Raw genomic sequence first — 144179 nt, 5'->3', positions numbered from 1 at the left:
GGTGACCAGTATATAATACTACAGTACAATAGTCCATTGCTGTATCTTGCTGCTCCGTGTCAGTTCTAAGATCCTCATCAGTGCTCAATATCTGTGCTCAGTATCAGTGCTGCATCGTGGTGGCCAAGCCAGTGTATAATACTACAGCACAATCGTCCATTGCTGTATCTTGTTGCTCCGTGTCAGTTCTAGTATCCTCATCAGTGCTCAATATCTGTGCTCAGTATCAGTGCTGCATTGTGGTGACATGTATATAATACTACAGTACAATAGTCCATTGCTTTATCTTGCTGCTCCGTGTCAGTTCTAGTATCCTCATCAGTGCTCAATATCTGTGCTCAGTATCAGTGCTGCATTGTGGTGACCAGTATATAATACTATAGTGCAATTGTCCATTGCTGCATCTTGCTGCTCCATGTCAGTTCTAGTATCCTCATCAGTGCTCAATATCTGTGCTCAGTATCAGTGCTGCATTGTGGTGACCAGTATATAATACTACAGTACAATAGTCCATTGCTGTATCTTGCTACTCCGTGTCAGTTCTAGTATCATCAGTGCTCAATATCTGTGCTCAGTATCAGTGCTGCATTGAGGTGACCAATAAATAATACTACAGTACTATAGTCCATTGCTTTATCTTGCTGCTCCGTGTCAGTTCTAGCATCCTCATCAGTGCTCAGTATCTGTGCTCAGTATCAGTGCTGCATTGTGGTGACCAGTATATAATACTAGAGTACAATTGTCCATTGCTGTATCTTGCTGCTCCATGTCAGTTCTAGTATCCTCATCAGTGCTCAAAATCTGTGCTTAGTATCAGTGCTGCATTGTAGTGACTAGCATACTACAGTACAAGAGTCCAGTGCTGTTCTTGCTGCCCAGTGTCAGTTCTAGTATCCTCATCAGTGCTCAATATCTGTGCTCAGTATCAGTGCTGCATTGTGGTGACCAGTATATAATACTACAGTACAATAGTCCATTGCTGTATCTTGCTGCTCCGTGTCAGTTCTATTATCCTCATCAGTGCTCAATATCTGTGCTCAGTATCAGTGCTGCATTGTGGTGGCCAGTATATAATACAACAGTACAATAGTCCATTGCTATATCTTGTTGCTCCGTGTCAGTTCTATTATCCTCATCAGTGCTCAATATCTGTGCTCAGTATCAGTGCTGCATTGTGGGGACAGTACATAATACTACAGTACAATAGTCCATTGCTCTATCTTGCTACTCCGTGTCAGTTCTAGTATCATCATCAGTGCTCAATATCTGTGCTCAATATCAGTGCTGCATTGTGGTGGCCAGTATATAATACTACAGTTCAATAGTCCATTGCTGTATCCTGTTGCTCTGTGTCAGTTCTATTATCCTCATCAGTGCTCAATATCTGTGCTCAGTATCAGTGCTGCATTGTGGTGGCCAGTATCTAATACTACAGTACAATAGTCCATTGCTGTATCTTGTTGCTCCGTGTCAGTTCTAGTATCCTCATCAGTGCTCAATATCTGTGCTCAGTATCAGTGCTGCATTGTGGTGACCAGTACATAATACTACAGTACAATAGTCCATTGCTTTATCTTGCTGCTCCGTGTCAGTTCTAGTATCCTCATCAGTGCTCAATATCTGTGCTCAGTATCAGTGCTGCATTGTGGTAACCAATATATAATACTACAGTACAATAGTCCATTGCTGTATCTTGCTGCTCCGTGTCAGTTCTAGTATACTCATCAGTGCTCAATATCTGTGCTCAGTATCAGTGCTGCATTGTGGTGACCAGTTTAAAATATTACAGTACAATAGTCCATTGCTGTATCTTGCTGCTCCGTGTCAGTTCTAGTATCCTCATCAGTGCTCAATATCCGTGTTTAGTATCAGTGCTGCATTGTGGTGACCAGTATATAATACTACAGTACAATAGTCCATTGCTGTATCTTGCTGCTCCGTGTCAGTTCTAAGATCCTCATCAGTGCTCAATATCTGTGCTCAGTATCAGTGCTGCATCGTGGTGGCCAAGCCAGTGTATAATACTACAGCACAATCGTCCATTGCTGTATCTTGTTGCTCCGTGTCAGTTCTAGTATCCTCATCAGTGCTCAATATCTGTGCTCAGTATCAGTGCTGCATTGTGGTGACATGTATATAATACTACAGTACAATAGTCCATTGCTTTATCTTGCTGCTCCGTGTCAGTTCTAGTATCCTCATCAGTGCTCAATATCTGTGCTCAGTATCAGTGCTGCATTGTGGTGACCAGTATATAATACTATAGTGCAATTGTCCATTGCTGCATCTTGCTGCTCCATGTCAGTTCTAGTATCCTCATCAGTGCTCAATATCTGTGCTCAGTATCAGTGCTGCATTGTGGTGACCAGTATATAATACTACAGTACAATAGTCCATTGCTGTATCTTGCTACTCCGTGTCAGTTCTAGTATCATCAGTGCTCAATATCTGTGCTCAGTATCAGTGCTGCATTGAGGTGACCAATAAATAATACTACAGTACTATAGTCCATTGCTTTATCTTGCTGCTCCGTGTCAGTTCTAGTATCCTCATCAGTGCTCAGTATCTGTGCTCAGTATCAGTGCTGCATTGTGGTGACCAGTATATAATACTAGAGTACAATTGTCCATTGCTGTATCTTGCTGCTCCATGTCAGTTCTAGTATCCTCATCAGTGCTCAAAATCTGTGCTTAGTATCAGTGCTGCATTGTAGTGACTAGCATACTACAGTACAAGAGTCCAGTGCTGTTCTTGCTGCCCAGTGTCAGTTCTAGTATCCTCATCAGTGCTCAATATCTGTGCTCAGTATCAGTGCTGCATTGTGGTGACCAGTATATAATACTACAGTACAATAGTCCATTGCTGTATCTTGCTGCTCCGTGTCAGTTCTATTATCCTCATCAGTGCTCAATATCTGTGCTCGGTATCAGTGCTGCATTGTGGTGGCCAGTATATAATACAACAGTACAATAGTCCATTGCTATATCTTGTTGCTCCGTGTCAGTTCTATTATCCTCATCAGTGCTCAATATCTGTGCTCAGTATCAGTGCTGCATTGTGGGGACAGTACATAATACTACAGTACAATAGTCCATTGCTCTATCTTGCTACTCCGTGTCAGTTCTAGTATCATCATCAGTGCTCAATATCTGTGATCAATATCAGTGCTGCATTGTGGTGGCCAGTATATAATACTACAGTTCAATAGTCCATTGCTGTATCCTGTTGCTCCGTGTCAGTTCTATTATCCTCATCAGTGCTCAATATCTGTGCTCAGTATCAGTGCTGCATTGTGGTTACCAGTATATAATACTACAGTACAATAGTCCATTGCTGCATCTTGCTGCTCCATGTAAGTTCTAGTATCCTCATCAGTGCTCAATATCTGTGCTCAGTATCAGTGCTGCATTGTGGTGACCAGTATATAATACTACAGTACAATAGTCCATTGCTGTATCTTGCTGCTCCGTGTCAGTTCTAGTATCATCAGTGCTCAATATCTGTGCTCAGTATCAGTGCTGCATTGTGGTGACCAGTATATAATACTACAGTACAATAGTCCATTGCTGTATCTTGCTGCTCCATGTCAGTTCTAGTATACTCATCAGTGCTCAATATCTGTGCTCAGTATCAGTGCTGCATTGTGGTGGCCAGTATCTAATACTACAGTACAATAGTCCATTGCTGTATCTTGTTGCTCCGTGTCAGTTCTAGTATCCTCATCAGTGCTCAATATCTGTGCTCAGTATCAGTGCTGCATTGTGGTGACCAGTATATAATACTACAGTACAATAGTCCATTGCTTTATCTTGCTGCTCCGTGTCAGTTCTAGTATCCTCATCAGTGCTCAATATCTGTGCTCAGTATCAGTGCTGCATTGTGGTAACCAATATATAATACTACAGTACAATAGTCCATTGCTGTATCTTGCTGCTCCGTGTCAGTTCTAGTATCCTCATCAGTGCTCAATATCTGTGCTCAGTATCAGTGCTGCATTGTGGTTACCAGTTTAAAATATTACAGTACAATAGTCCATTGATGTATCTTGCTGCTCCGTGTCAGTTCTAGTATCCTCATCAGTGCTCAATATCCGTGTTTAGTATCAGTGCTGCATTGTGTTGACATGTATATAATATTACAGTACAATAGTCCATTGCTGTATCATGCTGCTCCGTGTCAGTTCTAAGATCCTCATCAGTGCTCAATATCTGTGCTCAGTATCAGTGCTGCATCGTGGTGGCCAGTGTATAATACTACAGCACAATAGTCCATTGCTGTATCTTGTTGCTCCATGTCAGTTCTAGTATCCTCATCAGTCCTCAATATCTGTGCTCAGTATCAGTGCTGCATTGTGGTGACATGTATATAATACTACAGTACAATAGTCCATTGCTTTATCTTGCTGCTCCGTGTCAGTTCTAGTATCCTCATCAGTGCTCAATATCTGTGCTCAGTATCAGTGCTGCATTGTGGTGACCAGTATATAATACTATAGTACAATTGTCCATTGCTGCATCTTGCTGCTCCATGTCAGTTCTAGTATCCTCATCAGTGCTCAATATCTGTGCTCAGAATCAGTGCTGCATTGTGGTGACCAGTATATAATACTACAGTACAATAGTCCATTGCTGTATATTGCTGCTCCGTGTCAGTTCTAGTATCATCAGTGCTCAATATCTGTGCTCAGTATCAGTGCTGCATTGAGGTGACCAATAAATAATACTACAGTACTATAGTCCATTGCTTTATCTTGCTGCTCCGTGTCAGTTCTAGTATCCTCATCAGTGCTCAGTATCTGTGCTCAGTATCAGTGCTGCATTGTGGTGACCAGTATATAATACTAGAGTACAATTGTCCATTGCTGTATCTTGCTGCTCCATGTCAGTTCTAGTATCCTCATCAGTGCTCAAAATCTGTGCTTTGTATCAGTGCTGCATTGTAGTGACCAGCATACTACAGTACAAGAGTCCAGTGCTGTTCTTGCTGCCCAGTGTCAGTTCTAGTATCCTCATCAGTGCTCAATATCTGTGCTCAGTATCAGTGCTGCATTGTGGTGACCAGTATATAATACTACAGTACAATAGTCCATTGCTGTATCTTGCTGCTCCGTGTCAGTTCTATTATCCTCATCAGTGCTCAATATCTGTGCTCAGTATCAGTGCTGCATTGTGGTGGCCAGTATATAATACAACAGTACAATAGTCCATTGCTATATCCTGTTGCTCCGTGTCAGTTCTATTATCCTCATCAGTGCTCAATATCTGTGCTCAGTATCAGTTCTGCATTGTGGTGACCAGTACATAATACTACAGTACAATAGTCCATTGCTGTATCTTGCTGCTCCGTGTCAGTTCTAGTATCCTCATCAGTGCTCAATATCTGTGCTCAGTATCAGTGCTGCATTGTGGTAACCAATATACAAAACTACAGTACAATAGTCCATTGCTGTATCAGTTCTAGTATTCTCATCAGTGCTCAATATCTGTGCTCAGTATCAGTGCTGCACTGTGGTGACCAGTATATAATACTACAGTACAATAGTCCATTGCTGTATCTTGCTGCTCCGTGTCAGTTCTAGTATCCTTATCAGGGAAAAGTAGATACTGGCGCCGGCTGTTTCTCAAAATAAAGAACTATAGTAAACAAAAAATATGTTTCTAATTTTGGTGCGCAAGAAAACCCCCCTATATTGCAGCTAGTTATGTATATCAGAGTAGTACATCCAGGTTACTCAGAAAACAGTGAATAGAAGAAGAAGATAGATATACACACTCCAGCGCTAAGGAGAGTACCACATTCACAAAATATATTCAGAGCACTTCATGCAAAAAACTTATCACCAGTGTGGATAATAGGTCAATCGGTAATACTTAACGTTAGGGAAGTAATCAGCACAAATGTAGAATGGTCTTAATCCGTAGATTTCCACAGTTTACCATTTAAAAAGAACAAAAAATATATAATAGTGCAGATTATTTAAAACAAGATTCAAATTTTATTACAGGAATCCGCTTCACTGTAGTTGTCTGCAGTTCCAGACTCTGACTCACAGCAAGTCCAGTTATCGGTTTCAATGAGTTTTAGCAGTATTACAAGGGAAAGGCAGAAGCAAATCCTTTAAAAAAGTCCAGAGATCTGTTACACAAGGTATCCAGCAGGCAGGTAGTGAATAAACAAAGGCAGGTCCATTTAACAAGTCTGTTACACAAAGCATCAGCAGCCAGTGAAGCCATCACACAGGTTCTTTTCACAATAAGGTTGTTCACAGACACCTTATCATGGAGTCAATTTGAAGGATCCAAAGTATACCTGGAATCGATGCAACTACTAGATGCTGAAATTGCCACTACAGGAATAATATCAGGCTCAAACCAAACCTCATGTTTGTAAGTGGATTCCTGTAATAAAATTTGAATCTTGTTTTAAATAATCTGCACTATTATATATTTTTTGTTCTTTTTAAATGGTAAACTGTGGAAATCTACGGATTAAGACCATTCTACATTTGTGCTGATTACTTCCCTAACGTTAAGTATTACCGATTGACCTATTATCCACACTGGTGATAAGTTTTTTGCATGAAGTGTTCTGAATATATTTTGTGAATGTGGTACTCTCCTTAGCGCTGGAGTGTGTATATCTATCTTCTTCTTCAAAATAAAGAACGAAAACAATTATAACAATTTAAAAAATCTCATATTTAATTAAATCTAAGAAATATGTAAATAGCACATGAATAAAATGATAAATAATAATAATCACATATAAATAAAATTAGTAGCAATAATATCCTAATGGAAAATTGAGAGTCTCTCTGATGGCTTATTGACCACTTCCATTCAAGTGGGGCAATATCACTGGTGGTCTGGCTAGAACTCTGTCCTCCAAGTAATCCTCATGAATAAATGGTTGGAAATATTACCATGGTCTCAGTTGAAAGTCCCCTTGGTTCTCAATTGCAGATCGAGGTCCAATAGCAGCAGGGGAGCAAATGGAGACGTCAGAAACGGTACCGTTTGTAGAGGTTCTTGAGGATTCGAAAAGAGTCCCAAAGTGTTGCCAGAGAATGCCAGGTGAAAATCAGTGTGATGCCCGTGGTCATATGAGAGTAATGGCTCAACGCGTTTCGCTGGTCTATGTCCACACCAGCTTCCTCAGGAACTCCCAAGGGGTATGGGACTGGGGGGATGGGGGTATTCAGACTGACAGAGAAAATCAGGGGGGGAAGTATAATGTAATTGTTTGACACAAGAGTTAATTGGGAGCTACTCCGTGTCAGTTCTAGTATCATCAGTGCTCAATATCTGTGCTCAGTATCAGTGCTGCATTGAGGTGACCAATAAATAATACTACAGTACTATAGTCCATTGCTTTATCTTGCTGCTCCGTGTCAGTTCTAGTATCCTCATCAGTGCTCAGTATCTGTGCTCAGTATCAGTGCTGCATTGTGGTGACCAGTATATAATACTAGAGTACAATTGTCCATTGATGTATCTTGCTGCTCCATGTCAGTTCTAGTATCCTCATCAGTGCTCAAAATCTGTGCTTAGTATCAGTGCTGCATTGTAGTGACTAGCATACTACAGTACAAGAGTCCAGTGCTGTTCTTGCTGCCCAGTGTCAGTTCTAGTATCCTTATCAGTGCTCAATATTTGTGCTCAGTATCAGTGCTGCATTGTGGTGGCCAGTATATAATACTACAGTACAATAGTCCATTGCTGTATCTTGCTGCTCCGTGTCAGTTCTACTATCCTTATCAGTGCTCAATATTTGTGCTCAGTATCAGTGCTGCATTGTGGTGGCCAATGTATAATACTACAGCAAAGTAGTCCATTGATGTATCTTGCTGCTCCGTGTCAGATCAGGTATCCTCATCAGTGCTCAATATCTGTGCTCAGTATCAGTGCTGCATTGTGGTGACCAGTATATAATACTACAGTACAATAGTCCATTGCTTTATCTTGCTGCTCCGTGTCAGTTCTAGTATCTTCATCAGTGCTCAATATATGTGCTCAGTATCAGTGCTGCATTGTGGTGACCAGTATATAATACTATAGTACAATAGTCCATTGCTGCATCTTGCTGCTCCATGTCAGTTCTAGTATCCTCATCAGTGCTCAATATATGTGCTCAGTATCAGTGCTGCATTGTGGTGACCAGTATATAATACTACAGTACAATAGTCAATTGCTGTATCTTGCTGCTCCGTGTCAGTTCTAGTATCCTTATCAGTGCTCAATATTTGTGCTCAGTATCAGTGCTGCATTGTGGTGGCCAGTATATAATACTACAGTACAATTGTCCATTGCTGTATCTTGCTGCTCCATGTCAGTTCAGGTATCATCATCCGTGCTCAATATCTCTGCTCATTATCAGTGCTGCATTGTGATGACCAGTGTATAATACTACAGTACAATAGTCCTTTGCTGTATCTTGCTGCTCCGTCTAAGTTCAGGTATCATCATCAGTGCTCAATATCTGTGCTCAGTATCAGTGCTGCAATGTGGTGACCAGTATATAATACTACAGTACTATAGTCCATTGCTTTATCTTGCTGCTCCGTGTCAGTTCTAGTATCCTCATCAGTGCTCAGTATCTGTGCTCAGTATCAGTGCTGCATTGTGGTGACCAGTATATAATACTAGAGTACAATAGTCCATTGCTGTATCTTGCTGCTCCATGTCAGTTCTAGTATCCTCATCAGTGCTCAATATCTGTGCTTAGTATCAGTGCTGCATTGTGGTGACCAGCATACTACAGTACAAGAGTCCAGTGCTGTTCTCGCTGTCCAGTGTCAGTTCTAGTATCCTCATCAGTGCTCAATATCTGTGTTCAGTATCAGTGCTGCATTGTGGTGACCAGTATATAATACTACAGTACAATAGTCCAGTTTTGTTCTCGCTGCCCAGTGTCAGTTCTATTATCCTCATCAGTGCTCAGTATCACTACTCATTGTCTTGTGCTGCATTGTGGTGACTAAAAGTCCAGTGTCTTGTGCTGCATCTTGCTGCTATAGGGTGCTGTGGTAGTGTACTGTCACTGTGCATCAGTCATTATCATTCCAGTCACAGTGGTATCTGGTATCTATCTAGTGGTATCTAATTCCAGACATTACTGCCGTCTAATTCCAGATATATTACTGGCATATAATTCCACACATTAAAAAATGGAGAACAAAAATGTGGAGGGTAAAATAGGGAAAGATCAAGATCCACTTCCACCTAGTGCTGAAGCTGCTGCCACTAGTCATGGTAGAGATGATGAAATGTCATCATCGTCGTCTGCCAATGCCGATGCCCAATGTCATAGTAGAGAGCGTGTAAAATAAAAAAAAACAAAAGTTCAGTAAAATGACCCAAAAATCTAAATTAAAATCATCTGAGGAGAAGCGTAAACTTGCCAATATGCCATTTGCGACACGGAGTGGCAAGAAACGGCTGAGGCCCTGGCCTATGTTCATGGCTAGTGGTTCAGCTTCACAAGCGGATGGAAGCACTCATCCTCCCGCTAGAAAAATGAAAAATGCAGTTTTACCTTCTGTCCACTTAACCACGGACATGTGGACAAGTGGAGCAGGGCAGACTAAGGATTATATGACTGTGACAGCCCACTGGGTAGATGTATTGCCTCCCACAGCAACAACATCAGCGGCGGCACCAGTTGCAGCATCTCGCAAACGCCAACTCGTTCCTAGCAGGCTACGCTTTGTATCACCGCCTTTCATAAGAGGCACACAGCTGACAACCTCTTACGGAAACTGAGGAACATCATCGCAGATTGGCTTACCCCAATTGGACTCTCCTGGGGATTTGTGACATCGGACAACGCCACCAATATTGTGCGTGACATGTGGGCAAATTCCAGCACGTCCCATGTTTTGCACATACAATGAATTTGGTGGTGCAGAATTTTTTTAGAAACGACAGGGGCGTGCAAGAGATGCTGTCGGTGGCCCGAAGAATTGCGGGCCACTTTCGGCATTCATCCACCGCGTGCCGAAGACTGGAGCACCAGCAAACTCTCCTGAACATGCCCTGCCATCAGCTGAAGCAAGAGGTGGTAACGATGTGGAATTAAACCCTCTATATGCTTCAGAGGATGGAGGAGCAGCAAAAGGCCATTCAAGCCTATACATCTGTCTACGATAGAGGCAAAGGAGGGGGAATGCACCTGATTCAAGCGCAGTGTAGAATGATTTCAACGTTGTGCAAGGTTCTCCAACCCTTTGAACTTGCCACACGTGAAGTCAGTTCAGACACTGCCAGCCTGAGTCAGGTCATTCCCCTCATCAGGCTTTTGCAGAAGCAGCTGGAGAGATTGAAGGAGGAGCTAAAACGGAGCGATTCCGCTAGGCATGTGGGACTTGTGGATGGAGCCCTTTATTCGCTTAACCAGGATTCACGGGTGGTCAATCTGTTGAAATCAAAGCACTACATTTTGGCCACCGTGCTCGATCCTAGGTTTAAAGCCTGCGTTGTATCTTTCTTTCCGGCAGACACAAGTCTGCAGATGTTCAAAGACCTGCTGGTGAGACAATTGTCAAGGCAAGCGGAACGTGACCCGCCAACAGCTCCTCCTTCATTTTCTCCAGCCACTGGAGCTGCCAGGAAAAGGATAACATTTCCAAAACCACCCGCTGGCGGTGATGCAGGGCAGTCAGGAGCGATAGCTGACATGTGGTCCGGACTGAAGGATCTGCCAACGATTACTGACATGTCGTCTATTGTCACTGCATATGATTCTGTCACCATTGAAGTAATGGTGGAGGATTATATGAGTGACAGCATTCAAGTAGGCATGTCAGACGTATACTGGCAGGAAAAAGAGGCAATTTGGAGGCCCTTGCACTAACTGGCTATATTTTACCTAAGTTGCCACCCCCCACCCCCCCCCCCCCCCCTCCAGTGTGTACTCCGAAAGAGTGTTTAGTGCAGCCGGTAACCTTGTCAGCAATGGGCGTGTTGGTTACTTCCAGAAAATGTGGAGAAGATGATGTTCATCAAAATTAATTATAATCAATTCCTCCGTGGAGACATTTACCAGCAATTGCCTCCAGAAAGTACACAGGGACCTGTGATGGTGGATTCCATTGGGGACTAATAAATACTCTGTGAGGAGGGGAATGTACACAGTGAAAGGGGTGAGGAATCAGACGATGAGGAGGAGGTGGACATCTTGCTTCTGTAGAGCCAGTTTGTGCAAGGAGAGATTGATTGCTTCTTTTTGGTGGGGGCCCAAACCAACCAGTAATTTCAGCCACAGTCGTGTGGCAGACCCTGTCGCAGAAATGATGGGTTTGATTCTCCCGTATGGCTCGGTTAACCCGAGCGCGCCCGAACGTCATCATCCCGCTGTCGGATTCTCGCGAGATTCGGATTCTATATAAGGAGTCGCGCATCGCCGCCATTTTTCACTCGTGCATTGGAAATGATAGTGAGAGGACGTGGCTGGCGTCCTCTCACTTTGTTTCAGGGGGCTTCATATCTTTATTCTGGGGACCAGCAGTATTATAGGAGGAGTACAGTGCAGAGTTTTGCTGACCAGTGACCACCAGTATTATACGTTGTCTGCCTGAAAAACGCTCCATATCTGTGATCAGTGTGCTGCATATATCTGTGCTCACACTGCTTTATTGTGGGGACTGGGGACCAGCAGTATTATATAGGAGGAGTACAGTGCAGAGTTTTGCTGACCAGTGACCACCAGTATACGTTGTCTGCCTGAAAAACACTCCATATCTGTGCTCAGTGTGCTGCATATATCTGTGCTCACACTGCTTTATTGTGGGGACTGGGGACCAGCAGTATTATATAGGAGGAGTACAGTGCAGAGTTTTGCTGACCAGTGACCACCAGTATACGTTGTCTGCCTGAAAAACGCTCCATATCTGTGCTCAGTGTGCTGCATATATCTGTGCTCACACTGCTTTATTGTGGGGACTGGGGACCAGCAGTATTATATAGGAGGAGTACAGTGCAGAGTTTTGCTGACCAGGGAACACCAGTATACGTTGTCTGCCTGAAAAACACTCCATATCTGTGCTCAGTGTGCTGCATATATCTGTGCTCACACTGCTTTATTGTGGGGACTGGGGACCAGCAGTATTATATAGGAGGAGTACAGTGCAGAGTTTTGCTTACCAGTGACCACCAGTATACGTTGTCTGCCTGAAAAACGCTCCATATCTGTGCTCAGTGTGCTGCATATATCTGTGCTCACACTACTTTATTGTGGGGACTGGGGACCAGCAGTATTATATAGGAGGAGTACAGTGCAGAGTTTTGCTGACCAGTGACCACCAGTATTATACGTTCTCTGCCTGAAAAACGCTCCATATCTGTGCTGCATTGTAGTATATAGTAGGAGTACAGTGCATAATTTTGCTGACCACCAGTATATAATATATAGGAGTACGGTACAGAAGGCCACTGCTCTACCTACCTCTGTGTCATCAAGTATACTATCCATCCATACCTGTGGTGCATTTAAGTTTTCCACAGTTTGCTGACCACCAGTATATAATATATAGCAGTACGTTACAGTAGGCCACTGCTCTACCTACCTCTGTGTCGTCAAGTATACTATCCATCCATACCTGTGGTGCATTTCAGTTTTGCACAGTTTGCTGACCACCAGTATATAATATATAGCAGTACGGTACAGTAGGCCACTGCTCTACCTACCTCTGTGTCGTCAAGTATACTATCCATCCATACCTGTGGTGCATTTAAGTTTTGCACAGTTTGCTGACCACCAGTATATAATATATAGCAGTACGGCACAGTAGGCCACTGCTCTACCTACCTCTGTGTCGTCAAGTATACTATCCATCCAAACCTGTGGTGCATTTAAGTTTTGCACAGTTTGCTGACCACCAGTATATAATATATAGCATTACGGTACAGTAGGCCCCTGCTCTACCTACCTCTGTGTCGTCAAGTGTACTATCCATCCATACCTGTGGTGCATTTCAGTTTTGCACAGTTTGCTGACCACCAGTATATAATATATAGCAGTACGGTACAGTAGGCCACTGCTCTACCTACCTCTGTGTCGTCAAGTATACTATCCATCCATACCTTTGGTGCATTTCAGTTGTGCGCAGTATATATAGTAGTAGGCCATTGCTAGTGATACTGGCATATAATTCCACACATTAAAAAATGGAGAACAAAAATGTGGAGGGTAAAATAGGGAAAGATCAAGATCCACTTCCACCTCATGCTGAAGCTGCTGCCACTGGTCATGGCCGAGACGATGAAATGCCATCAACGTCATCTGCCAAGGCCGATGCCCAATGTCATAGTAGAGAGCATGTATAATCCAAAACACAAAAGTTCAGTAAAATGACCCAAAAATCAAAATTAAAAGCGTCTGAGGAGAAGCGTAAACTTGCCAATATGCCATTTACCACACGGATTGGCAAGGAACGGCTGAGGCCCTGGCCTATGTTCATGGCTAGTGGTTCAGCTTCACATGAGGATGGAAGCACTCATCCTCTCGCTAGAAAAATGAAAAGACTTATTAAGCTGGCAAAAGCACCTGCAAAGAACTGTGCGTTCTTCTGAATCACAAATCCCCAAGGAAAGTCCAATTGTGTCGGCTGCGATGCCTGACCTTCCCAACACTGGACGGGGAGAGGTGGCGCCTTCCACCATTTGCACGCCCCCTGCAAGTGCTGGAAGGAGCACCCGCAGTCCAGTTCCTGATAGTCAAATTGAAGATGTCACTGTTGAAGTACACCAGGATGAGGATATGGGTGTTGCTGGCGCTGAGGAGGAAATTGACAAGGAGGATTCTGATGGTGAGGTGGTTTGTTTAAGTCAGGCACCCGGGGAGACACCTGTTGTCCGTGGGAGGAATATGGCCATTGACATGCCTGGTCAAATTACAAAAAAAATCACCTCTTCGGTGTAGAATTATTTTAACACAAATGCGGACAACAGGCGTCAATCCGTGTGTTGCCTTTGTCAAGCTGTAATAAGTAGGGGTAAGGACGTTAACCACCTCGGAACATCCTACCTTATACGTCACCTGCAGCGCATTCATCATAAGTCAGTGACAAGTTCAAAAACTTTTGATGACAGAGGAAGCAGTCCACTGACCACTAAATCCCTTCCTCTTGTAACCAAGCTCCTGCAAACCACACCACCAACTCCCTCAGTGTCAATTCCCTCCTTACACAGGAAAGCCAATAGTCCTGCAGGCCATGTCACTGGCAAGTCTGACGAGTCCTCTCCTGCCTGGGATTCCTCCGATGCATCCTTGAGTGTAATGCCTACTGCTGCTGGCGCTGCTGTTGTTGCTGCTGGGAGTCGATCGTCATCCCAGAGGGGAAGTCAGAAGACCACTTGTACTACTTCCAGTAAGCAATTGACTGTCCAACAGTCATTTGCGAGGAAGATGAAATATCACAGGAGTCATCCTGCTGCAAAGCGGATAATTCAGGCCTTGGCAGCCTAGGCGGTGAGAAACGTGTTTCCGGTATCCACCGTTAATTCACAGGCAACTACAGACTTGATTGAGATACTGTGTCCTCGGTACCAAATACCATCTAGGTTCCATTTCTCTAGGCAGGCGATACCGAAAATGTACACAGACCTCAGAAAAAGAGTCACCAGTGTCCTAAAAAATGCAGTTGTACCCAATGTCCACATAACCACGGACATGTGGACAAGTGGAGCAGGGCAGACTCAGGACTATATGACTGTGACAGCCCACTGGGTAGATGTATTGCCTCCCACAGCAACAACAGCAGCGGCGGCACCAGAAGCAGCATCTCGCAAACGCCAACTCTTTCCTAGGCAGGCTACGCTTTGTATCACCGCTTTCCAGAAGAGGAACACAGCTGACAACCTCTTACGGAAACTGAGGAACATCATCGCAGAATGGCTTACCCCAAATTGACTCTCCTGGGGATTTGTGACATCGGACAACGCCACCAATATTGTGCGTGCATTACATTTGGGCAAATTCCAGCACGTCCCATGTTTTGCACATACATTGAATTTGGTGGTGCAGAATTATTTAAAAAACGACACGGGCGTGCAAGAGATGCTGTCGGTGGCCCGAAGAATTGCGGGCCACTTTCGGCATTCAGCCACCGCGTGCCGAAGACTGGAGCACCAGCAAACACTCCTGAACCTGCCCTGCCATCATCTGAAGCAAGAGGTGGTAACGAGGTGGAATTCAACTCTCTATATGCTTTAGAGGATGGAGGAGCAGCAAAAGGCCATTCAAGCCTATACATCTGCCTACGATATAGGCAAAGGAGGGGGAATGCACCTGACTCAAGCGCAGTGGAGAATGATTTCAACGTTGTGCAAGGTTCTGCAACCCTTTGAACTTGCCACACGTGAAGTCAGTTCAGACACTGCCAGCCTGAGTCAGGTCATTCCCCTCATCAGGCTTTTGCAGAAGAAGCTGGAGACATTGAAGGAGGAGCTAAAATGGAGCGATTCCGCTAGGCATGTGGGACTTGTGGATGGAGCCCTTAATTCGCTTAACCAGGAATCACAGGTGGTCAATCTGTTGAAATCAGAGCACTACATTTTGGCCACCGTGCTCGATCCTAGATTTAAAACCTACGTTGTATCTCTCTTTCCGGCAGACACAAGTCTGCAGAGGTTCAAAGACCTGCTGGTGAGAAAATTGTGAAGTCAAGCGGAACGTGACCCGTCAACAGCTCCTCCTTCACATTCTCCCGCAACTGGGGGTGCGAGGAAAAGGCTAAGAATTCCGAGCCCACCCGCAGGCGGTGATGCAGGGCAGTCTGGAGCGAGTGCTGACATCTGGTCCGGACTAAAGGACCTGCCAACGATTACTGACATGTCGTCTACTGTCACTGCATATGATTCTCTCACCATTGAAAGAATGGTGGAGGATTATATGAGTTACCGCATCCAAGTAGGCACGTCAGACAGTCCGTACGTATACTGGCAGGAAAAAGAGGCAATTTGGAGGCCCTTGCAGAAACTGGCTTTATTTTACCTAAGTTGCCCACCCTCCAGTGTGTACTCCGAAAGAGTGTTTAGTGCAGCCGCTCACCTTGTCAGCAATCGGCGTACAAGGTTACTTCCAGAAAATGTGGAGAAGATGATGTTCATCAAAATGAATTATAATAAATTCCTCCGTGGAGACATTCACCAGCAATTGCCTCCAGAAAGTACACAGGGACCTGAGATGGTGGATTCCACTGGGGACGAATTAATAATCTTTGAGGAGGGGGATGTACACAGTGAAAGGGGTGAGGAATCGGACGATGAGGAGGAGGTGGACATCTTGCCTCTGTAGAGCCAGTTTGTGCAAGGAGAGATTGATTGCTTCTTTTTTGGTCGGGGCCCACAGTGGCGCACAAAGGGGGGATTTCCGAGTACCCAGAAACCCCCCTCCACTAACAAAACAATTTTTTTTTTTTAAGCTGCATGAGTATTATTAATGACTGTCTAACGTCCTCTGCAGCCTGCTGTCTTCCTGGTGGCACTTGCAAGTGCAATAAAAGTTTACTTTATTTTAATTATAGTACATATATATCCATGTGCCTACATATATACACATGTATATACATACATACATACATACATATAAACACACACACACACATATGATATATATATATACATGTGTATATATATGTGTACTGTATGTGTGTGTATATATATATATATATATATATGTATGCATGTTTAATATGCTATGTATATGTGTATATGGGTTCACTACAATCTCCCGGCGGCCGGCCTCCCGGCGACCAGCATACCGGCGCCGGGAGGCCGGCCGCCGGCTTACCAACAGTGTGGCGAGCGCAAATGAGCCCCTTGCGGGCTCGCTGCGCTCACCACGCTACGCACGCCACACTATTCTATTCTCCGTCCAGGGGGGTCGTGGACCCCCACGAGGTAGAATAAGTGTCGGTATGCCGGCGGTCAGGCTCCCGGCGCCGGTATGCTGGTCGCCGGGAGCCAGACCGCCGGCATACTGAAGACCACCCGTGTATATGTATGTGTGTGTGTATGTGTATATATATATATATATATATATATATATGTGTGTGTAGATATATGTGTATATATATATATATATATGTGTAGATATATATATATATATATATGTAAGCAATGTCCGGCACTCCAATATATACTTAATACACGCCCGGTGCCCTGGCCGTTTATTCACCAGTTTCTACTAAGCTGTGAGTGCCGCATGTTACTATTTTCTATATATATATATATATATACACACACAGACACACTAGTTTTACGGACCCAGCATATACTGGGTCACCTCAGTCCCCACCCCCGTGATTGGCTCCGCCCAGTTCTGGAATCCCCCCCATGCAAATCCTGCGTTTGCCACTGGCCCAAACCAACCAGTCATTTCAGTCACAGTTGTGTGGCAGTCCCTGTCGCTGAAATGATGGGTTTGTTAAAGTGTGCATGTCCTGTTTATACAACATAAGGGTGGGTGGGAGGGCCCAAGGACAATTCCATCTTGCACCTCTTTTTTTTTCATTTTTCTTTGCATCATGTGCTGTTTGGGGACTATTTTTTTGAAGTGCCATCCTGCCTGACACTGCTGTGCCACTCTTAGATGGGCAAGGTGTTTGTGTCGGCCACTTGTGTTGCTTAGCTTAGCCATCCAGCGACCTTGGTGCACCTTTTTTTTTCTTTGCATCATGTGCTGTTTCGGGACTATTTTTTTGAAGTGCCATCCTGCCTGACACTGCTGTGCCACTCCTAGATGGGCCAGGTGTTTGTGTCGGCCACTTGTGTTGCTTAGCTTAGCCATCCAGCGACCTTGGTGCACCTTTTTTTTTCTTTGCATCATGTGCTGTTTCGAAACTATTTTTTTGAAGTGCCATCCTGCCTGACACTGCAGTGCCACTCCTAGATGGGCCAGGTGTTTGTGTCGGCCACTTGTATCACTTAGCTTAGTCATCCAGCGACCTCGGTGCAAATTTTAGGATTAAAAATAATATTGTGAGGTGTGACGTTTTCAGAATAGACTGAAAATGAGTGGAAATTATGGTTAATGAGGTTAATAATACTATGGGATCAAAATGACCCCCAAATTCTATGATTTAAGCTGTTTTTGAGTGGTTTTTGTAAAAAAACACCCGAATCCAAAACACACCCGAATCCGACAAAAAATTTTCAGGGAGATTTTGCCAAAACGCGTCCGAATCCAAAACACGGCCGCGGAACCGAATCCAAAACCAAAACACAAAACCCGAAAAATGTCCGGTGCATATCACTAATTATTTCCATGTGAAGGAGAAGTGGACAAGGAAACAAGATACTTATTTAAAAATAAAACTTTGGAGAACAAAGATTTTCATTTTTTGATTTGACTAAAAAAGAGTATGTATGGAGCTAATTAGTTATTTAAGCCACTGTTGGACCGATGTTGCATGGGCCAGATGTCTGATCTGCATAGTGCTCAGAAGAATAAGATGGGTGTTTCACCTTATGAACAGTCCCGCTCATGATCACAAACCTGGACAAAGCTTAAACTAGAATTTCCATATTTCTGCACTTTAACTGAGTACAGGATATGTTGAGAATGATGTGTGTGTAGGTGTAAATATTGTAGAGTTACATGGGTACTGACTTGAACTGTGAATAGCCCACTTACTTAACCAGTGGTGTTGGTTTTTTGATAGATAGCAGGTATAGCCGTACTCACTGTTACATGTATGTACACTGATGACGGAGCGGAGTGGGGTTACATACAGCTCACCAGCCGGTGAATGAATACTGCCAACAATGGGTAATCATGCGGGGATGCTGGAACAGCTTTATATACAGATAATTTCAGGTTTCTCATCGGAGCTAAGCAGGAGATTTCTGTCTCCCACCATGTCACTGTACAAAGTAAAGACAAGGTGGCCCCTGCACATGCTCAACAGAGATCTCAGCTGTCATCTTGGGATAAGGCATGAATCCTACCTGGACAACAGGAAGGATGGAGACTGTGCAATAGCCAATCCTGTTTCAACAGGATCAAATTTGCGGATGAAGCCATTGGTTATCTATGCACACTTGTTCGTTTAGGGACATGGGGTCTCTTTACTAAGCCCTGGATGGAGATAACGTGGACAGAGATAAAGTACTATCCAATCAGCTCCTAACTGCCATGCCACACGCTGGGTTTGAAAAATGATGGTTAGGAGCTGATTGGCTGGTACTTTATGTCTGTCCACTTTATCTCCATCTAAGGCTTAGTAAATTGAATTAGACCAGAAATTGCCTCAAAGACTGAGCTTCTTCGTGTACAGAAGTGGATTGCTCTCCTTAATGTCTTGTCTCCTACTACTGTTTTATCTGGCTTTCAACATAATCTTAAAATGTTACCCTCCATTATTTATCAGGATAAGACATTCAAAATTCTACATCAGAGTTACCTTCCCCTAAGAGATGGTGTTCACATGGACTTTATTCACACTTCAAGTGTCCAAAATATTAGGTAGAGCAGTGGTTCTCAACCTCGGTCCTCAAGTACCCCCAACAGTTCATGTTTTCAGGTCACCTAGCAGTTGAACAGGTGTATTCAATACTCACTGACACTTTATAAAAGACCCACAGGTGGAGCAAATTATTTCACTTGCAATCCTGTGAGGTGACCTGGAAAACATGAACTGTTGGGGGTACTAGAGGACTGAGGTTGAGAACCACTAAGGTAGAGGAGGAAGACCTTTTATACTATTTTTGGGACTGCCACTGTATACAACATTTTTGGGAGACTTTTGTCATCACACTTTCCTGCTGCATAGGTGGTCTTTGGCTATTTTGCTGCCTAGCCTATGTCCCAAAGATAGATAGAAACTCTGGCGGTTGGTCCTGGCAGCATTTGACCTTAAGGTTGTTCTCTAACAGTGGCTCCATACTGATTGAACCCTCCTTGGACTAGGAATAGGCTTCTCTAACTTTTCCTTACTGTATGTAACAGTTCACTACGTATTGGCTGGAAATCATACAGGAGTCCAACGGATACATTTATACTTTCCCTCATTCCACCAGTCTGCCAAGCACTGTTTCCAATACAGTACATGGTATTATTATGAAATATTGGCTGATTACATATCTATTGTCCTCGGATAGCCCGCCCGCTTCCCTTTCTTCTTTCTTTTCCCCCTCATGTTAGTCACTCCCTCACCCTCTACACCACTATTCGTGTTCTCAGTCTGTGGATGGAGAGTTGATCTTTGGAACTGACTTATGTTATTTTGTTTACCGATGTTGTTTGGCTCAAAAACTGAATTTTCTCAAAGCCAGTTTATATTATCTCCATCTGTTTGCAAGATTTTAGAAAATTTGTCAACTTCCCTCTTGGCTTGGGGCATTGACCCCTTATTTTGATTTCCATTTAATGCAGATCTTTTTCTCTTTATGTCCTATTTGATTTTTTTTGTATGTCTCAGGTTATATTGTTTTATGCCATGATAGATATTTTTTTGGGGAAAAAACAACCTATGCACACTCTTTATAAGTACATTTTTAACTGGGAAAAAAGCATCCACCTGTCACCTAAAGGTTATTGTGGCACCCCATGGCTGTGCTTTAAGAAATAGTCTAAGGCACAATTCCGTTCACTGAAGACATCTATAAGAGAAAAAAGAAATTAGAATAGCAAATGAATCATTAGGTATTAGGAAATGTCTGTTTATAGCTACAAAGTGGTTAAATTTTACCCGTTGGGTTTGGCCAAAAAACTAAAACAATTTGCTTGTTTCTTTGGGCAGGTGTGAATAATCAGTTACATTATCCATTCTACATCTCAGGGGAATATATTCCTACTGCAGAGTAAATAACTACATAGAAACACTACCTTACTTTTAAAACTCAAGGCGATTATTAAATGCTGAGCTGAAATATGGGCCTTGGGATTTTTTTTAGATATTTCCAGGGAGATTAATTCTAGGGGCTGTTTCTTTGCAGTTTCACTAGAAATCTTCAATAAATCTTAACCTCTTCATTCCTGCCGAGTGCAGCAATATATTGAATGCTATGTATTAATCAAAGCAGTTTTCATGTTAATAAACTGATAAATGATGGCCACACTTTTCTTTACAGTGAGAAAGGATGAAAGACTTAAATGTGCCAAGTGAAGCCTTTCAGTGAGATAAAGGTGCCTTTCAGGAAGCGTAACGCTGTTCAGTAAACATACATAGAAATGTTGGTGCCAAAATGCTTCAGGCCTCCTGCAGTAGGGACATCATGGTCTATTTGAGTTCTGTGTTTGCATGACCTGAATTAATTATCTTGCCTGGTAATTTGTTGACTTGCTTAACATCCTAAATGTGTGGTGGGCGCACTTAACAAGTAGGCAAGAGCACAAGCTATTTAAAGCAGATTGCCTGCATGTATCCATTGAGGAAGAACACCTGAACGTCATTAACAGGACAGACTCAGTAGGTCCTGATTGGCACGGTGTTCATGTCATGTGAAGTTGGCAACGCACTGGCTTCTCTTCTGGCAAACAGACGATGTGGGGTCGCTCAAGTTGGTACGTATCTCTTTACCTATCTAAGTTTAACATACATACCACAAATATATATAATGTATGATTAATAAATGTAAGTATGTATGTGTGTCCAGAAGATGGGGTGTCAGTCCCCGAAACTTCGATATTAAAGCACCATTTTTTTCACTTCTAATCAAGTCTCTGAGTGCCACTTTTATTCTACATTTATATATATATATATATATATATATATATATATATACACAGTATATATATATAGTTACATAGTTGTTGAGGTTGAAAAAAAGACAATTGTCCATCGAGTTCAATCTATATTATGTATATATATATATAGCAGGAGATAGAAGGTACGGCACTCCAAGCGACTTGAATAAAAAACTCTTACACCAGCATGAAGTTTAGACAACGTTTCAGGGCTTTTATTCTAGCCCTTTCGTCAGGTCAGCAAAGGGCTAGAATAAAAGCCCTGAAACGTTGTCTAAACTTCATGCTGGTGTAAGAGTTTTTTATTCAAGTCGCTTGGAGTGCCGTACCTTCTATCTCCTGCTGTTGCTATCTCCTCGTTCGGGCACCCGGCGCATAGACCACCTAAGGGAGAGCCGGACCACATTCTGTATGTATATATATATATATATATATATATATATATATATATAGCGTATCAGAATAAGTTTGCGCACTCAGAGGCTTTGCAAGTGCAAAAAGTGTATTAAAGATCACATATTGTTACCAACGTTTTGGGGCAGGCACGCCCCTTTGTCAAGGTTGAACAGCAAAGGGGCGTGCCAGCCTGTTAGGGTCTCCTGCCCTGTACTGCCACGTCGTCATGGCAACCGGGAGACAAGTGCTAGTGGAGTAACCTGAGCGCAGCTGATACTCCGGTTCGGGTCTTTTGCTGTGCAGTGGTTATAGGCTCTGTGCACGGCAGGGGATCCGGTGCTGGTTTTTGTGCTCACAGTCTGTGAGGTCTGAGTGGGGCGTGGACAGCACCTGCTTTATAAGGCCTCTTTTCAGGGTAAGCAGATGCTGCTGAATCTCTGTTGGTTAGTCAGTTCATGAAAGTTAGCCAGTACTGTGTAGCTTTGTATTTGTTTGTTGCTTACTGCAAATAGGCCTGGGGATTTGGTATTACACTCTGCCAATCCAGACCTAGCAGTAAGACTGGAGTCAGTCGTTTAGCTTGCTGGGGTTCTGTTATTACTCTGTGAACTTAGCAAGTTTGCGGCTGTATTCTAACACTTGCCTGTCTAATCCTGTCTCACTGTGCTAGGTGTCAGGGGTCAGTTTAGTGGCAGTAAGCTTAAACCTGTGCACTGCAAGTGAGAATCAGGATTGTGGAGGCTCTCCTTGTGTCTATCATTCCATCTCTGACCAAGGAGTTTACTGCCACACCCGTTGGTAACCCTTTAGGGTTTTGCTGTTGCCCTTAGCAACAGCATTTCGGGTTCTCTACGTATTAAAACACAACATCTTGCTTTTTACATCTGAGCAGTTCTAATACAAGGGAGATACCCAGTTCCTTAGCCTCTGGGCTTCTCTGTTCACTGTGTGTGTATTTTGTTACCCTATCACCTTCTGTGTACGTTATGTCATATTCCCCAGTTTGTCTGTGAGTCCATTTGTTTTGCATAACAGTTCAAACACCAGTACATTCCTGCAGACACTGGAGTGCATAACAGTTCTGACACTAGTACTTTCCTGCAGGCACTGGTGTGCATAACATATTCAGCAGCCTAATACTCCTGTTGAAATTTTGTGGGAATATGGAGCATACCCCTCAAAATACGTTGCAACAGGTGGTCGATCAGGTGCAGGTCCTGACTCGGCAATTTAATGATTTGTCCATTAAAATGCACACCTCCCAGGCTGCTGGCGGAGCTCCCGCAGCAGCAGCACCTGCAGGGGTTAAGGAGCCGAAAGTAAATCTCCCGGATCGTTTTTCTGGAGATCGCTCGCAGTTCTTTTGTTTCAAGGAGAGCTGCAAGCTATACTTCCGGCTTAGGCCTCAGTCTTCTGGGTCGGAGATTCAGCGGGTGGGCATAGTGATTTCCTTGCTACAAGGAGACCCACAGGTCTGGGCATATGGGTTGCAGCCTGACTGTCCGTCGCTTAAAAGTGTTGATGCTTTTTTTACGGCACTGGGCATGTTGTATGATGACCCTGACAAGACGGCCTCAGCCGAGGCTCAGATTTCGATCCTTAAGCAAGGGCGAAGGCCAGTTGAGGTTTACTGTACGGAGTTTCGGAGGTTGGCCCATGATACCCAGTGGAATGACCCAGCCCTGAGACACCAGTACCGAAGAGGTCTTTCTAACCAGATAAAGGACCAACTGGTACAATATCCCTTGCCTGATAGCTTGGATCAGCTCATGCAGTTATCCATCCGGGTGGATAGACGGCTGAGAGAGCGTAGGCTTGAAAGGGAGACTGAGATTTCCTTCCTTCCCAAGGGAACCTCAGACTCTGAGTAATTTTCTGAGGAGCCTATGCAGATTGGGGCTACCCGCCTCTCCTCGCGTGAGAAGACGCGGAGGAGACAGCAGGGGTTGTGTTTGTACTGTGGGAATAAAGGTCATGTGGTAGTATCATGCCCAGAAAAGCCGGAAAACTTCAGGGCCTGAGGGTGATGGGAAATATCCTGTCAGGCCAGAAGTCAGAATTTCCCAAGAAGACTTTTATCATTCCGGTGACCTTGAAGATCCTCAGTCAAACTGTCAAGACTGAGGCCTTTGTGGACAGTGGGGCCGACGGGGTTTTTATGGACCGCCAATTCGCCCTAAAACACTCTGTTCCCTTAGTACCCTTGGCATCGGAAATTGAGATTTGTGGGTTAAACGGGGAACCATTATCCCAAGGTAAAATTACCTCTTGCACTAGCCAGATTTCTTTGTTTATTGGAGCCACACACTCTGAAAAATTGTCCTTTTATGTGACTGTCTGTACTTTTGCCCCATTGGTGTTGGGGTTACCCTGGTTAAGGGCCCACAATCCTCAATTTGACTGGGTCTCTGGGGAGATTCTTAGTTGGGGTACTGATTGTTTCAGGAGTTGCTTGAGCCTTCCAGTCAGGCTCTCGCAGCTAAGTTTGCCAGGATTGCCAGGGTGTTATGCAGATTTTGCGGACGTGTTCTCCAAAAAAGTTGCAGAGGTACTACCTCCCCATCGCCCCTATGACTGTGCCATTGATTTGTTGCCAAATGCTAAGCTTCCCAAGAGCAGGTTGTACTCCCTGTCACGTCCTGAGACTCAGGCTATGGCAGAGTACATTCAGGAGAACTTGGCTAAGGGATTTATCAGACCTTCACAGTCTCCAGTTGGGTCGGGGTTCTTCTTCGTGGGTAAAAAGGACGGTTCGTTGCGACCCTGCATCGACTTCAGGGAATTGAACCGTATCACGATTAAAAACTCATACCCACTGCCTCTCATTTCGGTCTTGTTTGACCAGCTTCGTACTGCCACCATTTTTTCTAAGATTGACCTACGCGGTGCGTACAATCTAATCCGAATAAGAGAGGGGGATGAATGGAAGACTGCCTTTAATACCCACTCAGGGCATTATGAATATTTGGTGATGCCTTTTGGGCTCTGTAATGCCCCGGCAGTCTTCCAGGATTTCATGAATGATGTGCTCAGGGAATATTTGGATAGATTCTTAGTTGTATACTTAGATGACATCCTAATCTTCTCCCATTCCCTGGAGGAACATCGGAAGCATGTACGCTTAGTCCTCCAGAAACTCAGAGACCACCGGCTTGGGGCGAAGCTGGAGAAGTGCGAATTTGAAGTTCAGCAAATCGCATTTCTAGGATATATTATCTCCCCAGAAGGTTTCCAAATGGAGGGTTCCAAGGTACAGGCAGTCCTGGATTGGGTGCAGCCCACTAGTTTGAAGGCGCTTCAGCGTTTCCTGGGCTTTGCGAATTTTTATAGACGATTTATCGCTGGATTTTCGTCTATAGTGGCGCCCTTGGTGGCACTCACTAAGAAAGGGGCGGATGTTGCTCACTGGTCTTGTGAGGCTAAAGCGGCTTTTGCCCGTCTCAAAAGGGCATTTGTTTCGGCCAAGGTGCTGCGACACCCAGATCCAGAGCGTCCTTTTGTGGTGGAGGTGGATGCCTCTGAGATGGGTATTGGGGCAGTGCTTTCTCAGATGGGAGTGTCTGATAATCGCCTTCATCCCTGTGCTTACTTTTCCCGTAAATTTTCGCCTGCCGAGATGAATTATGACGTGGGTAACCGGGAATTGTTGGCTATTAAGGATGCACTCGAGGAGTGGAGACACTGGCTTGAGGGGGCTAAGTTTGTGGTCTCAATTCTCACTGACCATAAGAATCTGGCATATTTAGAGTCAGCGAAGCGTCTCAATGCCAGGCAGGCACGATGGGCTTTGTTTTTTGCTCGCTTTAATTTTTTGATAACATATCGCCCTGGGTCAAAAAACATCAAGGCTGATGCGCTCTCGCGGAGTTTTGCTCCAATCCAGGAGACCACCGAGGAGCCGTTGCCCATTGTTTCCCCATCATGTATTAAAGTGGGCATTACCCAGGACCTCTTATCATTAGTCCTTAGAGCACAGGAGCAGGCTCCTCCAGACCTTCCGGTAGGTCTTTTGTTTGTGCCTCCTAGGTTAAGACAGCGAGTGTTCCTGGAATTCCATGCCAAGAAGTCGGCAGGTCACCCGGGTATTGCCAGAACTCGGGAGTTGCTATCTAGGGCGGTGTGATGGCCCTCGGTGGCTAAGGATGTGGATCAGTGGGTTCGGGCATGTGACATCTGTGCCCGAAATAAGACTCCTAGAGGGGTTCCTGTTGGCCCATTACATCCACTCTCTATCCCATCTAAGCCATGGACCCACATTTCAATGGATTTTGTGGTGGACTTGCCCAAATCCTCGGGGATGACAGCCATCTGGGTTGTCGTTGACAGGTTTTCGAAGATGGCGCACTTCGTTCCACTGGTTGGGCTGCCATCAGCCAGACGCCTGTCTGAATTATTTATGCTGCATGTTGTGCGTCTCCACGGGTTGCCACTTGATGTGGTCTCTGACCGCGGATCCCAGTTTGTGGCCAAATTCTGGAGGGCATTTTGTTCCGATCTCCAGATTTCTGTCAGCTTGTCGTCATGCTACCATCCGCAGTCTAATGGGCAGACTGAAAGGGTGAACCAGTCCTTGGAGCAGTTCCTCAGGTGTTATGTCTCCAAGTGTCAGACTGACTGGGTTGCTCATCTGTCCATGGCGGAGTTTGCCTATAACAACGCGGCTCACTCTGCTACAGGGATCTCTCCCTTCCTTTGTGTGTATGGGCATCATCCTAAGGCCAATTCTTTTGACCCCCTGGACTCCACGCCTGGTGGTTCCTCTGTGGTTTCGGTCCTTAGAGGTATTTGGCGGAAAGTGAAGAAAGCCCTTGTGTCTGTGTCATTAGTGACCAAAAGGGTTTTTGATAAGCGGAAAAGACCCTGCAGCTTCAAATTAGGAGACTTCGTCTGGTTGTCTACCAAGAATTTGAAGTTGAGACAGCCATCTCATAAGTTAGGGCCCCGGTTCATCGGCCCTTATAAGATCACCAGGGTTATCAATCCGGTGGCATTTCAGTTAGATCTGCCCCGTTCTTTGGGTATCAATAAAACATTTCATTGTTCCCTTTTAAAACGGGCGATTAGTAATCCTTCTTCCAGTGGAAGACCTTCCCCTCTTCTGATACGTGGCCAGAGGGAGTTTGTTGTTGAAAGGATTCTTGACTCCAAGGTGGTTCGTGGTCGGCTGTCATTTTTGGTGCACTGGAAGGGGTATGGCCCGGAGGAGCGGTCGTGGGTGCGCAGTTGTGATCTTCATGCCCCCAGACTGATACGCTCTTTCTTCTCGCAGTTCCCCGATAAACCCGGTGGTAGGGGTTCTTTGACCCCTCGTCAGAGGGGGGGTACTGTTAGGGTCTCCTGCCCTGTACTGCCACGTCGTCATGGCAACCGGGAGACAAGTGCTAGTGGAGTAACCTGAGCGCAGCTGATACTCCGGTTCGGGTCTTTTGCTGTGCAGTGGTTATAGGCTCTGTGCACGGCAGGGGATCCGGTGCTGGTTTTTGTGCTCACAGTCTGTGAGGTCTGAGTGGGGCGTGGACAGCACCTGCTTTATAAGGCCTCTTTTCAGGGTAAGCAGATGCTGCTGAATCTCTGTTGGTTAGTCAGTTCATGAAAGTTAGCCAGTACTGTGTAGCTTTGTATTTGTTTGTTGCTTACTGCAAATAGGCCTGGGGATTTGGTATTACACTCTGCCAATCCAGACCTAGCAGTAAGACTGGAGTCAGTCGTTTAGCTTGCTGGGGTTCTGTTATTACTCTGTGAACTTAGCAAGTTTGCGGCTGTATTCTAACACTTGCCTGTCTAATCCTGTCTCACTGTGCTAGGTGTCAGGGGTCAGTTTAGTGGCAGTAAGCTTAAACCTGTGCACTGCAAGTGAGAATCAGGATTGTGGAGGCTCTCCTTGTGTCTATCATTCCATCTCTGACCAAGGAGTTTACTGCCACACCCGTTGGTAACCCTTTAGGGTTTTGCTGTTGCCCTTAGCAACAGCATTTCGGGTTCTCTACGTATTAAAACACAACATCTTGCTTTTTACATCTGAGCAGTTCTAATACAAGGGAGATACCCAGTTCCTTAGCCTCTGGGCTTCTCTGTTCACTGTGTGTGTATTTTGTTACCCTATCACCTTCTGTGTACGTTATGTCATATTCCCCAGTTTGTCTGTGAGTCCATTTGTTTTGCATAACAGTTCAAACACCAGTACATTCCTGCAGACACTGGAGTGCATAACAGTTCTGACACTAGTACTTTCCTGCAGGCACTGGTGTGCATAACACAGCCCCGAAACGTTGGTAACAATATGTGATCTTTAATACACTTTTTGCACCTGCAAAGCCTCTGAGTGCCGCAACTTATTCTGATACGCTATACCTTACTCTATACTGGAGGCACCGGAACAGTTGATCCACGACTTATTTGAGTGCCGATCCACACACCACTGCTATATATATATATATATATACACACACACACAAGGGGGGGGGGGGGGGTTAGCGACCACTGGTGTCTAAAATGATAAAAGCTCACACTATAGGTGAATAAGTAAAAATATAAAATACAGTTTATTCACAAATAATTTTAAAACAACAAATCTCTTTCTAAAAAATGGGATAACCTGGCAGTGACTGCATACCAAGTTAAGAAAAAATGTATTATTTATATATTTTAAACTGGTATTATATTTTGTGTGTATACTATTTATCCCATTTTTTAGAAAAAGATTTGTTGTTTTAAAATTATTTGCAAATAAACTGTATTTTATATTTTTACTTATTCACCTATAGTGTGAGCTTTTATCATTTTAGACACCAGTGGTCGCTAACCCCCCCCCCCCCCCCTTGTGTATTTAATTTTATGCTCCAGGGAAACGCCATCCCTGTTTGGGGGTAAGCAGACGCCCTTTTAAATTTCTAGGGAGTGTCAGGTTCACTTGTATGGTACATTACAAATTTAGGATCCGTAAACGTTGGTGAACACAAGTGGCGCAATAATTTCTTTCTATTTTTAATATATATATATATATATATATATATTTATTCTGCATACTCATATTGAGACCCAGTAGACTGAGATTGTATATGATCACTTACACTCTGCGTCCCGCTGCACGCAAAGGTCACCTTTTAACTAGAGATGTGCACTTGAAATTTTTCGGGTTTTGTGTTTTGGTTTTGGGTTCGGTTCCGCGGCCGTGTTTTGGGTTCGACCGCGTTTTGGCAAAACCTCACCGATTTTTTTTTGTCGGATTCAGGTGTGTTTTGGATTCGGGTGTTTTTTTCAAAAAACCCTAAAAAACAGCTTAAATCATAGAATTTGGGGGTCATTTTGATCCCAAAGTATTATTAACCTCAAAAACCATAATTTCCACTCATTTTCAGTCTATTTTGAACACCTCACACCTCACAATATTATTTTTAGTCCTAAAATTTGCACCGAGGTCGCTGGATGACTAAGCTAAGCGACCCTAGTGGCCGACACAAACACCTGGCCCATCTAGGAGTGGCACTGCAGTGTCACGCAGGATGGCCCTTCCAAAAAACACTCCCCAAACAGCACATGACGCAAAGAAAAAAAGAGGCGCAATGAGGTAGCTGTGTGAGTAAGCTAAGCGACCCTAGTGGCCGACACAAACACCTGGCCCATCTAGGAGTGGCACTGCAGTGTCACGCAGGATGGCCCTTCCAAAAAACACTCCCCAAACAGCACATGACGCAAATAAGAAAAAAAGAGGCGCAATGAGGTAGCTGTGTGAGTAAGCTAAGCGACCCTAGTGGCCGACACAAACACCTGGCCCATCTAGGAGTGGCACTGCAGTGTCACGCAGGATGGCCCTTCCAAAAAACACTCCCCAAACAGCACATGACGCAAAGAAGAAAAAAAGAGGCGCAATGAGGTAGCTGTGTGAGTAAGCTAAGCGACCCTAGTGGCCGTCACAAACACCTGGCCCATCTAGGAGTGGCACTGCAGTGTCACGCAGGATGGCCCTTCCAAAAAACACTCCCCAAACAGCACATGATGCAAAGAAAAAAAGAGGCGCAATGAGGTAGCTGTGTGAGTAAGCTAAGCGACCCTAGTGGCCGACACAAACACCTGGCCCATCTAGGAGTGGCACTGCAGTGTCACGCAGGATGGCCCTTCCAAAAAACACTCCCCAAACAGCACATGACGCAAAGAAGAAAAAAAGAGGCGCAATGAGGTAGCTGTGTGAGTAAGCTAAGCGACCCTAGTGGCCGACACAAACACCTGGCCCATCTAGGAGTGGCACTGCAGTGTCACGCAGGATGGCCCTTCCAAAAACACTCCCCAAACAGCACATGACGCAAAGAAAAAAAGAGGCGCAATGAGGTAGCTGTGTGAGTAAGATAAGCGACCCTAGTGGCCGACACAAACACCTGGCCCATCTAGGAGTGGCACTGCAGTGTCACGCAGGATGGCCCTTCCAAAAAACACTCCCCAAACAGCACATGATGCAAAGAAAAAAAGAGGCGCAATGAGGTAGCTGTGTGAGTAAGCTAAGCGACCCTAGTGGCCGACACAAACACCTGGCCCATCTAGGAGTGGCACTGCAGTGTCACGCAGGATGGCCCTTCCAAAAAACACTCCCCAAACAGCACATGACGCAAAGAAGAAAAAAAAGAGGCGCACCGAGGTAGCTGTGTGAGTAAGCTAAGCGACCCTAGTGGCCGACACAAACACCTGGCCCATCTAGGAGTGGCACTGCAGTGTCACGCAGGATGGCCCTTCCAAAAAACACTCCCCAAACAGCACATGACGCAAAGAAGAAAAAAAAGAGGCGCACCGAGGTAGCTGTGTGAGTAAGCTAAGCGACCCTAGTGGCCGACACAAACACCTGGCCCATCTAGGAGTGGCACTGCAGTGTCACGCAGGATGGCCCTTCCAAAAACACTCCCCAAACAGCACATGACGCAAAGAAAAAAAGAGGCGCAATGAGGTAGCTGTGTGAGTAAGATAAGCGACCCTAGTGGCCGACACAAACACCTGGCCCATCTAGGAGTGGCACTGCAGTGTCACGCAGGATGGCCCTTCCAAAAAACACTCCCCAAACAGCACATGACGCAAAGAAAAATTAAAGAAAAAAGAGGTGCAAGATGGAATTGTCCTTGGGCCCTCCCACCCACCCTTATGTTGTATAAACAGGACATGCACAGTTTAACCAACCCATCATTTCAGTGACAGGGTCTGCCACACGACTGTGACTGAAATGACGGGTTGGTTTGGACCCCCACCAAAAAAGAAGCAATTAATCTCTCCTTGCACAAACTGGCTCTACAGAGGCAAGATGTCCACCTCATCATCATCCTCCGATATATCACCGTGTACATCCCCCTCCTCACAGATTATCAATTCGTCCCCACTGGAATCCACCATCTCAGCTCCCTGTGTACTTTGTGGAGGCAATTGCTGCTGGTCAATGTCTCCACGGAGGAATTGATTATAATTCATTTTAATGAACATCATCTTCTCCACATTTTCTGGAAGTAACCTCGTACGCCGATTGCTGACAAGGTGAGCGGCGGCACTAAACACTCTTTCGGAGTACACACTTGTGGGAGGGCAACTTAGGTAGAATAAAGCCAGTTTGTGCAAGGGCCTCCAAATTGCCTCTTTTTCCTGCCAGTATAAGTACGGACTGTCTGACGTGCCTACTTGGATGCGGTCACTCATATAATCCTCCTCCATTCTTTCAATGGGGAGAGAATCATATGCAGTGCCAGTAGACGACATGTCCGACTCCGTAATCGTTGTCAGGTCCTTCAGTCCGGACCAGATGTCAGCATCAGCAGTCGCTCCAGACTGCCCTGCATCACCGCCAGCTGGTGGGCTCGGAATTCTGAGCCTTTTCCTCGCACCCCCAGTTGCGGGAGAATGTGAAGGAGGAGATGTTGACAGGTCGCGTTCCGCTTGACTTGACAATTTTCTCACCAGCAGGTCTTTGAACCCCAGCAGACTTGTGTCTGCCGGAAAGAGAGATCCAAGGTAGGTTTTAAATCTAGGATTGAGCACGGTGGCCAAAATGTAGTGATCTGATTTCAACAGATTGACCACCCGTGAATCCTTGTTAAGCGAATTAAGGGCTCCATCCACAAGTCCCAAATGCCTAGCGGAATCGCTCCGTGTTAGCTCCTCCTTCAATGTCTCCAGCTTCTTCTGCAAAAGCCTGATGAGGGGAATGACCTGACTCAGGCTGGCAGTGTCTGAACTGACTTCACGTGTGGCAAGTTCAAAGGGCAGCAGAACCTTGCACAACGTTGAAATCATTCTCCACTGCGCTTGAGACAGGTGCATTCCACCTCCTATATCGTGCTGAATTTTATAGGCTTGAATGGCCTTTTGCTGCTCCTCCAACCTCTGAAGCATATATAGGGTTGAATTCCACCTCGTTACCACTTCTTGCTTCAGATGATGGCAGGGCAGGTTCAGGCGTTTTTGGTGTTGCTCCAGTCTTCTGTACGTGGTGCCTGTACGCCGAAAGTGTCCCGCAATTCTTCTGGCCACCGACAGCATCTCTTGCACGCCCCTGTCGTTTTTTAAAAAATTCTGCACCACCAAATTCAAGGTATGTGCAAAACATGGGACGTGCTGGAATTTGCCCATATTTAATGCACACACAATATTGCTGGCGTTGTCCGATGCCACAAATCCACAGGAGAGTCCAATTGGGGTAAGCCATTCCGCGATGATCTTCCTCAGTTGCCGTAAGAGGTTTTCAGCTGTGTGCGTATTCTGGAAACCGTTGATACAAAGCGTAGCCTGCCTAGGAAAGAGTTGGCGTTTGCGAGATGCTGCTACTGGTGCCGCTGCTGCTGTTCTTGCGGCGGGAGTCCATACATCTACCCAGTGGGCTGTCACAGTCATATAGTCCTGACCCTGCCCTGCTCCACTTGTCCACATGTCCGTGGTTAAGTGGACATTGGGTACAACTGCATTTTTTAGGACACTGGTGAGTCTTTTTCTGACGTCCGTGTACATTCTCGGTATCGCCTGCCTAGAGAAGTGGAACCTAGATGGTATTTGGTAACAGGGGCACTCTACCTCAAGAAATTGTCTAGTTCCCTGTGAACTAACGGCGGATACCGGACGCACGTCTAACACCAACATAGTTGTCAAGGCCTCAGTTATCCGCTTTGCAACAGGATGACTGCTGTGATATTTCATCTTCCTCGCAAAGGACTGTTGGACAGTCAATTGCTTGGTGGAAGTAGTAAAAGTGGGCTTACGACTTCCCCTCTGGGATGACCATCGACTCCCAGCAGCAACAACAGCAGCGCCAGCAGCAGTAGGCGTTACACGCAAGGATGCATCAGAGGAATCCCAGGCAGGAGAGGACTCGTCAGAATTGCCAGTGACATGGCCTGCAGGACTATTGGCATTCCTGGGGAAGGAGGAAATTGACACTGAGGGAGTTGGTGGGGTGGTTTGCGTGAGCTTGGTTACAAGAGGAAGGGATTTACTGGTCAGTGGACTGCTTCCGCTGTCGCCCAAAGTTTTTGAACTTGTCACTGACTTATTATGAATGCGCTGCAGGTGACGTATAAGGGAGGATGTTCCGAGGTGGTTAACGTCCTTACCCCTACTTATTACAGCTTGACAAAGGCAACACACGGCTTGACAAATGTTGTCCGCATTTCTGTTGAAATACTTCCACACCGAAGAGCTGATTTTTTTGGTATTTTCACCAGGCATGTCAACGGCCATATTCCTCCCACGGACAACAGGTGTCTCCCCGGGTGCCTGACTTAAACAAACCACCTCACCATCAGAATCCTCCTTGTCAATTTCCTCCCCAGCGCCAGCAACACCCATATCCTCCTCATCCTGGTGTACTTCAACACTGACATCTTCAATCTGACTATCAGGAACTGGACTGCGGGTGCTCCTTCCAGCACTTGCAGGGGGCGTGCAAATGGTGGAAGGCGCATGCTCTTCACGTCCAGTGTTGGGAAGGTCAGGCATCGCAACCGACACAATTGGACTCTCCTTGTGGATTTGGGATTTCGAAGAACGCACAGTTCTTTGCGGTGCTTTTGCCAGCTTGAGTCTTTTCATTTTTCTAGCGAGAGGCTGAGTGCTTCCATCCTCATGTGAAGCTGAACCACTAGCCATGAACATAGGCCAGGGCCTCAGCCGTTCCTTGCCACTCCGTGTGGTAAATGGCATATTGGCAAGTTTACGCTTCTCCTCCGACAATTTTATTTTAGATTTTTGAGTCCTTTTTTTACTGATATTTGGTGTTTTGGATTTTACATGCTCTGTACTATGACATTGGGCATCGGCCTTGGCAGATGACGTTGCTGGCATTTCATCGTCTCGGCCATGACTAGTGGCAGCAGCTTCAGCACGAGGTGGAAGTCGATCTTGATCTTTCCCTAATTTTGGAACCTCAACATTTTTGTTCTCCATATTTTAATAGGCACAACTAAAAGGCACCTCAGGTAAACAATGGAGATGGATGGATACTAGTATACTTATGGATGGACGAGCGACTGCCGACACAGAGGTAGCTACAGCCGTGGACTACCGTACTGTGTCTGCTGCTAATATAGACTGGATGATAATGAGATAAAATTAAAATATATATATATATATATATATATATATCTATATCACACTAGTACTGCAGCCGGACAGGTATATATTATGTAATGACGGACCTGCTGGACACTGTCTGTCAGCACTGCAGACTCCTAAAGTAAGCTACTAGTATCAAGAAGATAGAAAAAAAAAAAAAAACCACGGGTAGGTGGTATACAATTATGGATGGACGAGCGACTGCCGACACAGAGGTAGCTACAGCCGTGGACTACCGTACTGTGTCTGCTGCTAATATAGACTGGATGATAATGAGATAAAATTAAAATATATATATATATATATATATATCACACTAGTACTGCAGCCGGACAGGTATATATTATGTAATGACGGACCTGCTGGACACTGTCTGTCAGCACTGCAGACTCCTAAAGTAAGCTACTAGTATCAAGAAGATAGAAAAAAAAAATAAACCACGGGTAGGTGGTATACAATTATGGATGGACGAGCGACTGCCGACACAGAGGTAGCTACAGCCGTGGACTACCGTACTGTGTCTGCTGCTAATATAGACTGGATGATAATGAGATAAAATTAAAATATATATATATATATCACACTAGTACTGCAGCCGGACAGGTATATATTATTATGTAATGACGGACCTGCGACACGACGAGTGTTTAACTTTTTCAGGCAGACAATCACAATATACTGGTGGTCAGCAGACAATCACAATACTGGTGGTCAGTGGTCACTGGTCAGTCACACTGGCAGTGGCACTCTGGCAGCAAAAGTGTGCACTGTACTTAAAATATGTACTCCTGCTATAACTGCTCCCCAGTCTCCCCCACAATTAAGCTGTGTGAGCAGTGAGCACTCAGCAGTCAGATAATGATATACAGTATATGATGCAGCACACTGGGCTGAGCACAGATATGGTATGTGTGACTGTGTCACACTGTGTATCGTTTTTTTTCAGGCAGAGAACGGATTCATTAAACTGGTGGCACTGGTCACTGCCACTGGTCACACTATCAGCAGCAAGTAGTACTCCTCCTATATTATGCTCCCCAAAATTTGTGTCTCTCTCTCTCTAGTACTATTAGTCACTCTAAACGGAGAGGACGCCAGCCACGTCCTCTCCCTATCAATCTCAATGCACGTGTGAAAAATGGCGGCGACGCGCGGCTCCTTATATAGAATCCAAGTCTCGCGATAGAATCCGAGCCTCGCGAGAATCCGACAGCGGGATGATGACGTTCGGGCGCGCTCGGGTTAACCGAGCAAGGCGGGAGGATCCGAGCCTGCTCGGCCCCGTGTAAAAAAAGCTGAAGTTCGGCGGGTTCGGATTCAGAGAAACCGAACCCGCTCATCTCTACTTTTAACACGCAGTTTCTTTATCTTCTCATTAAAAAATAATAATAATAATCAGAGAAGACCTTTACACTGCACAATACCGCTTCCTATGCAAACGTTCCCTACTCTACAATCTTACTCCGAACAAGGTACACAGTGGAACAAAGGCTGATTTTGCGCACAGCTCAGGCATTTTGCAATTTGTAAAAGACCTTCTAGACCTTCTATGGGAGGAGTTGGAAGTAAGGGTGAGTAGTGGGCAAATGACGGAAGTCAGTGGGGAGAAGGGGGTGTAACTACTTGGAGAGAGAAGATGGGATGATTTAAATTTCTCTCCATTACAGTATCTTGTAGCCAATAGTAAAGTAATCAAACAAACAAACAAACAAACATACAGTACACTATTTTGGGGGGGAAATAATTGGATCCTGAAGCTGATGCCCTTATTTATTGCACTTTTTGGCGATTTGAAATTGGGACAGTGCAAATATGTAAGATGGGAGCATGACCCTGCTAAGCCAGAATGTGGCCACATCTTGGAGCACTCAGGGGGACATGTACTAAGCAGGGATAAAAGAGGAGAAGTGACCCAGTGGAGAAGTTGCCCATGGCAACCAATCAGCATTGCCGTAACATTTATAATTTGCATACTATAAAAGTATACAGAGCTGCTGATTGGTTGCCAAAGGGCAACGTCTCCACTGGCTCACGTCTCCACTTTTATCACTGCTTTGTACATCTTCCCCTCAGTCAGCACTCAGCAGCAACTTCCTTTCCTTATAATAACATGCCTCCACTTGCATTTGCACTTAGATCCAGTTAGCTGGAGGCATCTCCCAACTATCGTAGAAATTGTACAAAAGTCCAGACCAATGTGATTGTAGAACAGTACCAATAATAAAAAAAAAGATGAATAGTTAAAAGGAAAAGAAGAAAGAGACATGTGTGCTTACATTTATATGTTCTTTCTAATATTTAGTCATGAAATGGACAAAGAGAACAAAGACTCTTGTGTAGGCGTACTCTTATCAATTGGTAAATGCCATGAAGTATGAAAAAATATATAAAATATAAATTTTAATGAGTTAGGTATTAAAATATATTTGTATTCCACAGACAGAAAAATATTACCATAAGAGAAAAAAATAACTATGCTAAAAAAATGATGTGTTCTGGTCAATATAATAAATTGAAGGGATGTGGATACAGGCAGTACTTCATCTATTTCACCGTGACCAGTACAGACAAGCTGTATTGATAAGACATATTTCTCTTACATCCTAGAGGATTCTGGGGTCCACATTAGTACCATGGGGTATAGACAGGTCCACTAGGAGCCACTGGCACTTTAAGAGTTTGAGAGTGTGGGTTTGAGAACCGGCTGATCGCAAAATTGTCACTACGCTCAAATCCATATACACGACTTAAGGGGCGATATTACGACCTACTATTGCCTGTGCGTGGATTTCTAAAGCTATAGTAAAGTGGTCAGGCACCTTACTTGAAGATTCAAATACATTGGATAAAAGTGACGTTGAATTATTTTTACGTAACATTCAGGATTCTACAGGATTTCTGGTGGAATCCATGAAAGACCTGGGTTCTATGGCTGCAGGGATATCTTCCATGTCTGTTTCAGCTCGAAGAGGACTTTGGCTGCACCAGTGATCTGCCGACGCAGGATCCAGGAGAAGTGTGGAGAACCTACCCTACACAGGTCAGGCTCTCATTGGATGCGTGGATTTCCATGGCAACCGCCGGGTAAGTCACCTTTTCTTCCCTCAGCTGCGCCTGCTATGAAGAAACCCTTTTCTGCAGCTACTTCACAGTTCTTTCGGGCTGTCAAATCAAGAAAGACCAAGCCGTCTAGCGCCTTCTTTAGAGGAGGTCGGGCAAAATCCAAGAAACCTGCTGCTGCAGGTTCCCAGGAATAGAAGTCCGCTTCAGGTACGTCAAAGTCCTTGGCATGACGGTGGATCGCGCAGCCTGGAGGTACTGCAGGACCGGTGGGAGCGAGGCTCAGACGATTCAGCCAAGTCTGGGTGTCGTCCGACCTGGACCCCTGGGTACAGGATATTGTGTCCCAGGGGTACAGGCTGGAGTTTCAAGATCTTCCACCTCACAGATTCTTCAAATTAGGCTTGCCAGTTTTGCTGGCAGACATGGCTGTCCTACATGAAGCCATTCAAAAGTTGGAAGAGTCACAGGTCATTGTACCAGTTCCTCCTCATCTGCAAAATAGAGGTTACTATTCAAACCTTTTTGTGGTACCAAAACCGGATGGTTTGGTCAGGCCCATTCTGAACTTAAAATCACTAAACCCCTTTCTGAGGGAGTTCAAGTTCAAAATGGAGTCCATGAGGGCGGTGATATCAGATCTGGAGGAGGAGGAATTCCTGGTATACCTAGATATCTAGCATGCGTACCTCCACATTCCGATTTGGTTGCCACATCAGGCTTTTCTCCGATTCACACTGTTAGACAGTCATTGTTCCAGTCACTGCCATTCAGCCTCTCCACGGCACTGAGGGTGTTCACCAAGGTGATGGTGGAGATGATGGTTCTCCTACGCAGACAGGGGGTGGATATAATCCCGTATCTGGACGATCTGCTAATAAAGGCATCATCCAAGAAGAAGCTGTTGCAGTCCATTGCTCTCATGACTCGTCTGCTCGGGGAACACGGTTGGATCCTGAATCTTCCAAAGTCACATTTGGAGCTGACCAGGAGGTTGTCTTTTCTGGGAATGATCCTCGACACAGAAGTGCAGAGGGTGTTTCTTCTGGAGGAGTAAGCGTTGGTGATACAAACAATTGTCCGGGATGTCCTCAAGCCGGCCTGGGTTTCGGCCCATCAATGCATTCTCCTTCTGGGGAAGATGGTGGCCTCTTACGAGGCTCTGCAATACGGGAGGTTTCATGCTCAGCCCTTCCAACTGGATCTCCTGGACAAAAGGTCAGGATCTAATCTGCAAATACACCAGAGAATACGTCTGTCGCCAATAGCCAGGATTTCACTCCTCTGATGGCTGCAACTACCTCGCCTTTTGGAGGGCCGCAGGTTTGGGATTCAGGACTGGATCCTTCTAACCAAGGATGCAAGTCTCTGGGGCTGGGGCGCAGTCTCTCAGGGGGAAACCTTCCAAGGAAAGGGGTCAAGTCTGGAATCCAGCCTGCCAATAAACATTCTGGAACTAAGAGCCGTCTACAACGGTCTTCTCTCAGGCGGCCCATCTTCTGCAAGATCGAGCCATTCAAGTGCAGTCGGACAATGTAACAACAGGGGCTTACATAAACTGACAGGACGGAACGAAAAGCAGAGCTGCAATGTCAGAGGTAACAAGAATCATCCTCTGGGCAGAAAAACACGCGTTGGCGCTGTCAGCAATCTTCATTCCGGGAGTAGACAACTGGGAAGCAGACTTCCTCAGCAGACACGATCTCCATCCATGGGAGTGGGGACTCCATCTGAAGGTGTTCGCAGAGGTAACAGATCTTTGGGGTGTACCTAAAATAGACATGATGGCCTCTCATCTCAAGAAGAAGCTTCGGCGGTATTGTTCCAGGTCGAGGGACCCACAAGCCGTGGCAGTGGATGCCCTAGTGACTCCGTGGGTGTTCCTGTCGGTGTACGAGTTTTCTCCACTTCCACTCATTCCAAGAGTTCTAAAACACATAAGGAGAACAAAAGTTCAGGCAATCCTCATTGCTCCGGACTGGCCAAGAAGTGCTTGGTACGTGGATATTCTGGATCTACTGCTAGAAGAGCCGAGGCCTCTTCCTTTTCGGGAGGACCTGCTGTAGCAGGGGCCCATTTGCTTATCAAGACTTACCGCGGCTACGTTTGATGGCATGGAGGTTGAACGCCAGATATTAGCTCGGAAGGGCATTCTGAACAAGGTTATTCCTACCCTGATACAGGCTAGGAAAGGAGTAACATCTAAACATTACCATCGTATTTGGAAAAAATATGTATCTTGGTGTGAGTCCAAGAAGTTTCCTATGGTGGAGTTTCAACTGGGACGGTTTCTCCTCTTCCTGCAAGCAGGTGTGGATATGGGCCTGAGGTTGAGATCCGTAAAAGTCTATTTTCTTCCAGAAACAATTGGCTTACCTCCCTTAGGTTCAGACTTTTCTGAAATGGGTTCTGCACATCCAGCCTCCCTTTGTGCCACCTACGGCGCCCTGGTATCTTAACGTGGTGTTACAGTTCCTCCAATCGGATTGGTTCGAGCCTCTACCGGAGGTTGAGGTCAAGTTTCTCACGTGGAAGGCTGTCACTTTGTTGGGCTTAGCTTCTGCTAGACGTGTCAGAGTTGGGGGCTTTGTCTTGTAAGAGCCCCTACTTGATCTTCCATGAATATAGAGCTGAGCTCGGGACACATCAGCAGTTCCTTCCGAAGGTTGTGTCGGCATTTCATATCAACAAACCTATTGTGGTGCCAGTTGCTACTGAATCCTCAATTTCCTCAAAGTCCTTGGATGTTGTAAGGGCTCTGAAAATCTATGTGAAGAGGACTGCTCGTCACAGAAGATCTCTCGCTGGATTAGGTTCACTATCCAGCATGTGCATTCTACGCCAGGATTATTGTCTCCTACATCAGTTAAGGCCCACCCTACTCGTAAGGTCGGTTCTTCTTGTTCTATTGTTCCGGCGTTGCTGCTGTTTCAAGCTGCTTAGCTTGGTTTGCCTTGTATGTGTGAGCTGGTGTGAATCTCGCCACTATCTGTGTAAAATCCTTCTCTTGAAGTTGACGGCTCCTCGGGCACAGATTCTAGACTGAGTCTTGTAGGAGGGGCATAGAGGTTGGAGCTAGTCCACACTCTCAAACTCTTAAAGTGCCAGTGGCTCCTAGTGGACCCATCTATACCCCATGGTACTAATGTGGGCCCCAGCATCCTCTACGGACTACGCGAAAAGGATTTACTGGTAGGTAATTAAAATCCTATATTTGGTCAGACAATAAAACAGTATTTAGAGAAACCTAGTTACCAGTGCTGAGTAATGCCATATGAGTATTCTGCATTACTCAGTTTTTAGACCAATTGTTACCATACAGTAGTGTAAAGTGGCTAGAAGTTGTCAACTTAGGTAGAAGGAAGATAAGTGGTAATTCTGCTTTTAGTAATTAATTAGAATACCGTGATGGTATTGATTCATAAGGTTCTACAACAATTAGTATTCCTTAGAGGTCTCCCTTCTAAGTACTAAGCCAGCCCACCATTGTTTAGCTTCCAAGATCGGACGAGATTGGGCATATGCAGTGAGGTATGGTAGTAGAAGAGATGAACTGGATGATGAACCACTAATGAGAGTGCACCTAGGAGAAAAACACAAGAGTCTTTCTCTTTATCCATTTCATAATATACTCACCTCTGACTCAGGGCGCACCACCAAGTAGATCTATATAGGGACTGCCGTACGGCTCCATTATACTGTCCGATTTGGTTTTCAAGCGATTATCTAGATAACCTGACTGGTGCAGGATCACCACTTCTCCTTGCTAATATTTAGTCATTCCAGATGTAGGTTTTATCAGTTACAGGGAAAACTAATCCAGGATCATGGGAGTCATAGCTATCCCACTTAAGGGACAGATGCAAATTCTGCTTTGTATTGTATATTCAGGATCTTTGTAAATGAAGAATGATTGACACACTTTCAAAATCAAACCCATAATTAATAAGTTATTAGTAAGACTTCAGGGTTTTCCGGTTGTCGGGATCCCAAGGCCAGGATCCCGACGCCGGAATCCCGACAGCGGACATTGCTGGCAGCCAGAAATCCAGCACAACAGGACTATTCCCACTCGTAGGTGCCCACGACACCAATAGAGTGGGAATAGAACTTGTGGCGAGCGCAGCGAGTCACCGAGCCAACAAGGGAACTCTTTGCGCTCTCCGCGCTGCTGGCACACTGGTCGCTGGGATGCCGCTGACGATATTTTGTCGGCCAGCATCCCAGCCACCAGTGAATCATGCTGAACCCCATTTCAGGTGCTATGAAATAATATACTGTTGTAGCTGGTTTTGTGTGATTTATTGATGTTCATAATGTCAACAATCATACGGTCAAATCCATTATATGGACAGTCACTTTATGTCGACATACTACATGTCAACATATTCATTATGCTGACATGTGCAATATACAGTGTTGCAAGTAGAAAAAAAGTCTTAGTGGTAATGTGTGCACGCGACGAAGGCACGAACACCAAAAAATGGGTGTGCGCACATGCTACATGGGGCATGGCCAATGAAATTGGGGGCATGATACAAATATGACCCCAATAGTGCAGTGCCAGATACACATATGTCCCAATAGTGCCAGATACAAATATGCCAACAAAGTGCCAGATACACATATGCCCACACAGTGCCAGATATGCCCCTACAGTGCCAGATACACATATGCCCCCACAGTGCCAGATATGCCCGCACAGTGCCAAATACAGATGCCCCCACAGTGCCAGATATGCCCCCAGCAGTGCAACTCATCATTGTTGCTGCTGCTGTCTGGGTCCAGCTGTGCAGTGTGACTGTCGGGGAGAGGAGAGAACAGCACGTGCCTCTCCTGCCCCTCTTCTGCCCTCAATCTGGTCTCCACTCTCCTCTTCTCCTGTGTCAGCATGGCGTCCTGTATCTTAGATCTGGCGCCGGTCTGTGAGCCAATCAGAGCTCGTGGTCAATCGGTGGTGACTCCTGATTGGCTGACAGTCTGCGAGCTCTGATTGGCTCATGAACCGGTGTTTGAGTGTAATACATGCTGACGCTGGACTCAGGAAGAGGAGAGACTGCTGGTCACCGGAGTCCAGACTGACTGGGCAGGCAGTAGAGGGGCAGGAGAGGAGAGGCGCATGCTGCGCTCTCCTCTCTCCAACACGGTGTCTGCAAGGTGGTGGCCTGGCGGTACTGCGTACCGGCTGGGAATTTCTTACCGATACACAGTACCGCCCCATACCACCACACTTGCAGCACTGGCAATACAGCAATGAATTTAATAGCAATGCCCTGTAAACCCAAGTAAGTTCCTGTTATAGCAATGCGCTACAAGTCCAAGTCTGGTCCTGTTGTAGCAAAGCACTACAAATCCAATGGTGGGATGTAATGCTGCCCGAGTCCGAGTCCGGCAGCTGTGCGGAATGCCTGCAGAACTCAGATGTTTTTTTAAAGAGGCAATCACTTACAAGGCAAAACCATGCCATGTAAGGGGTGGGGCTCGGATGACCGGCGGCATCCCAAAACTCCCACAACAACCCACCGCCCCGGCGGCATCCTGGCTGTTAGATGGCAAGGGTTGGGGCGAGCGCAACAAAGAACCTTGCGGGCTCAGGTTTGGTGGCTCGCTGCGCTTGCCACAGGTTATATTCCCACTCTATGGGTGTCATTGACACCCATGAGTGGGAATAGTCCCTTTTACGCAGCTCTTTTTCTGTCCTCCACTGCTGTACTCTCTGGTCCTCCGTTTCCTTCTTGACTCATGTCACTGTCCTCATGGCTCTGCCACTGTCTACCTGCTTGGTAACATAGTGTTCTGGACTATTCCATGGCCACTGGAGCTCTTTTCTAAAGACTGACTTCCATAACTGTAAAAATTATCTTTCTAGGCAAACATATAGCCAGTTTGTGCAGAAATCTATAAAAGGCATTTTTTGGAGGACTGGATTGCCCTGCAACTGGAAAGTTATGCAGTACACTGGCCGCCATATATATCACAATGAATATAGGTTACTGGACATGAGTGTGAGGTACTTGGCCAAAGAGGTCAACCCAGAATAAATATATTCTAATACATTATTATTAAGACTTTCTTTCATAGTGGAGTGTCTCTAATGCTTAACCTTAATGTTCTATTTATATAAATATTATAAGATTATAATAATATATTACACAAACACTCCCTACAACATTTAGGTGGCTGCCTGCCATCCATTGTTATACCAGATGGTGCTCATGGCTCTGCCGCTGTCTACCTGCTTGATAATGTAGTGTTCTGGACTATTCCATGGCCACTGGAGCTCTTTTCTAAAGACTGACTTCCATAACTGTAAAAATTCTCTTTCTAGGCAAACATACAGCCAGTTTGTGCATAAATCTATAAAAGGCATTTTTTGGGGGACTGGATTGCCCTGAACTAGTATTATATATATATATATATATATATATATATATATATAGAAAGACTCCTCCTAGGATTTTTTTCGCCTCTTTGCCCTTTCTGGATGAACTCAATATACCCTTCCACCAGTTATAAGAACCCAGTTCTTTCATATGGTGTCTTTAGAAGAGGCACCAAATAGTGGTCCTATTTAGGGTCTCAGAAGTTCCATGGAGGCGTAATGATAATCCATACAATGCCATGACTACACTTCTATCTTTTAAAGTCTGAGTTAAAATATAGCAAGCGCAGAAAGATATCACAATGAATATAGGATACTGGACAGGAGTGTGAGGTACTTGGCCAAAGAGGTCAACCCAGAATAAATATATTCTAATACATTATTATTAAGACTTTCTTTCACAGTGGAGTGTCTCTAATGCTTAACTTCAATGTTCTATTTATATAAATATTATAAGATTATAATAATACATTACACAAACACTCCCTACAACATTTAGGTGGCTGCCTGCCATCCATTATTATACCAGATGGTGCTTCATGTGCGATTAATCTATAAAAGTGGGTAAAACTGTAATGAGTGTATACTAGTGTACTATTTAGATTTAAAATATAATGGGACTGATTCTGAGTTGAATGCAAAGTGGCTGTAGTTGTGAGCAGCTGCGGGTGCTAGGTTTTATAATGTGAGGATCCATGCGTCTGCAACTGGAAAGTTATGCAGTACACTGGCCGCCATATATATCACAATGAATATAGGTTACTGGACAGGAGTGTGAGGTACTTGGCCAAAGAGGTCAACCCAGAATAAATGTATTCTAATACATTATTTAGACTTTCTTTCACAGTGGAGTGTCTCTAATGCTTAACCTTAATGTTCTATTTATAAAAAATATTATAAGATTATAATAATACATTACACAAACACTCCCTACAACATTTAGGTGGCTGCCTGCCATCCATTATTATACCAGATGGTGCTTCATGTGCGATTAATCTGTAAAAGTGGGTAAAACTGTAATGAGTGTATACTAGTGTACTATTTAGATTTAAAATATAATGGGACTGATACTGAGTTGAATGCAAAGTGGCTGTTGTTGTGAGCAGCTGCGGGTGCTAGGTTTTAAAATATGAGGATCCATGCATCTGCAACTGGAAAGTTATGCAGTACACTGGCCGCCATAACTGTCATCATTAGTATAAGCACTTGCACCCGTCCCAGGCTAGGCACAAGAGATCTGTCAGAACTAGGTGTCTCTTGCTCATAAACACGAATCACAATGAGCTTTTGATACACACTTATGACAGTCTGATGACACTCGCTCAAGTCAGAGTAGTTCCGTGCCCTTGTATTGTTGCCACCCATTTCCTACCCTGAAACAGCCAAATTCACAGGAAGACAGATCTGGCCAAGATCTGTTCAATGGGATGAACATACGGTACACAAAATGCATACTGTACATTCGAATCTGTGGGTGCGCTGTATTCAAAAGCTAGCCATATGCGTCCATGCACAGAGACCCATCTGAATCAGCCAGTGAAAGTGCTCCAAGGTGTAAAAAGATCACGCTTTATGTGTTTAATATGTTTCCAGAGACCTACATTAGCTATTCTTCACTCTTTCTGTTTTCCTGAGGGAAAAATAGTAATGTACATTCTAGTGATTTCCTAAAGTCTCCAAAGGGAAATGTACAGATGTGTCCACTTCCAGCTTGGCCTGCAATGCGTTAGCATCACAGGCTGCATGGCATAACATGAGGTAGCGGGGAGCGTGTGTTACTCATACAGTAGCTGAGGGAGCCGGAAGAGGTAGTGGGGAACTAAGCTCCCACTACCAATAATATTGCATGGGGGAGTCATGGGGGAGTCGGGATGAAGGTACTGCAGCAGCGGTGGTGGGGAGTAATTCTCCCACTACCAATAACTACAAGGGGAGAAGCCGCTGTACCCATAGGTTTGAATGGGGAACCGGAGGATGCGGAAGGCTGTGCTGTGCCGTGTTGCATATACATTGTGGCAGCATCATTGTATGCTGCCTCTTGCAGCAACAATGTATATGGACACATCTGTATTAGAAAAACTAAAAAGAAAAAGGGAAATAATAGAGCAATGTTTTTAGCAGTATGGTGATTCAATGGATTACATGCACACAAGGGTGTAGAGAGCTGTGGCAGGCCCAGGTACATTTTGTTTGTTTGTTTTATGACCACGCCCCCTTTTGCAAATTAATGTTAAAAAAAAGTATTTGGGCGGCGCTGTCATGCCCCTCAGCCTGGGTCAAATCTAAAAAGGGAGTGATCGGTATTCAAATATAAATATATATATATACAGTATATATATATATATATATATACATATATATATATTAGAGATGAGCGGGTTCGGTTCCTCGAGATCCAAACCCCCCGAACTTCACCTATTTTACACGGTTCCGAGGCAGCCTCGGATCTTCCCACCTTGCTCGGTTAACCCGAACGCGCCCGAATGTCATCATCCCACTGTCGGATTCTCACGAGATTCGTAGTCTATATAAAGAGCCGCGCGTCGCTGCCATTTTCACTTGTGCATTGGAGATTGCACGGAGAAGACGTGGCTGCGTTCTCTCCCTGAAAAGCTCCGTAATCTGTGCTCAGTGTGCTGCAAATATCTGTGCTCAGTGTGCTACAAATATCTACGTTCTCTGCCTGAAAAGCTTCATATCTGTGCTCAGTGTGCTGCAAATATCTGTGCTCAGTGTGCTTCATTTTGGTGACCAACAGTATATAGTTGTACAGTACATGATTAGGCCATTGCTGTAGTATCTTGCAGCTCAGTGTCACTGCAAGTATCCATTCCATATCTGTGCTACATTTTTGTGAGCAGTATATATAGTATTGCAGTGCAGCATTTTGGTGACCAACAGTATATAGTTGTACAGTACAGTAGGCCATTGCTGTATCTTGTAGCTCTGTGTCACTGCAAGTATTCATTCCATATCTGTGCTGCATTTTGTGAGCAGTATATATAGTATTATAATTATTACAGTGCAGCATTTTGGTGACCAACAGTATATAGTTGTACAGTACATTAGGCCATTGCTGTAGTATCTTGCAGCTCTGTGTCACTGCAAGTATCCATTCCATATCTGTGCTACATTATTGTGAGCAGTATACGGTAGGACAGTGCAGCATTTTGGTGACCAGCAGTATACATATATAGTACAGTACAGTAGGCCATTGCTGTATCTTGCAGCTCTGTGTCACTTCTAGTATCCTGATCAGTGCTCAATATCTGCTGCATTGTTGTGACCAGTATGTATACTGTACTGTGCGACGTGTGTTATACACCTGGTGATTATACATCCTGTAATCTGTACTGAGCGATGTGTGAGATACACCTGGGGATTATACACCCTATATACTGTACTGTGTGGTGTGTGAGATACACCTGGGGATTATACACCCTATATTATTATTATTATTATTATTATTATTATTATTATCCTGTATTTATATGGCACCACAAGGGTTCTAGAGCGACCAATTACAGAGTACATAAATAATCAAATAGGAAAACAGCAACTTACAGTTGATGACAGTATAGGACAAGTACCGGGTTAAATATACATAGTTACATCAGCAGATGACACTGGAATAAGTATCAGGTGGCAGAAGACTGCTGGATGTGGTACAGTTGAAGATTAATAAAGTAAGACAAAGGATAAGCACATGAGGAAGAGGGCCCTGCTCGTGAGAGTTTACAATCTAAAGGGGAGGGGTAGACAGACATGGGTGACTCAGATGAGGTACATAGAGAACGTGGAACAGAGGGTTAGGATGAGATTTGGCTGGGTTTGGTGAAGAAGTGGACCCCCAGAAGGCACAAGTCAATACTTAACATTGCAACATTTTACTGGGCTATGCAGGAGAAAATTAAAAATAGGGGGGGGGAAGAAAAGAAAAAAAAAGAATCGATAACTTCTACCGCTTTCAAAAAGGTCAATGGAAGCTGAAATAATGGACAACTACCTCATGGAAGCCAGATACAGTATACCAAACAGTACTTAGCAGAGTTAGGAATGAGTGCTTATGAAATACAGTAACATTTTGTCATAATATTTCAGAAACTGCATGGCTGGTCTCTTGCACTCTTTTGCTCTAATACACCAACTGCTTTAGGATTTATATTCAAAAACATTATGTCTCCATAATCTCAAAAACGTCAGTCTTCTTGGAAAGTGGTTTGTTCCTTTGTAAGGGAAAGAGAACAAACATTCTCAAACAACAGTTTCTCAATTTCTTTTTCCTCTGGGAAGGGTTTGTGGATTCGCAGGAATATCTGAGCATTTCTGTAATCAGAAATCAGCGACTTTCTACAAATGTTTACGAATAATTCCAGTGATTTTGTCATTTTCTTCCAGTGATTTGGACCAATAATACCATTGATTAGAACGAATAATTCCAGTGATTTTGTCATTTTCTTCCAGTGATTTGGACCAATAATACCATTGATTAGAACGAATAATTCCAGTGATTTTGTCATTTTCTTCCAGTGATTTGAACCAATAATACCATTGATTAGAATGAATAATTCCAGTGATTTTGTCATTTTCTTCCAGTGATTTGGACCAATAATAGCATTGATTAGAACGAATAATTCCAGTGATTTTGTCATTTTCTTCCAGTGATTTGGACCAATAATACCATTGATTAGAACAAATAATTCCTGTGATATTGAGGTGTTTGTGTCGCTTAGCTTAGCCGTCCAGCGACCACAGTGCACCTCTTTTTCTCTTTTCTTTGCCTCATGTGCTGTTTGGGGCCAATTTTTTTAATCCAAAACACACCCGAATCCGACAAAAAAATTTCAGGGAGGTTTTGTCAAAACGCGTCCGAATCCAAAACACAGCCGCGGAACCGAATCCAAAACCAAAACACAAAACCTGAACAATTTCCGGTGCACATCACTACTTCTGATAAATAAAAATGTTTCCTTTAACAAAATATCTTTTGTATTAATTAATACAAAATATCTTCTGTACTAATACATTGCAGTGAGGCATAACCATAGCCAGATTAAGGGGGGGAATGCAGGGCATACTGTACCCCAGGCTCCCCTTTGTCAGGGCCCCCCCCGGCCAAAGCACACTGACATCACTAGCTTTTCCTCTTATGCAACAGCAAAACTAGGCAGCCAGAATGAGAGCAGGACAGTATGCTGTGCAGGCAGAGACACAGGAGTATAAGTTTTCATGAGCTACCGACTAGAGTAGAGATAGGAGGGTGGAGAGAGCTGTAAGTGACACAGTGATCCCAGCTTATCCTCCTCCCTGCCTGGGAGTCTGGGTACTGTGTAACCTGCTATCTAATGAGGGTCTACACAGAGACACACACAGTCCTCATGCGTCCTGTCCCAGTGTGCAAGTTAGCATAGAGGATACTGCTATTCTTGCATGTGACAAGATAAATTATAGATTTTCTATGTGCATTTTAAGGTTGTTTAAGTTGCCTTCATTGCACTACAATTAGGTAGAGCTATAAACAGTACCCAACATTATTAAACTATTAGTTTAAATCTAATATACACCATTGGTTTAAATTTAATATACACAATCCAAACAACCCAACATGACCCATTCCAGGAGGGACAAAATGCTATCTACCTGGTCTTCCCTCTTAAATTACAGTATGCTTGCAATCACCTGTGTTGAAACACTTTCTTATCAATTAAATAGTTTAAAGGCCCATATAGACGGGCCGATGCGGGGAGAGATGTGTGCTGAGCGAACCGCTCAGCACACATCTCTCCCGCCGCTCAGCACAGCGCGATCTGTGCTGAGCATGCGGGGGGAGATGGGGGGGCCGCTCCCTTCACCCAGCGGGTGAAGTGAGCGACCCGCTAGATTGGCCTGCACGGCAGGCCAATCTAGCAGCAGTGATAGCGATGCGCGGGGCTGCACATCGCTATCGCTGTAAGGGGTACACACAGAGCGATCAGGCTTATATTCTAAGTAATCTAGTGAGATTGCTTAGAATATCGCTCTGTGAGTACCCCCCTTTACACAGGTGACACCAGTCTTATATGCACGATCTATTATACACCCCTGCTCCACCAGGGCCTTCCTGTCTTAAGTGCCCCGGGCACCCCCAAGGCTTAATCCGGCCCTGGGCATTACACAAACACATGTACATCTGCCTAGATGTCCTTCATATATTGTGTTTCTAAATTGAACTGAAATTCTATCACAGTGCTGTCTAATTTTATGTTTCATGTAACTATAATGGAATAAACAAGTCCCCTATAAATACTGTAGCTTCTCTATAAGAAATTAGACTGCATGGGTCATTTAATGAGACTGACTCTGCGTTCTGTGGTCATCTGCAGACCCTGGCATACACTGTTGGGGTGTAGACAGTCGGGGTGGACTGGGGAGGAGGATGGGTTGAGCAGGACTGAGCAGCTAAAGCTAATGCCTGATTTCCCGTTTCTAGGCCCGCCCCTGTGGAGTAACATAATTTAGCAGTGTGGAACATCTTCTCTGGCAGGCATACTATTCAATCCAGGACTTTTACAACTGTACTCCATATAACCCCTGAGGACATTCCTGATTTGACTGTTCTGTAGATTTTTGTGGATTCCTAGAAATAAACTATGGTGATAATGATTGATGATCTCTACATGAGTATCTGTTTCACCTTCATTCATAAAGGATATAAAAAAATTGCATGTAACAGCGCCTTTTCTGTTATTCTTCAATGGAAACTTAGGTAAAACAGACCACATCATCAATCACACCAGACCATGCTGATCTATCAAGCCCCAAATCTTTTTTTTTTTTAATAGACAATTCTCCATTTGACTACCAAAGGATGTGTTTGCCAGTGAAAACGCTTAACTAATCTATATCTATTTATGCACATATGTTATCATATCTGAGAGACAACTATGAATTTGATGCCAGAGGTACTGTACTGTGTCTGTGTAAAAAAGCTGGTGGTGCTTAGACCACCCAACCAGATTCTAGCAAACTTTTACCAGTACATTTTTGTAACTAAAAACAAACATCTGAAATCTACACGGATGACTGTGAAACAGTTTTAGGTGCTCTCCATTAAATTGACCTTTACTCAAATTATGCCCTCTGGAAAAAAACTCTACTCCTTCAACTCATGACAATTTAAATAGATTGACACCTGTAAAATGTTAGAGGAAAAACATTTGTCTGATGAAACCACCCCATTAATAGGCAGAGAAACGCGTCAGTCCAACCTCGCATTCTACCATAATTTCTCACAGTGAGTCAGTTATGCCTTGCCCCATGTACCAGAAAACAGCTTCCTCAATAGGATTTTTTATTAGGTGAGATCCCATGACTGCTCTCACAGGCAGTGCTGAAAGTAGGGTGATACAGGGTGGTACAGAGAACCATTAAGAAATATGGTGGTGGTACTCAGTACCACCAGCCCACCACTGGGGCATAATTTATAAGGGGCATTTTTGTGTGTGGGACTTAAAATGGTGTCAGTGGCATAACTGTGCGTGGCATAATATGTAATAGGCATTACGTTGTGTGGCATTATGTGTAATGGGCATTACGGTGTGTGGCAGAATGTGTAATGGGCATTACCGTGTGTGGCATAATGTGTAATGGGCATTACGGTGTGTGGCATAATGTGTAATGGGAGTTATGGTGTCTGGCATTATGTATAATGGGCACTCCAGTGTGTGGCATAATGTGTAATAAACATTACGGAGTGTGCATAATGTGTAATAAGCATTACAGTGTTTGGCATAATGTGCAAGGGGCATTATGGTGTGTGGCATAATGTGCCCATGTCCCTATTGGCATGTAGCCACGTCCCTAGTTTCACGTGACCACGCCCATTTTTACTATCAGTACCACTAAGAAAAAATTTCTACTGGTACCACTGGTCACAGGTAATTTCTGGCAGTTGAGGGAAACAATACTGCCACTTTAGATTAAGCAACTCCTATCTAAGGACTTAGTTGATGGACTGCTCCCACGAGTATGCTTTGGCAGTAATATGATTATACGACCACCATGTGGGAGTTCATTCCAAGTCCATACTGGGACATTTAATACATCACCAGGTGATTGCGCACTTGAATGAAGCTGCTTACTAACCATTGCTCCGGTACCAACGCTTTAATGGCCAATGTATTCTAACAACTGCTAACACTAACTATTGCTTCAAAACTTGTATCTACTCTACATCAAACTTCTCTGCATGCATGTGAATATTTATTGTGGTCACAAAGCTAATTGGAGTTTCCTTGGAGGTAATCTTTTACAATTTAAGTTTATTTTTAACAATTTTTTATGCATATTGGGGGTCATTCCGAGTTGATCGCATGCTGCCGATTTTCGCTGCGCTGCGATCAGGTCTCTACTGCACATGCGTATGCACTGCAATGCGCACGCACTTCGTACGGGTACAATGTGAATCATTTCTGAGCTATGGCTTTAACGAAGAATCCATACGCACAGCCGATCGCAAGAAGATTGACAGAAAGAGGGCTTTTATGGGTGTCAACTGACCGATTTCTGGGAGTGGTAGGGAAAATGCAGGCGTGTCTGGGCGGGTGTGTGACGTAAATTCCGGCACCAAAAAGACTAAAGTGATCGCAAGGGCTGAGTAAGTTCAGACCTACTCTGAAACTGCACAAAATGTTTTTGCAGAGCTCGGCTGCACAGGTGTTCGCACACTTGCAAAGCGAAAATACACTCCACCGCGTCGACAATGCATTTGCATGGCTGCAAAAAGTAGCTAGCGAGCGATCAACTCGGAATGACCCCCATTGTCTGTTAAGAAATTGACGGTATGTCTGAGATAACTATAATAATTTGTATGAATAAGTTTCGTATTATATTAATTATTGGTCTTATTGATCAGATAAACACTGGACAGCACATCTATTTCTTCTTCAGATAATATACAGATAGGATACAATGGGTACTGGAGCAATGGAAAGTTGTGATAGTATGGGACCGGACAAGCAAATAAATGTAGCCCATGCCTGTCACTGAGAAATAAATAGTAGTAAAAACAACTTTACTTTTTCCATGAAGACTGACATAAAAAACAGAAGCGTAAACAGAAGAAAAATATAATAAAAAGACACAAAATAACTTAGGCTTACATTTATAATGCATAAACTCTTGCTTTCAAGTGTAATTCCCAAGAATGTAGTTGTGTCAAAAACAAATTCTTTCATGAATCTCACAATAAATTATTTAAAACATGTCTGTTTCCTACACACATTGTAGTCGGGATGCTTCTAATTTATGCATACCTGTTTCTACTCAAAACAAACAGCGTTTGCATATTCTTTTCATTTATAATAGATTTGGGATATGAATATGAAAAAGTAGATTACAGTATTCTGTAACCCTTGCATGATGTTTAAGTACATACAAATGCAACTAAAATTACAGGCCAAATGTAATAGAGTGAAAGTTTAAAAAAGTGAGAGATTTGATAAGGTTTTGCATTTTTTTTTTAAAGTGGCAATCATTTACACGGCAAGATCAACCTGGTTTAGCAGTGTAAATGATTGCCACTTTAAAAAAAACGGAAAAACCTTCCCAAATATCTCACTTTCTGAAACTCTCACTCTACTACATTTGGCCCTAGGTGTCCACTCGGGATTCCTTTTTCATGTAGATATTAAACCTACAGTAGATATAAGAAACATCATTGCATACATGTGAATGAACATTGGCCCTCATTCCGAGTTGTTCGCTCGGTATTTTTCATCGCATCGCAGTGAAAATCCGCTTAGTACGCATGCGCAATGTTCGCACTGCGACTGCGCCAAGTAACTTTACTATGAAGAAAGTATTTTTACTCACGGCTTTTTCTTCGCTCCGGCGATCGTAATGTGATTGACAGGAAATGGGTGTTACTGGGCGGAAACACGGCGTTTCAGGGGCGTGTGGCTGAAAACGCTACCGTTTCCGGAAAAAAACGCAGGAGTGGCCGGAGAAATGGTGGGAGTGCCTGGGCGAACGCTGGGTGTGTTTGTGACGTCAACCAGGAACGACAAGCACTGAACTGATCGCACAGGCAGAGTAAGTCTGGAGCTACTCTGAAACTGCTAAGTAGTTAGTAATCGCAATATTGCGAATACATCGTTCGCAATTTTAAGAAGCTAAGATTCACTCCCAGTAGGCGGCGGCTTAGCGTGTGTAACTCTGCTAAATTCGCCTTGCGACCGATCAACTCGGAATGAGGGCCATTATACTGATTTCTATCAGTTCTACCAACTGGGAGCTGTATGAGTATATATGAGACTACTCCATGTGTGTGAGCAGAGGTGACCTGGAGAATGAGCAGCTTGGAGTCATTCATTTGTGTGACAACACACCATGATCCATATGTGACAGCTGGCCAATAGCAGGAACCGGCACTATTTGGCGATTTAAAGCGGCAATAATTGACCTATTTAATCATTGCTAATTTAAATCTATAGGCCAGAGATTTTCAAACTTTTTTGAATCACAGCGCCCTAGAGTATGAGAATCTTTTTCACGGCACCCCTAGGTCAAAAGTTTCTAATTGAGAAATTCTGAAAAAAATAGGAAATTAAATAAATTGTGTTTATTTGTCATCCTTAGGGTCAGTTATGTGGTGAGGGACAAGATCTGCTTCTGTTTGTCCACATATTTTATGATTGGCAGCCACCAGCACTGGTTATGACTATTACATTGGCCAATAATAGTTTGAATTGGTCCTGGACCACCAATCCAAGGCACCCCTGCAAGTGTCCTGAGGCACCCCAGAGTGCCACAGCACACAGTGTGAGAACCACTGCTATAGGCTTAGGGGCTGATTCAGAGGTAGACCCAGTTAGCACAGTGGCTGTGCTAAAATATGCAAAAGCCGCAGGAGGCATGTTGAGTTAGAAGACGCCCACTGCCAGCTTCGGATCAACTAAGTGACAATCGGATATATGAGTAACCCTCAGGTTACTCAGGATATCTGGATAAATCATGCAGCTGGGACCAATAAAGCTGCAACCTAGGACACAGCCACTAGCTTCAGCGCACCCAGAAAACAGGGCCTGCAACCCCTTTTTTCTGGGATGGTTCCTGAGGCTGCCCCCAAATGTCAGCAGCATATCTATCATACTGCAGCATTTGGGGCACTGCAAGTGACACAGTCTGGCTTCTGCACATGTGCAGATCTGAAAATATCAGAATCACCTCTGAATTAGGCCATAAATCATGAGAATTGCACCAATTCCTGCAAATCTCTGGATATTTTATGTCTTTCTGGCTTATACGGTCATTAATATCAGCATAATTCAGTCACAAATACATTTTAATACAAATGCGCACAGGACGCCGGCGGTCAGGTGACATACCCCAGAATCCCGACACCATGTGGAATATCGATGGTGAGTATTGGGGTGAGGGCTAGGGTTAGAGCCCAGGTGAGGGGGTGGTTAGGATTAGGCACTACAGGGGGTTTATCCATAGCCGCCACTACCCTGAGGCTTAGCCCTAAATGCCACCCCAGTGATTAGCCGTAGCCGACATCCCCCTATCTTAGCCCTAGCCACTACCCCAGGCAAGTTATGGTTAGGGTAGGGGGCAGGCTAGGGGTAAATTAATTACCCCGTCCCCTGTGGGCATTCTAAAAGTCGGGATGCCACGGTCAGTCATGTGACCGTCGGCATTTCATATCACACCAGTGTGGGGTTCTGCTAGTTTATGGAGTGGGGCAGGATGGGGCCAGTATCACTCACATTTCCACATTACTCACTTTCACCAGAACCACACCAGATCCCCTTTCTGCATTGGTCAAATCTACTGATTCATTCATCTGAACAGATTTGTACAGATATATGATACGTTAAATACTACAAAACAGTTTTTTTTTATTAGATTGAGAAATATTTGGAGATACTACAACACCAAAAAAGTCTGAACTGTTTGACTGTATTTATGTTAATAATTGGCAATGTAAAAAAAGGGGAAAAATCATGCTCAGCACTACTAGGCTCCCTGGTTAGGGTCATACTTGTGGGGCAATCCTCAAAACCCCCAGTTCACAATAGAAATAGAAGAAAAGATAAATGGTCCCCTACCCGGCGCTCAGTCTGAAAAGAAGAAGAGATCGCTTTTTTCCAATGAATGCTGATGTTCTTAATCCAACCAAAGTTCAGCTTCCCAAATGCGTATTACAGTTCTCCAATATTTCTTATATTGGCCAATAGCATCCAATGAGGTCAATTGAGTGCAAGAGAAGCAGGTAGGGCTCGCATAGCATAGTATGTTTAATTTTGAGACACAAAACACACTTCAAAGACATCCATAAAATACAGAAAAATACTTAAAAGATGGATTAAACTGCAGGGTGACGAAGAAAACAACGGGGTAATTACCAGATGTTGCAGAACTGGTTTTAAGCAGTGTTGTGGTTGGATTAAGAACATCAGCATTCATTGGAAGAAAGCGATCTCTTCTTCTTTTCAGACTGAGCATCGGGCAAGGGATCACTTACCTTTTCTTCTATTTCTATGTTAATAATTGGGTACATTTAACCATTTATATCTGCAATCAGTTAGAGATACAGAGCAAGTGTTACCGAGGTTGAGCAGAAAAATGAAGATAGATAGATAGATAGCTAGATAGATAGATAGATAGATAGATAGATAGATAGATAGATAGATAGATAAAAAAGGTAAGATAAAATAAAGTGCACCAAGGCTGCTTCTTGGACCACAATGGAGAAAGTAAAGTGTCACCTTACACTTGGATGGATATGGACAATTAACACATCACCATAAAAGTCCAAGGGCGCTCATATAAAAAACGAAAACAACAAACAACCACATAGTATATTATGTTATAGACTATACAATTAAATATTAAATGTACTATATTGAGGAAATATGGGCCTCGTACCATTAAATATTGTCTACTGTTTATGGTAGACTATAAACGTATGGGGAAGCGGGTACAACCCAGTGTGGATGTCTCTCCTTATTCTGCCTCCCAATTCCGTCCTTTATTCAGGCGTCCCCAGAACTGGCTGTAATTCGAATGGTGGTCCTCCTCCTTCCTTCTGGCTAAAAGGGTTTTGACAGAAGGAAGGAGGAGGACCACCATTCGAATTACAGCCGGTTCCAGGGACGCCTGGCCTATTTAAAATCTTGCTGTGTTGTCTACTTGTTATGTAGACCATTTGGAATGGTGAGAGACCACCTAAATATTCTGTACATGTTTTTTTGTTTTTTTAAATTGTTCAGAATAAAATGGTGTTACACTATGGGAAAATCTCAGTTTTCTTACAAGTGATTCGCTAAGAATAAAGGATGGAATTGGGAGGCAGACTAAAGAATATTTAATTGTATAGTCTATAACATAATACACTATATGGTTGTTTGTTGTTTTTGATTTTTATATGAGCGCCCATGGACTTTTATGGCGATGTGTGAATTGTCTAGATAGATAGATAGATAGATAGATAGATAGATAGATAGATACATAGATAGATAGATAGATAGATAGATAGATAGATAGATAGGCAGATAGATAGATAGATAGATAGATAGATAGATAGATAGATAGATAGATAGATAGATAGATAGATAGATAGATCGATCGATCGATCGATCGATCGATAGATAGATAGATGTTGATGGCTTCACTACTCCCGTGGGTGAGATCAAACTCTGTGGCTAGGGGTAGTAGCATAGCTTACCCGCGTCATGACTCCTTTAACATATTTAAGGTAGATAGATAGATAGATAGATAGATAGATAGATAGATAGATGTTGTGATACAATAATAATTCGAGTGAAGTTAGTGACAGGTAGAAAATATATAGAAGTAGAGATAGATAGATAGATAGATAGATAGATAGATAGATAGATAGATAGATAGATAGATAGATTGATAGATAGATAGATAGATAGATAGATAGATAGATAGATAGATTGATAGATAGATGGTGTGATACAATAATGATTAGAGTGAAGATAGTGACAGGTAGACTATATATAGAAATATCAAGAAAAATAAATACAATATAAAAATAATCACCTTATTAAAATCTATATATAATAGCTGCTCCTAGTTGACCATCTGGTGATCTAGCATATACAAAAGATATAGTACTCTGCAACCTTAGTTTAAGGCAGCAGAAAGGAGCGCTGATATAGATTGTTTAAATAAGAAAGATTTCTTTAATCACAAGAAAGTTTACTAATTACACAGAAACATACAAAAAGCAGCATCACATATAAATTATAGCAGCGAAAGGTCACATGCAGTGATCGTACCAAGAATTTGTGAAATAGCTTAATAATTATATAGCTGATCCTTTATCCGTAATATGGGTATGCATATTTTTTGATAATATATCTGATGAATATTCCAAGGCAAAGTCAGCATTATAAATGGGATCCCAAATATGTTATAGGAGTCACTAGGCAGAGACTGAGTTTATCAACGCCGGTGACGGAATCAAGTGACGGCTTCACTACTCCCATGGGTGAGATCAAACTCTGTGGCTAGTGGTAGTAGCATAGTGTATCTGCTTCATGACTCCTTTAACATATTTGGGAGCACCGATACGGCATCACTGGTGGCTTGCACTAGCCAGAGACTGAGTTTACCAACGCCGGTGAAGGAATCAAGTGACGGCTTAACTACTCCCGTGGGTGAGATCAAACTCTGTGGCTAGGAGTAGTAGCATAGTGTATCCACTTCATGACTCCTTTAACATATTTGGGAACTCCGATATGGCATCACTGGTGGCTTGCGCTAGCCAGAGACTGAGTTTACCAACGCCGGTGACGGAATCTAGTGACGGCTTCACTACTCCCGTGGGTGAGATCAAACTCTGTGGCTAGGAGTAGTAGCATAGTGTATCTGCTTCATGGCTCCTTTAACATATTTGGGAACTCCGATATGGCATCACCGGTGGCTTGCACTAGCCAGAGACTGAGTTTATCAATGTTGGTGACGGAATGAAGTGATGGCTTCACTACTCCCGTGGGTGAGATCAAACTCTGTGGCTAATAGTAGTAGCATAGTGTATATACTTCATGACTCCTTTAACATATTTGGGAGCACCGATACGGCATCACTGGTGGTTTGCACTAGCCAGAGACTGAGTTTATCAACGCCGGTGAAGGAATCAAGTGACGGCTTAACTACTCCCGTGGGTGAGATCAAACTCTGTGGCTAGGAGTAGTAGCATAGTGTATCCACTTCATGACTCCTTTAACATATTTGGGAACTCCGATATGGCATCACTGGTGGCTTGCGCTAGCCAGAGACTGAGTTTACCAACGCCGGTGACGGAATCAAGTGACGGCTTCACTACTCCCGTGGGTGAGATCAAACTCTGTGGCTAGGAGTAGTAGCATAGTGTATCTGCTTCATGGCTCCTTTAACATATTTGGGAACTCCGATATGGCATCACCGGTGGCTTGCACTAGCCAGAGACTGAGTTTATCAATGTTGGTGACGGAATGAAGTGATGGCTTCACTACTCCCGTGGGTGAGATCAAACTCTGTGGCTAGGAGTAGTAGCATAGTGTATCTGCTTCATGACTCCTTTAACATATTTGGGAACTCCGATATGGCATCACCGGTGGCTTGCACTAGCCAGAGACTGAGTTTATCAATGTTGGTGACGGAATCAAGTGACGGCTTCACTACTCCCGTGGGTGAGATCAAACTCTGTGGCTAGGAGTAGTAGCATAGTGTATCTGCTTCATGACTCCTTTAACATATTTGGGAACTCCGATATGGCATCACCGGTGGCTTGCACTAGCCAGAGACTGAGTTTATCAATGTTGGTGACGGAATGAAGTGATGGCTTCACTACTCCCGTGGGTGAGATCAAACTCTGTGGCTAGGGGTAGTAGCATAGCATACCCGCTTCATGACTCCTTTAACATATTTAAAAAAGATAGATAGATAGATAGATAGATAGATAGATAGATAGATGTGATACAATAATGATTAGAGTGAAGACAGTGGCAGGTAGAAAATATATAGAAGTATCAAGAAACAGCAGATAGATAGATAGATAGATAGATAGATAGATAGATAGATAGATAGATAGATAGATAGATAGATAGATAAGCCATTAACTTAAAATCACAGCCCTCCAAGAAATCTTTAAATAAAGTGTTTAATATTCCTCAGGCACAAATGACTCTTCTCAATAGAGAGAACAGCATTTACAAGCGTAACATGCTTCAAGGAGGACAGAGAAGCAAAGCCCCTTTCGATGAACGAATCATCCTGATTGAAAGGCACAGAGAGGATTAAATGCTGTGTATAAATACACTTTACTATCACAGTAGGCTGTGCGTTAAGAGGAAGCGACTGGAATATTTTTTTATGGTGATGCAGATCAAGTGAAAAGACAGAGAATAAATAAAAAGGAAAGATAATTATTTGATGGAGTTCTTTTCGGATGTGCCCCAGCAGGGAAGGGACTGGATGCTTAGTACTGCTGACTGCCAAAGCATTAAAAGAAGCCGTAAATTGTCACAGGAGAAAATTGAAGCCAGGAGATTGAAGAGATTCAAGCACTAGTCATGTTATTTCCATTTGACTACGCGTTTCATAGAGTTGGGGTTTTTTACATAGTAAAAAAATCACTGCAGTGTGAAATGTAGCAATATTTCACAAAGATATCCATTTTCTTTCTTTATGTGGTGACTGCCTTGGTCCAGTGTGAAATAATTAGGCTATTTGTAGAGAGCTATAAAAGATCACAGTTAACTGTATCTGTAACTATGACAGCAAGAGATGCTCATATTATTATGTGATAATCTGAGTGTCAAGTGATGATTTTTAGCTACTATGTGCCCCTTACATGAAGTAAAAGTTCCCTTTAATCTCTATTTGTCTCTCAAGAGAGCTCAGGAATTTCCAATTATTTTGTTACTCTTTATACCATTACTACAACTGCTTCCAGCAATGATTTGTATTATTCAATTTTATATTATATTATGTATTATAGTAAAAAAAAAAATCACATGGGATAACTGTCTTCCATGAATTATATGGAAAATAAAAGATACAGAGGAATTCTGAGGTTATTATTGTTATAGGTCACATAATTCCAAACTGACTTCCAATATTGTTATTAAATTACGGTAGTGCATAAATCATTTCTTATAGTTTTCTTAATGAACACTAGCTTTATACCTATGAAGAATAATACTGACATCAGAACTGTATATATATAGATGGATATTTACAGTTTATTTTACACACACATATACTCTCTCTCTATCTCTCGCTCTATGGGGTATATTCAATTGAAGTCGAAAGCTGCCGTCTGTCAGAAAAACAGCAGTTTTTGACTTTTTTAGGTCGGAAGGGGTTCCGACCTATTCAATATACCCCCAAATTATCTGACAAGTCGGGGAATTTGACTTGTTGGAAAGCACATGGATCGGTGCATGCTTCTGTTGGAAACAGGTTTTGGCCCCCTTCCGACCATCTCAAACCGACTTTAAAAATTGTTGGATTGAGATGAGGGACATTGAGGGAGCAGAGAGGAGGAGAGGAGGAGACAGGGGAGGGGAGAAGGGGGAGAGCCGCGGGGAGATGAGGGAGAGCAGCGGCCACAGCACAGCATATGCAGGAGGATGTGTCACAGCCGCCACTCACGGCAGCGTCCACCCGGCTCAAGCAAGCAAGGTCCCACTTGTTGTAGCCGGGTGGATGCTGCGGTGAGGTCTGGTGGCTGTGCCCCATCCTCCTGCTAAACTGTTGTAGCCGCTGCTCTCCCCTGTCTCCATGCTGCTCACTGCCGTCTCCCAGCTGCTCACCACCATCTCCCCCCTTCTTACCACCATCTCCCTGCTGCTCACCGTCATCTCCCCCCTTCACACTGCCGTCTCCTCGCTGCTCTTCCTCAGCACCCTCATCTCAACAGACATTTTTTTTAAATTAGATTGAGATGTCAGGAACGGCCAAATCCGACAGGTTCTGTCGGATCCATTCCGACAAATTCATGTCGGAATGGATCCGGTTTGAATTGAATATATCCCTATATATATAAGTGAAAGTATGTATGTTTGTTCTTCATAGGCTCCTACATGCCCTGATCAATGTGGACCAAACTTGCTACACATATCCTTCATTATCCAACCTAAAATACTGCTCGGGTTTAAACTAAAAAAGTCCACCCTGCGGACACCCATGAGTGGGAATAGTACCTGTTGGTCGGCTTGCCGGCCGTCGGGAATCGGGATTGTGACCATCAGTCTCCTGACCGCCGGTCACAAAACTACATCCCATCTGAGATATATATAAAATTTACTGGTCTGTCTGTTTGTCTGTCTGGTTATGCATTTGGACATTCCTGCACCAATTGGGATGAAACCAATGTGAGGTGGTCCAGGTTTTTAGGGTCCCAGCCGGTCCTCATGGTGGAATGTGCCGTGAAGAACTTTAACCCAGGGAGTCTGTTTTGGGCCTTCCAGTGGATGGATTTGAAAGATAAGTGTTAGGCGCGGTGGTCTTCGGCCGTGCCCTGACTGAGCAGCGGTCACGGCCGCCGCGCCTCTCTCCTTCCCTGTCCCCCGCACGGCGCCTAGCAATGCCAGGACGCCGTGCGCACGATAGCCGCCGGGTCCCTGGCAACGCAGGACGCCGTGCGTGCAGGGCCGCCGGGTGCATAGCAACGGGGACGCCACAGGTGGACCGCGTTCCCCGTTGCTAAGAATAGTTAATTAGGTTGCTCGTGCAGCAGGGCAGCTGCACGGCAACTAGTAATTAGGGTCTGGGGGCTGGTCCTGCTGGCCCTCCTGTTATTGGCCAGCAGGGCCTTTTTATGTGAGCCAGCACACTGCAGCCCCGCCGGTGATAGCTTCTTGTATGCAGTTCCTGCCTTGCAGAACTCTGTTCCTGTCAGCCGTGTTTGGTGGATCTTGCTCCCTGCCCTTTGGTACTTTGGAGGTCCGAAGCCGGTCCTGAGAATTCTTCTAGTCCTTGCGAACCTGTTTGTCATCTGGGGTTCTCGCCCGGTTTCGTGAGTAGCGGCTTCTGCCGCGTGTTGCGGCCTATGCCGCTTAGTGATTACTTTACTGTGAATTGGTGCATTTGCAGAGGTTTCCTCTTTCACTGTCCTCCCCGGAACTCGGCGGTGCCGTGTAGGGGAGTGGACAGTGGTTTCTTTGTAGTTCTTTTTCCTTTGGCGGCGTGCCGCACATACGTTTAGCGTGGTTGTTTCAGTTAGAGGTCCCCTTGTTATTACCCTGTCTCAGTTCACGCCTTGTCTCTCTTTAAGACCTGAGGGGGCATCGGAGTTGGGCAGACCTAATCCGCCCTTCAAACGCGGCTGCCATGGGCCCAAGAAACCATAGTCGTTCAGGCGTGAATTGATAACACGGGTAAGACAACGGAGGTAGGGTGCTAGGGGCTATTTCCTTCCCATTTCCCAATCCCAGCATTCCGTCTTGGTGCTCTGGACTCACTACATAAGATCTCCCCTGTCCTGAGCATCAGGATCGTAACATTATCACCGGCCCACATAAAGAAAAAAAAAAAAGGGGGTTTAATTTTTTCCGTTGTATTGGTGGGCCTAGAAATTCGGCCTCATGAATCCGGCAGGTTTAGGGCCAAACCCCAGCCAGCTTTTGGTTAACCAAATTCAGGAATTAACTCAGATGGTTCAGGACCTTACTCTTCGGGTGAGATCGCAGGAAGATCTTTTGCGAGCCTCCCCGAGTATGGTTCCAGAACCAAAGATGCATTTACCTGACCGTTTTTCGGGTAACCGAAAGGATTTTTTTAATTTTAAGGAAGCTTGTAAGCTTTATTTTCGTTTAAGGCCCCGTTCCTCTGGTACTGAGTCTCAGCGGGTCGGGATTGTGATGTCTCTACTTCAGGGTGATCCACAGACCTGGGCGTTTGGGCTAAGAGCGGATGATGCTGCTTTGTTATCAGTAGACGCCTTTTTTAAATCCTTAGGCCTCTTATATGACGACCCAGATAGAGAAGCATCAGCTGAGAGTCACCTGCGTGCCCTTAAGCAAGGCAAAAATCCAGCAGAGGTGTATTGTACCGAATTTCGCCGTTGGTCGAACGACTGTGGCTGGAATGACCCGGCCCTGCGCAGTCAGTTTCACCTCGGACTGTCGGAAGTGATTAAAGACAGTCTCCTTCAGTACCGCGCTCCTGAGACTCTAGACAAACTCATGGAGCTCGCTATTAAAATTGATCGTCGTCTCCGAGAGCGGAGGGCTGAAAGAGGAACAACTTTTAGGCCTAATCCATGTGTATATACTTTTCCTGAGGACGTCGAGGAGCCCATGCAAATGGGTCTCTCCCGGCTATCCCCAGAGGAAAGAACCAGAAGGTTAAGTTCTGGTCTTTGTTTGTATTGTGGTGGTAAGGGACATATCGCACGTAACTGCCCGAACAAGCCGGGAAATGCTCTGACCAAGTGAATTGTGAGGGGGTTCACTTGGGTCTGCAGTTAATCTCCTCTAATAATTCTCTATTAGTTCCGGTAAAGATTTCCTTTGGCAGCCTCAGTTCGTTGGTGTCGGCCTTCGTCGACAGTGGAGCTGCAGGAAATTTTATGGATTTAGCTTGGGCTAAGGATTTAGGCGTTCCACTTATACCCTTAGATAGACGTATCACCATGCACGGCTTGGATGGGGGTCCGCTTTCCAATGGGGTTATTACTCACCGCACACCTCCAGTATTGCTGACAGTGGGGGCCCTACATTCAGAAGAAATAGAATTTTACCTTACACATTGTCCGGCAGTTCCAGTAGTTTTGGGTCACCCCTGGCTTGCCTTTCATAATCCCACTATAGATTGGCGGTCTGGGGAGATTTCCTAATGGGGTCCTTTTTGTGTTAAGGAGTGTATTTCCCATCCTGTCTGGGTTGCGGCAGTTACCCCAGAACTTATTCCTCTGGAATATCAGGATTTTGCTGATGTGTTCTCCAAGGGTAATGCGGACGTTCTGCCTCCCCATCGGTCCTATGACTGCGCTATAGATTTAGTTCCCGGGGCCACTTTACCTAAGGGGAGATTATATGCCCTCTCCGGGCCAGAAACCACGGCTATGGATAATTATATCCAGGAAAGCCTGAAAAAAGGCTTCATTAGGCCTTCGAAATCTCCTTTGAGTGCAGGATTCTTTTTTGTTGAGAAAAAAGATGGGTCGCTCAGACCATGTATTGATTTTCGGGCTCTGAATAAAATTTCTGTTAAAAACACCTACCCTTTGCCTTTGATTTCAGTACTATTTGATCAGTTACGCTCTGCCGTTATCTTCTCAAAAATCGATCTTAGAGGAGCTTACAATCTCATCCGAATAAGATCTGGGGATGAGTGGAAGACAGCTTTCAGCACACAGTCGGGTCATTATGAATACCTGGTGATGCCCTTTGGGCTGTCAAATGCTCCTGCGGTATTTCAAGACCTCATCAATGATGTTCTTCGTGACTTTCTTGGAAAGTTCGTTGTCGTTTATTTAGACAACATTTTGATTTATTCTGAGTCTATGGAACAACATATTACCCATGTGCGTCTGGTTCTTCAAAAACTACGGGAGAATCATTTATACGCAAAACTAGAGAAATGTGATTTTCACATCTCGGAAGTGTCCTTTTTGGGGTATATTATTTCTTTCCAGGGATTTTTCATGGAACCGAAAAAACTCCAGGCCATCCTTAATTGGGTGCAACCCACAAATTTAAAAGCAATTCAGCGCTTTTTAGGGTTTGCAAACTATTATAGGCAGTTCATTCATACCTTTTCTGATTTGGTCGCTCCTATAGTAGCATTGACTAAAAAAGGAGCGGACCCTTCCAATTGGTCGCCTGCAGCCGAGTCTGCCTTTCGGGCCTTAAAACAGGCCTTTGTCTCGGCTCCTGTTCTCAGGCACCCTAACCCGGAGCTCCCCTTTATAGTCGAGGTAGATGCCTCAGAGGTTGGAGTGGGGGCTTTCCTATCTCAGGAAGATCCGGAGTCTCAGGAATTACACCCTTGTGCCTTCATGTCCAGGAAATTCTCCTTCGCAGAATCCAACTATGACGTTGGTAATCGAGAATTGCTGGCAGTTAAATGGGCTTTCGAGGAGTGGAGGCATTGGCTGGAGGGAGCTAGGCATACTATTACAGTGTTTACTGACCATAAGAACCTGCAGTATATTGAGTCAGCTAAACGGCTTAATGCTCGGCAGGCACGTTGGGCATTGTTTTTTACTAGTTTCAGGTTTATTATCACCTTCAGGCCCGGTTCCAAAAATACTAAAGCTGATGCCCTGTCACGTTGTTTTCTTCCAGTTCACAATAACCATCCTGCTACTACCCCCATAGTTCCATCATCTGTCATCCGGGCTGGCCTCACACAGGATTTATTTACTCAGTTAGTCCAGCTTCAACAGCAGGCTCCTAAACCGACTCCTGCTGATCGTCTCTTTGTCCCTGAATTTCTGAGAGGCACTGTTTTAGCTGAGTTTCATGACAACAAAGTCTCTGGTCATCCAGGTATCACTAAGACCTTGGAGTTAGTCTCTCGCTCGGTGTGGTGGCCTAGTCTTTCTAAAGATGTAAGGGAATTTGTCCATTCCTGTCAGGTTTGTGCACGGCATAAGGTTCCTCGTTCATTGCCGATCGGGCAACTCGTACCTTTAGGCGTTCCTCTCAGGCCTTGGTCACATATATCCATGGATTTCGTGGTGGACCTTCCTCTTTCAGCCGGATTTCGAGTCATTTGGGTGATAGTAGATCGTTTTAGTAAGATGGCTCATTTCATTGCTCTTCCCCGATTACCATCTGCTCAAGGGTTGGCAGTCTTGTTTCTCCGTCATGTGTTCAGGCTCCATGGGTTGCCCAGGGATATTGTCTCTGATCGGGGTCCGCAATTCATTGCTCGTTTCTGGAAACGTTTTTGTGCCTCATTAAATATGAAACTCTCTTTAACATCTGGGTACCATCCACAATCTAACGGACAAACCGAACGAGTTAACCAGTCATTAAAACAGTATTGTATTCGGCCAAACTCCAGAATGATTGGTCTGAATTTCTTCCATTAGCCGAATTTGCTTATAATAACTCTTGTCATTCTTCCACCAAGGAGTCCCCATTCTTTTCAGTCTTTGGCTTTCATCCTAGAGCCAACTCTTTTTTTTCTCATTCTCCAGTCTCCTCGTTGACCTTAACCTCCCATCTCAGAACAATTTGGAGAAAGGTGCACCTTGCCTTAAGAAAAGCTGCCTTCCGAGAAAAGAAATTTTCTGATAGGCTCCGACGTCCTTGCACTTTTAAGGTGGGAGATAAGGTATGGTTGTTAACTCGCAACATCAAGCTCCGACAACCTTCGGCTAGATTGGGACCCAAATTTATTGGACCATTCCTTATCATTAAGAAGGTCAACCCAGTTGCTTTTCGGCTACGCTTGCCGAGATCTCTCAAAATTGGCAATACTTTTCACTGTTCTCTTTTGAAACCAGGAGATTTCCTCGGAGGACTTCCCAGGGTAGATCTCCGGTGGATGTTCAGGGGCAACAAGAGTTCTTGGTGGAGAAGGTTTTAGATTCTAAGCTTTCTCGGGGTCGGCTCTATTTTTTGGTCCACTGGAAAGGTTATGGCCCTGAAGAAAGATCTTGGGTCTTGGATAAAGATTTACATGCTCCCAAGCTGAAGAGGATTTTCTTTCAGGAGTTTCCTCAGAAACCTGGCTCTAGGGGTTCTTTAACCCCTCCTCAAGGGGGGGGGTACTGTTAGGCGCGGCGGTCTTCGGCCGTGCCCTGACTGAGCAGCGGTCACAGCCGCCGCGCCTCTCTCCTTTCCTGTCCCCGGCACGGTGCCTATCAACGCCAGGACGCCGTGCGCACAATAGCCGCCGGGTCCCTGGCAACGCAGGACGCCGTGCGTGCAGGGCCGCCGGGTGCATAGCAATGGGGACGCCACAGGTGGGCCGCCTTCCACGTTGCTAAGAATAGTTAATTAGGTTGCTCGTGCAGCAGGGCAGCTGCACGGCAACTAGTAATTAGGGTCTGGGGGCTGGTCCTGCTGGCCCTCCTGTTATTGGCCAGCAGGGCCTTTTTATGTGAGCCAGCACACTGCAGCCCCGCCGGTGATAGCTTCTTGTATGCTGTTCCTGCCTTGCAGAACTCTGTTCCTGTCAGCCATGTTTGGTGGATCTTGCTCCCTGCCCTTTGGTACTTTGGAGGTCCGAAGCCGGTCCTGAGAATCCTTCTAGTCCTTGCGAACCTGTTTGTCATCTGGGGTTCTCGCCCGGTTTCGTGAGTAGCGGCTTCTGCCGCGTGTTGCGGCCTATGCCGCTTAGTGCTTACTTTACTGTGAATTGGTGCATTTGCGGAGGTTTCCGCTTTCACTGTCCTCCCCGGAACTCGGCGGTGCCGTGTAGGGGAGTGGACAGTGGTTTCTTTGTAGTTCTTTTTCCTTTGGCGGCGTGCCGCACATACGTTTAGTTTTTAGGTAGTTTATAGCCCCTAGCGTGGTTGTTTCAGTTAGAGGTCCCCTTGTTATTACCCTGTCTCAGTTCACGCCTTGTCTCTCTTTAAGACCTGAGGGGGCATCGGAGTTGGGCAGACCTAATCCGCCCTTCAAACGCGGCTGCCATGGGCCCAAGAAACCATAGTCGTTCAGGCGTGAATTGATAACACGGGTAAGACAACGGAGGTAGGGTGCTAGGAGTTATTTCCTTCCCATTTCCCAATCCCAGCATTCCGTCTTGGTGCTCTGGACTCACTACATAAGATCTCCCCTGTCCTGAGCATCAGGATCGTAACAATAAGTTTACAAAGTGGTAACTTTGGATCTTAGAATACTAGGAGGTTGAGGTCCAAGTTGGACCTCCCGTTGGTGTACGTTGACCAAAACTTTTTGTCCCAGGGAGCCTGTTCTAGACCTTCCACTGGATCGATTTAGAATAAAACTTCACAGAGTGGAAACATTGCATCCTAGAAGACATACTAGGGGGTTGGGGTCCCAGACCCTGTTGGTGTACACTGACTAGAACTTTGATCTAGAAGCATGTTCTGGGTCTGCCACTGGATGGATTTGGACAAAAACTTCACAGAGTAAAAACATTGGTTCCCGGAAGAGATACTCAGGGGTTTGGGTCCCTGATGAACATCCCATTAGTTTATGCTGGGCAGAACTTTAACCTGGGGAGCCTGTTTTGTGCTTTACACAGGATGGATTTGGAAAAAAACTTCACAGAGTGGTAACATTGGATTCAAAAGATATACTAGTGGGTTGTGTTCCCAGTTGGACCTCCTGTTGATGTACACCAGGCAGAACTTTGACACAGAGAGCCTGCTCTGGGCCTTCCAATTGGATAGATTTGGAAGAAAACTGTAATAACTCACAGAAATTACCATAATTCAATGACCTGAAATAACTGACTAAAATAACCTTAAATCAATTGACTAAAATAACTGACACAAATGGAGGTGGAAAAACAAAAAATGTTGTGTACCCAAAAGCCTTGGAATAGCAACATTGATAACAGTACTTTAAACCTATCTCTTTCTTCAAAGAAGTCTTATGAGACGAAACGTGTTTGAAAAACCTGTACCTACCTCATCTAAGATAAGGAAATTCCATTTTACTTGCTTTTATTGTAGTTTTTAAGATTTCATTTAAGTGCTTTTAGTCCAGCTGTGTATGTATTGATGTCCCATTTTTTATATACTGTATGTTTCTTTTATGTGCAACTTTTATGTCAATAAATAGTTTTTTATAATTGGCGATTTTATAATTTATTAATCGACACCATAGTCGCTATATATCCCTCATCCCCCCCTTTCTTCCATATATATATATATATATATATATATATATATATCTCCTATATATTAGCCTTGTGACTCTGTGCCTGCATTTCTAAAGCTGGGCGGAGTCACAGTACAGATTTGGATGGCTGGATGCAGGTCAGGAACAGGCCCCTCCCTTGGTCCGCCCATCCCTGCCCAGTCCCCTCCCCATCTCCACCCAATCCCCTCTCTCCCCCCTCCCCGTACACTCCCTGCACCCTGGTGACACTCAGCTGGTCACTGCTCAGCTGCCGCACAGTCCGGAGGAGAATGCCGTGGATGACCACTGACTGTCGCCCCCTCCCAGCCGTGGCACCCACAGCAGTCACAACATCCGCCACCCACCCGCGGCACACGCCCCGCACCCTCCCACCCACGGCACCCACACCTGCAGCACCCCCCACCTGCGGCACTCACTCCCCCACCCATGGCACCCACATCTGCAGCTCCCCCCCTCCCCCACCCGCGGCACTCCCGCCCCTCCCCCACCCATGGCAGCCACATCTGCAGCACCCCCCGCCCCTACCCCACCTGAGGCACTACCGCCCCCTCCACCACGCATAGCAGCCACATCTGCAGCACCCCCCACCCCTCCCCCACCGCGGTGCTCTCACCCCCTCCCCCACCCATAGCACCCACATCTGCAGTACCCCCCGCCTCTCCCACACTCACGGCTCTACCACCCCTTCCCCACCCGCGGCACTCCCTCCCCCACCCATAGCAGCCACATCTGCAGCACCCCCCCCGCCCCTCCCCCACCCACGGCACTCCTGCCCCTCCCCCAACCACAGCACTCCCACCCCCTCCCCCAACCCATAGCACCCACATCTGCAGCACCCCCTGCCCATCCCCCACCCACGGCACTACCGCCCCTTCCCCACCCGCGGCACTCCCTCCCCCACCCATAGCAGCCACATCTGCAGCACCCCCCGGCCCATCCCCACCCGCGGCACTCCCACCCCCTCCCCCACCCATAGCACCCACATCTGCAGCACCCCCGCCCCTCCCCCACCAGCAGCAGACGCCCCTCCCCACCCGTGGCATTCCCGCCCCTCCCCCACGCACGGCACATGCCCCTCCCCCACCCACGGCACTCCCACCCCCTCCCCCGCACATACCACTCCTCCATCCACAGCACTCCCTCCCCCACCCATATCACCCACAACCCGCAACCCCCCGCCCCTTCCCCACCCGCAGTACCCCCGCACCTCCCCCACATCTCCCCCGCTACACCCCCGCAGCCTCCCCTCCCCCAACCCACCCCATACCCACCTCTCCCACCTCCCCGCACCCTCCATTCCACCCGCACCTCCCCCACCCGCAGCACACACAGCATCCACCACATCCGCCCCCACCCACGGCACACGCCCCTCCCCCACCCGTAGCACCCACACCCGCAGCACCCACTACCCCTCCCCAACCCGCGGCACCCCCATACCCACCTCTCCCCCCCGCTACACCCCGCATCCTCCACTCCACCCGCCGCACCAACAGCATCCACCACATCTGCCCCCCAACCGCTGCACATGCCCCCCTCGAACCCACAGCATCCACCACATCCCCCTACAACCCATGGCACTCCTGCTTCCTCCCCCACCCGTAGCACCCCCCGCCCCCTCCCCTGCCCACAGCGCATCCGGACCCCCACCACACCCCCGCAGCCGCCACTGCCCCAACCACAGCAACTCCGGCCCCCTCCCCCACCCACATCATCTATAGACACCTTCCCCCATTCGTGGACCTACCACTCCTCCCCCACCGGCAGCACCTCTGGACCACCTCCCACAGCACCTCCAGACCCCATCCACGGCTCCCCTGCAGCCACCCCTCCACCCGCAGCACTTCTAGAACCTATCACCCAACCTCAAATCCCCTGCAACCCCACCTCCCCAAACACCCGCCACTACATCGCCCCTCCCCCATGCACACCACCTCCAAACCCCCTCCTTCAGCCACAGCCCCCCGCACCCACCCCTCCCCCACCAACAGCATCTACACTCCCCTTCCACACCCGCACCTCTCCCACCCGCAGCACCTCTAGACCCCCTTCCCCATCCGCACCCCCTCCACACCTACCCCTCCCCCACCCACAGCACCTCTGCACCCTTTCCCCCATCCGTGCCACTGCACCCACCCCCTCCACCACCCGCAACACCTCTGGACCCCCTCCAGCACCCACCCCTCCACCACACGTAGCACCTCGGACACCATCCGCAGCCACTACAAGTGATTCCCTGAATCGGGGTGATCAGCGGCATGGATAGGCACCTCCACCTCACTGAACCCACCCTCTTTCCAAACCCCCCCACACACACTGAACTTCTGCGAGTATAGTTGCTACCAATGGACATTCGATTAATAAAAAACAAGTAATACTGTGGCCATTATGTGTCTAAGCGACACTGCTACCTGTGGCCATTGTGTATAAGTGGCACAGCTCCCTGTGGCCACTGTGTGTATACGCGGCTCTGGTACCAGTGGTCATTGTGTGTATAAGTGACACTGCTACCTGTGGCCATTGTGTGTATAAGTGGTGCTGCTACCTGTGGCCATTGTGTGTATAAGTGACACTGCTACCTGTGGCCATTGTGTGTATAAGTGACACTGCTACCTGAGGCCATTGTGTGTATAAGTGACACTGCTACCTGTGGGTATTGTGTGTATAAGCGGCTCTGCTACCTGTGGGTATTGTGTGTATAAGCTGCCCTGCTACCTCTGGCCACTGTGTGGATACGCGGCTCCGTTACCTGTGGCCACTGTGTGTATAAGCTGTGCTGCTACCTGTGGCCATTGTGTGTATACGCGGCCCTGATACCTGTGGGCACTGTGTATAAGCGGCTCTGCTACCTGTGGCCATTGTGTGTATAAGCGGCTCAGCTACCTGTGTCCATTGTGTGTATACGCGGCTCTGATACCTGTGGCCACTGTGTGTATAAGCTGCGCTGCATACACTAGCAGTATATACTACACTATGTTATTCATTGTGCCCTGCGGCCACTCTTTACGCCCTCACAAAGGGCTACGCCCCCTTGACAATCGCACGCCCTTCCCCCTTGCAATATTTACCCAATAGCATAAACTTTTTTGCAGGTAATACTCCATATAATAACAATTATAGCACAGCTGAAGCCCGTGCAGGGGTTAACGGGTCATAGCCTCTTGCAACGGTATTTTCTCTCTAACACCTTGCCTCTCTTTATCCTCTCCCTACCACCCTGCCTCTCCCTATCCTTTACCGATCGCACAGCGTTTCTGTACATTCCCTTTCTCCCCCCCTACACCTCTCTATCTTTTCTCAACCGGACACCATTTCTGTATGCCCTCTATACTGCCCTGTGTTTCTGATTCTGTTATCTACCGGCCTGCGTATGTCCAAAGGTGTGCAGAGGTTACGCCCCGTAACCCCTAACGACGGTGTGAAGAGTGCCCGTAGGGCGCGATGAATCACCTAGTATATATATATACAGGTTAAGTATCTAAGTATCCCATCTCCAAAATGCTTGGGACCAGAAGTATATTGGATATCGGATTATTCCGTATTTTGGAATAATTGCATACCATAATGAGATATCATGGCGATGGGACCTAAGTCTAAGCACAGAATGCATTTATGTTTCATATACACCCTATACACACAGCCCAAAGGTAATTTTAGCCAATATTTGTAATAACTTTGTGCATTAAACAAAGTGTGTGTACATTCACACAATTAATTTATGTTTCATATACACCTTATACACACATCCTGAAGGTCATTTAGTACAATATTTTTAATAATGTGTGTATTAAACAAAGTTTGTTTACATTGTGCCATCAGAAAACAAAGATTTCGCGATCTCAATATCCCGTATTTTGGAATATTTAGATATGGGATACTCAACCTGTGTGTGTGTATATATATATATATATATATATATATATATATATATATATATATTCTCTGTAGTAATCAGCAGCACTCCATACTATGTAGTACAAATAAATTAGGCCGGTGCCCTCCGTATGACATCCCCAGCAAGGATGTCTCCAAACACAGCCCACGATCGGCGGCACTCACGGCTCCCTCAGCGGGGAATAAAACGAGACCAAGTCACGTAGGAAGTCAACGTTTCAATGTTATTAATTAAACATTTTCATCAGGACATTAACCACAGTACTTACAACACTGTGTTTGGAGACATCCTTGCTGGGGATGCCATACGAAGGGCACCGGCCTAATTTATTTGTGCTACATAGTATGGAGTGCTGCTGATTACTACAGAGAATATTGTGACATGCTGCCCTTGCTGGAAAACATGTCTATCTGCGAGCACCCACATCAGATTTTATAGTTATCTTAAAGGAGCATACCTTTTACTGGACAGAATTTCTTCTTCACTTATTGTGGTGCACACCTGTTTTTTTTTGCACATTGGCACTTTAAATATATGTGAATTCTTTCGGGAGCAATTCCAGACGTTGTTGGGATGGCCACTTCAAGCATTGCAGGAGTGGATGCCCTTATTGCGGCAATTGAACTGTCACAGGGAGAGACTTTTAGTTATTCCGACACGGACGCAGCCAATATATATTTTAAGGAAAACCTGACTCCATCTGGGGAAAGTGCGGATAATATCCAATTATACAGAGAGTTATTGTAGCTAAAACGCAAAGAACAAGAGTACCATTATCATGGTGTCACTCTATCCGATTACCATAGGGAGGGTAAAATCCATCGGGGCTTTCGCATTAAAAACGTCCCCACAATCGGACGCTTCAATATACAATTTTTCCAAAAATTGGATATCCATTTTGAACAAATGTTCATACGATTTAATTCTCCTAGTCATCGAGGAGGTCACTCGTGAGTTAAACACCATACGCTCAAAGATTGACACTTTTTAATCCTCACATAAAGTGACCTTGGAGGCGGATGCCGCTAATGATTGGTATACTAAGATCAATGTACAGATTGAAAAATATCGTAAGGACCTAATTCAGTACAAACGTAACAAGCTTGAAAAGGTGAATAATGACTACCTTAAACGTCAAGTATATCCATGGATCTCTGGCACCCAACAGAATCGGGGCCCTCCACGTAGGCGACCATACAATCGCTACAGAGCTACACAGCTGGACACTGAGACATCTACAGATGGATCTGCCTCCCAGAGTGAAATTGATCCTCAAGATAACTTCCCAGGTCGACCCCCTTTAGGGGCACGCACCCGCGCACAGTTGGCAGACCCCGACGGCGCTACACGAGGAGGGGGGGCGCAGAGCCAAAGGCAGAGGCAAAGGGACAGGTCGAACTCCCTACACCCGACGGAAGTAATTTTCAATCTGTCAGATAGAACCTTCTCTCCGATGGAGAAAAAAATCTTGTCAAAATGTCTCAATTTTGTCCCCACGGATAGAATTGATCCCTTCGAATGGAAGGTTGAACAGTTCAAATTAGGTCGTCAATTAAGGGTTAAAGAATACTTCAACTCCAACTTGCCTTCGAGCAATGCGGCTACATCGTTACCCTCTTCTCTACGCAAAAGGTCAAAATTTGATCCATCTTCACAAAATCAAGCTATACATACATATTGTAGAACTGTGGACCATCAAGTACAGCAGGATATTAAATATGAAACACAAGGTCATTCAAACCTCTCTAAAAAGGAATGGGAGGCGCTACTACAAATGAGCAAATACGATGATGTCGTATTTCGTCCGGCTGACAAGGGGGGAGCTCTTGTGGTCCAGAACACCGCGGACTATGTGGCTGAATTAGATCGCCAATTAAAGGACACTCAAACTTATCAGAAACTAACTCATGATCCAACTGCCCGCTATAAGCGAGAATTAGACCTTATCTTAGTAAGAGCACTTAATGACGGCTTACTATCAAAGGAAGAATGCGAAGCGTTAACCACTCCATTCCCTGTAACACCGGTCCTTTATTCTTTACCGAAGATCCATAAAGACAGTCACCACCCACCAGCGCGACCCATCATCTCTGCACGGGGTTCTCTCTATCAAAGTATTTCTATTTTTCTGGACTTTCATCTACAACCTTGCGTCCAAACCAGAGCCTCTTGCCTTAAGGACACTACAGATCTATTGACCCAATTGGGTAGGATTACAGATGTCCCTTCGAACTGTATACTGGCCACTATAGATGTCAGTAACCTCTATACGTGTATACCCCATGAACAAGGGTTATTGGCGGTGAGAACTCTGATTACGAACAATTCTTCCTATAGAGGTCCGGATATCGATCTCTTCATGGAATTGTTAAAACTTACCTTACAGCGCAATTACTTTTTATTTAATAATCAGTATTTCCTTCAATTGCAAGGTTGTTCCATGGGTAGTAATGTTTCCCCTTCTGTCGCTAACAGCTTTATGTTTCAGGTGGAGGATCAATTATTCTTTTCAGAAAATACAGTTCGCCTGAATGTTTTGCTATATTTAAGGTTCATAGACGACCTGCTGGTCCTCTGGACGGGCACTTCAGAGTCCCTCACTGCCTTAATTGATGCACATAATCATTCTGCTACCCCCATTAAGTTAACTTACAATATCGATTCTGAGAGTGTTAATTACCTAGATGTACAGATTAAGATCTGTGATGACAAAATTACTACCAGTATGTTTGTGAAACCCACAGATCGCAATAACATCTTACTCTCCTCCAGTCACCATCCTACAGCATTACTCAGGGGTCTCCCTTACTCTCAGATGCTTAGAGTGAGGAGAATTGTGAGTGATGAATCTAAGGTTGAGGCATCCCTAGACACAATGATTGCTAAGTTTGTTGAGCGAGGGTATCATTTCTCCGAGTTAAACTCTTTAAAAACCCGGGTTTTGAATATACCACGCTCAAAATTATTGGAGCCAATAAAGAAAAAAACTAATCAGGATAAATTCATCTGGGTCAATAAATACCCTCAGTAATAAAATTAATCAGACTAGTAAGAATTTTTGGCCCATAATTCAATCTGATCAACAACTTAGCTCCTTATCGAATACTCGTTTAATGCCTGCTTACAAACGCGGGCGCAATCTGCGTGATCACCTAGTGAAAACTAACATCCAGTTTCCTCCACATTCCTAATTCTCATCCACATCCAATCCCCCTTCTTTTTTGAATCCTCTGAAAGTTGGATGCTTCAAATATCTGAGCTGTACCACCTGTAATCATATGATTGTAGGCAATAGTATTTGCTACCCATATACTGGAAAACGGTACAAAATTCGCCATAGACTAACGTGCTCCACGAAATTTGTCATATATATGTTAAGCTGCCCGTGCGGCTTACATTATATCGGCAATATATCCATTTTGAACAAATGTTCATGCGATTTAATTCTCCTAGTCATCAAGGAGGTCACTCGTGAGTTAAACGCCATACGCTCAAAGATTGACACTTTTGAATCCTCACATAAAGTGACCTTGGAGGCGGATGCCGCTAATGATTGGTATACAATGTACAGATTGAAAAATATCGTAAGGACCTAATTCAGTACAAACGTAACAAGCTTGAAAAGGTGAATAATGACTACCTTAAACGTCAAGTATATCCATGGATCTCTGGCACCCAACAGAATCGGGGCCCTCCACATAGGCGACCATACAATCGCTACAGAGCTGCACAGCTGGACACTGAGACATCTACAGATGGATCTGCCTCCCAGAGTGAAATTGATCCTCAAGATAACTTTCCAGGTCGACCCCCTTTAGGGGCACGCACCCGCGCACAGTTGGCAGACCCCGACGGTGCTACACGAGGAGGGGGGGGGGGGCAGAGCCAAAGGGACAGGTCGAACTCCGTACACCCGACGGAAGTAATCTTCAATCTGTAAGATAGAACCTTCTCTCCGATGGAGAAAAAAATCTTGTCAAAAGGTCTCAATTTTGTCCCCACGAATAGAATTGATCCCTTCGAATGGAAGGTTGAACAGTTCAAATTAGGTCGTCAATTAAGGGTTAAAGAATACTTCAACTCCAACTTGCCTTCGAGCAATGCGGCTACATCGTTACCCTCTTCTCTACGCAAAAGGTCAAAATTTGATCCATCTTCACAAAATCAAGCTATACGTACATATTGTAGAACTGTGGACCATCAAGTACAGCAGGATATTAAATATGAAACACAAGGTCATTCAAACCTCTCTAAAAAGGAATGGGAGGCGCTACTACAAATTAGCAAATACGATGATGTCGTATTTCGTCCGACTGACAAGGGGGGAGCTTTTGTGGTCCAGAACACCGTGGACTATGTGGCTGAATTAGATCGCCAATTAAAGGACACTCAAACTTATCAGAAACTAACTCATGATCCAACTGCCCGCTATAAGCGAGAATTAGACCTTATCTTAGTAAGAGCACTTAATAACGGCCTACTATCAAAGGAAGAATGCGAAGCGTTAACCACTCCATTCCCTGTAACACCGGTCCTTTATTCTTTACCGATAATTCATAAAGACAGTCACCACCCACCAGCGCGACCCATCATCTCTGCACGGGGTTCTCTCTATCAAAGTATTTCTATTTTTCTGGACTTTCATCTACAACCTTGCATCCAAGCCAGAGCCTCTTGCCTTAAGGACACTACAGATCTATTGACCCAATTGGGTAGGATTACAGATGTCCCTTCGAACTGTATACTGGCCACTATAGATGTCGGTAACCTCTATACGTGTATACCCCATGAACAAGGGTTATTGGCGGTGAGAACTCTGATTACGAATAATTCTGCCTATAGAGGTCCGGATATCGATCTCTTCATGGAATTATTAAAACTTACCTTACAGCGCAATTACTTTTTATTTAATAATCAGTATTTCCTTCAATTGCAAGGTTGTTCCATGGGTAGTAATGTTTCCCCTTCTGTCGCTAACAGTTTTATGTTTCAGGTGGAGGATCAATTATTCTTTTCAGAAAATACAGTTCGCCTGAATGTTTTTCTATATTTAAGGTTCATAGACGACCTGCTGGTCCTCTGGACGGGCACTTCAGAGTCCCTCACTGCCTTAATTGAAGCACATAATCACTCTGCTACCCCCGTTAAGTTAACTTACAATATCAATTCTGAGAGTGTTAATTACCTAGATGTACAGATTAAGATCTGTGATGGCAAAATTACTACCAGTATGTTTGTGAAACCCACAGATCGCAATAACATCTTACTCTCCTCCAGTCACCATCCTACAGCATTACTCAGGGGTCTCCCTTACTCTCAGATGCTTAGAGTGAGGAGAATTGTGAGTGATGAATCTAAGGTTGAGGCATCCCTAGACACAATGATTGCTAAGTTTGTTGAGCGAGGGTATCATTTCTCCGAGTTAAACTCTTTAAAAACCCGGGTTTTGAATATACCACGCTCAAAATTATTGGAGCCAATAAAGAAAAAAACTAATCAGGATAAATTCATCTGGGTCAATAAATATAATACCCTCAGTAATAAAATTAATCAGACTAGTAAGAATTTTTGGCCCATAATTCAATCTGATCAACAACTTAGCTCCTTATCGAATACTCGTTTAATGTCTGCTTACAAACGCGGGCGCAATCTGCGTGATCACCTAGTGAAAACTAACATCCAGTTTCCTCCACATTCCTCATTCTCATCCACATCCAATCCCCCTTCTTTTTTGAATCCTCTGAAAGTTGGATGCTTCAAATGTTTGGGCTGTACCACCTGTAATCATATGATTGTAGGCAATAGTTTTTGCCACCCATATACTGGAAAACGGTACAAAATTCGTCATAGACTAACGTGCTCCACGAAATTTGTCATATATATGTTAAGCTGCCCGTGCGGCTTACATTATATCGGCAAAACTGAATGTACATTTAAGGAAAGGATGGCAGGTCACCGTACTTCCATAAGAGCTGCTCTATCCACTGGCAAAAGCGACCAGCCTGTCGCCCGACACTTTTTAACTGCTAATCACTCACTAGCGGTCTTAAATCATTGATCATATTCCCTCCCTTAAACGGGGAGGTGACAGGGGGTTAATACTTTTGAAGGCAGAGGCCCGTTGGATTTTCTTGCTGGACACCTTTGCACCCAGAAGTCTAAATGAACACTCGGGGTTACATTGTTTTCTTTAGAACCATAATGAGCCTTAAGTTTCCATTTAACATATTCTACAGCATGGGTGTTGCATTATTGAAGCCATGAATTTATGTAAAGCTTATAGCCACTAATGGTTACCATTATGAATCAATTTTGATCTCTTCAGTACAAATCAGGTTTATCTGTAGATGTTACTTATTTTGATATGTAGGACAGAGATGGACAGCAGGTGTGGGTCTATATCTAAAATGACTGCTTTGGATACATCAATAGAGGTTGAGTATCCCTTATCCAAAATGCTTGGGACCAGAGGAATTTTGGATATGGGATTTTTCCGTATTTTGGAATAATTGCATACCATAATGAGATATTATGGTGATGGGACCTAAATCTAAGCACAGAATGCATTTATGTCACATATACACCTTATACACACAGCCTGAAGGTAATTTTAGCCAATATTTTTTATAACTTTGTGCATTAAACAAAGTGTGTGTACATTCACACAATTCATTTATGTTTCATATACACCTTATACACACAGCCTGAAGGTCATTTAATACAATATTTTTAATAACTTTGAGTATTAAACAAAGTTTGTGTACATTGAGCCATCAAAAAACAAAGGTTTCACTATCTCAGTCTCACTCAAAAAAGTCCGTATTTCGGAATATTCCATATCCAAATATTCCGTATTTCTGAATATTTGGATATGGGATACTCAACCTGTATTACTGCTTTGCCGCATTGATAGACATTATGTTTTATTATTTGCCTCATTGATACACATGATTTTCAATGCCAATTGTATGTTTTGTTTGTGGTTGTAGACTTCACTTTAACAGCTAATTACGCTGTTTTCATTCACAGGTGTAACGTGGTTCTCCGTGACACCGCGTCCTGCGCGGCACTGTGACGTCATTGGTGATGGACGTGAAGCGGGCGGACGGCGGGCGCCACGGACGGCCTCGATGGTATATAGGTATGTGTTGTAAGTACTGTGGTTAATGTCCTGATGAAAATGTTTAATTAATAACATTGAAACGTTGACTTCCTACGTGACTTGGTCTCATTTTATTCCCCGCTGAGGGAGCCGTGAGTGCCGCCGACCGTGGGCTATATATATATATATATATATATACACTGCTCAAAAAAATAAAGGGAACACTAAAATAACACATCCTAGATCTGAATGAATGAAATATTCTTATTAAATACTTTGTTCTTTACATAGTTCAATGTGCTGACAACAAAATCACACAATAATTATCAATGGAAATCAAATTTATTAACCCATGGAGGTTTGGATTTGGAGTCACCCTCAAAATTAAAGTGGAAAAACACACTACAGGCTGATCCAACTTTGATGTAATGTCCTTAAAACAAGTCAAAATGAGGCTCAGTAGTGTCTGTGGCCTCCTCGTGCCTGTATGACCTCCCTACAACACCTGGGCATGCTCCTGATGAGGTGGCGGATGGTCTCCTGAGGGATCTACTCCCAGACCTGGACTAAAGCATCCGCCAACTCCTGGACAGTCTGTGGTGCAACGTGGCATTGGTGGATGGAGCGAGACATGATGTCCCAGATGTGCTCAATTGGATTCAGGTCTGGGGAACAGGCGGGCCAGTCCATAGCATCAATGCCTTCGTCTTGCAGGAACTGCTGACACATTCCAGCCACATGAGGTCTAGCATTGTCCTTGCATTAGGAGGAACCCAGGGCCAGCCGCACCAGCATATGGTCTCACAAGGGGTCTGAGGATCTCATCTCGGTACCTAATGGCAGTCAGGCTACCTCTGGCGAGCACATGGAGGGCTGTGCAGCCCCCCAAAGATATGCCACCCCACACCATTACTGACCCACTGCCAAACCGGTCATGCTGGAGGATGTTGCAGGCAGCAGAACGTTTTCCTTGGCATCTCCAGACTCTGTCACGTCTGTCACATGTGCTCAGTGAGAACCTGCTTTCAACTGTGAAGAGCACAGGGCGCCAGTGGCGAATTTGCCAATCTTGGTGTTCTCTGGCAAATGCCAAACGTCCTGCACGGTCTTGGGCTGTAAGCACAACCCCCACCTGTGGGCGTCGGGCCCTCATACCTCATGGAGTCTGTTTCTGATCGTTTGAGTAGACACATGCACATTTGTGGCTTGCTGGAGGTCATTTTGCAGGGCTCTGGCAGTGCTCCTCCTGTTCCTCCTTGCACAAAGGCGGAGGTAGCGGTCCTGCTGCTGGGTTGTTGCCCTCCTACGGCCTCCTCCATGTCTCCAGATGTACTGGCCTGTCTCCTGGTAGCGCCTCTATGCTCTGGACACTACGCTGACAGACACAGCAAACCTTCTTGCCACAGCTCGCATTGATGTGCCATCCTGGATGAGCTGCACTACCTGAGCCACTTGTGTGGGTTGTAGGGAGGTCATACAGGCACGTGGAGGCCACACACACACTACTGAGCCTCATTTTGATTTCTTTTAAGGACATTACATCAAAGTTGGATCAGCCTGTAGTGTGTTTTTCCACTTTAATTTTGAGGGTGACTCCAAATCCAGACCTTCATGGGTTAATAAATTTGATTTCCATTGATAATTTTTGTGTGATTTTGTTGTCAGCACATTCAACTATGTAAAGAACAAAGTATTTAATAAGAATATTTCATTCATTCAGATCTAGGATGTGTTATTTTAGTGTTCCCTTTATTTTTTTGAGCAGTTTATATATATATATATATATATATATATATATACATATATATACAAAGCATATGACCGGCACTCCTTGATGCTAACAATTACCGCGCTGGTGCCCTCACATGTACTGCTGTACAAATGTATAGTTACCACGGTGCGGCACTCAGCTATAAGAAATACTCAGGAAATCAGTGTCGTTTACAACGTTTCAGTGCCTGCAAGCACTATCATCAGGTTTATAAAGCTTGTACAAGCAGTTATATAAGGTATGTAAACTGTTTGTACAAGCTTTATAAACCTGACGATAGTGCTTGCAGGCACTGAAATGTTGTAAACGACACTGGTTTCCTGAGTATTTCTTATAGCTGAGTGCCGCACCGTGGTAACTATATATATATATATTAGTGATGAGCGGGTTCGGTTTCCGAGAAACCGAACCCACCCGAGCTTTACCTTTTTCTACACGGGTCCGAGCAGACTCGGATCCTCCCGCCTTGCTCGGCTAACCCGAGCGTGCCCGAACGTCATCATCCCGCTGTCGGATTCTCGCGAGATTCGGATTCTATAAGCAGCCGCGCGTCGCCGCCATTTTCACACGTGCATTGAGATTGATAGGGAGAGGACGTGGCTGGCGTCCTCTCCATTTATACGAGACACTACAGTTGATCTGATTGCTTTGCTTTGCTTGTTTATTTTACTATTGTGGGGAGGATTGGGGAGCAGCTGTTAGGAGGAGTACAGTGCAGAGTTTTGCTGATAGTGACCACCAGTTTTTTATCCGTTCTCTTCTCTGCCTGAAAAAAACGCTCCATACCATATCTGTGCTCAGTGTGCTGCATGATATATCTGTGCTGACTGCTCACACTGCTTAATTGTGGGGACTTGGGAGCAGCTATAGCAGGAGTACAGTGCAGAGTTTTGCTGACAGTGACCACCAGTATACGTTTGTCTGCCTGAAAAACACTCCTGTGGCTTTTTTTTTTATACTAGTAACTTTTTAGCAGTTTGCTGACAGTGTCCACCAGGTCCATTATACTGTATATAGCAGTACGGTAGGCCACTGCTGTACCTACCTCTGTGTCGTCACTCGTCATCCATAAAGTATACTATCCATCCATCTACATTGTATACCTGTGGTGGCTTTTTTTTTTTTTTTTTTTATACTAGTAGTTTAGCAGTCTGCTGACAGTGTCCACCAGGTCCATTATACTGTATATAGCAGTACGGTAGGCCACTGCTGTACCTACCTCTGTGTTGTCACTCGTCATCCATAAAGTATACTATCCATCCATCTACATTGTATACCTGTGGTGGCTTTTTTTTTTTATACTAGTAGTTTAGCAGTCTGCGGACAGTGTCCACCAGGTCCATTATACTGTATATAGCAGTACGGTAGGCCACTGCTGTACCTACCTCTGTGTCGTCACTCGTCATCCATAAAGTGTACTATCCATCCATCTACATTGTATACCTGTGGTGGCTTTTTTTTTATACTAGTAGTTTAGCAGTCTGCTGACAGTGTCCACCAGGTCCATTATACTGTATATAGCAGTACGGTAGGCCACTGCTGTACTTACCTCTGTGTCGTCACTCGTCATCCATAAAGTATACTATCCATCCATCTACATTGTATACCTGTGGTGGCTTTTTTTTTTATACTAGTAGTTTAGCAGTCTGCTGACAGTGTCCACCAGGTCCATTATACTGTATACAGCAGGACGGTAGGCCACTGCTGTACCTACCTCTGTGTCGTCACTCGTCATCCATAAAGTATACTATCCATCCATCTACATTGTATACCTGTGGTGGCTTTTTTTTTTTTATACTAGTAGTTTAGCAGTCTGCTGACAGTGTCCACCAGGTCCATTATACTGTATATAGCAGTATGGTAGGCCACTGCTGTACCTACCTCTGTGTCGTCACTCGTCATCCATAAAGTATACTATCCATCCATCTACATTGTATACCTGTGGTGGCTTTTTTTTTTATACTAGTAGTTTAGCAGTCTGCTGACAGTGTCCACCAGGTCCATTATACTGTATATAGCAGTACGGTAGGCCACTGCTGTACCTACCTCTGTGTCGTCACTCGTCATCCATAAAGTGTACTATCCATCCATCTACATTGTATACCTGTGGTGGCTTTTTTTTTTTATACTAGTAGTTTAGCAGTCTGCTGACAGTGTCCACCAGGTCCATTATACTGTATATAGCAGTACGGTAGGCCACTGCTGTACCTACCTCTGTGTCGTCACTCGTCATCCATAAAGTATACTATCCATCCATCTACATTGTATACCTGTGGTGGCTTTTTTTTTTATACTAGTAGTTTAGCAGTCTGCTGACAGTGTCCACCAGGTCCATTATACTGTATATAGCAGTACGGTAGGCCACTGCTGTACCTACCTCTGTGTCGTCACTCGTCATCCATAAAGTATACTATCCATCCATCTACATTGTATACCTGTGGTGGCTTTTTTTTTTATACTAGTAGTTTAGCAGTCTGCTGACAGTGTCCACCAGGTCCATTATACTGTATATAGCAGTACGGTAGGCCACTGCTGTACCTACCTCTGTGTCGTCACTCGTCATCCATAAAGTATACTATCCATCCATCTACATTGTATACCTGTGGTGGCTTTTTTTTTTATACTAGTAGTTTAGCAGTCTGCTGACAGTGTCCACCAGGTCCATTGTACTGTATATAGCAGTACGGTAGGCCACTGCTGTACCTACCTCTGTGTCGTCACTCGTCATCCATAAAGTATACTATCCATCCATCTACATTGTATACCTGTGGTGGCTTTTTTTTTTTAAACTAGTAGTTTAGCAGTCTGCTGACAGTGTCCACCAGGTCCATTATACTGTATACAGCAGTACGGTAGGCCACTGCTGTACCTACCTCTGTGTCGTCACTCGTCATCCATAAAGTATACTATCCATCCATCTACATTGTATACCTGTGGTGGCTTTTTTTTTTTATACTAGTAGTTTAGCAGTCTGCTGACAGTGTCCACCAGGTCCATTATACTGTATATAGCAGTATGGTAGGCCACTGCTGTACCTACCTCTGTGTCGTCACTCGTCATCCATAAAGTATACTATCCATCCATCTACATTGTATACCTGTGGTGCCTTTTTTTTTTATACTAGTAGTTTAGCAGTCTGCTGACAGTGTCCACCAGGTCCATTGTACTGTATATAGCAGTACGGTAGGCCACTGCTGTACCTACCTCTGTGTCGTCACTCGTCATCCATAAAGAATACTATCCATCCATCTACATTGTATACCTGTGGTGGCTTTTTTTTTTTATACTAGTAGTTTAGCAGTCTGCTGACAGTGTCCACCAGGTCCATTATACTGTATACAGCAGTACGGTAGGCCACTGCTGTACCTACCTCTGTGTCGTCACTCGTCATCCATAAAGTATACTATCCATCCATCTACATTGTATACCTGTGGTGGCTTTTTTTTTTTATACTAGTAGTTTAGCTGTCTGCTGACAGTGTCCACCAGGTCCATTATACTGTATATAGCAGTATGGTAGGCCACTGCTGTACCTACCTCTGTGTCGTCACTCGTCATCCATAAAGTATACTATCCATCCATCTACATTGTATACCTGTGGTGGCTTTTTTTTTTATACTAGTAGTTTAGCAGTCTGCTGACAGTGTCCACCAGGTCCATTGTACTGTATACAGCAGTACGGTAGGCCACTGCTGTACCTACCTCTGTGTCGTCACTCGTCATCCATAAAGTATACTATCCATCCATCTACATTGTATACCTGTGGTGGCTTTTTTTTTTAAACTAGTAGTTTAGCTGTCTGCTGACAGTGTCCACCAGGTCCATTATACTGTATACAGCAGTACGGTAGGCCACTGCTGTACCTACCTCTGTGTCGTCACTCGTCATCCATAAAGTATACTATCCATCCATCTACATTGTATACCTGTGGTGGCTTTTTTTTTTATACTAGTAGTTTAGCAGTCTGCTGACAGTGTCCACCAGGTCCATTATACTGTATATAGCAGTATGGTAGGCCACTGCTGTACCTACCTCTGTGTCGTCACTCGTCATCCATAAAGTATTCTATCCATCCATCTACATTGTATACCTGTGGTGGCTTTTTTTTTTATACTAGTAGTTTAGCAGTCTGCTGACAGTGTCCACCAGGTCCATTGTACTGTATATAGCAGTACGGTAGGCCACTGCTGTACCTACCTCTGTGTCGTCACTCGTCATCCATAAAGTATACTATCCATCCATCTACATTGTATACCTGTGGTGGCTTTTTTTTTTTATACTAGTAGTTTAGCAGTCTGCTGACAGTGTCCACCAGGTCCATTATACTGTATACAGCAGTATGGTAGGCCACTGCTGTACCTACCTCTGTGTCGTCACTCGTCATCCATAAAGTATACTATCCATCCATCTACATTGTATACCTGTGGTGGCTTTTTTTTTTTTATACTAGTAGTTTAGCAGTCTGCTGACAGTGTCCACCAGGTCCATTATACTGTATATAGCAGTATGGTAGGCCACTGCTGTACCTACCTCTGTGTCGTCACTCGTCATCCATAAAGTATACTATCCATCCATCTACATTGTATACCTGTGGTGGCTTTTTTTTTTATACTAGTAGTTTAGCAGTCTGCTGACAGTGTCCACCAGGTCCATTATACTGTATATAGCAGTACGGTAGGCCACTGCTGTACCTACCTCTGTGTCGTCACTCGTCATCCATAAAATATACTATCCATCCATCTACATTGTATACCTGTGGTGGCTTTTTTTTATACTAGTAGTTTAGCAGTCTGCTGACAGTGTCCACCAGGTCCATTATACTGTATATAGCAGTACGGTAGGCCACTGTATACTATCCATCCATCTACATTGTATACCTGTGGTGGCTTTTTTTTTTATACTAGTAGTTTAGCAGTCTGCTGACAGTGTCCACCAGGTCCATTATACTGTATATAGCAGTACGGTAGACCACTGCTGTACCTACCTCTGTGTCGTCACTCGTCATCCATAAAGTATACTATCCATCCATCTACATTGTATACCTGTGGTGGCTTTTTTTTTTATACTAGTAGTTTAGCAGTCTGCTGACAGTGTCCACCAGGTCAATTATACTGTATATAGCAGTACGGTAGGCCACTGCTGTACCTACCTCTGTGTCGTCACTCGTCATCCATAAAGTATACTATCCATCCATCTACATTGTATACCTGTGGAAGCTTTTTTTTTATACTAGTAGTTTAGCAGTCTGCTGACAGTGTCCACCAGGTCCATTGTACTGTATATAGCAGTACGGTAGGCCACTGCTGTACCTACTTCTGTGTCGTCACTCGTCATCCATAAAGTATACTATCCATCCATCTACATTGTATACCTGTGGTGGCTTTTTTTTTTATACTAGTAGTTTAGCAGTCTGCTGACAGTGTCCACCAGGTCCATTATACTGTATATAGCAGTACGGTAGGCCACTGCTGTACCTACCTCTGTGTCGTCACTCGTCATCCATAAAGTATACTATCCATCCATCTACATTGTATACCTGTGGTGGCTTTTTTTTTTTATACTAGTAGTTTAGTAGTCTGCTGACAGTGTCCACCAGGTCCATTATACTGTATATAGCAGTACGGTAGACTACTGCCATACCTACCTCTGTGTCGTCACTCGTCATCCATAAAGTATACTATCCATCCATCTACATTGTATACCTGTGGTGGCTTTTTTTTTATACTAGTAGTTTAGTAGTCTGCTGACAGTGTCCACCAGGTCCATTATACTGTATATAGCAGTACGGTAGGCCACTGCTGTACCTACCTCTGTGTCGTCACTCGTCATCCATAAAGTATACTATCCATCCATCTACATTGTATACCTGTGGTGCCTTTTAGTTGTGCGCATTAAAATATGGAGAACAAAAATGTGGAGGTTAAAAAAATAGGGAAAGATCAAGATCCACTTCAACCTCGTGCTGAAGCTGCTGCCACTAGTCATGGCCAAGACGATGAAATGCCATCAACGTCGTCTGCCAAGGCCGATGCCCAATGTCATAGTACAGAGCATGTAAAATCCAAAACACAAAAGATCAGTAAAATGCCTCAAAAATCAAAATTAAAAGCATCTGAGGAGAAGCGTAAACTTGCCAATATGCCATTTACAACACGGAGTGGCAAGGAACAGCAGAGGCCATGGCCTATGTTCATGGCTAGTGGTTCAGCTTCACATGAGGATGGAAGCACTCATCCTCTCGCTAGAAAAAAGAAAAGACTTAAGCTGGCAAAAGCACAGCAAAGAACTGTGCATTCTTCGAAATCACAAATCCCCAAGGAGAGTCCAATTGTGTCGGTTGCGATGCCTGACCTTCCCAACACTGGACGGGAAGAGCTTGCGCCTTCCACCATTTGCACGCCCCCTGCAAGTGCTGGAAGGAGCACCCGCAGTCCAGCTCCTGATAGTCAAATTGACGATGTCACTGTTGAAGTACACCAGGATGAGGATATGGGTGTTGCTGGCGCTGGGGAGGAAATTGACAAGGAGGATTCTGATGGTGAGGTGGTTTGTTTAAGTCAGGCACCCGGGGAGACACCTGTTGTCCGTGGGAGGAATATGGCCCTTGACATGCCTGGTCAAAATACAAAAAAAATCAGCTCTTCGGTGTGGAATTATTTCAACACAAATGCGGACAACAGGTGTCAAGCCGTGTGTTGCCTTTGTCAAGCTGTAATAAGTAGGGGTAAGGACGTTAACCACCTCGGAACATCTCCCTTATACGTCACCTGCAGCGCATTCATCATAAGTCAGTGACAAGTTCAAAAACTTTGGGTGACAGCGGAAGCAGTCCACTGACCACTAAATCCCTTCCTCTTGTAACCAAGCTCCTGCAAACCACACCACCAACTCCCTCAGTGTCAATTTCCTCCTTACCCAGGAAAGCCAATAGTCCTGCAGGCCATGTCACTGGCAAGTCTGACGAGTCCTCTCCTGCCTGGGATTCCTCCGATGCATCCTTGAGTGTAACGCCTACTGCTGCTGGCGCTGCTGTTGTTGCTGCTGGGAGTCGATCGTCATCCCAGAGGGGAAGTCGGAAGACCAATTGTACTACTTCCAGTAAGCAATTGACTGTCCAACAGTCCTTTGCGAGGAAGATGAAATATCACAGCAGTCATCCTGCTGCAAAGCGGATAACTGAGGCCTTGGCAGCCTGGGCGGTGAGAAACGTGGTTCCGGTATCCATCATTAATTCAGAGCCAACTAGAGACTTGATTGAGGTACTGTGTCCCCGGTACCAAATACCATCTAGGTTCCATTTCTCTAGGCAGGCGATACCGAAAATGTACACAGACCTCAGAAAAAGACTCACCAGTGTCCTAAAAAATGCAGTTGTACCCAATGTCCACTTAACCACGGACATGTGGACAAGTGGAGCAGGGCAGACTAAGGACTATATGACTGTGACAGCCCACTGGGTAGATGTATTGCCTCCCGCAGCAAGAACAGCAGCGGCGGCACCAGTAGCAGCATCTCGCAAACGCCAACTCGTTCCTAGGCAGGCTACGCTTTGTATCACCGCTTTCCAGAATACGCACACAGCTGAAAACCTCTTACGGCAACTGAGGAAGATCATCGCAGAATGGCTTACCCCAATTGGACTCTCCTGGGGATTTGTGACATCGGACAACGCCAGCAATATTGTGCGTGCATTACATCTGGGCAAATTCCAGCACGTCCCATGTTTTGCACATACCTTGAATTTGGTGGTGCAGAATTATTTAAAAAACGACAGGGGCGTGCAAGAGATGCTGTCGGTGGCCCGAAGAATTGCGGGCCACTTTCGGCGTTCAGGCACCGCGTACAGAAGACTGGAGCACCACCAAAAATACCTGAACCTGCCCTGCCATCATCTGAAGCAAGAGGTGGTAACGAGGTGGAATTCAACCCTCTATATGCTTCAGAGGATGGAGGAGCAGCAAAAGGCCATTCAAGCCTATACATCTGGCCACGATATAGGCAAAGGAGGTGGAATGCACCTGTCTCAAGCGCAGTGGAGAATGATTTCAACGTTGTGCAAGGTTCTGCAACCCTTTGAACTTGCCACACGTGAAGTCAGTTCAGACACTGCCAGCCTGAGTCAGGTCATTCCCCTCATCAGGCTTTTGCAGAAGAAGCTGGAGACATTGAAGGAGGAGCTAAAACAGAGCGATTCCGCTAGGCATGTGGGACTTGTGGATGGAGCCCTTCATTCGCTTAACCAGGATTCACGGGTGGTCAATCTGTTGAAATCAGAGCACTACATTTTGGCCACCGTGCTCGATCCTAGATTTAAAACCTACGTTGTATCTCTCTTTCTGGCAGACACAAGTCTGCAGGGGTTCAAAGACCTGCTGGTGAGAAAATTGTCAAGTCAAGCGGAACGTGACCCGTCAACAGCTCCTCCTTCTCATTCTCCCACAACTGGGGGTGCGAGGAAAAGGCTACGAATTCCGAGCCCACCCGCTGGCGGTGATGCAGGGCAGTCTGGAGCGAGTGCTGACATCTGGTCCGGACTGAAGGACCTGCCAACGATTACTGACATGTCGTCTACTGTCACTGCATATGATTCTCTCACCATTGAAAGAATGGTGGAGGATTATATGAGTGACCGCATCCAAGTAGGCACGTCAGACAGTCCGTACGTATACTGGCAGGAAAAAGAGGCAATTTGGAGGCCCTTGCAGAAACTGGCTTTATTCTACCTAAGTTGCCCTCCCTCCAGTGTGTACCCCGAAAGAGTGTTTAGTGCAGCCGCTCACCTTGTCAGCAATCGGCGTACGAGGTTACTTCCAGAAAATGTGGAGAAGATGATGTTCATTAAAATGAATTATAATCAATTCCTCAGTGGAGACATTCACCAGCAGCAATTGCCTCCAGAAAGTACACGGGGACCTGAGATGGTGGATTCCAGTGGGGACGAATTAATAATCTGTAAGGAGGGGGATGTACACAGTGAAAGGGGTGACGAATCGGACGATGATGATGAGGTGGACATCTTGCCTCTGTAGAGCCAGTTTGTGCAAGGAGAGATTGATTGCTTCTTTTTTGGTGGGGGCCCAAACCAACCAGTCATTTCAGTCAAAGTCGTGTGGCAGACCCTGTCGCTGAAATGATGGGTTCGTTAAAGTGTGCATGTCCTGTTTATACAACATAAGGGTGGGTGGGAGGGCCCAAGGACAATTCCATCTTGCACCTCTTTTTTCTTTCATTTTTCTTTGCATCATGTGCTGTTTGGGGACAATTTTTTTGAAGGGCCATCCTGCCTGACACTGCAGTGTCACTCCTAGATGGGCCAGGTGTTTGTGTCGGCCACTTGGGTCGCTGAGCTTAGTCACACAGCTATCTCATTGCGCCTCTTTTTTTCTTTGCATCATGTGCTGTTTGGGGACTATTTTTTTCAAGTGCCATCCTGTCTGACACTGCAGTGCCACTCCTAGATGGGCCAGGTGTTTGTGTCGGCCACTAGGGTCGCTTAGCTTAGTCACACAGCTACCTCATTGTGCCTCTTTTTTTCTTTGCATCATGTGCTGTTTGGGGACTATTTTTTTCAAGTGCCATCCTGTCTGACACTGCAGTGCCACTCCTAGATGGGCCAGGTGTTTGTGTCGGCCACTAGGGTCGCTTAGCTTAGTCACACAGCTACCTCATTGCGCCTCTTTTTTTCTTTGCATCATGTGCTGTTTGGGGACTATTTTTTTCAAGTGCCATTTTGTCTGACACTGCAGTGCCACTCCTAGATGGGCCAGGTGTTTGTGTCGGCCACCAGGGTCGCTTAGCTTAGTCACACAGCTACCTCATTGCGCCTTTTTTTTTCTTTGCATCATGTGCTGTTTGGGGACTATTTTTTTCAAGTGCCATCCTGCCTGACACTGCAGTGCCACTCCTAGATGGGCCAGGTGTTTGTGTCGGCCACTTGTGTCGCTTAGCTTAGCCATCCAGCGACCTCGGTGCAAATTTTAGGACTAAAAATAATATTGTGAGGTGTGAGGTGTTCAGAATAGACTGAAAATGAGTGGAAATTATGGTTATTGAGGTTAATAATACTATGGGATCAAAATGAACCCAAATTCTATGATTTAAGCTGTTTTTTAGTGTTTTTTGAAAAAAACACCCGAATCCAAAACACACCCGAATCCGACAAAAAATTTCCGGTGAGGTTTTGCCAAAACGCGTCCGAACCCAAAACACGGCCGCGGAACCGAACCCAAAACCAAAACACAAAACCCGAAAAAATTCCGGTGCACATCATTAATATATATATATATATATATATATATATATATATATATATGTAGCAATAGAGGAATAGGCGCCCTTGGGATATACTTCCTCCCAATAATAAATAGGATTCAGCAGGAATCTCTAGACATGTATAAGTATATGTTTGCTCAATATTTTAGAGCATAAAAATCACATTAACATGTTCCATATAAAATTTATTAAAACATAAAAACACAAGCAATGGTACAGAGAATTAAGTATTCATCCTTAACAAATGACACCAAACAATTATACAGAGGACAAGTAGAATAACTTTTACAGACTCCTCCTTCTCTTTATAGCAAGTTTGGAGATTGGTGTAACAAATAGAAAAACCCAACGCGTTTCGTCTTGCTCAAAGACTTCATCAGGGGTATATCTCGAATGCTTGATAAAAATTGATAGAATGTCAAATGAATTAACAAATAGGCATTCAGGATACTTGAATACTACCCACACATCAGTGGGATATATAGATGAAAAATAGATTGGGCCTTTTATTTCAAATGCTTGACTGACAAGTTCAAATACACAGGTCTAACAAGGGTTCATATAGATGTGTGACCCTCCAGCAGATCAGCAGTGTTAAGCTCAGTTCCAGTGGAATGCTGGAACTATATATTAGAGATGAGTGGGTTCGGATCCCTGAGTTCCGAACCCTACCGAACCTCCCTACCCGAGTCCAGATCTGAGTCAGGCTCAGGTTTTCCCGCCTGACTCGGAAACCAGAACGTGGCAAAACGTCATCATCCCGCTGTCAGATTCTCGCGGGATTTGGATTCCATATAAGGAGCCGCGCGTCGCGGCCATTTTCACTCCAGTCTCGGACAGTGTATTGAGAGGACGTGTCCTCAGGGTCTGTGTGGGCGGGAAAGTGGGGTGGCGAGTCTTGTGCTGTGTTGTGCTGCATCAGTCCAGCAAGTCACAGTGTTGGTGTCCTCTGCTGCTATATGTCCCAAGTGCTGCTGGCTTGCATTTTTGCTGTGTTGTCCTGCTTTAGACCAGGGGAAGTCTCTTGTGCATCAGTCCAGTTACCAGTCACAGTGGTGGTGTCCTCTGCTGCCATATATCCAGTGTAGCTGTATAAGTCCCTTACAGTGTTGTTGTGTTGTCCTGCATTAGACCATGGGAAGTGTCTTGTGCAGCATCAGTCCAGTGACCAGTCACAGTGGTGGTGTCCTCTGCTGCCATAAATCCAGTGTAGCTGTATTAGTCCCTTTCAGTGATGCTGTGTTGTCCTGCATTAGACCAGGGGAAGTGTCTTGTGCAGCATCAGTCCAGTGACCAGTCACAGTGGTGGTGTCCTCTGCTGCCATATATCCAGTGTAGCTGTGTAAGTCCCTTACAGTGTTGTTGTGTTGTCCTGCATTAGACCAGGGGAAGTGTCTTGTGCAGCATCAGTCCAGTGACCAGTCACAGTGGTCGTGTCCTCTGCTGCCATAAATCCAGTGTAGCTGTATTAGTCCCTTTCAGTGGTGCTGTGTTGTCCTGCATTAGACCAGGGGAAGTGTCTTGTGCAGCATCAGTCCAGTGACCAGTCACAGTGGTGGTGTCCTCTGCTGCCATATATCCAGTGTAGCTGTATAAGTCCCTTACAGTGTTGTTGTGTTGTGCTGCATCAGACCAGTGGTAGTGTCCTGGCCATCAGTCATTCCAGTGATGAGGCAGTCACAATGGTATACGCTGCTCCTATATATCCACTGCTGCCGTATAATAATAATAATAATAAAAATAACAACAAGTCCCTTACAGTGTTGTTGTGTTGTGCTGCATCAGATCAGTGGTAGTGTCCTGGCCATCAGTCATTCCAGTGACGAGGCAGTCACAGTGGTATACGCTGCTGCTATATGTCCACTGCTACCGTATAATAATAATAACAACAACACCAAGTCCCTTACAGTGTTGCTGTGTTGTGCTGCATCAGACCAGTGGTAGTGTCCTGGCCATCAGTTATTCCAGTGACGAGGCAGTCACAGTGGTATACGCTGCTGCTATATGTCCACTGCTACCGTATAATAATAATAACAACAACACCAAGTCCCTTACAGTGTTGCTGTGTTGTGCTGCATCAGACCAGTGGTAGTGTCCTGGCCATCAGTTATTCCAGTGACCAGGCAGTCACAATGGTATACGCTGCTCCTATATATCCACTGCTGCCGTATTATAATAATAATAATAATAATAATAATAATAATAATAACAACAACAAGACCCTTACAGTGTTGCTGTGTTGTGCTGCATCAGACCAGTGGTAGTGTCCTGGCCATCAGTCAATCCAGTCATTCCTGTGCCACATATTGTCTTATAAAACTCCTAAAAAATAATGGAGAACAAAAATTTGGAGGATAAAATAGGGAAAGATCAAGAACCACTTCCTCCTAGTGCTGAAGCTGCTGCCACTAGCCATGACATAGATGCTGAAAAGCCATCAACGTCGTCTGCCAAGGCCGATACCCAATGTGATAGTAGAGGGCATGTAAAATTTAAAAAGCCAAAGTTCAGTAAAAAGAATAAAAACATTTTTTTAAATCATCTGAGGAGAAACGTAAACTTGCCAATATGCCATTTACGACACGGAGTGGCAAGGAACAGCTGGGGCCCTGGCCTATGTTCATGGCTAGTGGTTCAGCTACACATGACGATGGAAGCACTCATCCTCCCGCTAGAAAAATAAAAAAAAGAGTTAAGCTGGAAAGAGCACAGAAAAAACTGTGCGTTCTGAGATGGTATCACAATCCACAAGTAGAGTTCAAGTGTGTCGGCGGTTGCAATGCCTGACCTTCCCAACACTGGACGGGAAGAGGTGGCTCCTTCCACCATTTGCACGCCCCCTGCAATTCCTGGAAGGAGCACCCACAGTCCAGTTCCTGATATTGAAATTGAAGATGTCACTGTTGAAGTACACCAGGATGAGGATATGGGTGTTGCTGGCGCTGAGGAGGAAGTTGACGATGAGGATTCTGATGGTGATGTGGTTTGTTTAAGTCAGGCACCGGGGGAGACACCTGTTGTCCATGGGATGAAGAAGCCCATTGTGATGCCTGGGCAAACTACCAAAAAAGCCACTCTTCGGTGTGGAATTATTTCTCCACAAATCCAGACAACAGGTGTCAAGCCATCTGTTGCCTCTGTCAATCTGTAATAAGTATGGGTAAGGATGTTAACCACCTAGGAACATCCTCCCTTATACATCACCTGCAGCGCAATCAGCATAAGTCAGTGTCAAGTTGTAAAACTTTGGGTGACAGCGTAAGCAGTCCACTGACACCTAAATCCCTTCTTCCTCCTATACCCAAGCTCCTGCAAGCCACACCACCAACTCCCTCAACGTCAACTTCCTCCTCAGTCAGGAACATCAGTAGTCCTGCAGGCCATGTCACTGTCAAGACTGAGGAGTCCTCTCCTAACTGGGATTCCTCCGGAGGATCCTTGAGTGGTACGCCTGCTGTTGCTGCCGCCACTGCTGTTGTTGCTGCTGGCAGTCGATCGTCATCCCAGATGGGAAGTAGGAAGATCACTTGTACTACTTCCAGTAAGCAATTGACTGTCCAACAGTCCTTTGTGAGGAAGATGAAATATGACAGCAGTCATCCTTTTGCAAAACGGATAACTGAGGCCTTGACAGCTATGTTGGTGTTAGACGTGCATCCAGTATCCGCCATTAGTTCAGTGGGACTTAGAGTATTGTTTGAGGTACTGTGTCCTCGGTATTAAATCCCATCTAGGTTCCACTTCTCTAGGTAGGCGATACCGAGACTGTACAAAGACGTCGGAAAAAGAGTCACCAGTGTCCTACAAAACGCGGTTGTATCCAGTGTCCACTTAACCACGGACATGTGGACAAGTGGAACAGGGCAGACTTTGGACTATATGACTGTGACAGCCCACTGGGTAGATGAATTGCCTCCCACAGCAACAACAACAGCAGCGGTACCAGTAGCAGCATCTCGCAAAACGCCAACTCGTTCCTAGGCAGGCTACGCTATGTATCACCGCTTTCTGTAAGAGGCACACAGCTGACAACCTCTTACGGAAACTGAGGAACATCATTGCAGAATGGCTTACCCCAATTGGACTCTCCTTGGGATTTGTGATATCGGACAACGCCACCAATATTGAGCGTGCATTACATGTGGGCAAATTCCAGCATGTCCCATGTTTTGCACATACAATTAATTTGGTGGTGCAGAATTTTTTGAAAAATGACAGGGGTGTGCAGGAGATGCTGTCGGTGGCCCTAAAAAATGCGGGCCACTTTCGGCATTCTGCCACTGCATGCCTAAGTCTGGAGTGCCAGCAAACCCTCCTGAACCTGCCCTGCCATCAACTGAAGCAAGAGGTGGTAACGAGGTGGAGTTCAACACTCTATATGCTTCAGAGAATGGAGGAGCAGCAAAAGGCCATTCAAGCCTATACATCCACCTACAATATAGGCAAAGGTGGGGTAATGCACCTGACTCAAGCACAGTGGAGAATGATTTCCGTCTTGTGCAAGGTTCTCCAACCCTCCGAACTTGCCACACGTGAAGTCAGTTCAGACACTGCCAGCTTGAGTCAGGTTATTCCCCTCATCAGGCTTTTGCAGAAACAGCTGGAAAAATTGAAGGAGGAGCTAAGACGGAGCGATTTCGCAGAGTATGTGGGAATTGTAGATGGAGCCCTTCATTCGCTTTGCCAGGATTCAAGGGTGGTCAATCTGTCGTAATCAGAGCACTACATTTTGGCCACCGCGCTCGATCCTAGGATTAAAGCCTACGTTGTATCTCTCTTTCCAGCAGACACAAGTGTGCAGAGGTGCTGGTTAGTAAATTGGCAACTCAAGCGGAACGTGACCCATCAACAGCTCCTCCTTAACTTTCTCCCGCAACTGGGGCTGCCAGGAAAAAGATAAGATTTCCGAGCCCACCTGCTGGCGGCGATGCAGGGCAGTCAGGAGTGAGTGCTAACATCTGGTCCGGACTGAAGAAGCTGCCAACTATTACTGACATATCTACTGTCACTGCATATGATTCTGTCACCATTGAAAGGATGGTGGAGAATTATATGAGTGACAGCATCCAAGTAGGCATGTCAGACAGTCCGTACATGTACTGTCAGGAAAAAGAGGCAATTTGGATGCCCTTGCACAAACTGGCTTTATTTTACCTAAGTTGCCCCCCCACCTCCAGTGTGTACTCTGAAAGAGTGTTTAGTGCAGCCGGTAACCTTGTCAGCAATCGTCGTAGGAGGTTACTTCCAAAAAATGTGGAGAAGATGATGTTCATCAAAATGAATTATAAATTCCTCCGGGAAGACCTTGACCAGCAATTGCCTCCAGAAAGTACACAGGGACCTGTGATGGTGGATTCCAGTGTGGACGAATTAATACTCTGTGAGGAGGAGGATGTACACAGTGAAAGGGGTGAGGAATCGGAGGATGAAGATGAGGTCGACATCTTGCCTCTGTAGAGCCAGTTTGTGCAAGGAGAGATTGTTTGCTTCTTTTTCGGTGTGGGCCCAAACAAACCAGTCATTTAAACCACAGTCATGTGGCAGACCCAGTCACTGAAATGATTGGTTTGTTTAAGTGTGCATGTCCTGTTTATACAACATAAGGGTGGGTGGGAGGGCCCAAGGACAATTCCATCTTGCACCTCTTTTTCTTCTTTGCATCATGTGCTGTTTGGGGACTAGTTTTTTTAAAGTGCCATCCTGTCTGACACTGCTGTACAACTCCAGGGGTACTGCCGTATTAGTCCAGTCCAGTGGTGCTGTCTTGTGCTGCATCGGTCCAGTGGTGGTATCTTGTGCTGCCATAAGTCCAGTGGTGGTGTCCTGTGCTGTATATAATTTACTCCAAATAAAAGGCTTATGTACATTACTTGTATTATTACCCAAATAATTTTTACAGGGTTTGCCTTGTGCGGTGTAGGGGTACGCTCGCCTGTGCTGCATATTATTATAATAGCTTCACATAAAAGGGTTATTATCCAAATTAATTTTACAGGCTTTGCCGTGTGTGTGCTGGGTTTAGGGGTACGCTATCCTGTGCCACCAATATTGTGCGTGTATTACATCTGGGCAAATTCCAGCACGTCTCATATTGTTTGTGCCGCACACTTGTGTCGCTTAGCTTAGTCGTACAGCTACCTAATTGCCCCTCTTTTTCTTCTTTGCATCATGTGCTGTTTGGGGCCTAGTTTTTTAAAGTGCCATCCTGTCTGCAACTGCAGTGCCACTCCTAGATGGGCCAGGTGTTTGTGCCGCACACTTGTGTCGCTTAGCTTAGCCATACAGCTACCTCATTGCACCTCTTTTACTTCTTTGTATGATCTGCTGTTTGGGGCCTAGTTTTTTTAAGTGCGTTCTTGTCTGCCACTGCAGTGCCATTTCTAGATGGGCCAGATGTTTGTGCCGCACACTTGTGTTACTTAGCTTAGTCATCCAGCTACCTCATTGCACCTCATTTTGTTCTATGCATCATGTGCTGTTTGGGGTCTATTTTTTAAATCTGCCATCCTATCTGCCACTGCAGTGCCACTCATAGATGGGCCAGGTGTTTGTGCCGCACACTTGTGTCGCTTAGCTTAGTCATCCAGCGACCTTGGTGCAACTTTAAGGCCTAAAAACAATATTGTGAGGTGTGAGGTGTTCAGAATAGAATGGAAATGAATGTTATTGAGGTTAATAATACTGTAGAATCAAAATTACCCCCAAATTCTGTGATTTTAGCTGCTTTATTTATTTATTTTCAAAAATCATCTAAATCTTGAACCAAAACACAAGCGGGGAATTAGAACCAAAACCAAAACACGAAAAGTGCCCGCTGCACATCTCTACTTTTAATGCACTATTGGCGCCCCCCACGACTTTGTTTCTTTTAGACACTTATTTCCCTGTGTGGAGACAGGTGAACGGGGTGGATGACAGCTGATACAAGTGACAGCGTGCAGACAGGCTGTTGGAGATTCTACTCGTTTGTGAAACTTCAGTCTTTTTAAGGTGCCAATACAGGCACGGATTTATAGTTCCACAGAAAAAACTTAATTTAATCCGGTTTGCGCTCACACTCTGTATTAGTATATATATGAATGAGAGTAGAGGGGAATTTATACCTCACTGAAGGTGACCTCACTTCCTACCCATTAATTAACAGCTGAATGAGGAAAATTAAGGTTAATAAAACAACAAAGCCTCTAAGTGTTACATTATCCCTTTATAATTAATATACTAATGGCCTGAACCTTCACCAGCCTAAGAATAACGAAAAATAATAACTAAAGGTGGAGAAATAGCGTTAATAACCACAGTGGAACGCATTTCCGGTATGCGTTCCACCCGCGGCAACCAGTGCTTCCTATATGCATTCCAGAGTGACGTACTTCCGGTAAAAGATGCCAGCGGTGATAGGAAATAGTAGTGAAATCCTATATACGCAAAGTGGCCTGACCCACACACACAAATACGCACAGCAGCCTGCCCACACACACACACACACATATATACGCACAGTGGCCTGACCTACACACACACCGCAGCCTGACACACACACATCGATAGGCACAGTGGCCAGACACGCACACACAGATACGCACAGCAGCCTGACACACACATATATGCAAAGCGGCCTGACACACATACACACACACAGATACACACAGCGGCCTGACACACAAACAGACCCAGACACGCACAGTGGCCTGACACACACACAGATACACACAGTGGCCAGGCACACACACATATATGCACAGTGGCCTGGCATATACAGTGGCCTTGCCCACACACACAGTGTCCTGGCGCACAGAGCAATCTGGCACACACACACATACGACATGTGAGAGACAGCACCGGGCTATCTCACCTCTATAATTCTGTCCATAGGCAAACGCAGGGGGGGTTTCTGGTTGCCCAGAAACCCCCCTCCACTTGACAAGTTGCTCAAATTATGACAACAATAGCAATCTGAGAGCCGCTGCCACAACATGCAGTGCAAGGGACAGAGCGGAGCTGCTGCACATGCTCAGTGGTAGCAGCTTCCTCTACAAAGTTTGCTGTGTGTGTGGATCTGAGTCCTTAGTCATTGCACTGGACCAGAGAGCAGCTACCAGGAAGAAGAGACAGGAGCCTTACCATGAGGTGGGAGAATGTGAACTTAGAAAGTGCAGTACTGGTTCTATTATATTTGTGTATTTATTTATTTATTATGGGATGTTTAACCTTATCCTGACCACTTATTTTATATTATTTAAATATGTTTGATACAGCCTATACTATAGACCAGAGGTCCTCAAACTCAGTCCTCGGGGGCCCACACAGTGCATGTTTTGCAGGTCTCCTCACAGAATCGCAAGTGAAATAATTAGCTCCACCTGTGGACCTTTTAAAATGTGTCAGTGAGTAATTAATACACCTGTGCACCTGCTGGGTTACCTGCAAAACATGCACTGTGTGGGCCCCCGAGGACCGAGTTTGAGGACCTCTGCTATAGACCATCTATAGTGTTAAATATTAATACTGTATTCCATACAATATCCAGTGTATAAAAAGTCTAATGTGTACATTAATGCCCAGGGTTGTTATTAGTAGGAGATTGTGTACTGCATTTGGAAACCCCACTTTAGAAATCCTGCGTTTGCCACTGCTGTCCTCCTGTTAACGAATGGTGGGTCAGCCGGCTCCTTCCCCATTGCTCCTATGGGCTCTTTAAATGTTCGTGGAGGAAGTCTGCCCAGAGCTGACATATCCTCAGGCAGCCGTTTCAGCGTGTCCTTGGCAGTGCCTTCACATGTTCCTCGTGTATACGGGCCAAACTCCCCTCGTCATCCTAACCCTGCACTCTGGGGCCAGCCGGTGACCACTGCGGAGGGGGCTGCTGGAAGAAGACCCCATTCAGAAGCTTTAGGGAAATCCTGTATATGCACAGCAGCCTGACACACACACACATATACATATACACACAGCATAGCGGCTGACACACACAGGGCGGGGTGTATTAAAGGAAAAATACGGTAAAACCCCTGAAAAGTGAAAACGGGTGTTTTACTGAATTTTCAAATGTACTAAAACCCTACCGCCATTTTTTTGCCGTCCAGGGTATCGCCATCTCTGGATGGCGATACCCTATAGAAGCCTATGGGCTTCTTATCGCCGACCACCACAACCCGCCGCCTCCGCCGCCCCCGCTACAGATGCCGACCCCCTTTCCCCCAACATACCTTCCTCCAGGCAGCCCTGGTACCGGAAGGTAATCTCCTCCTCCGCTAGCAACGCAGCCGGAGGTCCTTCTGGCTGCAGGGGGGAGGAGGAGGCGCCGGGGGCAGCCTGCTGCTGCTTCCCGGTGTCTAGGCAGTGTGAAGATCCCGGGGAGCTGATGGAGACCACCCGCAGACCACCTCACAGGTATCGCAGGGGGGCCTCCGTCACTGCATTGCGATATTGATCGCATATGTTAGTACATATGCGATCAACATCGCTGCGATAAGCGTCGAGGGGCGGCGATGTATCTTAATACATCCTGCCCAGACACATATACGGACAGTAGCCTGACACCAACCCACATATACAGACAGCACAGTAGCCTGACACGCACACATATGTACAGTGGCCTGACACGCACATATATACACACAATGGCCTGACACACACACACATATACACACAGCACAGCAGCCTGACACACACACATACGCACAGTGACTTGACACATGCACATATACGCACAGTGGCCTGAAACACACATGCACATATACGCACAGCAGCCTAACACACACATATTTGCACAGCGGCCTAATACACACATATACGCACAGCTGCCTGACACACACACTCACATATACGCACAGCGGCTTAACACACAAACACACACATATACGCACAGCGGCCTGATACACTCACATACACACGCAAAGCAGCCAGACACACACACTCACATACACGCGCACGCCAGCCTGACACACTCACATACACTTGCGCGGAGGCCTGACACACACATACGCACAGCAGCCAGACACACACACTCACATATACGAACAGCAGCCTGACACACAAACACACTCACATATACGCACATGGCCTGACACACACACTCACATACACACGCAAAGCAGCCAGACACACACACTCACATACACACGCACGCTGACCTGACACTCACACTCACATACACTTGCACGGAGGCCTGACACACGCACACGCACACACAGAGGAGGATGCCGAGTCTCTTCAGAACGACTTAGTTAAATTAGAAGCATGGGCAGCCAAATGGAGAATGCGCTTCAACACAGACAAGTGTAAGGTAATGCACTGTGGTAACAAGAACAAAAATTACACCTATCTACTAAATGGGGTAAAATTAGGGGATTCTGTACTGGAAAAGGAATTAGGTGTCCTCATAGATAGCAAGCTAAGCAGTAGTACCCAAAGTAGGACTGCAGCAAAGAAGGCTAATAAGATATTAGCATGCATAAAACGGGGTATTGATGCTAGGGACGAGAGTATTATACTCCCGTTATATAAATCACTAGTGAGGCCACACCTTGAATACTGTGTACAATTCTGGGCACCGTACTACAAAAAGGATATCCTGGAGCTAGAAAAGGTTCAGAGAAGGGCGACCAAACTAATTAAGGGCATGGAGACGATGGAATACAAGGAAAGGCTTGAAAGACTAGGCATGTTTACATTGGAAAAGCGGAGACTAAGAGGGGATATGATCAACATCTACAAATATATAAGGGGACAATACACAGAGCTTGCGCGGGACCTGTTTTTGGTTAGATCAACACAGAGGACTCGTGGACACTCGCTCAGGTTAGAGGAGAGGAGATTCCGCACAATACGTCGTAAAGGCTTTTTCACGTTAAGGACAATACGTGTTTGGAATTCCCTGCCCGAGGGAGTTGTAATGGCGGAATCTGTCAACACCTTTAAGAATGGGTTAGATAAATTCTTAATGGATAAGGATATCCATGGGTATGGTGCATAGTCATGCATTATAGTTACTATAAATAGGGATAAAATGTAACGGCTGACAGCAGCATCAGTCAGAAATTTTAGTCAAATCATCATGCATAGGAGACCACAAATAGGTTGAACTCGATGGACAATTGTCTTTTTTCAACCTCAGATACTATGTTACTATGTTACACATACGCACAGCACTCAGACACACACACATATACAAACAGCGGCCTGACACACACTCACATATACAGACAGCACATTAGCCTGACATGCACACATATGTACAGTGGCCTGACATGCACATATATACACACAATGGCCTGACACACACACACACACACATATTCACACAGCACAGCAGCCTGACACACACACATACGCACAGTGACTTGACACATGCACATATACGCACAGTGGCCTGAAACAAACACGCACATATACGCACAGCAGCCTAACACACACATATTCGCACAGCGGCCTAACACACATATACGCACAGCTGCCTGACACAAACACTCACATATACACACAGCGGCCTGATACACTCACATACACACGCAAAGCAGCCAGACACACACACTCACATAGACGCGCACGCCAGCCTGACACACACACACTCACATACACTTGCGCGGAGGCCTGACACACACATACGCACAGCAGCCAGACACACACACTCACATATACGAACAGCAGCCTGACACACACACTCACATACACACGCAAAGCAGCCAGACACACACACTCACATACACACGCACGCTGACCTGACACTCACACTCACATACACTTGCACGGAGGCCTGACACACGCACACGCACACACAGAGGAGGATGCCGAGTCTCTTCAGAACGACTTAGTTAAATTAGAAGCATGGGCAGCCAAATGGAGAATGTGCTTCAACACAGACAAGTGTAAGGTAATGCACTGTGGTAACAAGAACAAAAATTACACCTATCTACTAAATGGGGTAAAATTAGGGGATTCTGTACTGGAAAAGGACTTAGGTGTCCTCATAGATAGCAAGCTAAGCAGTAGTACCCAAAGTAGGACTGCAGCAAAGAAGGCTAATAAGATATTAGCATGCATAAAACGGGGTATTGATGCTAGGGACGAGAGTATTATACTCCCATTATATAAATCACTACTAGTGAGGCCACACCTTGAATACTGTGTACAATTCTGGGCACCGTACTACAAAAAGGATATCCTGGAGCTAGAAAAGGTACAGAGGAGGGCGACCAAACTAATTAAGGGCATGGAGCCGATGAAATACAAGGAAAGGCTTGAAAGACTAGGCATGTTTACATTGGAAAAGCGGAGACTAAGAGGGGATATGATCAACATCTACAAATATATAAGGGGACAATACACAGAGCTTGCGCGGGACCTGTTTTTGGTTAGATCAACACAGAGGACTCGTGGACACTCGCTCAGGTTAGAGGAGAGGAGATTCCGCACAATACGTCGTAAAGGCTTTTTCACGGTAAGGACACTACGTGTTTGGAATTCCCTGCCCGAGGGAGTTGTAATGGCGGAATCTGTCAACACCTTTAAGAATGGGTTAGATAAATTCCTAATGGATAAGGATATCCAGCTGTATGGTGCATAGTCATGCATTATAGTTACTATAAATAGGGATAAAATGCAACGGCTGACAGCAGCATCAGTCAGAAATTTTAGTCAAATCATCATGCATAGGAGACCACAAATAGGTTGAACTCGATGGACAATTGTCTTTTTTCAACCTCAGATACTATGTTACTATGTTACTATGTTACACATACGCTCAGCACTCAGACACACACACATATACAAACAGCGGCCTGACACACTCTCACATATACAGACAGCACAGTAGCCTGACATGCACACATATGTACAGTGGCCTGACACGCACATATATACACACAATGGCCTGACACACACACACATATACACACAGCACAGCAGCCTGACACACACACATACGCACAGTGATTTGACACATGCACATATACGCACAGTGGCCTGAAACACACACGCACATATACGCACAGCAGCCTAACACACACATATTCGCACAGCGGCCTAACACACATATACGCACAGCTGCCTGACACAAACACTCACATATACGCACAGCGGCTTAACACACAAACACACACATATACACACAGCGGCCTGATACACTCACATACACACGCAAAGCAGCCAGACACACACACTCACATACACGCACACGCCAGCCTGACACACACACACTCACATACACTTGCGCGGAGGCTTGACACACACATACGCACAGCAACCAGACACACACACTCACATATACGAATAGCAGCCTGACACACAAACACACTCACATTTACGCACATGGCCTGACACACACACTCACATACACACGCAAAGCAGCCAGACACACACACTCGCATACACACGCACGCTGACCTGACACACACACTCACATACACTTGCACGGAGGCCTGACACACATGCGCACAGCAGTCAGACACACACCCACACACATACGAACAGCGGCCTGACACACACTCACAAATACGCACAGTGGCCTGACACACAAACTCACATACACACGCAAAGCAGTCTGACACACACAAATATATACACAGCGGCCTGACACACACACACACACATATATGCACAGCAGCCTAACACACATAAGCACACACGCACATGCATACCTCCCAACATCAATGAAGGTTGACCCAGGATTCCTGCGTGGCTAAGCCGCATCTGAAAAGGGGGCGTGACCTCGAGAAAATTGTGTATGGCTTAGCGAGATGACACGCCAGCAAGCAATGCCTCACAATTTCGTCACTTAGGGGGCATGCCCAGCTCTCTGTGAGCTGCTGGCATGCCCCCAGCCTCTCTGTCTCTCGTGAACACACGCATGTGCACAGCGTCTATTCACTGTAGCTCTGCTATGCAGAGCAGAGTGACAGGAGCCTCCCAACTACCCCCACGGGACACTGCATTGGTCTGACACACACACACACACGCGGATTGGGAACAAAAAGCGGCCCTGGAAAAATGTGTACTAGTGGCCCCGCATGGGCAGCAACAGAGGTGTAAGGCAGCAGCCCCCTCCCCCCAAGATTTTCCAGATAGTGGGCATGTCCAGCATCAAGGGGGAAGTTAAAAAGAAATAAAATTAAATATTATGAGCACATTATATGATAGTGATACACCTTCAGAATTTAGGAAACTATAGAATTCTTTATCTTATTACACCAACCGTATCCCAATCACTATTCACTCAATCTTATATGTCAGCCAAGCAGGCAGACAGAGCATACACTAGATCATCTGCAATCACAGGCTAAATGGCAAAGTCATTTTCATATATGCAAATTATTTAGCATCTTATTCATTATGTCTATAAAAAGGACCACATGTCCTCAAACAAAACAGGCCCCAGGGTGCGTCGGCCCACCGGGACTCTTCCCTGTAAACCCTATGGCCAATCCGCCTCTGCACACACACACACAGACATATATCTGCACAGCGGCCTTACACACACACACATACATATACACACACACGCACAGCGGTCTGATACGCACACATATATGCACAGCAGCCTGACACACGTACTCAGTGGCTTGACACACACGACACACACACACACACACACACACACACACACACACACACACACACACACACACACACACACATGACATGTGAGGGGCAGCATCGGGCTCTCTCACCTCTGTATTTTCTGTATTTTGTCCTCCTGTTGTTGGACTGTAGGGTCAGGCTACTTCTTCCACATCTGTAGAGGGAGTCTGCCCCCGGATTTTCCCCTGCCCTGAGCCGCCAGCCTCTCCTTGTCCTGCTAGATGAAACAAGAGGAGGAGAAGGGGGGGGGGGATTAGGCCAGAGAGAGACGGGAGGTTGGGGGGGATCAAAACCAGTGAGAGATGGGGGGGGATTAGGCCAGAGATTGACGGGGTGGGAAGGGCGTTAGGCCAGAGAGGGACACAAGGAGGAGGGGGGATTAGACCAGAGAGGGACAGGAGGAGGAGGGGGAATTAGGCCAGAGAGTGTCAGGATTAGGAGGGGGGAAACAGGCCAGAGGAGGAGGAGGGGGGTTAGGCCAGAGCGGGACGGGAGAAGGGGAGGATTAGGCCAGAGAGGGTCAAAAGGGATGGGGGGGGATTAGGTCAGAGAAAAATGGGAGGGATGGGTAGCATTAGGTCAGAGAGGGAAGGGAGTGGGGGGAAAGCAGAGGGAGGTAAGGCAGGGTGTGGAGAGTTGTGGGGCAAGGGTGCTACATATTGTTTGCACACAGCATCCTATGATTATGTTGCCTTCTGCCAGTATAAAGGGGGAGGGAGTGACAACCAGTGCGGGATCACTTGATTTTAGACATAATCGTGTGGGATCTGGTGGGTGCAGAATGAGGGGAGGCATGTGGAGGGGGTTGGTGACCACAGAACAGTAATAGCTGAGAAGGAGAGGGGTGTGAATGGTGAGAGCCGTCGGAGGGAGTGGGGACATGGCTGCCAGCTGCTGCTGCTACTCGTAGCCAGGAGAATAGACTATAGCGCTGCTGCTGGTGAGGGGGTGCCGGTGCGGGCCCCAGAACAATGGGAAGATCTGGGAGGGGGTGTGAATGGTGAGAGCTGATGGAGGGTGGGAGTGGGGGAGAGCGGGTGCATGGCTGCTGCTGCTGCTACTGTAGCTGGGACTCCTGGAGAATGGAGCGCTGCTGCTGCTGGGAGGGTGCGGACCACACAACAGCGGGAAGAGCTGGGGCCGGGGGATGAATGGTGATAGCCGGCAGAGGGAGGGGGAGAGTGGGGGCATAGCTGCAGCTGCTGCAACTGGGAGCCAGGAGGAAAGAGCAATGCTGCTGCTGTGGGTCCTGGTTTTCACAGTGTACGGAGGCTGCAGACTCATACATACAGGCATGATTTTATGGAGCAGCCCCCAACTGTGTGCAGCAATCAACTCCGTGAGGGCAAGCTCCAGAAAGCATAACTATTCAGGGCTTCTGCCCAATAGGTGGCACCATCCATAGATGGCATTGCCAGTAGATGCCTATGGGCTTCTTTTCACAATGAGTGGCCAGGGAGGGTTCCAAAAGATCCCCCCTCCCTGTCTTGCTCATTCACTGGCCTAGTGCCTCATATGTGCAATAGGGCTCTTAGGTCATAAACAGGAAAGTCAGTATGTTACTGGGACAGCTCTATATCAGAAGACCTCTTATGATAGGTAAGTAATGGTTTGACAAGGATGCATAACCAGGTATGCTTCTTAGGAAGTGTTCGCTTGCAGTTTGTGGTTAGTGGTGGACTGGTACAAAGATATGTGGTGATAATGAGTTTTATATCAACAGCAACTTCTTATTGGCTGTTTGTGTATCGACATTATTTTATTAAGATTGCAGCTATGCTGTATCAAGTTGACTTTGAAATTCTATTCAACTCTACGGAAAAGAAGATATCTATTTAAATTTACAGGGGTAGGTCATGGATGTGCAGGTTTTCACATTTCTTAATAACTGTCAAGACACTATACACTTTTATGTATATGACACTTATATTATGTTATTATAATGTGTACAAAGCGGGTAATTAATTATATGCACGTATACGTCTTACCAATGGGGGAATTATAGGGATTGCAGGAGATGTGATAGCAACAGGGCCTTGAGTTTTGGTGGGCTGAGCAATGCCAGATTATTCCCTCTTCTGAGATTCTCCACTTCACCCATGAGGGCCACACTCTGCTTTGAAGAGAACATAGGCTTCCTCAGAGCAAACGCTAATCTGGTGCATTTGCCACACTGTACACATATATTATATGGGATGGGTATGCATGACCTACGGAAGTCGTGGATACTCACGAGTGGGAATAGTCCCTGCTAGACTGTCAAGATTCTCAAGGGGTGAGATGTAGCAGACACGTGCAGTCAAGGGAGGCAGTGCCTCCCCTGTTATTAATTATTAAAATAATACAAAGAAGATACTTATGACACATATTTTGAGTCATAAGTATCTTCTTTATTTTATTCTAATAATTTTAACTCATGAAATAAGTTTGGGAGGCACTGATAACAGTGCCTCCCGTAGACAATGGGAACGGGGATCGAGCAGGGGGCATGGCCAAGCATTGGGCTGTAAAAGCCCATTGAAATAAGGGAAGCGGCACCTATAGAAGTGCCTCGCTGACAGGGACGGGCTTTCAGCCCACATCAAAGCACATCCCTGTCAGCAAGGCAGAAATTATTGGACAGTGGACCCAGTGCTGGATCCGCTGGTCCAATCACCCATAGGAGGTGATGGAACAGTAAGATCCCCTCCATTCATTCCCCCCCCCCCCCTTACTCCGTCCTCACCTGCTGCTGGCGATGGGAGCATCCCGCGCCCGGCCGGCGATCATCCCTGGGACCCTGTGTACTCGCAGCAGGCAGCACCGGGGAGGGTGGGGAGCCAAGTGCAGCAGCGGCAGCAGCGACCCGGAGCCGATGCCGGGAAGCCCAAAGCTGGAAGTGCAGCAGCAGCGGCCGATGCTCTCCTCCTTCTCCAACCTCCCAGCTAACTTCAGCCTCGAACAGTCAGCAGCAACACCGGATATCTGTCTCCTGCGGAGCCATGTCCAGCAGGCTCTTTCAAGTGCAAGAGGGCAGTGCAGGTATAGTCGTGAACCGCTGCATCTCGAACAGCTGGCCGCGATCCTGAGGCGACTGTGGTGAGTACAGCACCCCTGTTCCTCCCCACAGCATAGAAAGGGAACGAAGCACCAGTGGCCATCACCCCCTCCCGATTCCCTTTCCCCACTATGTGCTGAGCACATACACGGAGAAGGGGTTACAGGGTGCAGCAGCACTTCTGTGAGGGCTGAAGACGTCTCTCCCAGCTGCCATAATGTGTAAAAAAAGGGGGACTCTGCTGCCTAATGTGTAATAAGGGGACTCTGCCTGCCTAATGTGTAAAAAGAGGGGCTCTATTGCTGTAATGTGTAAAAAGGGGACTCTGTTGCTGTAATGTGTAAAAAGGGGGACTCTGCCTGCCGTAACATGTAAAATGGGGGACTCTCCCTGCTGTAATGTGTAAAAGGGAGCTCTACCTGCCTACTGTGTAAAAAGGGGGACTCTGCCTGCTTAATGTGTAAAAAGGGGGGCTCTGTTGCTGTAATGTGTAAGAAAAAAAGGGTCTCTGTTGTTGTAATGTGTAAAAAGGGGGGCTCTGCCTGCCGTAATGTATAAAAAGGGGACTCTGCTGTAATGTGTAAAAAAGGGGGACTGTTGCTGTAATATATAAAAAGGGGGACTATGGGGTAAATTTACTAAGGTCCCGATTTTGACCGAGATGCCGTTTTTTCATCAAAGTGTCATCTCGGTAATTTACTAAGCAATAATCACGGCAGTGATGAGGGCATTCTAATTTTTTGGAAGTCCAACAAAAAAATTACGAATGAATACACCATCGGTCAAAACGCGGCTGTTTAACTATGAATCTCTGTAATTTACTAAGAAGTGCAAAGCAAAAAAAAACAAACACTGCCGTGGAAAATTACAACTCGTAAAAAAGTGCAAAAAAAAAAACAGACCTGCTTTTTTAATCCGTGATTGTATAGGCATGCAGGGATCCATGAGATCCGTGCATGTATATCTGTGGGAAGGGGTGGGAAAGTGGTTATTTTCTTTAAAAAAATTGCGTGGGGTCCCCCCTCCTAAGCATAACCAGCCTCGGGCTCTTTGAGCCGATCCTGGTTGCAGAAATATGGGGAAAAAATTGACAGGGGTTCCCCCATATTTAAGCAACCAGCATCGGGCTCTGCGCCTGGTCCTGGTCCCAAAAATACGGGGGACAAAAAGAGTAGGGGTCCCCCGTATTTTTAAAACCAGCACCGGGCTCCACTAGCTGGACAGATAATGCCACAGCCGGGGGTCACTTTTATATAGTGCCCTGCGGCCGTGGCATCAAATATCCAACTAGTCACCCCTGGCCGGGGTACCCTGGGGGAGTGGGGACCCCTTCAATCAAGGGGTCCCCCCCACAGCCACCCAAGGGCCAGGGGTGAAGCCTGAGGCTGTCCCCCCCATCCAATTGGCTGCGGATGGGGGGCTGATAGCCTTTTGTGAAAATGGAAAGATATTGTTTTTAGTAGCAGTACTACAAGGCCCAGCAAGCCTCCCCCGCATGCTGGTACTTGGAGAACCACAAGTACCAGCATGCGGCGGAAAAACGGGCCCGCCGGTACCTGTAGTACTACTACTAAAAAAATACCCCAAAAAAGACAATACACACACACCTTGAAAGTAAAGTTTTATTACATGCATCCACACAAACATACATACATACTTACCTTATGTTCACACGAGTGTCTGTCCTCTTCTCCAGTAGAATCCATGGGGTACCTGTTGAATAAATTCTACTCACCAGATCCAGGGTCCCAGGCTCCTCGTAGCATCCATTTGTAATCCACGTACTTGAATAAAATAAAAAAACGGAGAGCCGAGCCACGCACTGAAAGGGGACCCATGTTTGCACATGGGCCCCCTTTCCCCGAATGCCAGAAACCCACTCTGACTGATGTCTAAGTGGGTTTCTTCAGCCAATCAGGGAGCGCTACGTTGTAGCACCCTCCTGATCGGCTGTGTGCTCCTGTACTGTCTGACAGGCGGCACACGGCAGTGTTACAATGTAGCGCCTATGCGCTCCATTGTAACCAATGGTGGGAACTTTCTGCTCAGCGGTGAGGTCACTTTCGGTCAACCTTTTTCCGAAAAACACGAATGTTAGTAAATTTACCCCTATGTCTGCTGTAATGTGTAAAAAAAAGGTGGACTCTGTTGCTGTAATGTGTAAAAAAGGGGGACTCTGTCTGCCGTAGTGTGCAAAAAGGGGGACTCTGCATGCCGTAATGTGTAAAAGGGAGCTCTACCTGCCTACTGTGTAAAAAGGGGACTCTGCCTGCTTAATGTGTAAAAAGGGGGACTCTGCTGCCTAATATGTAAAAAAAAAAGGGGGACTCTGTTGCTGTAATGTGTAAAAAAGGTGGACTCCGCCTGCCGTAAGATTAGCTGAAGGCTGCATAAGCCTGAGGCCATATAAGAGCCCAACTTTTGGTGATTGGTTGTTTTATGACTAAGCAGTTGCTAGGCAGATCATATTTCCGGTGTTTTTTTCCTATAGGATCAGAGGTGTTGTCCGTCAAGCTTTAAGGGGTTGGTCTCAGGATAGTATATAGGGCACGGTCATGTGCCTCAGACTTCCTCTTGCTATTTATTGTATGGCCCAGGAAGGCTGAGTATATTACATTTGTCTTCCATTGTGCTCAATTTTGTCCCCCTTTGTTTTATAAGTTGAGGTTTAGTTGCTGTTGCTACTGTTTTATTTTAAGGATTCCCCTGCTGCTTAGTGCATTCCCCTGCTGCTGTGCCCCCTTTGCTGCTGCCTAAGTTAGGATGCCGCGTCCCTGCCGATCCGCCCCCCCTCCCGCCGCCTCGTGGAAGCCGCGGGCACCCCACGCACGCGATCCCGGAGTGCGGCCCCACGGAGGTTGATCCCGGCGGCCGCACCATCGCAGCGGGTTCGGCCCGCTGCGGCCCGTGCCCCTGCCAGTGGTGATCGCATGTCCGGCGGCCGCTCGGGACGTGCTGCTGCGGAGGACGACCCGGCCAGTCCGCGGCCGCAGGCGTCCCCGGAGGCCTCAGTACGCCGGGCAGCTCTCTTGGCCGACGCTACTAGCTGCGGCTCGGCTCCCCTTCCTCTCCCGCCAGCGGCTCTGGCCAGTGGCGCGGGCGCCCACATGGTGCCTGGCGTCCGAGGGTGGGCTGCGGGGGGCGAGGGGGGGCACACACTGCTGGGGGCAATATGTGGTGGGGTCACAGGGAGACCCGGTGCCCTCTGTTACGCGGGCGGCTGTGGATGGGCTCTCCCCTGCGGGGGGGCCGTTTCCCCCCGTATATATGATTGGGGATGGAGTGGTGAGGGCGGGCCCCAGTGCACTACAGGGGGTGGGGTTTTCACAGGTCGCCGCGTCGGGGGCCCCACGGGCAGCTCTGGTGCTGGGTACCCCGGCGAGGGATCTCGCAGTGGGGGCGTTTTCTTTTGGGTCCCGGTCACTCGCTGGTTATGTTCCCGCATCGGCATCCCCGGGCGTCGGGCTCCAGGCTCTTCCCCCCGGCCCGTTGGGGGCGGTGCAGCTGGTGGCGATGCAGTCGTCTATGGCGGCTGCGATCCACCTGCCTGGCCCTCCTCCGTCGTTTGCCGCGCCTCACGGTTTTGCCGGGGGACAGTTTTTTCCAGGTGGCCTTCCCTGGCCAGTTGCGCAGGCGTTACCCGCATCCTCTGGAGCGCCTTTCACGGGTCTCCCAGTTTCATCCTCACCGCACTTTTACCCGTATGGTGCCAGTTCGGCCGTGGGCGTCCTACCCACGTGGTCGGCCGGTGGCCCCCGGTTTGCGACCTCCCCCCCTGCCATTGCGGGCTCGTATGCCGGGTCCTCCCCGGCTGGGACTAACCCGTTGGCCCAGTTTTGGCAGCAGCCCCTCGCTCCTATGCCGTTCCAACCGGTCTCGTCGGCATTTCATGTGTCGGCCGGGCACCTTCCACCTCCTGCGTGGCTTCCCGCCTACATCGTGGGTGGCGCGAAGGGGGTCGGGTCTGCGTTCCCCCACGCCGTTTCGTCCCCCTCCGTGGGGGGTCCTCTCCCGCCGCTACCCACTGGCCCCCCTCCGCCGAGCGACGGTGCTTTGCCCCCCCTCCCACCATTTCCCCCCATTTCTGTTGATGCGCTGTTTTCTCCTGTGCCTGTTGTCCCCTCTGTTTCATCCTCTCAGGTGCTGGCAAGTTCCGGGTCTTCGTCGCGGAGGGGCCGGAGGTCGGAGAGGGCGGCGGCCGCGGCACCGACGGAAGATGTTCCACCGCCACCGGAGTCGGGTGCAACAGACGACGCTGTTCCGGGTCCTTCAGCGCGGGTGAGCTCGCTATTACTTCTCATTGTTCCTCTAGCACTTCTTCCACCTCTTCTAGCAGCGTGTCTTCAGGTTCTCCGCGGCGCCCGCGTAAACTAGCTAGACTTATTGCGTGGCACGTGGCTAAGGAATCACGGAAAGCGGCAGCACCAGCGTCGGCAGTTCCCCCTGCCCCCCCCCCCCCCGTTATACGGAGATGGTTCATTGCGCCAATACGGCCGTTACGCGGGGGGTTCGCAAGCGGATGCGGGGAAAAATCAGGAAGGGAAAGTACGTTGACATCTTCACCCTTACGGATGAGATGCGGCAGGCTTTTAAGGCAGCTAAGAAGCCGGGGGGCATTGGTGAGAGTGCTTTCCGTAATTTTAACCAGTGGCTGCGGGGTTTCTTGGTTTTTACGGCTTGCTACACCGAATTGCGACCCGCAGAGTATCCCAATTTGGTCAAATATCTGTTTTTGGTGCATGACATGTACTTAAAATCCAAGGGTTCCGCTTGGTGGGACTACGACGAGAAATTCCGTCGTAATCAGGATGGCAACCCCATTCTGCCCGCAGGTTTTAAGGATGTCGAGGTGTGGTTGGGGGTCACACAACAGGTCAAGCCCGCTCCGGACGCCGCGGTCAAGAAGCCCGCGGCGGCCGGGGTTTCGGGTTCCCGGTCATCGGGGAAAGGCAAGTGTTTTGCCTACAACGAAGGTAAATGCACTAGGGGCGCAAATTGTCGTTTTCGCCACTCATGTAAGTTGTGCGGGGCAGGTCACCCGGCCAAAGACTGCACCTCGGCTGTGAGCGGTAAGCCCTCCACTCCAGCCGAAGCCGGAGGAGTTGGTAAGCAAGGCCCCCTCCCCTATTCAAATTCCCGAATTGCGGCGCTGGCTTCTTTTATACCCCGACAGGTCGGCGGCGTTGTTCCTTTTGGAGGGTTTTCGGCATGGTTTTCGCCTGCCCATTTCGGATTTGGTGCAGGTGGTGGCGCGCCAGAATTTAAAGTCGGCTCGCGAATTCCCGCATGAGGTCCGGCGGAAGGTGGACGCGGAGATCGGCTTGGGGCGCATGTGTGGGCCCTACGCCTTTCCCCCTATGCCCCCCTTGTGCATCTCCCCCGTGGGAGTGGTGCCCAAGAAGGCCCCGGGTAAGTTCCGCCTGATACAGCACTTGTCGCATCCTACTGGCGTTTCGGTTAATTACTCCATTCCCGAGGCCATGTGCAGGGTGCGTTATCAGTTTTTTGATGACGCTCTGCGCTTGGTGCGGGACTGTGGTCCGGGGGGCCTGTTGGCAAAATTAGACGTGGAATCGGCTTTTTGGCTCCTTCCCCTCCACCCAGATTCCCTGCGGTTCCTGGGTTTCAAATTGGGGTACGAGTTTTACGTGGATCGGGTCTTCCCATGGGCTGTTCGGTCTCCTGCGCCTATTTTGAGAGATTTAGCACGTTTTAGCACTGGTGCATCCAAGCCGCCTCCGGGCAATCCGGGGTGGCCCATTACCTGGACGATTTTCTCTTTATGGGCCCAGGGGGAAGTTCGGTCTGTGGCGATATTCTGTCGGTGGCTAGGTCCTTGTTCGAAAGTATGGGAGTTCCCGTCGCACAGGACAACTGTGAGGGCCCCTGCAGTTGTCTTAGCTATTTGGGAATTGAAATAGACACCGTGGCGGGTTGCTGTCGCCTCCCCGAAGATAAAGTGCGGAAGCTGTTGGGTTTAATTCACGATTGTTTAGGCAAGCGCAGGGTTCGGCTTAAGCAGGTACAGTCTTTGCTGGGTTCTTTCAACTTTGCGTGTTGGATCATCCCCATGGGTAGGATTTTCTGTCGCAAACTTGAACGAGCCACGGCGGGGACGGTCCGGCAGCATCACACCGTGTACCTTTCCCGCGAGATCAGGGATGATTTGCGGATTTGGGTTTTGTTTCTGGTATCCTTCAACAGGGAGGTTTTGTGGCCTCCCCCTTGTTGTTCCAACAGTTAGCTCCAGTTGTTCACTGATGCTTCGGGCAGTCAGGGCTTTGGGGCATTTTTTGCCGGGGCATGGTGCGCTGCTGCTTGGCCGTCCTCTTGGGTGGCACGGGGTTTCACCAAGAACCTCCTGTTCCCGATCATAGTTGCCCTTGAGTTGTGGGCCTGCCAGTTCTCGAATCGGGACATCTTGTTCCGTTGCGACAACTTGAGAGTGGTGCACGCTATCAATAACCAGCGTTCTTCCTCCCCTCAGGCTTTGCGGCTTTTGCGTCATCTGGTGTTAGTTTGCTTGCGGCGCAATATTAATTTCAGGGCCCGTCACGTTACCGGTATCGACAACGGAATTGCGGATGCATTGTCTCGGTTCCAGTTTGATAAATTCCGTGCGTTGGTTCCGGGAGCGGCGGCGGAGGGTTTACCGTGCCCGCCTTCTGTCTGGCAGATTGTCGAGTCGGGTTAGCTGCTCTGGCCAGGTGTGCGTTGGCTCCTTTCACGTAGGTACGGTGTGGCAGGTGAGTCCCCGGCTGACGTTTTGATGGCCTTTGTTTGGGAACATTATCAAAGGGGTAGGTCAAAAGCGGCCATGTCTTCTGCCCTTGCGGGCATTTCGTTTCACTCACGGCTCCGCGGGATGACGGATCCCACCGGGTCTTTTGTCCTTTCCAGAGCGCTTAAAGGACGGGCTAGGATGCGACCGGCGCCCGCGGACTGCCGTAGACCCGTGACGTTGCAGCTTCTAACGGAGTTGCTGCGTGTGCTGCCTCAAATTGTGACCTCGGAGTTCGAGGTGGCTCTATTTAGATGTGCTTTTGCCCTAGCTTTCTTTGGGGCTTTCCGGGTGAGCGAGTTAGTGGCGTGCAGTAAGGCATCTCGTGAGTCCGGTATGCTTTACGGGAACGTGCGCCTGCAGGATGGCCTGTTGCTCTGTAGGATTGTGCGGTCCAAGACAGATCAAACAGGTCGGGGTCGCTGGGTGTCCTTGGAGGCCCAGGAAGAAACGAGTGTTTGCCCGCTGCGGTTGGCGCAGGAGTATCTCCGGTTGAGGCCTTCGGGGGGCGACCAGTTGCTGGTGTACGCGCACGCTGGCCCGCTGACGAAGTTTCAATTTGCTGCAGTGTTTAGGAAATGTTTGGAGGCGCTAGGCTTGCAGGGGGCGGACTTCGGTACCCATTCCTTTCGGATTGGGGCGGCTACCCATGCAGCGGCTATGGGCTCATCCCCGGCGGCTATTCGGGAGCTGGGCCGTTGGAAGTCTGACTCCTATAAATCTTATGTTCGTTTTGATAAGATGTAGGTGCGCCTGTTGCGTTAACCCAAAAACTTGTTTACTCGTCGGTTTTTGAACGCTTACCATTCAGGAATCGAGGGTGTGAAGTGAATTTTTAAATTTTCCTCCGAGGGGGCCTAATTTCAGTTGGCTGTTCTCTTAAGGTCCACAGGAGGTTTTTTGAGTTTTCTCCTTCACTTGGGTTATTTCTGTTTATTGCATTATGTATGTTTTGTGTTCAAATTTCTGATGTTAGGGTGTTTTTCTTTTTCAGCTGTTGTTGATTTTGGGGAGCATGTGTGGCTGGTTGGCCATTCCTATATTTTTTGGGCGGCAAGGCATCCCATGGCACTTAGGGCGGCTGATGTTTTTGGGTCTAGGGAGTTGCGTTGGTTAGGTGTCAGGGGCATGCTCTGGGGTGAGTTGTTGCGGCTCCTTTTTCACCGTGAGCGCCGCTGGGGTCGCCCCAGTTGTATTTTCCTGCATTTAGGTGGCAATGATTTGGGCCGAGTAAAGGGCATAGATTTAATTTTGTCCATTAAGGCGGATTTAGTGGCGATTCATTGTCACTGGCCGGGAGTCCGTATTGTGTGGTCGGAGATAGTTCCGCGTTTTCATTGGCGTGGTGCGGTGCGTTTCTCGGCTCTCGAGAAGGCTCGCAAGAAGGTGAATTCGGCGGTGTCCCTGTTTGTTAGGGCCATAGGTGGAGTAGCTGTAAGGCATCCTTTACTTGTGCTGCGTAATCGGCAGTTCTACAAGGAGGATGGGGTTCATCTTTCTCCGGATGGAGTGCAGGTTTTCCTGGAAGATGTTTTTGGTCCTTTTCGTTAGGGCTCTTTAGTTTGTTCTTAGTTTGTTCTTATTTGCTTGTTCGGATGGCGGTGGCAGTTTTGTAAACCTTTGGTGGCGGGAAGTCACTACCAACCAGCGGTCAAACAGGCATAAGTGGTCATTGTGGGGCACCCTCTTTAGAAGGACGGCAGGTGTGTCCTTCTCTTGCGGTTGGACATTTAGACGTTCCCCTGCGGGAACCGAACGTTTGCCAGAGAAAAGAGTGGTGAGGCCAGCACAATGCGGGTTATGCAGGAAGGAGGCGGGGTTGGGTACTCCCCTCCTTGGTTTGTTAATTTTCATCTAGGTGACTGGAGCTGGTGTCTGGTAATGACTTTTCCTTTGCCATCCTCTAATCTAAATTTAACTTTACAATCTAAATTAATTCCAATTCAATTACAATTATAGTTTAAAGAGCTGGTCTGCGATCAATAAATATTGTCTGACCTTTAACTCCAGCTACTGTGTCCGTGTCTTTATTTCAGTGTGTGTGTGTCATTTTATTTTAGTGATAAGCTAGCTTAAGAAAGGTTTATGTAATCACAATAAAGTTATGGGCGCCTTAGATTAGCTGAAGGCTGCATAAGCCTGAGGCCATATAAGAGCCCAACTTTTGGTGATTGGTTGTTTTATGACTATACACAAAGTGGAAAGCTGCTCAATCAGATTGTAATGTCACTCAGGTGCTAAAAGGGGAGGGGTAATTCTGTGTAGGAAAAAAACTGTGTTCCCTAATGCACACCGAGTGAATAATATATCTACATAATAATAGTCAGATAATACGGAGATCTTAGTTGCGTATATCTGCAGATATAGGGTTAAGCCCCCAGGCCGATCGACAAGGCTTCTCCGTCACTGGGGGTCCCTAATACTAGGTATGGGCCTGGGGTGCAGGACCCCACGATGCCGGCACAGGTCGGCCACCCCAGGTCAGCACACAGGTGAGAATTAATAGGGGTTAATAAGAAGCACAGAAGTGCTATGTAAGTGGTGTGATTAAAATAATATATTCAAAGTGATAGGAAAAATAATAAGTGTTAATAAAGTGTTAGGGTGTGCCGACCTGAAGCAGCCCAGCCATACCGACACAGGGGCCACCGCACCCCACACCCACCCCATAAATAATTACAAATATTTCTGGGTTAAATTCCCAGTGTAAGGCCACATGGTAGTGGCACCTACAGCATCTGAGAGCCAGCTTACCTGGGGATACCCCTGGCTTCCCCTATGGCACTTCTGGAGTCAGCAATCCCTCCTAATGCTGACCCATTTATGCCTCTCTATATACAATACACAAAGTGGAAAGCTGCTCAATCAGATTGTAATGTCACTCAGGTGCTAAAAGGGGAGGGGTAATTCATTGTGGGGCACCCTCTTTAGAAGGACTGCAGGTGTGTCCTTCTCTTGAGGTTGGACATTTAGACGTTCCCCTGCGGGAACCGAACGTTTGCCAGAGAAAAGAGTGGTGAGGCCAGCACAATGCGGGTTATGCAGGAAGGAGGCGGGGTTGGGTACTACCCTCCTTGGTTTGTTGGTTTTCATCTAGGTGACTGGAGCTGGTGTCTAGGAGCGACTTTTCCTTTGCCATCCTCCAATCTAAATTTAACTTTACAATCTAAATTAATGCCAATTCAATTACAATTATAGTTTAAAGAGTTGGTCAGCGATCAATAAATATCGTCTGACCTTTAACTCCAGCTACCATGTCCGTGTCTTTATTTCAGTGTGTGTGTCGTTTTATTTTAGTGATAAGCTAGCTTAAGAAAGGTTTATGTAATCACAATAAAGTTATGGGCGCCTTATATGTAAAAAGGGGGACGCTGCCTGCCGTAATGTGTAAAAAAGGGGTACTCTGTTGCTGTAATGTGTAAAAAGGGGAACTCTGCCTGCTGTAATGTGTAAAAAAAAAAGGGGACTCTGTTGCTGTAATGTGTAAAAAGGGGGACTCTGTTGCAGCAATGTGTAAAAAAGGGAGACTCTGTTGCTTTAATGTGTAAAAAGGGGGACTCTGCCTCCCATAATGTGTAAAAAGGGGGACTCTGCCTGCCGTAATCTGATGTAGTGGGAGGTCTCCTGACCGCCGGTCATATAACTACATCATATATATATATATAGATAGATATATATAGATATATATATATATTTATTATGTGACAGGGTAATTTGTCCCAGTTTCTTGTGAAAGAGAATAAAGGTGTGTACACACTGTTTGATATGCTTCAGTGTGTTCCCTTTCCTCCCAGACTGCACAACATAGGGGGTGATTCCGAGTTGTTCGCTCGCTAGCTGCTTTTAGCAGCATTGCACACGCTAAGCCACCACCCTCTGGGAGTGTATCTTAGTTTAGCAGAATTGCGAACGAAAGATTAGCAGAATTGCGAATAGAAATTTCTTAGCAGTTTCTGAGTAGCTTCAGACTTACTCCTACACTGCGATCAGTTCAGTCAGTTTTGTTCCTGGTTTGACGTCACACACGCCCAGCGTTCGGCCAGCCACTCCCCTGTTTCTCCAGACACTCCCGCGTTTTTCCCTGACACGCCTGCGTTTTTCCGCACACTCCCAGAAAACGGCAAGTTTCCGCCCAGAAACACCCACTTCCTGTCAATCGCACTACGATCACTTCAACGATGAAAAATCTTCGTTCGGGCGTGAGTAAATCTACTAAGTTTTGTGTTAAAATACTAACCGCATGCGCACTGCGAACCATGCGCATGCGCATTTTTGCCTTAATCGCTCCGTTGCGAAAATCGGCAACGAGCGAACAACTCGGAATGACCCCCATAGTGCATACACACTGAGCGATACTGCAAACTATATCACTCAGTGATGTCACGCCGCCGCCGGGAATGCGTATCGGCCATCGTTTGCGATATACACGCTGTGTTATACTTTAGTCAATATCACTCAGAAGGGGGAAAATGAGTGATATTGCCAAAAATATCGCACAGTGTGTATGAACCTTACCAGTTTCTGTAAAGACAGGGTTAATTCCTAAAATACTGTATCCCTGCACACACAGCTCTGCTCCACAGGTGGACCACATGAATTTGATTAGCTGGTGAGGGCTTAAGGAAGAAGTATAAGGTCTGGTTTTGTGTTTGTGGCGGGGTGACCGATGCTGGCCTACCTGGCCAGTGACTAGCTAGGTGACTAGTGTATAGTCAGTGACAGGATCGAGGAAATAGTTTGCAGGTGTGACACTGGAACTAATGCTGATGCTGTGAATGTTCCATCCTGACATCCTGAACAAACTAATATATGTAGCTCTCACTTACTGTTTTGAGTGCTGGGGCCCGGGATGCTGAAGCAGGGCCTCTAGTCAAATTTTGCAGAGATTTCTGCTGCTGAACCTCCACATTATATCACAGGGAACAATACGCAGGGGTATTCCACCAATACTGTTTAACAAATATCCCCTCTGAGTCCAGCAATAAACAAAACATCTTTGTATCCCAATGTATGTTCTTTCTTTTCTGGACAGGTGGCACTGAAGTCCCCACTTCATTGCATATTGAACACAGACAGGTGTCACACAAAACTAGCCTTGCATGCACTTTCCAAGGGAAGACAGAACATCAGCTGGACTGGCGGATGTGGATGTACAGTAGGTGTTACTCCAGTCTCCCCTCCTTTCCAGGTGGACTGCTTTGCACCATAGGCTTTGCACCATAGGCTTTGTTTCAAGGCTGCAGATGCATCATACCTCCCAACTTTTCGCGGGACAGTCACGTTTTTTGGGGGCTGTCCCACCCACGGGCCGCAGTGTCCCGCGGTGTGTGGGGGGGGGGGGGCAGTTGGGAGCCTCTGTCACTCGCTGCTCTGCAGAGCAGCGGTGAATAGACGCTGTGCATACCTTTGTCCTGCAGTAGAGCATACCTGTGTGTCTCATTTTTTTTTTCTTATTTAATTTTTAAATAAAGCAGCCCCTCCTGAGCCCCCACAACAGCAACAGATAAGGCAAGTTGAGTTTGGGTGGGTTCGGTACAGTACTAAGCAGGACTGTGCAGGGAATGTTTTGTTACTGAGCCCCTGCCCTAGTGGAGCTTACCACTCTACTGTCGAAAATAATTTCATACTATAAGTAGGACTGTGGGAGGAAGCAATGTTAACCTCTGTGACCACAGCATGCCTCAGTCTGGCAAGCCAGACATCTTCCTGGCTGTAAGCCACTATGAGACTCAATACTGGGCCTTATTCAGTAACTGCTTGTGCCTCACAGGAGCTCCTGGCCCATCTAGTGCTGCAGTGCAATGGAAAGCTGATGCAATGCAAGATCACTGAAACTCTGTTCTTCTAACACCGCAAGGTCTTGCGATAACCCTATGCAGCTCTTCGGAAAAGATGATCCAAGTATAACAAATGCATATCTTCTAAATAAATAATCCCAAAATGTGGAACATCAATAATAAATCAAAATTAAGGTTGACTAATTGGAGCTATTCATTTGAGTGAGTCCCTAACATGAAATAATTTAGAAGAACCCCTCTCTAATGCTCTGGCAAAAAATCTGTCTTTTACCTCTCCGGCAGTTGTGCTGGATTATGATTCTGACTCTTCTGAGTCACACTGACTTTGGCCACAAATGTGGTCTCTCCCCACTTTATTAAAAAAACACTTTGTCAAAATAGCAATTTCCATTTCTACCTTTGAGGTTATGTTTTCACAAATCTGTTTGTTATGTTGAAGCTTTTTTCATATCTGCTCTAGGCTTTCATTTAAACCTAGGATCAAGTACAGCAGCACCCCTAGAATTATACGGCAGCACCCCTGGATTTATACAGCATAGGCAGCCCCCTGGGAATTACACAGCACAGCAAACAGGCAACAGCACCCCTGGACTGATAGGGCAGCACCCCATATAAGGCAGCACCCCTGGAATGATGTGGCAGACAAAGAAAAGACGTGCAAGATGTAATTGTCCTTCGGGCCCTCCCACCCACCCTTATGATGTATAAACAGGACATGCACACTTTAACAAACCAGTCATTTCAGCGACAGGGTCTGCCACACGACTGTCACTGAAATGAATGGTTTGTTTGGGGCCCCACCAAAAAAAAAAAACAATTAATTTCTCCTTGCACAAACTGGCTCTACAGTGGCAAAATGTAGTCCTCATCCTCAGATTCCCCCCCCCCCCCCCCTTCAGTGGTCACAACCTCATCCTCACAGAGAAATAATATTCAAACAAACCACATCATTTAGGTGTCAGTGGACTGCTTACGCTATTACCAAAGTTTCTGAACTTGACAATGACTTATGATGAATGCGCTGCAGGGGACGTATAAGGGAGGATGTTCGTAGGGGGTTAACGTCCTTACCCCTACTTATTATGGATTTCAAAGGCAACAGATGGCTTGACACCTGTTGTCCGGATTTGTGGAGAAATAATTCCACCCTGAAGAGGTCGCTTTTTAGTTATTTTGCCCAGGAATGACAATGGGCTTTTTCGGGCTTTTTCATCCCATGGACAACAACTGTCTCCACTGGTGCCCTATTCAAACAAACCACATCACCATCAGAATCCTCATCATCTACTTCCTCCACAGCGCCAGCTACACCCATATCCTCCTCATCCTGGTGAACTTCTACAGTGACATCCTCAATCTCAATATCAGCAACTGGACTGGCGGTGCTCCTCCCAGCACTTGTAGAAGGCGTGCAAATGGTGGTAGGAGCCTCCTCTTCCCATACAGTGTTGTGAAGGTCAGGCCTAGTAATTGCAAACGCGGACAGTGCCAGCACCCTTGTTTATTCACAACACCCCTGTAATTTTACAGCATACAAGACAAGGCTACTGTACATTTATTTTCACTGCACCCCTGTATTTTACAGCATACAGGGACAGTGTACTTTTATTTTAACAGCAGCATCCCTGTATTTTTACTAGGGATGTGCACTTGAAATTTTTCGGGTTTTGTGTTTTGGTTTTGGGTTCGGTTCCGCGGCCGTGTTTTGGGTTCGACCGCGTTTTGGCAAAACCTCACCGAATTTTTTTGTCGGATTCGGGTGTGTTTTGGATTCGGCTGTTTTTTTCAAAAAACCCTAAAAAACAGCTTAAATCATAGAATTTGGGGGTCATTTTGATCCCAAAGTATTATTAACCTCAAAAACCATAATTTCCACTCATTTTCAGTCTATTCTGAATACCTCACACCTCACAATATTATTTTTAGTCCTAAAATTTGCACCGAGGTCGCTGGATGACTAAGCTAAGCGACCCTAGTGGCCGACACAAACACCTGGCCCATCTAGGAGTGGCACTGCAGTGTCACGCAGGATGGCCCTTCCAAAAAACACTCCCCAAACAGCACATGACGCAAAGAAAAAAAGAGGCGCAATGAGGTAGCTGTGTGAGTAAGCTAAGCGACCCTAGTGGCCGACACAAACACCTGGCCCATCTAGGAGTGGCACTGCAGTGTCACGCAGGATGGCCCTTCCAAAAAACACTCCCCAAACAGCACATGACGCAAAGAAGAAAAAAAGAGGCGCAATGAGGTAGCTGTGTGAGTAAGCTAAGCGACCCTAGTGGCCGACACAAACACCTGGCCCATCTAGGAGTGGCATTGCAGTGTCACGCAGGATGGCCCTTCCAAAAAACACTCCCCAAACAGCACATGACGCAAAGAAGAAAAAAAGAGGCGCAATGAGGTAGCTGTGTGAGTAAGATAAGCGACCCTAGTGGCCGACACAAACACCTGGCCCATCTAGGAGTGGCACTGCAGTGTCACGCAGGATGGCCCTTCCAAAAAACACTCCCCAAACAGCACATGACGCAAAGAAGAAAAAAAGAGGCGCAATGAGGTAGCTGTGTGAGTAAGATAAGCGACCCTAGTGGCCGACACAAACACCTGGCCCATCTAGGAGTGGCACTGCAGTGTCACGCAGGATGGCCCTTCCAAAAAACACTCCCCAAACAGCACATGACGCAAAGAAGAAAAAAAGAGGCGCAATGAGGTAGCTGTGTGAGTAAGCTAAGCGACCCTAGTGGCCGACACAAACACCTGGCCCATCTAGGAGTGGCATTGCAGTGTCACGCAGGATGGCCCTTCCAAAAAACACTCCCCAAACAGCACATGACGCAAAGAAGAAAAAAAGAGGCGCAATGAGGTAGCTGTGTGAGTAAGATAAGCGACCCTAGTGGCCGACACAAACACCTGGCCCATCTAGGAGTGGCACTGCAGTGTCACGCAGGATGGCCCTTCCAAAAAACACTCCCCAAACAGCACATGACGCAAAGAAGAAAAAAAGAGGCGCAATGAGGTAGCTGTGTGAGTAAGATAAGCGACCCTAGTGGCCGACACAAACACCTGGCCCATCTAGGAGTGGCACTGCAGTGTCACGCAGGATGGCCCTTCCAAAAAACACTCCCCAAACAGCACATGACGCAAAGAAGAAAAAAAGAGGCGCAATGAGGTAGCTGTGTGAGTAAGCTAAGCGACCCTAGTGGCCGACACAAACACCTGGCCCATCTAGGAGTGGCACTGCAGTGTCACGCAGGATGGCCCTTCCAAAAAACACTCCCCAAACAGCACATGACGCAAAGAAGAAAAAAAGAGGCGCAATGAGGTAGCTGTGTGAGTAAGCTAAGCGACCCTAGTGGCCGACACAAACACCTGGCCCATCTAGGAGTGGCACTGTGCAGTGTCACGCAGGATGGCCCTTCCAAAAAACATTCCCCAAACAGCACATGACGCAAAGAAAAAAAGAGGCGCAATGAGGTAGCTGTGTGAGTAAGATAAGCGACCCTAGTGGCCGACACAAACACCTGGTCCATCTAGGAGTGGCACTGCAGTGTCACGCATGATGGCCCTTCCAAAAAACACTCCCCTAAACAGCACATGACGCAAAGAAAAATGAAAGAAAAAAGAGGTGCAAGATGGAATTGTCCTTGGGCCCTCCCAGCCACCCTTATGTTGTATAAACAGGACATGCACACTTTAACCAACCCATCATTTCAGTGACAGGGTCTGCCACACGACTGTGACTGAAATGACGGGTTGGTTTGGACCCCTACCGAAAAAGAAGCAATTAATCTCTCCTTGCACAAACTGGCTCTACAGAGGCAAGATGTCCACCTCATCATCATCCTCCGATATATCACCGTGTACATCCCGCTCCTCACAGATTATCAATTCGTCCCCATTGGAATCCACCATCTCAGCTCCCTGTGTACTTTGTGGAGGCAATTGCTGCTGGTCAATGTCTCCACGGAGGAATTGATTATAATTCATTTTAATGAACATCATCTTCTCCACATTTTCTGGAAGTAACCTCGTACGCAGATTGCTGACAAGGTGAGCGGCGGCACTAAACACTCTTTCGGAGTACACACTTGTGGGAGGGCAACTTAGGTAGAATAAAGCCAGTTTGTGCAAGGGCCTCCAAATTGCCTCTTTTTCCTGCCAGTATAAGTACGGACTGTCAGACGTGCCTACTTGGATGCGGTCACTCATATAATCCTCCACCATTCTTTCAATGGTGAGAGAATCATATGCAGTGACAGTAGACGACATGTCCGTAAATCGTTGTCAGGTCCTTCAGTCCGGACCAGATGTCAGCATCAGCAGTCGCTCCAGACTGCCCTGCATCACCGCCAGCGGGTGGGCTCGGAATTCTGAGCCTTTTCCTCGCACCCCCAGTTGCGGGAGAATGTGAAGGAGGAGATGTTGACAGGTCGCGTTCCGCTTGACTTGACAATTTTGTCACCAGCAGGTCTTTGAACCCCAGCAGACTTGTGTCTGCCGGAAAGAGAGATCCAAGGTAGGTTTTAAATCTAGGATCGAGCACGGTGGCCAAAATGTAGTGCTCTGATTTCAACAGATTGACCACCCGTGAATCCTTGTTAAGCGAATTAAGGGCTCCATCCACAAGTCCCACATGCCTAGCGGAATCGCTCCCTTTTAGCTCCTCCTTCAATGCCTCCAGCTTCTTCTGCAAAAGCCTGATGAGGGGAATGACCTGACTCAGGCTGGCAGTGTCTGAACTGACTTCACGTGTGGCAAGTTCAAAAGTTTGCAGAACCTTGCACAACATTGAAATCATTCTCCACTGCGCTTGAGACAGGTACATTCCACCTCCTATATCGTGCTCAATTGTATAGGCTTGAATGGCCTTTTGCTGCTCCTCCAACCTCTGAAGCATATAGAGGGTTGAATTCCACCTCGTTACCACTTCTTGCTTCAGATGATGGCAGGGCAGGTTCAGGCGTTTTTGGTGGTGCTCCAGTCTTCTGTACGTGGTGCCTGTACGCCGAAAGTGTCCCGCAATTCTTCTGGCCACCGACAGCATCTCTTGCACGCCCCTGTCGTTTTTTAAAAAATTCTGCACCACCAAATTCAAGGTATGTGCAAAACATGGGACGTGCTGGAATTTGCCCATATTTAATGCACACACAATATTGCTGGCGTTGTCCGATGCCACAAATCCACAGGAGAGTCCAATTGGGGTAAGCCATTCCGCGATGATCTTCCTCAGTTGCCGTAAGAGGTTTTCAGCTGTGTGCGTATTCTGGAAACCGGTGATACAAAGCGTAGCCTGCCTAGGAAAGAGTTGGCGTTTGCGAGATGCTGCTACTGGTGCCGCCGCTGCTGTTCTTGCGGCGGGAGTCCATACATCTACCCAGTGGGCTGTCACAGTCATATAGTCCTGACCCTGCCCTGCTCCACTTGTCCACATGTCCGTGGTTAAGTGGACATTGGGTACAACTGCATTTTTTAGGACACTGGTGAGTCTTTTTCTGACGTCCGTGTACATTCTCGGTATCGCCTGCCTAGATAAGTGGAACCTAGATGGTATTTGGTAACGGGGGCACACTACCTCAAGAAATTGTCTAGTTCCCTGTGAACTAACGGCGGATACCGGACGCACGTCTAACACCAACATAGTTGTCAAGGCCTCAGTTATCCGCTTTGCAACAGGATGACTGCTGTGATATTTCATCTTCCTCGCAAAGGACTGTTGGACAGTCAATTGCTTGGTGGAAGTAGTAAAAGTGGGCTTACGACTTCCCCTCTGGGATGACCATCGACTCCCAGCAGCAACAACAGCAGCGCCAGCAGCAGTAGGCGTTACACGCAAGGATGCATCGGAGGAATCCCAGGCAGGAGAGGACTCGTCAGAATTGCCAGTGACATGGCCTGCAGGACTATTGGCATTCCTGGGGAAGGAGGAAATTGACACTGAGGGAGTTGGTGGGGTGGTTTGCGTGAGCTTGGTTACAAGAGGAAGGGATTTACTGGTCAGTGGACTGCTTCCGCTGTCGCCCAAAGTTTTTGAACTTGTCACTGACTTATTATGAATGCGCTGCAGGTGACGTATATGGGAGGATGTTCCGAGGTGGTTAACGTCCTTACCCCTACTTATTACAGCTTGACAAAGGCAACACACGGCTTGACAAATGTTGTCCGCATTTCTGGTGAAATACTTCCACACCGAAGAGCTGATTTTTTTGGTATTTTCACCAGGCATGTCAACGGCCCTATTCCTCCCACGGACAACAGGTGTCTCCCCGGGTGCCTGACTTAAACAAACCACCTCACCATCAGAATCCTCCTTGTCAATTTCCTCCCCAGCGCCAGCAACACCCATATCCTCCTCATCCTGGTGTACTTCAACACTGACATCTTCAATCTGACTATCAGGAACTGGACTGCGGGTGCTCCTTCCAGCACTTGCAGGGGGCGTGCAAATGGTGGAAGGCGCATGCTCTTCACGTCCAGTGTTGGGAAGGTCAGGCATCGCAACCGACACAATTGGACTCTCCTTGTGGATTTGGGATTTCGAAGAACGCACAGTTCTTTGCGGTGCTTTTGCCAGCTTGAGTCTTTTCAGTTTTCTAGCGAGAGGCTGAGGGCTTCCATCCTCATGTGAAGCTGAACCACTAGCCATGAACATAGGCCAGGGCCTCAGCCGTTCCTTGCCACTCCGTGTGGTAAATGGCATATTGGCAAGTTTACGCTTCTCCTCCGACAATTTTATTTTAGATTTTGGAGTCCTTTTTTTACTGATATTTGGTGTTTTGGATTTTACATGCTCTGTACTATGACATTGGGCATCGGCCTTGGCAGACGACGTTGCTGGCATTTCATCGTCTCGGCCATGACTAGTGGCAGCAGCTTCAGCACGAGGTGGAAGTGGATCTTGATCTTTCCCTAATTTTGGAACCTCAACATTTTTGTTCTCCATATTTTAATAGGCACAACTAAAAGACACAGAGGTAGCTACAGCCGTGGACTACCGTACTGTGTCTGCTGCTAATATAGACTGGATGATAATGAGATGAAATCAATATATATTATATCACACTAGTACTGCAGCCGGACAGGTAGATATATTTATTATGTAATGACTGATGACGGACCTGCTGGACACTGTCAGCTCAGCAGCACCGCAGACTGCTACAGTAAGCTACTATAGTAGTATGTATAAAGAAGAAAGAAAAAAAAAAAACCACGGGTAGGTGGTATACAATTATGGATGGACGAGCGACTGCCGACACAGAGGTAGCTACAGCCGTGGACTACCGTACTGTGTCTGCTGCTAATATAGACTGGATGATAATGAGATGAAATCAATATATATATATAATATCACTAGTACTGCAGCCGGACAGGTAGATATATTTATTATGTAATGACTGATGACGGACCTGCTGGACACTGTCAGCTCAGCAGCACCGCAGACTGCTACAGTAAGCTACTATAGTAGTATGTATAAAGAAGAAAGAAAAAAAAAAACCACGGGTAGGTGGTATACAATTATGGATGGACGAGCGACTGCCGACACAGAGGTAGCTACTGCCGTGGACTACCGTACTGTGTCTGCTGCTAATATAGACTGGATGATAATGAGATGAAATCAATATATATATATATAAATATATAATATCACTAGTACTGCAGCCGGACAGGTAGATATATTTATTATGTAATGACTTATGACGGACCTGCTGGACACTGTCAGCTCAGCAGCACCGCAGACTGCTACAGTAAGCTACTATAGTAGTATGTATAAAGAAGAAAGAAAAAAAAAACCACGGGTAGGTGGTATACAATTATGGATGGACGAGCGACTGCCGACACAGAGGTAGCTACAGCCGTGGACTACCGTACTGTGTCTGCTGCTAATATAGACTGGATAATAATGAGATGAAATCAATATATATTATATCACACTAGTACTGCAGCCGGACAGGTAGATATATTTATTATGTAATGACTGATGACGGACCTGCTGGACACTGTCAGCTCAGCAGCACCGCAGACTGCTACAGTAAGCTACTATAGTAGTATGTATAAAGAAGAAAGAAAAAAAAAAACCACGGGTAGGTGGTATACAATTATGGATGGACGAGCGACTGCCGACACAGAGGTAGCTACAGCCGTGGACTACCGTACTGTGTCTGCTGCTAATATAGACTGGATGATAATGAGATGAAATCAATATATATTATATCACACTAGTACTGCAGCCGGACAGGTAGATATATTTATTATGTAATGACTGATGACGGACCTGCTGGACACTGTCAGCTCAGCAGCACTGCAGACTGCTACAGTAAGCTACTATAGTAGTATGTATAAAGAAGAAAGAAAAGAAAAAAACCACGGGTAGGTGGTATACAATTATGGATGGACGAGCGACTGCCGACACAGAGGTAGCTACAGCCGTGGACTACCGTACTGTGTCTGCTGCTAATATAGACTGGATGATAATGAGATGAAATCAATATATATATATATATATATATATATATATAATATCACTAGTACTGCAGCCGGACAGGTAGATATATTTATTATGTAAAGACTGATGACGGACCTGCTGGACACTGTCAGCTCAGCAGCACCGCAGACTGCTACAGTAAGCTACTATAGTAGTATGTATAAAGAAGAAAGAAAAAAAAAAACCACGGGTAGGTGGTATACAATTATGGATGGACGAGCGACTGCCGACACAGAGGTAGCTACAGCCGTGGACTACCATACTGTGTCTGCTGCTAATATAGACTGGATGATAATGAGATGAAATCAATATATATATATATAATATCACTAGTACTGCAGCCGGACAGGTATATATATTTATTATGTAATGACTGATGACGGACCTGCTGGACACTGTCAGCTCAGCAGCACCGCAGACTGCTACAGTAAGCTACTATAGTAGTATGTATAAAGAAGAAAGAAAAAAAAAACCACGGGTAGGTGGTATACAATATTATATATATATTATATACAATTATATATATATATATATATATATATATATATATTAAACTCACTGGTGGTGATTATTAAACTGGTGGTCAGGTCACTGGTCACACTATCAGCAACTTGCAAGTAGTACTCCTAAGCAGACAATCACAATATATATTATACTGGTGGTCAGTGTGGTCACAATGGCAGTGTGGCACTCTGGCAGCAAAAGTGTGCACTGTACGTTATATGTACTCCTGAGTCCTGCTCTCATACTCTAACTGCTCCCCACTGTCAGTGTCTCCCCCACAAGTCAGATAATACAGTCACACTATCTATCACTTCAGCAAGTAACTACTAGTACTCCTCCTAATGCTCCCCAAAATTACTACTGTGTCTCTCTCTACTGTCTCACTCTCTTCTCTATAAACGGAGAGGACGCCAGCCACGTCCTCTCCCTATGAATCTCAATGCACGTGTGAAAATGGCGGCGACGCGCGGCTCCTTATATAGAATCCAAGTCTCGCGATAGAATCCGAGCCTCGCGAGAATCCGACAGCGGGATGATGACGTTCGGGCGCGCTCGGGTTAACCGAGCAAGGCGGGAAGATCCGAGTCGCTCGGCCCCGTGTAAAAAAACCTGAAGTTCGGGCGGGTTCGGATTCCGAGGAACCGAACCCGCTCATCCCTAATTTTTACAGCATATAGGACCAGTGTACTTTTATTTTAACAACAGGATCACTGTATTTTTACAGTATACAGGACCAGTGTACTTTAATTTTAACAGCAGCACCCCTGTATTTTTACAGCATACAGGACCTATGTACTTTTATTTTAACAGCAGCACCCCTGTATTTTTTACAGCATACAGGACCAGTGTATTTTTATTTTAACAACAGCACCCCTGTATTTTTACAGCATACAAGACAGGGCCAGAGTACATTGATTTTAACTGCACAACAGAATTTTTATAGCATACAAGAGAGGGCCAGTGTACATTTGTTTTTACAGCACCCCATAATTGTTACAGCATACGGGACCAGTGTACTTTTATTTTAACAGCAGCACACCTGTATTTTTACAGCATACAGGACCAGTGTACTTTTATTTTAACAACAGCACCCCTGTATTTTTACAGCATACAAGACAGGGCCAATGTACATTGATTTTCACTGCACCCCAGAATTTTTACAGCATACAAGACAGGGCCAGTGTGCATTTATTTTCACTGCACCCCAGAATTTTTACAGCATACAAGACAGGGCCAGTATACATTTATTTTCACTGCACCCCAGAATTTGTACAGCATACAAGACAGGGCCAGTGTACTTTTATTTTAACAGCAGCATCCCTGTATTTTTACAGCATATAGGACCAGTGTACTTTTATTTTAACAACAGCATCACTGTATTTTTACAGTATACAGGACAGTGTACTTTTATTTTAACAGTGGCACCCCTGTATTTTTTACAGCATACAAGACAGGGCCAGTGTACATTGATTTTTACTGCACCACGTAATTTTTACAGCATACAAGACAGTGCCAGTGTACATTTATTTTTACTGAACCCCAGAATTTTTAAAGCACACAGGAAAAGTGTATTTTTATTGTAACAGCAGCACTACTGTATTTTTTTAAAGCATACAGGAACAGTGTACTTTTATTTTAACAGCAGTACCCCTGTATTTTTACAGCATACAAGACGTGTACATTGATTTTCACTGCACCCCAGACTTTTTACAGTATGCAAGACAGGGCCAGTGTACATTTATTTTCACTACACTCCAGAATTTTTACAGCATACAAGACAGGGCCAGTGTACATTTATTTTCACTGCACCCCAATTTTTTTACAGCGTACAAGACAGGGCCAGTGTACATTGATTTTCACTGCTCCCCAGATTTGTTACAGCATACAAAACTGGGCCAGTGTATATTTATTTTCACTGCACCCCAGAATTTTTACAGCATACAAGACAGGACCAGTCTACATTGATTTTCACTGCACCCTAGAATTTTTACAGCATACAAGACAGAGCCAGTGCACATTTATTTTCACTGCACCCCAATTTTTTTACAGCATACAAGAGAGGGCCAGTGTACATTTATTTTCACTGCCCCCAAGATTTTTACAGCATACAAGACAGGGCCAGTGTACATTGATTTTCACTACTCCCCAGATTTTTTACAGCATACAAAACCGGGCCAGTGTATATTTATTTTCACTGCACCCCAGATTTTTTACAACATACAAGACAGGGCCATTGTACATTTATTTTCACTGTTCCCAAGATTTTTTACAGCATACAAGACAGGGCCAGTGTACATTTATTTTCACTGCTCCCCAGATTTTTAACAGCATACAAGACAGGGCCAGTGTAAATTTATTTTTACTGCTCCCCAGATTTTTTACAGCATACAAGACAGAGCCAGTGTACATTTATTTTCAATGCTCCCCAGATTTTTACAGCATACAAGACAGGGCCAGTGTACAGTACATTTATTTTCACTGCAGCCCAGATTTTTTACAGCCTGCCCCCCTGTACAACACAGTGACAGCCAGCATACAGGAGGAGAGTGCTCCTGCCCCCTGTACAACACAGTGACAGCCAGGACAGAAACACCCATGTAATGCTGCAGCACCCCTAACCGGTGCCATAACTAGACATTTTAGAGCTGTATGCAAGACTCGGCATTGGTGCCCCACTTATTTAAAACAGGGCCCGTGCACGCTGTAGATGCGAGCAAAAAATGTGCACCTATAATCTCTTACACAGCTCCCCCCAGTACATATAATACCATACAGAGCTCCCCCCTCCCAGCACATATATTACCACACAGAGCTCCCCCTCCCAGCACATATAATACCACACACAGCTCCCCCCTCCCAGCACATATAATCCCACATACAGCTCCCCCTCCCAGCACATATAATCCCACATACAGCTCCCCCCTGCCAGAACATATAATCCTACATAAACTCCCCACTCCCAGCACACATAATCCAATATACAGCTCCCCATCCCAGCACATATAATCCCACACACAGCACATATAATCCCACATACAACTCCCCCCTCCCAGCACATATAATCCAACATACAGCTCCCCCCTCCCAGCACATATAATCCCACACAGCATATATAATCCCACATACAGCTCCTCCCTCCCATCAGATATAATATCACACAGAATCCCCCTCCTAGCACATATAATCCCACACAGCAGCCCCCCCCAGCATATATAATCCCACACAGCATCCCCCTCCCAGTAGATATAATACCACACAGCACCCCCCTCCCATCAGAGAAAATACCACACACACTACCCCCCAGCACATATAATCCCACATAGCACATACATCGAACATCTTCCAAGCCCTATGTGGCTTCCCATTGCAGGTCGTTCCCCTACCTCTTTCTCCACTTGCCCGTCACTGAAAGACACTCTGTTGTCCGCATGGGTCCTGACTGCTGCCTCATATAATATCGCCGGCAGCTCCTCCCCCTTTACGCAGCAGGAGAGAAGGAAGGGAAGTGACTGGACTGCGCTGTCTCATTGCCGCTGCCACCGTGAGGGGGAAGGCGGAAGTGTGGTAAAGGAGACACTGACTCTGCATCGCTGCCGCCCGGAGCTTCTCTCTCCTTTCTCCGGCGGCAGCACACACAGACGGCTTGTACTGAGTCAGTTTGACTCATTACAATGCCGCTGATTTTAGGCCCGCAACTGTCCACATCCCTGTTGCGGGCAGTTGCACTGTCAGGGCAACTGCGATGTGTGCCAGGCACCGCTGGCACACAGAATTACGGCCCTGCCCCTATCAGCACATGAAACACCAGTGACAGCCAGGACAGCACCCCTAACAGTACAGGTACACCACAGTGACAGGACAGCACCCCTACAGAGCACACACTGACCCCACCCGACGCCACCACCCACAGAGAGACAGAGGTCTGTCTCCCTCACTCTCCAAGTCCGGAGTGAAAATGGTGGCGATGCGTGGCTGTTTATATGGAATCCAAAACCCGCGAGAATCTGACAGCAGGATGATGACGTTTTGCCTTGTTCTGGTTAGTGATGAGCGGGTTCGGTTTCTCGGAAACCGAACCCCCCCGAACTTCACCCTTTTTACACGGGTCCGAGCCATACTCAGATTCTCCCGTATGGCTCGGTTAACCCGAGCGCGCCCGAACGTCATCATCCCGCTGTCGGATTCTCGCGAGATTCGGATTCTATATAAGCAGCCGCGCGTCGCCACCATTTTCACTCGTGCATTGGAAACGTTAGGGAGAGGACGTGGCTGGCGTCCTCTCCGTTATTGTTGAACTTGATTGTGCACTATTGCTTAATTGTGGGGAGGACTGGGGAGCAGCTGTATAATATAGGAGGAGTACAGTGCAGACTTTTGCTGATCAGTGACCACCAGTTATCCGTTCTCTGCCTGAAAAAAACGCTCCATATCTGTGCTCAGTGTGCTGCATATATCTGTGCTCACACTGCTTAATTGTGGGGACTGGGGAGCAGCTGTATTATATAGCAGGAGTACAGTGCAGAGTTTTGCTGACAGTGACCACCAGTATACGTTGTCTGCCTGAAAAACACTCCATATCTGTGCTCAGTGTGCTGCTTTATTGTGGGGACTGGGGACCACCAGTATAATATTATATAGGAGGAGTACAGTGCAGAGTTTTGCTGACCAGTGACCACCAGTATATAATATATAGCATTACGGTACAGTAGGCCACTGCTGTACCTACCTCTGTGTCGTCATTAAGTATACTATCCATCTACATTCTATACCTGTGGTGCATTTTAGTTTTGCAGTTTGCTGACACAGTGACCACCAGTATACTATATATAGCAGTACGGTACGGAAGGCCACTGCTGTACCTACCTCTGTGTTGTCATTAAGTATACTATCCATCTACATTCTATACCTGTGGTGCATTTTAGTTTTGCAATTTGCTGACACAGTGACCACCAGTATACTATATATAGCAGTACGGTACGGAAGGCCACTGCTGTACCTACCTCTGTGTCGTCATTAAGTATACTATCCATCTACATTCTAAACCTGTGGTGCATTTTAGTTTTGAAGTTTGCGGACACAGTGACCACCAGTATACTATATATAGCAGTACGGTAGGGAAGGCCACTGCTGTACCTACCTCTGTGTCGTCAATAAGTATACTATCCATCTACATTTTATACCTGTGGTGCATTTTAGTTTTGCAGTTTGCTGACACAGTGACCACCAGTATACTATATATAGCAGTACGGTACGGAAGGCCACTGCTGTACCTACCTCTGTGTCGTCATTAAGTATACTATCCATCTACATTCTATACCTGTGGTGCATTTTAGTTTTGCAGTTTGCTCACACAGTGACCACCAGTATACTATATATAGCAGTACGGTACGGAAGGCCACTGCTGTACCTACCTCTGTGTCGTCATTAAGTATACTATCCATCTACATTCTATACCTGTGGTGCATTTTAGTTTTGCAGTTTGCGGACACAGTGACCACCAGTATACTATATATAGCAGTACGGTACGGAAGGCCACTGCTGTACCTACCTCTGTGTCGTCATTAAGTATACTATCCATCTACATTCTATACCTGTGGTGCATTTTAGTTTTGCAGTTTGCTGACACAGTGACCACCAGTATACTATATATAGCAGTACGGTACGGAAGGCCACTGCTGTACCTACCTCTGTGTCGTCATTAAGTATACTATCCATCTACATTCTATACCTGTGGTGCATTTTAGTTTTGCAGTTTGCTGACAGTGACCACCAGTATATATAGCAGTACGGTACGGAAGGCCACTGCTCTACCTACCTCTGTGTCATGAAGTATACTATCCATCCATACCTGTGGTGCATTTCAGTTGTGCGCTGTTTATATAGTAGTAGGCCATTGCTATTGAAAGTTACTGGCATATAATTCCACACATTAAAAAATGGAGAACAAAAATGTGAAGGTTAAAATAGGGAAAGATCTAGATCCACTTTCACCTCGTGCTGAAGCTGCTGCCACTAGTCATGGCCGAGACGATGAAATGCCATCAACGTCGTCTGCCAAGGCCGATGCCCAATGTCATAGTATAGAGCATGTAAAATCCAAAAAACAAAAGTTCAGTAAAATGACCCAAAAATCAAAATTAAAAGCGTCTGAGGAGAAGCGTAAACTTGCCAATATGCCATTTACGACACGGAGTGGCAAGGAACGGCTGAGGACCTGGCCTATGTTCATGGCTAGTGGTCAGCTTCACATGAGGATGGAAGCACTCATCCTCTCGCTAGAAAAATGAAAAGACTTAAGCTGGCAAAAGCACAGCAAAGAACTGTGCGTTCTTCTAAATCACAAATCCCCAAGGAGAGTCCAATTGTGTCGGTTGCGATGCCTGACCTTCCCAACACTAGACGGGAAGAGCTTGCGCCTTCCACCATTTGCACGCCCCCTGCAAGTGCTGGAAGGAGCACCCGCAGTCCAGTTCCTGATAGTCAAATTGAAGATGTCACTGTTGAAGTACACCAGGATGAGGATATGGGTGTTGCTGGCGCTGGGGAGGAAATTGACAAGGAGGATTCTGATGGTGAGGTGGTTTGTTTAAGTCAGGCACCCGGGGAGACACCTGTTGTCCGTGGGACGAATATGGCCATTGACATGCCTGGTCAAAATACAAAAAAAATCAGCTCTTCGGTGTGGAATTATTTCAACACAAATGCGGACAACAGGTGTCAAGCCGTGTGTTGCCTTTGTCAAGCTGTAATAAGTAGGGGTAAGGACGTTAACCACCTCGGAACATCCTCCCTTATACGTCACCTGCAGCGCATTCATCAGAAGTCAGTGACAAGTTCAAAAACTTTGGGTGACTGCGGAAGCAGTCCACTGACCACTAAATCCCTTCCTCTTGTAACCAAGCTCCTGCAAACCATACCACCAACTCCCTCACTGTCAATTTCCTCCTTACCCAGGAAAGCCAATAGTCCTGCAGGCCATGTCACTGGCAAGTCTGACGAGTCCTCTCCTGCCTGGGATTCCTCCGATGCATCCTTGAGTGTAACGCCTACTGCTGCTGGCGCTGCTGTTGTAGCTGCTGGGAGTCGATCGTCATCCCAGAGGAGAAGTTGGAAGACCACTTGTACTACTTCCAGTAAGCAATTGACTGTCCAACAGTCCTTTGCGAGGAAGATGAAATATCACAGCAGTCATCCTGCTGCAAAGCAGATAACTCAGGCCTTGGCAGCCTGGGCGGTGAGAAACGTGGTTCCGGTATCCACCGTTAATTCAGAGGCAACTAGAGACTTGATTGAGGTACTGTGTCCCCGGTACCAAATACCATCTAGGTTCCATTTCTCTAGGCAGGCGATACCGAAAATGTACACAGACCTCAGAAAAAGACTCACCAGTGTCCTAAAAAATGCAGTTGTACCCAATGTCCACTTAACCACAGACATGTGGACAAGTGGAGCAGGGCAGACTCAGGACTATATGACTGTGACAGCCCACTGGGTAGATGTATTGCCTCCAAGAACAGCAGCGGCGGCACCAGTAGCAGCATCTCGCAAACGCCAACTCGTTCCTAGGCAGGCTACGCTTTGTATCACCGCTTTCCAGAAGAGGCACACAGCTGACAACCTCTTACGGAAACTGAGGAAGATCATCGCAGAATGGCTTACCCCAATTGGACTCTCCTGGGGATTTGTGACATCGGACAACGCCAGCAATATTGTGCGTGCATTACATCTGGGCAAATTCCAGCACGTCCCATGTTTTGCACATACATTGAATTTGGTGGTGCAGAATTATTTAAAAAACGACAGGGGCGCGCAAGAGATGCTGTCAGTGGCCCGAAAAATTGCGGGCCACTTTCGGCATTCAGCCACCGCGTACAGAAGACTGGAGCACCACCAAACAGTCCTGAACTTGCCCTGCCATCATCTGAAGCAAGAGGTGGTAACGAGGTGGAATTCAACCCTCTATATGCTTCAGAGGATGGAGGAGCAGCAAAAGGCCATTCAAGCCTATACATCTGGCCACGATATAGGCAAAGGAGGGGGAATGCACCTGACTCAAGCGCAGTGGAGAATGATTTCAACGTTGTGCAAGGTTCTGAAACCCTTTGAACTTGCCACACGTGAAGTCAGTTCAGACACTGCCAGCCTGAGTCAGGTCATTCCCCTCATCAGGCTTTTGCAGAAGAAGCTGGAGACATTGAAGGAGGAGCTAAAACAAAGCGATTCCACTAGGCGTGTGGGACTTGTGGATGGAGCCCTTAATTCGCTTAACCAGGATTCACGGGTGGTCAATCTGTTGAAATCAGAGCACTACATTTTGGCCACCGTGCTCGATCCTAGATTTAAAACCTACATTGTATCTCTCTTTCCGGCAGACACAAGTCTGCAGAGCTTCAAAGACCTGCTGGTGAGAAAATTGTCAAGTCAAGCGGAACGTGACCCGTCAACATCTCCTCCTTCACATTCTCTCGCAACTGGGGGTGCGAGGAAAAGGCTAAGAATTCCGAGCCCACCCGCTGGCGGTGATGCAGGGCAGTCTGGAGCGAGTGCTGACATCTGGTCCGGACTGAAGGACCTGCCAACGATTACTGACATGTCGTCTACTGTCACTTCATATGATTCTCTCACCATTGAAAGAATGGTGGAGGATTATATGAGTGACCGCATCCAAGTAGGCACGTCAGACAGTCCGTACGTATACTGGCAGGAAAAAGAGGCAATTTGGAGGCCCTTGCACAAACTGGCTTTATTCTACCTAAGTTGCCCTCCCACAAGTGTGCACTCCGAAAGAGTGTTTAGTGCAGCCGCTCACCTTGTCAGCAATCGGCGTACGAGGTTACTTCCAGAAAATGTGGAGAAGATGATGTACATCAAAATGAATTATAATCAATTCCTCCGTGGAGACATTCACCAGCAGCAATTGCCTCCACAAAGTACACAGGGACCTGAGATGGTGGATTCCAGTGGGGACGAATTAATAATCTGTGAGGAGGGGGATGTACACAGTGAAAGGGGTGAGGAATTGGAGGATGATGATGACGTGGACATCTTGCTTCTGTAGAGCCAGTTTGTGCAAGGAGAGATTGATTGCTTCTTTTTTTGGTGGGGGCCCAAACCAACCAGTCATTTCAGTCACAGTCGTGTGGCAGACCCTGTCGCTGAAATGATGGGTTCGTTAAAGTGTGCATGTCCTGTTTATACAACATAAGGGTGGGTGGGAGGGCCCAAGGACAATTCCATCTTGCACCTCTTTTTTCTTTCATTTTTCTTTGCATCATGTGCTGTTTGGGGACAATTTTTTTGAAGTGCCATCCTGCCTGACACTGCAGTGCCACTCCTAGATGGGCCAGGTCTTTGTGTCGGCCACTTGTGTCGCTTAGCTTAGTCACACAGCGACCTTGGTGCGCCTCTTTTTTTCTTTGCATCATGTGCTGTTTGGGGACTATTTTTTTTAAGTGCCATCCTGCCTGACACTGCAGTGCCACTCCAAGATGGGCCAGGTGTTTGTGTCGGCCACTTGTGTCGCTTAGCTTAGCCATCCAGCGACCTCGGTGTAAATTTTAGGACTAAAAATAATATTGTGAGGTGTTCAGAATAGACTGGAAATGAGTGGAAATTATGGTTATTGGGGTTAATAATACTATGGGATCAAAATGACCCCCAAATTCTATGATTTAAGCTGTATTTTAGGTGTTTTTGTACAAAACACCCGAATCCGACAAAAAATTTTCTGTGAGGTTTTGCCAAAACGCGTCCGAATCCAAAACACGGCCGCGAAACCGAATACAAAACCAAAACACAAAACCCGAAAAATGTCCGGTGCACATCACTAGTTCTGGTTTCCGAGTCTGGCGGGAAGTCCCGAGCTGGGCTCGGATTCTGGCACGGAACGGGATGTTCGGGGGGTGGGAAGGGGGGGGGGGTTCGGTTCCCTGAGAGCCGAACCCGCTCATCTCTAATAAAATTATACAGCGGCTGATTGGTTATCATGGGCAACTTCTCCATGGGCTCACTTCTCAACTCTTTTCACTGCTTAGTACATTTCCCCCTCAATCTCTGTCCACTTTATCTCCATGCAAGCAAGGCTTAGTAAATAGACCCCATAGTTGTTTGCCAGTCTAGCTGCCTCATTAGATGGTGCAGGTTCACGATCCATCTCTGATTTTTTTTTCCTATCTGCTATGCACACTGTTAGATAATGGATCATCAAGTCTTTCAAAACATCAAAGCCGGAGAATTTTACCCACTCATCCCACATTTGGAAGTAATGAAAAATTTGCCTATCTCTCCAGACTGGTGTTACAATCCCGATCCTGTTCTAGGGAAAAATTTGCAAATGCTTCTTATGCTTTTTAGTGGTTAGAACTGTTTATATTAAAGTATTTTAAAAAGACAGTGCAGTTATTGGTAAATTAGGGGGAAACGTATCAACATGCCATTTTTTTCCAGAGCTAAAACACACCCAGCATCACTGCTTATCGCAGCAGTGCTGGTTGTCTTTGCACTGTAGAGTATGAAAACCCCCGGAGAGATGTTCTGGAAACTCACCACTCCAGTGATCTTATGTCCCCCTGATTTACAGTACATCATTGGTAAAGTAGTTTTTTGTGCGTGGCTGCATACTATTCCATGCATGTCTAGTAAGTATGTGCCGTTTCATCATGGCTCATTGTGATGACAGAGCTGGAGGAGGTAGGATTCTAATGGGGAACGGTACAGTAGAAGAGGAGGGGGGATGACAATAAATGTAAGCACGTAGCATGTAGTCTAGTTCAACTAGAAACTTTTACATGATAATTGTCTGTGGTTCAGCCACTCAATATTATATATGCGCAGGGCCGTAACTAGGTGTGTGCCAGCGGTGCACTGTGGGTGCAGAACCGCCAGCTGCATCTGCAGTTCTACACCGCAATGTGTGTCCGCGGTAGTTCAATACTGCAGGATGCTACTTGTTACAGGCGGCAGCATTGCAGCTTGGTCGGTGCACTGTGTGGTCCTTCTTGATTCTTGTGGCTTCCTACTCTTGCAGTGTGTACTGTGCTATGTAAAGTTGTGCGCTACACACGAATAATATGGGCTCTAACTAGAGATGAGCGGGTTCGGTTCCTCTGAATCCGAACCCGCCCGAACTTCAGTTTTTTTTACACGGGGCCGAGCGACTCGGATATTCCCGCCTTGCTCGGTTAACCCGAGCGCGCACGAACGTCATCATCACACTGTCGGATTCTCGCGAGGCTCGGATTCTATCGCGAGACTCGGATTCTATATAAGGAGCCGCGCGTCGCCGCCATTTTCCCACGTGCATTGAGATTGATAGGGAGAGGACGTGGCTGGCGTCCTCTCCGTTTAGAAATTAAAATAGGAGAGTGAGAGTGAGACACGTTCATTACTATACTTACTGGAGCTTAGGAGGAGTTATCATATTATACTACTAGTGACTGATGACCAGTGACCTGACCACCAGTGCAGTTTTATAATTTATTAATATTTAAATAATAATCCGTTCTGTTCTTGTTCTCTGCCTGAAAAAAACGATACACAGCTTAATTGTGGGGGAGACTGGGGAGCAGTTATAGGTTATAGCAGGAGCCAGGAGTACATATTAAACAGTGCACACTTTTGCTGCCAGAGAGAGACTAGTGCCACTGCCAGTGTGACTGACCACTGTGACCAGTGACCTGACCACACTGACCACCAGTACTATAGTACTATATTTATTGATTGTCTGCCTGAAAAAGTACACTCGTCGTGGACTCGTGTGACTTGTGTGGTGTTTTTTTCTTCTTTAAAAAACTCATTCTGCTGACAGACAGTGTCCAGCACGTCCGTCATTAATATCTGACTGTGCTCACACAGCTTAATTGTGGGGGAGACTGGGGAGCAGTTATAGGTTATAGCAGGAGCCAGGAGTACATATTAAACAGTGCACACTTTTGCTGCCAGAGAGAGACTAGTGCCACTGCCAGTGTGACTGACCACTGTGACCAGTGACCTGACCACACTGACCACCAGTACTATAGTACTATATTTATTGATTGTCTGCCTGAAAAAGTACACTCGTCGTGGACTCGTGTGACTTGTG

The 144179-nt window shown here is 46.0% G+C and overlaps 1 pseudogene; it reads right to left on the bottom strand.

The window, feature by feature from the left end:
• Positions 1-41139: 41139 nt before the first annotated feature.
• LOC134968366 (5S ribosomal RNA) lies at positions 41140-41258 on the bottom strand (annotated as a pseudogene).
• Between the last annotated feature and the right edge of the window lie 102921 nt (positions 41259-144179).

Source organism: Pseudophryne corroboree, chromosome 10, assembly GCF_028390025.1.
Source record: "Pseudophryne corroboree isolate aPseCor3 chromosome 10, aPseCor3.hap2, whole genome shotgun sequence".
Lineage (NCBI taxonomy): Eukaryota > Metazoa > Chordata > Amphibia > Anura > Myobatrachidae > Pseudophryne > Pseudophryne corroboree.
Note: the sequence above shows the minus strand (reverse complement) of the source record. Positions and strands in the feature narration are given on the sequence as shown.